A 144,179-nucleotide genomic window follows, 5' to 3' on the forward strand; every position below is an offset into this window, starting at 1 on the left:
GTGAGAACGATCACGTGCGCTGTGTGCTGGGAATGCCTGAAGCAAACGGTCAACAAGAGTTGATTGTTTGGTTGCTAATATTAGTTCCAAGTTCTCATGTGGCATAATATTTTGCAATTTGCCTTTATAGCGTGGATCAAGGAGGCAGGCCAACCAGTAATCGTCATCGTTCATCATTTTCGTAATGCGTGTGTCCCTTTTTAGGATACGTAAGGCATAATCCGCCATGTGGGCCAAAGTTCCAGTTGTCAAATCTCCGGTTGTGATTGGTTGAGGGGCAGTTGCAGGCAAATCTACGTCACTTGTGTCCCTCAAAAAACCAGAACCCGGCCGTGACACGCAACCAATTTCCTGTGCCCCCGGGAAAGGTTCGGCATTAAAAATATACTCATCCCCATCATCCTCCTCGTCCTCCACCTCCTCTTCGCCCGCTACCTCGTCCTGTACACTGCCCTGACCAGACAATGGCTGACTGTCATCAAGGCTTTCCTCTTCCTCTGGTGCAGACGCCTGCTCCTTTATGTGCGTCAAACTTTGCATCAGCAGACGCATTAGGGGGATGCTCATGCTTATTACGGCGTTGTCTGCACTAACCAGCCGTGTGCATTCCTCAAAACACTGAAGGACTTGACACATGTCTTGTATCTTAGACCACTGCACACCTGACAACTCCATGTCTGCCATCCTACTGCCTGCCCGTGTATCCTCCCACAAATAAATAACAGCACGCCTCTGTTCGCACAGTCTCTGAAGCATGTGCAGTGTTGAGTTCCACCTTGTTGCAACGTCTATGATTAGGCGATGCTGGGGAAGGTTCAAAGACCGCTGATAGGTCTGCATACGGCTGGCGTGTACAGGCGAACGTCGGATATGTGAGCAAAGTGCACGCACTTTGAGGAGCAGGTCGGAGAACCCAGGATAAGTTTTCAATAAGCACTGCACCACCAGGTTTAAGGTGTGAGCCAGGCAAGGAATGTGTTTCAGTTGGGAAAGGGAGATGGCAGCCATGAAATTCCTTCCGTTATCACTCACTACCTTGCCTGCCTCAAGATCTACTGTGCCCAGCCACGACTGTGTTTCTTGTTGCAAGAACTCGGACAGAACTTCCGCGGTGTGTCTGTTGTCGCCCAAGCACTTCATAGCCAATACAGCCTGCTGACGCTTGGCAGTAGCTGGCCCATAATGGGACAACTGGTGTGCAACAGTGTCATCTGCCGATGGAGTGGTTGGCAGACTGCGTTCTGTGGAAGAGCTGTAGCTTCTGCAGGAGGACGAGGAGGAGGAGGAGGAGGGGGTGCGAACGCCTACAGCCAACTGTTTCCTAGACCGTGGGCTAGGCACAACTGTCCCTAAATTGATGTCGCCTGTGGACCCTGCATCCACCACATTCACCCAGTGTGCCGTGATGGACACATAACGTCCCTGGCCATGCCTACTGGTCCATGCATCTGTAGTCAGGTGCACCTTTGTACTCACAGATTGCCTGAGTGCATGGACGATGCGCTGTTTAACATGCTGGTGCAGGGCTGGGATGGCTTTTCTGGAAAAAAAGTGTCGACTGGGTAGCTCGTATCGTGGTTCAGCGTACTCCATCAGGGCTTTGAAAGCTTCGCTTTCAACTAACCGGTAGGGCATCATCTCTAACGAGATTAGTCTAGCTATGTGGGCGTTAAAACACTGTGTACGCGGATGCGAGGATAAGTACTTCCTTTTTCTAACCAGAGTCTCATGTAGGGTGAGCTGGACTGGAGAGCTGGAGATCGTGGAACTTTCGGGTGTGCCGGTGTACATGGCAGACTGAGAGACGGTTGGAGACGGTATTGTTTCCGCCGGTGCCCTAGATGCAATATTTCCTCCTACAAAACTGGTGATTCCCTGACCCTGACTGCTTTTGGCTGGCAAAGAAACCTGCACAGATACTGCCGGTGGTGCGGAAAATGGTGGCCTTACAGTGACGGAAGGGATGTTGCGTTGCTGACTAGCTTCATTGGCCGAGGGTGCTACAACCTTGAGGGACGTTTGGTAGTTAGTCCAGGCTTGAAAATGCATGGTGGTTAAGTGTCTATGCATGCAACTAGTATTTAGACTTTTCAGATTCTGACCTCTGCTTAAGCTAGTTGAACATTTTTGACAGATGACTTTGCGCTGATCAGTTGGATGTTGTTTAAAAAAATGCCAGACTGCACTCTTCCTAGACTCGGATCCCTTTTCAGGGATTGCAGACTGAGCTTTAACCGGATGGCAACGCTGTGCTCCAACAGGTTTTGGCTTTGACACGCGTTTTGGGCCAGATACGGGCCCGGCAGATGGAACCTGTTGCGATGTTGATGCCTGCTGCGGCCCCTCCTCCACCTCCGCTTCTGAACTACTGCCGCCTGCACCCTGTTCCCCCAATGGCTGCCAATCGGGGTCAATAACTGGGTCATCTATTACCTCCTCTTCGAGCTCGTGTGCAACTTCGTCTGTGTCACTGTGTCGGTCGGTGGTATAGCGTTCGTGGCGGGGCAACATAGTCTCATCAGGGTCTGATTGTGGATCTGTACCCTGAGAGGGCAATGTGGTGGTCTGAGTCAAAGGAGCAGCATAGTACTCTGGCTGTGGCTGTGCATCAGTGCACTCCATGTCAGAATATACTTGTAATGGGCATGGCCTGTTAAATGTTTCACTTTCTAAGCCAGGGACGGTATGTGTAAAGAGCTCCATGGAGTGACCCGTTGTGTCGCCTGCTGCATCCTTCTCTCTTGTTGTAGTTTTTGCTGAGGAGGACAAGGAAGCGACTTGTCCCTGACCGTGAACATCCACAAGCGACGCGCTGCTTTTACATTTACCAGTTTCGGAAGAGGAGGCAAAAGAGCTAGAGGCTGAGTCTGCAATGTAAGCCAAAACTTGCTGTTGCTGCTCCGCCTTTAAAAGCGGTTTTCCTACTCCCAGAAAAGAGAGCGTTCGAGGCCTTGTGTAGCCTGACGACGAAACTGGCTCCACAGCTCCAGACTTAGGTGGAATATTTTTATCCCCACGACCACCTGATGCTCCACTACCACTACCATCATTACCAGCTGACAATGAACGCCCACGACGACCTCTTGCACCAGACTTCCTCATTGTTTTAAAATCTTAACCAAAGTAACTTTATTTGTTGCTGTCAAACAACTTACACGGTGAGCTATAACTTCAGTATGATTTCAATATCCCTTAACAGGTTGGTGAGACCACAAGGAAAATCAGGCACAATGTTACACACTCTGTTTTCTGTGGCACAAAATCACAGAGATGACACACACGCAGGACTGTCACTCAAGCACTAATGTCAATATTAATCTCCCACCTAATTTATTTTTTTTTTTTCTCAGGGACACTTTAGAAACCAAATAATATTAAAAAAAAAAAAAAAAAAAAAGGCTTTCTATGGCCCACTGAATGAGAGAGAGAGGTGGCACACCCAGGAGTCAAGACTGGCACACAAGCTGAAAGGGCAATATTACTCTCCCACTGTTTTTTTATGTTTTTTTTTTTTTTAAGGGAGACTTTAGAAACCCAATAATATTTAAAAAAAAAAAATAAATAGGCTTTCTATGGCCCACTGAATGAGAGGGAGAGAGGTGGCACACCCAGGAGTCAAGACTGGCACACAAGCTGAAAGGGCAATATTACTCTCCCACTGTTTTTTTAGGTATTTTTTTTTTTTCAGGGAGACTTTAGAAACCAAATAATATTAAAAAAAAAAAAAAAAAAAAATAGGCTTTCTATAGCCCACTGAATGAGAGATAGCACACACAGCAGTGGCACACAAGCCCTGACTGAGGCCAATATTTTTCTCCCACTGATTGATGTAGTGTTTTTGTGTTGAGGTAGATTTTAGAACACAAATCAAGGAAAAAAAAAAAAATGCTTTCTATGGCCCACTGAATGAGAGAGAGAGGTGGCACACCCAGGAGTCAAGACTGGCACACAAGCTGAAAGGGCAATATTACTCTCCCACTGTTTTTTTATGTTTTTTTTTTTTTTTAAGGGAGACTTTAGAAACCCAATAATATTTAAAAAAAAAAAAATAGGCTTTCTATGGCCCACTGAATGAGAGGGAGAGAGGTGGCACACCCAGGAGTCAAGACTGGCACACAAGCTGAAAGGGCAATATTACTCTCCCACTGTTTTTTTATGTATTTTTTGTTTTTTAAGGGAGACTTTAGAAACCCAATAATATTTTTTTTAAAAAATAAATAGGCTTTCTATGGCCCACTGAATGAGAGGGAGAGAGGTGGCACACCCAGGAGTCAAGACTGGCACACAAGCTGAAAGGGCAATATTACTCTCCCACTGTTTTTTTAGGTTTTTTTTTTTTTTTCAGGGAGACTTTAGAAACCAAATAATATTAAAAAAACAAAAAAAAAAAATAGCCTTTCTATGGCCCACTGAATGAGAGAGAGAGGTGGCACACCCAGGAGTCAAGACTGGCACACAAGCTGAAAGGGCAATATTACTCTCCCACTGTTTTTTTATGTATTTTTTGTTTTTTAAGGGAGACTTTAGAAACCCAATAATATTTAAAAAAATAAATAAATAGGCTTTCTATGGCCCACTGAATGAGAGGGAGAGAGGTGGCACACCCAGGAGTCAAGACTGGCACACAAGCTGAAAGGGCAATATTACTCTCCCACTGTTTTTTTATGTATTTTTTGTTTTTTAAGGGAGACTTTAGAAACCCAATAATATTTAAAAAAATAAATAAATAGGCTTTCTATGGCCCACTGAATGAGAGGGAGAGAGGTGGCACACCCAGGAGTCAAGACTGGCACACAAGCTGAAAGGGCAATATTACTCTCCCACTGTTTTTTTAGGTTTTTTTTTTTTTTTCAGGGAGACTTTAGAAACCAAATAATATTAAAAAAACCAAAAAAAAAATAGCCTTTCTATGGCCCACTGAATGAGAGAGAGAGGTGGCACACCCAGGAGTCAAGACTGGCACACAAGCTGAAAGGGCAATATTACTCTCCCACTGTTTTTTTATGTATTTTTTGTTTTTTAAGGGAGACTTTAGAAACCCAATAATATTTAAAAAAAAAAATAAATAGGCTTTCTATGGCCCACTGAATGAGAGGGAGAGAGGTGGCACACCCAGGAGTCAAGACTGGCACACAAGCTGAAAGGGCAATATTACTCTCCCACTGTTTTTTTATGTATTTTTTGTTTTTTAAGGGAGACTTTAGAAACCCAATAATATTTAAAAAAAAAAAATAAATAGGCTTTCTATGGCCCACTGAATGAGAGGGAGAGAGGTGGCACACCCAGGAGTCAAGACTGGCACACAAGCTGAAAGGGCAATATTACTCTCCCACTGTTTTTTTAGGTTTTTTTTTTTTTTTCAGGGAGACTTTAGAAACCAAATAATATTAAAAAAAAAAAAAAAAAAATAGGCTTGCTATAGCCCACTGAATGAGAGATAGCACACACAGCAGTGGCACACAAGCCCTGACTGAGGCCAATATTTTTCTCCCACTGATTGATGTAGTGTTTTTGTGTTGAGGTAGAATTTAGAACACAAATCACGGAAAAAATAAATAGGCTTTCTATGGCCCACTCAGTGAGAGATGGCACACACAGGGATGGCACTGTAGCAGAAATGCCAATCTTAATCTCCCACAAAAAAAACAAAAAAAAAAAAAAAACTGTCCTACAATTACTATCTCCCTGCAGTAATGTAAGCCAGGTATGGCAGGCAGCAATAGGAGTGGACTGATGCACAAATTAAATAAAAAGTGTGGACAAACAAAAAAGATAGCTGTGCAGAAAGGAAGGAACAAGAGGATATGTGCTTTGAAAAAAGCAGTTGGTTTCCACAGTGGCGTACACACAGCAATACAGCTATCACGGAGCCTTCTAGGGCAGCCCAATGAGCTACAGCGCTGAGGGGAAAAAAAAAAAAAAATAGCTTCCACTGTTCCTGCACACCGAAGGTGGTGTTGGACAGTGGAAATCGCTGCAGCACAAGCGGTTTGGTGGTTAGTGGACCCTGCCTAACGCTCTCCCTGCTTCTGACGAAGCGGCAGCAACCTGTCCCTAAGCTCAGATCAGCAGCAGTAAGATGGCGGTCGGCGGGAACGCCCCTTTATAGCCCCTGTGACGCCGCAGACAGCAAGCCAATCACTGCAATGCCCTTCTCTAAGATGGTGGGGACCAGGATCTATGTCATCACGCTGCCCACACTCTGCGTTCACCTTCATTGGCTGAGAAATGGCGCTTTTCGCGTCATTGAAACGCGACTTTGGCGCGAAAGTCGCGTACCGCATGGCCGACAAGCACAGGGGTCGGATCGGGTTTCATGAGACGCCGACTTAGCCAAAAGTCGGCGACTTTTGAAAATGATCGACCCGTTTCGCTCAACCCTACTCCCCACTTGACCTTCAGCTTGGAACAATTTGTGTGATTACAGTTCACCACATTAGGCCGGTTTCACACGTCAGTGGCTCCGGTACGTGAGGTGACAGTTTCCTCCCGTACCGGAGACACTGACACACGTAGACCCATAAAAATCAATGCATCTGTGCAGATGTCATTGATTTTGTGCGGACCGTGTGCGGACCGTGTCTCCGTGTGCCAAACACGGAGACATGTCAGTGTTCGTGGGAGCGCACGTTTTACACGGACCCAATAGAGTCAATGGGTCCGCGTAAAACACGCACCTCACACGGACATTCTCCGTCTGGGGTCCGTGTGCGTGCAGGAGACAGCGCTACAGTAAGCGCTGTCCCCCCCACATGGTGCTGAAGCCGCGATTCATATCTTCCCTGTAGCAGCGTTTGCTATAGAGAAAATATGAATGATAGTGTTTAAAATAAAGATCCATGTGTCCGCCGCCCCCCCACCCCCTGTGCGCCCCCCCCGCTGGTCAGCAAATACTCACCCGGATCCCCCGTCGGCAGTCGCTCCTTCCTGGTCTGGCCGCGGCTTCTCTACTGTATGCGGCCGATTACACTCATGAATATGTGGCTCCACCTCCAATAGGGGCGGAGCCGCCTATTCATGAGTGTAAATGAGCGGCCCCACGTGACCGCATACAGTAGGAGGCGCGGCCAGACCAGGAAGGAGCGACAGCCGACGGGGGACCCGGATAAGTATTTTCTGACCAGCGGGGGGGCGCACAGGGGGTGGGGGGGCGGCGGACACATGGATCTTTATTTTAAACACTATTCTTCATATTTTCCCTGCAGCAAACGTTGCTGCAGGGATGATATGAATCGCAGCTTCAGCACCATGCAGAGTGGGTACCACACGCTCCGTGTGGTACCCACTCGCCATACGGGCGGCACACGTGTGCCGCAGGTATGGCCTCCGTGAGTTCCCAGGCACACGGACACGGATAACTCCGGTACCGATTTATTCCGGTACCGGAATTATCTGGACGTGTGGGTCAGCCCTTACAGAGTCTGCTATTAAGGCAACTTTCAGCTGAAAATTATCCGACAGATCTTCATGGGGTCCTGTTCAGCCATTCTGAGAGGAGATTTTGAAGACATTTTGGAATGTGAGACATAAGATTCAAGGGTTTTCTTTTTAGACCTTTCTTTTAAATGCAAGTCCATTCGGGTGGCAAGGGAAATTAAGTCATCGAGGGAAGACGGCAAATCTCTACCAGCAAGTTCTTTTTTTTTTTTTTTATTCGTTTATTTATCAATCACAATTAAAGTGCAGTATACATATTTGTCTTTGTTATTAATTTGCATAGTTATACTTGCAATTAACAGAAGAGACATCAAAGCATACATATACCAATCATTTAGACATATGAATCATACATGTGAAAATATGGAACTGTCAATGTGCAAAGTTCATAAACTACAACTGAGGCTACTTTCACACTAGCGTCGTGCACTGCACGTCGCTATGCGTCGTTTTGGAGAAAAAACGCATCCTGCAAAAGTGCTTGCAGGATGCGTTTTTTCTCCATAGACTTTTATTAACGACGCAGTGCGACGCATTGCCACACATCGCAACCGTCGTTGCTTGTAACGTTTTTTTGATGCGTCGTTCCCGTCTTTTCCGACCGCACATGGCGGCTGGAACTCCGCCCCCGCATCCCCACACCTCACAATGGGGCAGCGGATGCATTGAAAAACAGCATCCGCTGCCCCCGTTGTGCGGCGCTTACACAGCTAGCGTTGGTGCGCCGCCACGTCGCATAGCGATGTGCAACGCACGACGCTAGTGTGAAAGTAGCCTAACTAAGCTTATAAAACTACTACTATGCTGCCATTTAACATTAAACATTATATTCTCCACTGCACAGTGTCTGTGGAACAAGAAATCAAATTGTCTATATCCATACCAATTGTTTGAGTTCATAGAGTGAGATGGGAAGTGTTCCATCTATCCAAGATTTTATTAAATTTACCAGGGCAACCTCTGTTTTGATACAGTGTATGCTCATATGAAATAGTCGTATTCACCAACTCTATCCAGGTCCTAAGGGAGGGGGGTGAGTTTCCCATCCATCGCAGCGCCAACACCTTCCATGCCAGAAATAGCGTTTCTCGCAGAAAAATCCCAACATAATGTTCCCAGGCCTCCTCATCCCACACCCCAAACAAACAAACAAACAAACAAACCAAAGGCTCAAGAGGAACCGGAGCTGACAATAAAGAAGTTAATAATGACATTACCTCCCTCCAATATTGAAAGATAATGGGGCAATTCCATATCATATGTATGAAGTCTGCTTCTAGCGAATGGCAGCGTAAACATTCCGACGACGGATATCGACCCATCTGAAAGAGTCTTATTGGAGTCAAATATGATTGATGGATTATGTACAACTGGGTCATCTTATTATTAATTGATGGGGATACTTTAAGGGGGGAGTCTAGAATTTTTTCCCATTCTTCGTTTTGCATATCAAGGATAAGCCCCTCCCACTTTCCTTTAACTGAACTTATAACAGAGCTCGTTCCCACCGATAGCAAATATGTGTACAGAGATGAAATAAGACCCTGAGGTCCGTGCAATTTAAGGATACCTATCAGGGGCAACGATGAAATGTTGTGATTTGTTCCCATATTTCTCATATATGACTGAATGGCTGATCTTAGTTGCAAATAGCGGAAACATTGAGACCTTGGGATAGCATATCTAGCCTGTAGCTGTTCAAAGGACATAAAGACCTCCTGATCATATAGATCCCCCACCGAGGAAACCCCGTAGGAAATCCAAAAATCAGTAGATGGATGATTTACCAGCATCGGAAAATAACTATTTTCCCATAAAGACATTTCAGCAATAATATCCTTAAACCCAGTAACTTTTTTGATTTGTCTCCAAGTTGATCGCGCCAAACGGAGCATAGGCAGCAGGCGGGGAGTGTTAGTTTTTTCTGATTCCAAAAGACCCAGCGGACATCTAGCACAAGCAGAATAAAGCAAATGATTTTCAGAATTAGAGAGGTGGTTATTAGGCATCCATTTACATAATGCCCTAGCCTGTCCCGCCAGATAGTATAGAAAAAAATCCTGTAGTGCCGCTCCTCCCCCCTGCCTAGACCTCTGCAAAGTAGTCAGTTTAAGTTTAGGCCTGGTTTTTCCCCATATGAATGAAGCAACTTGAGAGTTTAAGTTTGTAAAAAAAAATTTAGGTAAAGTTACTGCGCTATGCTGAAGACAATAATTAAATTTAAGAAGCAGTATCATTTTAATTAGGTTGATGCGGCCTGCTACAGATAATGGAAGCTTACTCCAAGATGTAAATTTTGATTTAGCGAATTCTAGTAGAGGAAAAATATTAAGTTGTAAGTCTGACCTACTGTGTTGTGACATGTGGATGCCCAAATACTTAAAGTTAGATACAATAGGCAGCGAGGAGAGAGTATTAAGACTAGATGTTGAGGACTGAGAAAGAGGTAATAAAGCAGACTTATCCCAATTAATATATTGGCCAGAGAATTTACTAAATTTATCTATGGTAGCAATCACCCTTGGCAATGTTTCTTCTGTTTTATCCATAAATACCATCATGTCATCGGCGTATAAACCAATGGTGTCTATGCGGTCTGCTATTTTTATGCCATCAATATTAGGGGAAGATCGTATACGTATTGCGAATGCCTCTATTGCTAGAGCAAATAGGGCTGGGGAAAGGAGGCATCCCTGACGGGTCCCTCTATATAATGAAAAGGGCTCAGAAATGGAACCATTTACAATTATATGGGCCGTAGGCTTCATATACAATACACTAACCCATTTTAAAAATGTATCCCCAAAACCGTATTTCTGCAGGCAAGCAGACAGAAAGGGCCACTCAAGAGAGTCAAAAGCCTTAGCCACGTCCAGCGATGCCAACGCCCATTTATTATCCGGCAGTAAAGAGCTATGTTGGATTATCGATTGTACCCGCCTGATATTTATAGAAGTGCTCTTACCGGGCATAAATCCAGTTTGATCTGGATGTATAATATCTAATATAATTGAATTTAACCTAGTGGCCAAAATTTTAGTAAAGATTTTATAGTCTGCGTTTACTTTTTTTTTTTTTTTTTTCTTTTCAATGTTCTTTTTATTAATTTTTATAAAAGAGCAGATATACAAACATACGTGAAGTAAAAGAAATAATTAACAGAATATCAAAAACGAGTCTTCGAATAAGGTCTCTTAAAATAAGTATAAAGCTTTGAAGCTACTCGAAGTGTATAAAGGTAAGACCAATATAATGTATGAACAACAAGCAGAAATCAATTGAAGGGTATAAAAATCCAGTTTTAAACTAAACGATAGGTAATATATTCTGCTATCAATCATTTTTTGAAATCAGTCTAATTTCTATTTAAAGGGATAGAATAAAGAGAAGAAGAGAGAATAGAGAAGGAGGGGTCAGGGTTGAGGGAAGTAGATGGGGAGGGGAGCACCTTATTTTGCAGTTTACTAACGATATGGGACGATAGGATCCGCATTCCAAAGGGTCTTTCCCCTCCTTTCTAAGTACAATAATATGTGCCTCATAGAAGGTGTCGGGCATACACCCTCCTCTCCATATACCTTCAAATACTTTCAATAAATGTGGTGTTAGTATTTCCCAGTATTTCCTATACAATTCAACTGGGAAGCCATCCGGTCCAGGAGCCTTCCCAGAGGCCATGTCCGCTATAGCATGTTCTATGTCTTCTGAAGTAAATTCAGCGTCCATAAAGGCCCGCTGGGTGGAGTTCAATGTGGGGAATTTAATATCAGATAAATATTCTAAACATTCTAAAGAATTTAAATCACTCTTAGATTCATGTAACACTTTGTAATAATCATGAAAGCATTGAAGTATTTCCTCGGTGGTAGAACTCAACGAGCCATCTGGTGAACGAATTTGTATTATCATGTTAGATGTATTATGTTGACGTACCAGGAAAGCTAAAAATTTACCTGCCTGGTTTCCCAGTTCAAAGTATGACTGACGTGTAAAAAACTATTTGCATTTAGATTTAGTGTCTATGTGCTGGGTGTATAATCTTTGTAGAGTTAACCACTCAACGTTATTGTTATTAGTTTGGCTAGTTATGTATGCGGCCTCAGCATCCTTCAACCATCGCTCAAGCTCATCATCTTCCCTCGATGTTACCCTTTTTACATAGGAAATCGTAGAAGATAAGCAGCCCCTTAGATATGCCTTAAGGGCATCCCAAAATAAATTAATATTCTGAGGTTCTGGGTGAAAGCGAATGTAACAGTTTAATTGATCAATTGTACTGTCATTGGAGTCTATTAGTTTAAGCCAAAAGGGATTAAGCTTCCATATAATACCTCCAGGTCTCCAGGGGCCACAGCAGCAGCAAGTTATATTCTTGTAAGGGGGTCTGATATGCAGGATGGTTCCAGGATTCCGGGAGCTCTCACAGTATGCATCCTTCCTCTCTCGCTCCATAACCACGCCCCCCCAGCAAGTTCATATTTTATCTGACTAGATAAGCTGGCATAGAAATCAGCCAGGAGAGCATCATTTTTTCCATGACAATTCAGTAGACAGGGTGCAGAACTGGATGGCACAATGTCCCACAGAGCTTGTCCTTTGTTAGAGCAGCAGTATAGAATCAGTGATGGAGCGGACACGACCCGGTTCATCAAATGCTTTACAGCGGGCAGGCAGAAAAAGATAGTAGGGAAAATATAATATGGTCATTCTGCTCCCACAATGGCACAGCCCAGGCTAAAGTGTCACCAGACAGCAAAGAAAAAATATATGCCACTTTGGAACAGTCAGGAAAAAACCTACCGATCAACAGTTCGGACAGATCATCTGTATTCCAAGGCAATGATGTTGTGGCTGCTGCACCTTTGGAATCCATGGTCTTGGGATTCTGTCAAGATTTTTGAGATGAGATGGATCCTCTAAGCCTTAGGTCAAGGTGGGAAATAGGACCCTGGACATTGAGGCAGCTGGATGATACTTGGGCAGTGAAGACATAGCAAACTCTGGAATCTCAGGAGCAGCAGGATGGATGAAGTGGGTCAAACGAAGTAGATAACAATATGGACAGAAGGTCTAGCACATGAATAGTTTGGTTATGGGTTGGAATTGATAAACCTTCTCAATTTTGAAATCATGTGACCTATTGTAAATAATGTTGACAAGCTGGCAAACTGGGTTTTTCTGGCCTGCCGTAGTACCAGACCATATGCAGTAGAGATGAAAACAACAAAAGTTGCCCCCAAAATATAGAAAAATGTACATTTAACTCTTGATCAACACGAAAACACCAAAGAGGAGTATAAGTGCCATAAAAATTATTTCATTAAATACATAAATAAAATACCATATATATGAAATATAAAATTGTTATGCCAGAGGCTACAAAAATCATATACAAAAAGAGGCAAAATCACATGTATTTTACCCAGAACAGGTTCTACCACATGTCCACTGGATTTAATTCTTTAAATAATAAATTAATGCTGGTGAAAGTGCGTATTGTTGTGAATTTGGTTTCTGGGCTCCCCCGGTGGTTTCTGGTGGTACTGCACTTGTGTGCTTCATCTCCTCTGTTCACCTGTTTTCCATCTGGATGTGGGAGTTTTCTATTTAGCCTTGCTCCTCAGTCATTTCTATGCCGGCCTACAATGTTACCAGAAGCCTTTCTGTTGCATGTTCCTGCTCCTAGACAACTATCAGCTAAGTTAGACTTGTTGTCCTAAGTTTGTTTTGCATTTTTGTTCCAGTTCTCTGTGATTGAATATTTCTGAGGCTGGAAGCTCTTGTGAGCTGAAATTGCCACTCTGGTGTCATGAGTTGATATTAGAGTCTTAAAGTAATTTCAGGATGGTATTTTGAAAGGGTTTTCAGCTGACCGTGAAGTTCCCTTTTCTGTCTTCCTACTATCTAGTAAGCGGACCTCAATTTGCTAAACCTATCTTCATACTTCGTATGTCAATTTCCTCTAAAATCACCGCCAATATATGTAGGGGCTACTGTCTGCCTTTTGGGGAAAATTTCTCTAGAGGTAAGCCAGGTCTGTATTTTCCTCTGCTAGGGTCAGTCAGTTCTCCGGCTGGCGCTGGGCGTCTAGGGATAAAACGTAGGCACGCTACCCGGCCACTGTTAGTTGTGCGGTAGGTTTAGCTCATGGTCAGCTCGAGTTCCCATCTTCCAAGAGCTAGTCCTTTTGTATGCTTTATTACGTTCTCTTGCCATTGAGAACCATGACAGTTTGGCCGGCCAAGGGTTAAAATAATTGGCAGAAGAAAGGAGAGAAAAGAAGTCTGCAGAGATTTTTTTTTTTTTTTTTCCTGAGTTTGCTCATTAGTTGATTCACTAGCATCTCTGCTTACTGCAGCCTTCATCTCTCTCTCCTTCTAATCCTTGAATGGTTCTGATTTCACCTGATTAATATGGATCCTCAGAGTTTAGCTACAGGTTTGAATAATCTCGCTATGAAGGTTCAAAGCTTACAGGATTTCGTTATTCATGCTCCTACATCTGAACCTAGAATTCCATTACCTGAATTTTTCTCTGGGGATAGATCTCGCTTCCAGAATTTCAAACATAATTGTAAATTATTTTTGTCTCTGAGATCTCGCTCCGCTGGAGATCCTGCACAGCAGGTCAGGATTGTAATTTCCTTGCTCCGGGGCGACCCTCAGGATTGGGCATTTGCTTTGGCAGCAGGGGATCCTGCGTTGCTCAATGTGGATGCGTTTTTCCTGGCTTTGGGGTTGCTTTATGAGGAACCTCATTTAGAAATTCAGGCTGAAAAAGCCTTAATGGCCCTGTCTCAAGGGCAAGATGAGGCTGAAATATACTGCCAAAAATTTCGTAAGTGGTCTGTGCTTACTCAGTGGAATGAGTGCGCCCTGGCGGCGAAATTCAGAGAGGGTCTCTCTGATGCCATTAAAGATGTTATGGTGGGGTTCCCTGTGCCTACAGGTCTGAATGAGTCCATGACAATGGCTATTCAGATTGATCGGCGTTTGCGGGAGCGCAAACCTGTGCACCATTTGGCGGTGTCTACTGAGAAGACGCCAGAGATTATGCAATGTGATAGAATTCTGTCCAGAAGCGAACGACAGAATTTTAGGCGAAAAAATGGGTTATGCTTCTATTGTGGTGATTCAACTCATGTTATATCAGCATGCTCTAAACGTACTAAGAAGGTTGATAAGTTTGTTTCAATTGGCACTTTACAGTCTAAGTTTATTCTATCTGTGACCCTGATTTGCTCTTTATCGTCTATTACCGCGGACGCCTATGTCGACTCTGGCGCCGCTTTGAGTCTTATGGATTGGTCCTTTGCCAAACGCTGTGGGTTTGATTTAGAGCCTCTGGAAGTTCCTATACCTCTGAAGGGTATTGACTCCACGCCATTGGCTAGTAACAAACCACAATACTGGACACAAGTAACTATGCGTATTAATCCGGATCACCAGGAGATTATTCGCTTCCTTGTGTTGTATAATCTACATGATGTGTTGGTGCTTGGATTGCCATGGCTGCAATCTCATAACCCAGTCCTCGACTGGAAAGCAATGTCTGTGTTAAGCTGGGGATGTCAGGGGACTCATGGGGACGTACCTTTGGTTTCCATTTCGTCATCTATTCCCTCTGAGATTCCGGAATTTTTATCTGATTATCGTGACGTTTTTGAGGAGCCTAAACTTGGTTCACTACCTCCGCACAGAGATTGCGATTGTACCATAGATCTGATTCCGGGCAGTAAATTTCCAAAGGGTCGTTTATTTAATCTATCTCTACCTGAACATGCTGCTATGCGAGAATATATTAAGGAGTCCCTGGAAAAGGGACATATTCGTCCTTCTTCATCTCCCTTAGGAGCCGGTTTTTTCTTTGTATCTAAAAAAGATGGCTCTTTGAGGCCGTGTATTGATTATCGGCTTTTGAATAAAATCACGGTTAAATATCAGTATCCTTTGCCACTGCTTACTGATTTGTTTGCTCGAATAAAGGGGGCCAAGTGGTTCTCTAAGATTGATCTTCGTGGGGCGTATAATTTGGTGCGAATTAAGCAGGGGGATGAGTGGAAAACCGCATTTAATACGCCTGAGGGCCATTTTGAGTATTTAGTAATGCCTTTTGGTCTTTCAAATGCCCCTTCAGTCTTTCAGTCCTTTATGCATGACATTTTCCGTGATTATTTGGATAAATTTTTGATTGTGTATCTTGATGATATTTTGATTTTTTCGGATGACTGGGACTCTCATGTCCAACAGGTCAGGAGGGTTTTTCAGGTTTTGCGCTCTAATTCCTTGTGTGTAAAGGGTTCTAAGTGTGTTTTTGGGGTTCAAAAGATTTCGTTTTTGGGGTACATTTTTTCCCCCTCTTCCATTGAGATGGACCCTGTCAAGGTTCAGGCTATTTGTGATTGGACGCAACCCTCTTCTCTTAAGAGCCTTCAGAAGTTTTTGGGCTTTGCTAATTTTTATCGTCGATTTATAACTGGTTTTTCTGATGTTGCTAAACCGTTGACTGATTTGACTAAGAAGGGTGCTGATGTTGCTGATTGGTCCCCTGCTGCTGTGGAGGCCTTTCGGGAGCTTAAGCGCCGCTTTTCTTCCGCCCCTGTATTGCGTCAGCCTGATGTTACTCTTCCTTTTCAGGTTGAGGTTGACGCTTCAGAAATCGGAGCTGGGGCGGTTTTGTCGCAGAAAAGTTCCGACTGCTCCGTGATGAGACCTTGTGCGTTCTTTTCTCGTAAATTTTCGCCCGCTGAGCGAAATTATGATATTGGTAATCGGGAGCTCTTGGCTATGAAGTGGGCTTTTGAGGAGTGGCGTCATTGGCTTGAGGGGGCTAGACATCAGGTGGTGGTATTGACCGACCACAAGAATTTGATTTATCTTGAGTCTGCCAGGCGCCTGAATCCTAGACAGGCGCGCTGGTCGTTATTTTTCTCTCGGTTTAATTTTGTGGTTTCTTACCTACCAGGTTCTAAAAATGTGAAGGCGGATGCCCTTTCTAGGAGTTTTGAGCCTGATTCCCCTGGTAATTCTGAACCTACAGGTATCCTTAAGGATGGAGTGATATTATCTGCTGTTTCCCCAGACTTGCGACGGGTCTTGCAGGAGTTTCAGGCGAATAGACCTGATCGTTGCCCGCCTGGTAGAATGTTTGTTCCTGATGATTGGACCAGTAGAGTCATCTCGGAGGTCCATTCTTCTGCGTTAGCAGGTCATCCTGGAATCTTTGGTACCAGGGATTTGGTGGCTAGGTCCTTCTGGTGGCCTTCCCTGTCGCGAGATGTGCGAGGTTTTGTGCAGTCTTGTGATGTTTGTGCTCGGGCCAAGCCTTGTTGTTCTCGGGCTAGTGGATTGTTGTTATCCTTGCCTATTCCGAAGAGGCCTTGGACTCACATCTCCATGGATTTTATTTCTGATCTCCCTGTTTCTCAGAAGATGTCTGTCATCTGGGTGGTGTGTGACCGTTTCTCTAAGATGGTCCATTTGGTTCCCTTGCCCAAATTGCCTTCCTCATCCGAGCTGGTTCCTCTGTTTTTTCAAAATGTGGTGCGCTTGCATGGTATTCCGGAGAATATCGTTTCTGACAGGGGAACCCAATTCGTGTCTAGATTTTGGCGAGCGTTCTGTGCTAGGATGGGCATTGATTTGTCTTTTTCGTCTGCTTTCCATCCTCAGACTAATGGCCAGACCGAGCGAACTAATCAGACCTTGGAGACTTATTTGAGGTGTTTTGTGTCTGCGGATCAGGATGATTGGGTTGCCTTTTTGCCCTTGGCGGAGTTTGCCCTCAATAATCGGGCTAGTTCTGCCACCTTGGTTTCTCCTTTCTTCTGTAATTCGGGGTTTCATCCTCGTTTCTCTTCCGGTCAGGTGGAGTCTTCGGATTGTCCTGGAGTGGATGCTGTGGTGGAGAGGTTGCATCAGATTTGGGGACATGTGGTGGACAATTTGAAGTTGTCCCAGGAGAAGACTCAGCATTTTGCCAACCGCCGTCGTCGTGTTGGTCCTCGTCTTTGTGTTGGGGACTTGGTGTGGTTATCTTCTCGTTTTGTCCCTATGAAGGTTTCTTCTCCTAAGTTTAAGCCTCGGTTCATCGGCCCGTACAAGATATTGGAGATTCTTAACCCTGTGTCCTTTCGTTTGGACCTCCCTGCATCTTTTTCTATTCATAATGTCTTCCATCGGTCGTTGTTGCGCAGGTATGAGGTACCGGTTGTGCCTTCCGTTGAGCCTCCTGCTCCGGTGTTGGTTGAGGGTGAGTTGGAGTACGTTGTCGAGAAGATCTTGGACTCCCGTGTTTCCAGACGGAGACTTCAGTATCTGGTCAAGTGGAAGGGCTACGGTCAGGAGGATAACTCTTGGGTGACAGCCTCTGATGTTCATGCCTCCGATTTGGTCCGTGCCTTTCATAGGGCTCATCCTGATCGCCCTGGTGGTTCTGGTGAGGGTTCGGTGCCCCCTCCTTGAGGGGGGGTACTGTTGTGAATTTGGTTTCTGGGCTCCCCCGGTGGTTTCTGGTGGTACTGCACTTGTGTGCTTCATCTCCTCTGTTCACCTGTTTTCCATCTGGATGTGGGAGTTTTCTATTTAGCCTTGCTCCTCAGTCATTTCTATGCCGGCCAACAATGTTACCAGAAGCCTTTCTGTTGCATGTTCCTGCTCCTAGACAACTATCAGCTAAGTTGGACTTGTTGTCCTAAGTTTGTTTTGCATTTTTGTTCCAGTTCTCTGTGATTGAATATTTCTGAGGCTGGAAGCTCTTGTGAGCTGAAATTGCCACTCTGGTGTCATGAGTTGATATTAGAGTCTTAAAGTAATTTCAGGATGGTATTTTGAAAGGGTTTTCAGCTGACCGTGAAGTTCCCTTTTCTGTCTTCCTACTATCTAGTAAGCGGACCTCAATTTGCTAAACCTATCTTCATACTTCGTATGTCAATTTCCTCTAAAATCACCGCCAATATATGTGGGGGCTACTGTCTGCCTTTTGGGGAAAATTTCTCTAGAGGTAAGCCAGGTCTGTATTTTCCTCTGCTAGGGTCAGTCAGTTCTCCGGCTGGCGCTGGGCGTCTAGGGATAAAACGTAGGCACGCTACCCGGCCACTGTTAGTTGTGCGGTAGGTTTAGCTCATGGTCAGCTCGAGTTCCCATCTTCCAAGAGCTAGTCCTTTTGTATGCTTTATTACGTTCTCTTGCCATTGAGAACCATGACAGCGTATAGTACGAAAAGCTGCATTGAAGTGTGCAAAAAATAATAATAAATATCAATGAAAACACATAGTGATGGCACTCCCGCCGCCCAAACGCACGTTTTGTTATGTTACTTCCTCAGGAGGCGTTATTATTTTTTGCATGCTTCAATCAATGCAACTTTTTGTACTACATGCACTTTCCCCAGCATTAATTTATTATTTAAAGATTTAAATCCTGTGGACTGAGTACCTCTTGAAGCTCATCAAGAGAATGCCAAGAGTGTGCAAAGCAGTCATCAAAGCAAAAGGTGGCTACTTTGAAGAACCTAGAATGTAAGACATATTTTCAGTTGTTTCACACTTTTTTGTTAAATATATAATTCCACATGTGTTAATTCATAGTTTTGATGCCTTCAGTGTGACTTTACATTTTTCATAGTCATGAAAATACAGAAAAATCTTTACATGAGAAGGTGTGTCCAAACTTTTGGTCTGTACTGTATATGGTATTTTATTTATGTATTTAATAAAATATTATTTTATGGGACTTACACTCCTTCTCTTAAGGCTGTGTGCACATGCTGCAGATTTAATTGCAGATCCGCAGCATTTTTTTCCATGCGGAATTGCTTTAAATCCGCAATGTAGTGTTCTACTAATGTTAGTCAATGGGAACCGCACACTAGTTGTGCACATGCTGTGGAAAAATTCGCACTGAAACGCAGCGTTTTTTTTTCCTCAGCATGTCACTTCCTTTTTGCGTTTCTGCAGCGTTTCTGCACCCATTGACTTCCATTGTGTTGGTCAAATCCGCAGTTAAACCGCATATGTAAAAACCATCTGCGGATTAGCTGCGGATTTGTTGCAGTTTTGGGTGTCATAAACGCTGCAGAAGGAAGTGATGTCATAAGTGTGGAGGAAGTATGTGGGTGGAGTGTAGAAAAAATGGAGTCGTACCGTCACATAGGGATCGATGTGAGGCATCTGGTCGAAATGGTAAATAAAGTGTCTGTGTGTGTGTCTGTGTTTCTGTCTGTCTGTCAGTAGTGACTCATTGTAGTCATTCGTCGGATGGGACTACTTCTCCCATCAAAATATGATGATGGGAGAGTTGTCCCATCTTCAGGCAACTGACTACAATGGGATAAAAACAAAAGCACATTAACATACATTACACACAACATAGAACATGTAGTACATACTCACCACATACGTCCCCGCAGGCCACCCTCGATCAGCCATTAAAATTTTTTTTTTTTTAAAAATCCCTTTTCCGACTTAATCCATTAATAAGTTGTCCCACGACGTCCTCCAATGATACACTGCAAGAGTTAATCGCTCCTGCAGTGTATCGGTGCTGCCCGGTAGTTTACTGGAGTTCAATGAAGTCCAAAATCTCACTTTACGGCACTTGACCTGCTGCAAAATTTTCTCACGCAGCAGTGTCGTTAAGTGAGTGTCCCGGAGTTCATTGAACTCCAGTAAACTCTCGAGCATGCGCAGTCACACTTCAGGAGCTTTTGCTCCTGTCACTGTGTTTTGGAAGCTGTGGAGAGCAGACACATCTCCGGATGTGATTGTTCTCCATGGCAGATCGTCGTGGGACACTCGATTTAATGGACTACGTCGGAAAAGAAAAGAACAGATCATGTCATTTGTAAGTATGGTAAAACTTAGAATATTAAAATACTTTTTTCTGTGTCTTATTTTTTAACTCTTTCATAACTTTTGGATTAATAATGGATAGGCGTCTTAGGCTACTTTCACACTGATCCATCAGTACGGGCCCGTCGCAATGCATCAGGCTGACGTACCGATAGACGCTGTGAAATAACTGCAAGAGGTGGGCAGCGGATGCAGTTTTACAACGCATCCGCTGCCCATTCTGCAGTCCGGGGAGGAGGGTGCGGAGTTTCGGCCGTGCATGCATGGTCGAAAATGGCAGATGCCATGCACAAAAAAACATTACATGGAATGTTTTTTTGTGCCGACGGTCCGCGAAAACACAACGCGACGGATGCGACGTGTGGCAATCCGTTGCACTGCGTCGCTAATGCAAGTCTATGGAGAAAAAACGCATCCTGCGGGCAACTTTGCAGGATGCGTTTTTTCTCCAAAACAACGCATTGCGAAGTACGCCATAAGACGCAAGTGTGAAACTAGCCTTATTGACGCCTCTCCATTATTAACCAGGCTTATTGTCACCTTACATAACCCCTTATTACCCCATATCCCACCGCTACTCGGGAGTGGGAAGAGAGAGGCTAAGCGCCAGATTTCTGGGGCGGCTGCATGCTGGTATTTGTAGCCAGGGGGGCAATATCCATGGCCCCTCTCTAGGCTATGAATATCAGCCCACAGCTGTCTGCGTAGCCTTTTCTGGCTATAAAATATAGGGGGACCCCCATGTCAATTTTTTTCTGGGGTCCGCCTATTTTAATAGCCAGTAAGGCTACACAGATAGCTGCAGGCTGATATTCATAGCCTGGGAAGATTAACCCCTTCCCAGGCTACAAATTATCAGTATGCAGTCGGACATGAAAATTGGGTGTGAGCCTACGTCTTTTTTGGGGGGGATTAACCCCTTTACCCCCAAGGGTGGTTTGCACGTTAATGACCGGGCCAAGTTTTACAATTCTGACCACTGTCCCTTTATGAGGATATAACTCTGGAACGCTTCAACGGATCCTGATTATTATGACACTGTTTTCTCGTGACATATTATACTTCATGATAGTCATAACATTTCTTTGATATTACCTGCATTTATTTGTGAAAAAAATGGAAATTTGGCGAACATTTTGAAAATATCGCAATTTTCTAACTTTGAATTTTCATGCCCTTAAATCACAGAGATATGTCACACGAAATACTTAATAAGTAACATTTCCCATATGTCTACTTTACATCAGCACAATTTTGGAACCAACATTTTTTTTTGTTAGGGAGTTATAAGGGTTAAATTTTGACCAGCGATTTCTCATTTTTACAACACCATTTTTTTTATAGGGAACACATCACATTTGAAGTCAGTTTGAGGGGTCTATATGATAGAAATACCCAAATGTGACACCATTCTAAAAACTGCACATCTCAAGGTACTCAAAACCACATTCAAGAAGTTTATTAACCCTTCAGGTGTTTCACAGGAATTTTTGGAATGTTTAAAAAAAATGAACATTTAACTTTTTTTCACAAAAAATTTACTTCAGCTCCAAATTGTTTTATTTTACCAAGGGTAACAGGAGAAATTGGACCTCAAAAGTTGTTATCCAATTTGTATCAGTATGCTGATACCCCATATGTGGGGGTAAACCACTGTTTGGGCGCATGGCAGAGCTGGAAAGGGAAGGAGCGCCATTTGACTTTTCAATGCAAAATTGACTGGAATTGAGATGGTACGCCATGTCGCGTTTGGATAGCCCCTGATGTGCCTAAACATTAAAACTCCCCACAAGTGACACCATTTTGGAAAGTAAACCCCCTATGGAACTTATCTAGATGTGTGGTGAGCACTTTGACCCACCAAGTGTTTCACAGAAGTTTATAATGTAGAGCCGTAAAAATAAAAAATCTTATTTTCTCACAAAAATTATATTTTGCCCCCATTTTCTTATTTTCCCAAGGGTAACAGAAGAAACTGGACCCCAAATGTTGTTGTGCAATTTGTCCTGAGTACGCTGATACCCCATATGTGGGGGTAAACCACTGTTTGGGCGCATGGCAGTGCTCGGAAGGGAAGGAGAGCCATTTGACTTTTCAATGCAAAATTGACTGGAATTGAGATGGAACGCCATGTTGTGTTTGGAGATCCCCTGATATGCCTAAACATTGAAACCTTCCACAAGTGACACCATTTTGGAAAGAAGACCCCCTAAGGAACTTATCTAGATGTGTTTTGAAAACTTTGAACCCCCAAGTATTTCACTACAGTTTATAACGCAGAGCCGTGAAAATAAAAAATCATTTTTTTCCACACAAATTATTTTTAGCCCCCAGTTTTGTATTTTCCCAAGGGTAACAGGAGAAATTAGACCTCAAAAGTTGTTGTCCAATTTGTCTTGAGTATGCTGATACCCCATATGTGGGGGTAAACCCCTGTTTGGGCGCACGGGAGAGCTCGGAAGGGAAGGAGCACTGTTTTACTTTTTCAACACAGAATTGACTGGGATTGAGATCGGATGACATGTCGCATTTGGAGAGCCCCTGATGTGCCTAAACAGTGGAAACCCCCAATTCTAACTGAAACCCTAACCCAAACACACCCCTAACCCTAATCTCAACCATAACCCTAACCACACCCCTAACCCTAATCCCAACCCTAAACCCAACCGTAAATGTAATCCAAACCCTAACTTTAGCCGCAACCCTAATTCTAACTTTAGCCCTAACCCTAATTTTAGCCCCAACCCTAACCCTAATTTTAGCCCCAATTCTAACCCTAACTTTAGCCCCAACCCTAACCCCAACCCTAGCCCTAACCCCAACCCTAACTTTAGCCCCAACCCTAACCCTAGCTTTAGCCCCAACCCTAACCCTAACCCTAATGGGAAAATGGAAATAAATATGTTTTTTAAAATTTTATTATTTTTCCCTAACTAAGGGGGTGATGAAGGGTGGTTTGATTTACTTTCATAGTGGTGTTTTTAGCGGATTTTTATGATTGGCAGCCATCACACACTAAAAGACGCTTTTTATTGCAAAAAATAGTTTTTGCGTCTCCACATTTTGAGAGGTATAAGTTTTCCATATTTTGGTCCACAGAGTTATGTGAGGTCTTGTTTTTTGCAGGATGAGTTGATGTTTTTATTGGTACCATTTTCGGGCACGTGACATTTTTTGATCGCTTTTTATTCCGATTTTTGTGAGGTAGAATGAACAAAAACCAGCTATTCATGAATTTCTTTTTGGGGGGGCACTTATACCATTCCATGTTTGGTAAAATTGATCAAGCAGTTTTATTCTTTGGGTCAGTACGATTACAGCGATACCTCATTTATATAATTTTTTTTGTTTTGCCGCTTTTGTACGATAAAAACTACTTCATATAAAAAATAATTATTTTCGCATCGCTTTATTCTGAGGACTATAACTTTTTTACTTTTTCGTTGATGACGCTGTATGGCGGCTCATTTTTTTTGCGGGACAAGATGACGTTGTCAGCGGTACCATGGTTATATCAGTCTTTTTGGTCACGTCTTATTCCACTTTTTGTTTGGCGGTATGATAATAAACGTTGTTTTTTGCCTAGTTTTTTTTTTACAGTGTTCACTGAAGGGGTTAAATAGTGGGACAGTTTTATAGGTCGGGTCGTTATGGACGCGGCGATACTAAATATGTGTACTTTTATTGTTTTTTTTAATTTAGATAAAGAAATTTATTTATTGGAACAATATATATATATTTTTTTCTTTATTTAGGAATTTTTTTTTTTACACATGTAAATATTTTTTTTTTTACTTTTTTACATTGTCCCGGGGGGGACATCACATTATAGTGACAGATCGCTGATCTGACACTTTGCAGTGCACTATGTCAGATCAGTGATCACGTCGGGAGGCTTCCCGGCGCCTGCTCTGAGCAGGCGCTTGAAAGACACCTCCCTGCAGGACCCGGAGGGTCTCCCACAGCCATTTTGGATTCGGGCCTGCAGGGAGGAGGAGGTAGCAGACCCTCGGAACAACGCGATCACATCGCGTTGCTCTGAGTGTCTCAGGGAAGCACGCAGGGAGCCCCCTCCCTGTGCGATGCTTCCATGTGCCGCCGGAACGCTGCGATCATCTTTGATAGCAGTGTGCCGGGGGTTAATGTGCCAGGAGCAGTCTGTGACCGCTCCTGGCACATAGTGCCAGATGTCAGCTGCGATAGTCCCGTCGTTGACCAATCAGCGACTTGGGATTTCCGTGACAGACAGACAAACAGACAGACAGACAAACAGACGGAATGCCCCTTAGACGATTATATATATAGATAAGTATGTTTTTTAATTACATATTGTTATCCATTCTAGATAAGAGACAAGCCAGCCATCTGGGACCCAGCCGATGAGGCCTGCAAAGATAAATTTGCAAGGGATAACTGCTGGATAAGGATATTCCGGGACCTATATCCTGATTATGACGGCTACAACAGTGCCCTGCAGCTGAAAATTAGTAATTAATTTTTTATGGCCTTTAATAACAATCATTTTTTATTGAATGTAATGATCATATTTTTTGATTCTTTCAGATAAAGATGTCAAACAATGGTAGAGGTCAGTTAGAGACCGTTTTAAAAAAATCCATAACAACCTTGGGAAGAGTGGATCTTCCCCGGCGAAAGTGAACTTTAGTTAATATGAAGATTTAACTTTTTTGATCACCAGCAGGACTTTGCGGAGGTGATTTGTTATAAATAAAGTGAATATAGTAATAATGAATATAATTGTTTGTAACAAACTGAAAAATTCCTTGTCTTTGTTTTCACAGCACGGAAGGGAACATTTCTGCTCCTGAGGCCGTAGACGACACCACCCAAGATACATCAGGAACATCAAAGTCAGCAGATGATGTCTCTTCATTTGGCGCAACAGGCTGTACCCCAGTTGTAGCTGGAACTTCTGCTGCTTTATCTTCAGGTTCCGCATCTTCAGGGATGGCATCTGCTTCGTCGGACCAAAATGATGCCACCCCAAGCACACACACATCTGTCAATCCGGTGCCATTAACTGAGCCCCCCCCCCCAAAAAAAAATAAAACAAAAAAAAAGAAGATCATACAACTAAAAGGGTAAACGACACCATAGATCTCCTTAACAAATCAGCAAAGGAAGATTATATGGATTTATTTGGCTCAAGTATATCGAGCAAGGCACAGTTATTGGCACCAGATAGACAGACTAAATTTATGATCAGTGTGCATGCCCTGTTATCTGCCTTTGAAGAACCTGGACCAATTCCACCACTAGCGGACATTGTGATGGGGGTCACACAGAGCGTGCGGCCAAAACCACCACCACCACAACCACAGCATAACCAACACTATCACCAGCCTACCAGCCATTATTACTACTCTGATTCCAACTCCGAAAACTTTGGCTTTGGGCCAGACGATACTATTTTATATTAGTTCAAAGGGTCGCAGACCAGCTATAATGCAAGTCCATTTTATTACAGTCTGCCACACTGCTTATGTTTACCAACACCTGACTTGGTTTTCAATCCATAAACTAATCACCTTATTTTCTTTAAGCCAACATTATTGTTATTTATTTTAAGTTATAAGTTATTTTGAAAAAAATTTAAGTTCAATTTTGATATAAACTAAGAAATGACTATGTTGGTCATATAGTGTTTCTATGTTTTTAATAAAGTTATATTTAAAAAATATCATGGTGTATTTAATGTATATTAACATAAGGTGTATATAACATGGCTTTTATTAAGGGTAAAATTTATTTTAAATAAATCAACTCCAGAAAATTGGCTGGATTTGTGAAAACAATGTATTCTGTGAACTACTGAAGAGACGAGATTTAAGTAATAATAATAATAATTTTATTTATATAGCGCCAACATATTCCACAGCGCTTTACAAATTATAGAGAGGACTTGTACAGACAATAGACATTACAGCATAACAGAAATCACAGTTCAAAATAGATACCAAGAGGAGTGAGGGCCCTGCTAGCAAGCTTACAAACTATGAGGAAAAGGGGAGACACGAGAGGTGGATGGTAACAATTGCTTTAGTTATTCGGACCAGCCATAGTGTAAGGCTCGGGTGTTCATGTAAAGCTGCATGAACCAGTTCACTGCCTAAGTATGTAGCAGTACAGACACAGAGGGCTATTAACTGCATAAAGTGTATGAGAACATGATGCGAGGAAACTGATTATGTTTTTTTTTTTTTTAATGGGCCACACAGGGATAGTTAGGTTAATGCGTTGAGGCGGTAGGCCAATCTGAACAAATTAGTTTTTAGGGCACGCTTAAAACTGGGTATTGGGGATTAATTGTATTAACCTAGGTAGTGCATTCCAAAGAGTCGGCGCAGCATGTGTAAAGTCTTGGAGACGGGAGTGGGAGGTTCTGATTATTGAGGATGCTAACCTAAATATCTGCGCAAGGCCTACAACTCCTGACAGGGCCCCGATGAAGCCACTATGGTTACCCCCAGTTCACGGCACCGCACACACCATCGCACACACACACACAACAATTGGCCCTCAGCATTATATAAAGATGATCAAACAACCAGTGATGGAGAAGAGACAGTAATGTGACGGTCTCTCTCCCATCACTCATAATTATACTAGGAGAAAAATAACAGTCTAATTTTGAATTAAAAAAACTAAGTAAGATTATTAATACTTTTTAACAAATGAAAATATAATACAAATGTTTAGCCAAAAAAATTGAATTTTTTTTTTTGGTCTTCGGTTTAGTTTTCTGTCTTCGGTTTAGTTTTCTTCCCTCCTCTGCTGGTCCAGCTGCACATCACCGACACAGGAGTATTGCCGATGCACGGCACCTTCTGGACTCATAAAGTAGTGAGCAAAGGTTTCTCTCACACACGCACTGGAGCTGGATGGTCTTCCCTGACACACGTTGGTCACTGGATTTAATACTGGCTGCTGGTGCTCCACATATAAGTTAGTGCTGTGGTCCCGAACATAGTTGTGGACACACCAAGCCTTAATCACAGTGTCAACGATGTCAGTATCCAACTGGATGGGTGTGTGAAAGATCCTCCACTGATTACTCATGATCCCGAAGGTACATTCCACATATCTTCGTGCATGACTCAGCCGATAATTAAAAATCCTCCGTCGGGCATCCAGTCCCCTTCGTGGGTATGGGCGCAGCAGGTTGGTCGTTAAAGCAAAGACCTCATCCGATACCATCACACAGGGCACTGGATGTGTGGAACCTGGCAAAGGTCATGGGGCTGGGAGCGTTCTGCCATCTTGAAGAATTTGCAGACCAATCTGTGAGGTTCGCAACACCCGAGAATTCCCAGTACTACCATAGGCATCAACGTCAGTGGCAACAAATTTGTAATGGGCATCAGCCAACTCCATCAGGACCACAGAAAAATACTTCTTATAATTAAAGAAGCGTGATCCGGATCGTGGTGGCTGCTGAACCCTTACATGCTTACCATCGACTGCACCTATGCAGTTTGGGAAATTGGCACAGACTGAAAGCCTGCTGCAACCTGTAGCCAACTCTCCTCAGTTGGGGAAGGCATCACGATGGACTGCAATTTCTGCCAGATGATGGTACATGTGCATCTCACAATTTGAGAGATGGTAGATTTACCAACTCTAAATTGGAGGTGTAGGGATGTGTAGCTCTCTCCTGTGGCCAGAAATCTGCAAGGAAAAGAAAAGATGATTAGTAATGTCACCGTAAAATTAAGGCAAACCTGTCGCTATGCCACGCCCTTTATGTTGGTTTTAGATAAAATTTTCGAATGCAGTCGATAAGTCCCCAGTCAAACATAAAGATAAACCAATACATATAGAGTTGAAATACCTTAGGGGAACTGCACAGTGACATGGGTTTTGCAGGTAATTGACCAGCACCTCACCAACACCATCCTGCTATCTTCATGGTCCTACTGCACAGCTGTACTTCTCTCCATTGTCAAGTGCAGAGCAAATTCCGGCATGGTGCAGGCACGTGAAAACGTTGGAGTCCCAGCACATGCGCACCTCAGTACTTTGCTCTATCCTCATAATGGCAGAAAAGTGTGCATGCATATTACAACAATGAAGCAAGCAGGAGGGTTGAGTCGCAAAAACATAGGAGGCGCGTGAGCCAGACCTGCGTCACCCATCCGAGCATACAGCCCCACAGGTAAATATGACAAAAAGTAAATAATCTGTGCTTTGTTATTTGAGCTGGGTGGCTAAATATCTATTTAACAATGCAGTAGATACGCCCGATTTTCACATGATATATAGCGGCCCAAAAAGCTGACAGGTGTGTTTCACACGTCACTATATAACGGTAAGGACAAATTGACCAGTGATATCTGTGTACAGGCGTGTAACTGTGTGACGCATTATTAACACATGGATTGCCACCATGGAAGAAGCAAAGCGATGTTCACCGGCAGCAGGTGATAAAGAGTTCGTGTGCTGAGCCGGGGAGAAAAGTGAGATCGTCTTCATCACCTTCCGCCAGGGAACAGCGCTTACTCTGGAGCTTTTGTAACCACGTCAATGTGAGTCACACGGAGGACATCCATGTGTGTATGTGTGTGTAACGGTTTGTATACCATGCGACCAGAAAATGTGAAAAAAAAATTACTATAATGTAAATTAAACAAACCTGACATGTGCATACACACCCAGTCATTTCAATGGTCATGTGTCAGTGTCTCCAGGACATGGGAAAACCTTCATCAAACGTACCAGAGACACTGACGTGTCAAAGAAGACTTACAAAACAAAAAATCCAAAAATACTTACCGCAAGGTGATGAGCAGCCTTTCCTCAGCAGTAGTGTTGAGCATTCCGATACTGCAAATATCGGGTATCGGCTGATATTAGCTGTATCGGAATTCCGATACTGAGTTCCGATATTTTTGCGATATCCGATACCGGAATCGGAAGTTCCCATAGTGCAATTATGCACTATAATGGAGTGTGGGTGGTGCGTGGGCGGAGACTGCGTGTGTGTGTGTGTGCGGGCGGGGTCTGTGCGGGCCTGCTGGGGCTCTGTGAGGCGTGCCGGGGCTCTGTGCTGCGTGCCGGGGCTCTGTACGGCGTACCGGGGCACTGTGCAGCGTGCCAGGGCTCTGTGCGGCGTGCCGGGGCTCTGTGCTACGTGCCGGGGCTCTGTGCGGCGTGCCGGGGCTCTGTGCAGTGTGCCGGGGCTCTGTGCAGGGCTCTGTGTGGCGTGTCGGGGCTCTGTGCAGCGTTCCGGGGCTCTGTGCGGGGCTCTGTGTGGCGTGCCGGGGCTCTGTGCGGGCTGCTGGGGGTCTGTGCGTGTGTGCAGGCATCGTCCTATGGGACCACAAGTCCCATCGGACGATGCCTGCAACAGTGACAGTGATTGACACATTAGCCAATGATGGGACAGTAGTAGACCCATCATCCGGCTAATGTTTTGAATGTGAAAAAAAAATACTGTTAGGGTTGGCGGAACGCACCGAATATATTTATTAGATGGGATTGGTGCGTTCGCAACCCGGGATCCACCGTGCAGGAAAGAACCTGCTGCTAAGTAAATGGCGGCACTATATGGCGGTATGAACCAGCTCTGTTAGCTTCTCAGAGCGGCCGAGAAAGCAAAGCTCTGTGCCCTGTTAGACTTTCACAGAGGCACAGGCTAACTACCCAAATGAGAGCAGTCAGTGGTCATGCATGCACACAAAACTCCTCCCTGGAGGTGCCAGCATTCTAGGAGCTTATTTCAGCCAGGTCCCTGAATACACACAAACACAATCTCCTCGCCGGAGGTGCCAGCATTCTAGGGGCCTATTTCAGCCGGGTCCCTGAACACATACAAACACATGACCACACTGGCGCAAAGCACATAACTTAGGAAGATACTAGCGCATGAGCCTTAAATAGCTGCAGCACATACAGGACCTTCCTAGAAGGACCAATGAGAGGCTGCCACAGAGCCTGTGCACCTACAGGACCTTCCTAGAAGGACCAATAGATTTGGCTGCAGTACCTGAGCATCTGACCCTTGATCTCCACTGAGAGATCTTACCCTGGGCATGCTCAGTGTGTGCAAAGCAGGACTTAGTCCCAGAAAAGCCTGCTCGCCGCAGATCAGTGCAGGGTACAATAGCAGAGCCTGGATAGGCAGCAGTAACCCTTTGCACAGTATCGGTCTCAGTGAGACTCTGGGACCGACGTCTCCGCTGAGCAGGCTCCACTGCGGCCAATGCAGAATGGGAGACCGCAGCAGACACGGATCGAGATTTCCCCTGTGCAGCAGAGGAAACTCGACTCCTAACACATACAGCATACAAACATAAATACTACATACATACATACTACATACTACATACATGGTACATACATACTACACACATACTACATACATACTACATATATACATACTACATATATACATACTACATACATACTACATACATACATACTACATACATACTACATACAATACATTCATAAATTACATACAATACATACATATAGACATACAGTACATTAAACATAGATTTCATACTCACCATCACTTGTCACTTTGTTCCCCGAAGCCAGTGTCATCTGTAAAAAAGATTAAAATAACAAACAACCAATATACTCCCTGTCCGCAGAAATCCACGAGTGTCCCACGACGATCTCCTGTGGAGAACGGCAGCATCAGCTGATGCGACCGCTCTCTAGGGGCTTCAGGAATACAATGACAGGAGGAAGGTATCCTTCCGTACTGTATTCCTCTGCCGCTGAAAAAAAATAGTCCCTAGTCTCACTTTTGGCATTGCTGTGTGAGAAATTTTCCCAGGCAGCAATTGCCATAAAGTAGGATTTTGTCCTAAGGTAACCTCTCAGTGATGCACTGCAGGAGCCATTGTCTCCTGTCAGTGTGTCACTGAGGGTCCTATAGAGCAGTGACATGACCCTATGTCACTGTTCCATAGGGGAGATCGTCGTGGGACACTCGTTATTAATTTGGACTACGGCAGACAGGTAGTATATGGTTTATTATTTTAAGTTTTTTGCAGGCTGAAGTATGGTAAGTATGGTTAAATGAAGAATATTAAAATACTTTTTTCCTAATGTGTGTGTTTTATTAACCCCTTTATTACTATTGGATTAATAATGGATAGGCGTCTTACTGACGCCTCTCCATTATTAACCTGGCTTATTGTCACCTTACAATAGCAAGGTGACATTAACCCTTCATTACCCCATTTACCACCACTACAGGGGAGTGGGATGAGAGAGGCTAAGTGCCAGAATAGTCGCATCTTACAGATGCGCCATTTCTGGGGCGGCTGTCCGTTATTAACCCAGCTTAATGTCACCTTACAATAGCAAGGTGACATTAACCCCTTATTACCCCATATCCCACCGCTACACAGGAGTGGGAAGAGAGGGGCTAAGTGCCGGAATTGGCGCATCTTACAGATGCGCCATTTCTGGGGCGGCTGCGGACTGGTATTTGTCCCATCGGACGATGCCTGCACACACGCACAGAGCCCCGGCAGCCCACACAGAGCCCCGGCACGCCGCACAGAGCCCCGGCACGCCGCACAAAGCCCCACACAGAACCCCGGCACGCTGCACAGAGCCCTGGCACGCCGCACAAAGCCCCGGCACGCCGCACAAAGCCCCGGCACGCCGCACAGAGCCCCGGCACGCCTCCCAGAGCCTCGGCACGCTGCACAGAGCCCCGGCAGCCTGCACAGAGCCCCGGCAGGCACGCACAGAGCTTTGGCAGGCACGCACAGACCCCGAGATGCCCATACAGATCCCCGGCAGGCCGCACAGACCCCGCCCGCACACACAGACACGCACAGTGTCTGCCCACGCACCGCCCACACTTTTCCCCCCTCCGGAACAGGAGGTAGAAGAACAGAAAGGGCTTATTTACATTCCAATATTTGTGTCCCATTGACTTGCATTGGTATCGGGTATCGGTATCGGCGATATCCGATATTTTTTGGATATCGGCCGATCCAATCCGATACCGATACTTCTTGATATCGGAAGGTATCGCTCAACACTTCTCAGCAGAGATGGACTTCCTCATCACTTTGTCGGTGTAAGTCAGGTCTGCACGCAGCATGTTCAGAAGTTGGTCAAACGCTGAGATGCTGAGCCGGCAAAAAGACACATATTTGTCTGGATATCTGGAAAAAAGGAGTAAGGTTCGGTCAGACATGGATAAGTTTACAGCAACACATTTTACATAAGAAAAACTTACCTCCGCAAATCTCAGTATAGAACACGAAAATGACCCTTTCCAGTCCGTTCAGCTACAATCAGGTGGACCCACATTTTTCGGGTTCTCCTTCTGGTCTGCGACTAAGATACAAATATGGGTTACTGCACAACACATAAAAAAAGAGACGTAAATATTATTTTACACATAGCATAGCTTACCTGCAATCTTTGCTGATTCAGATAATTGAGCAATACTGCCAACATCAGGAGGCGTTGTGGCCTGCGTATATGTAAATTACTTTCCAAATGCTCTTCTCCATGCTGTGGCCTCCTTTCTTTGCGCCGCTATACACTCATGGTGATGAAGGCTTTCAGAAAGTGTGCTCTGAGGCTTTCCAAAATGGAGATTGAGAAGAGGCTGGACTAGGAAATGACATCAGGTTTTTTTTTTTTTGAAGTTTGTCTCTTTATTGAGAATGACAAAAACGCTGACAAATCCGCATGAAAAAACGCATAAAAAAGCATAAAAAACACACAAAATCTGCATTAACCCCTTTACCCCCAAGGGTGGTTTGCACGTTAATGACCGGGCCAATTTTTACAATTCTGACCACTGTCCTTTTATGAGGTTATAACTCTGGAACGCTTCAACGGATCTTGGCGATTCTGACAGTGTTTTCTCGTGATATATTGTACTTCATGATAGTGGTAAAATTTCTTCTATATAACTTGCGTTTATTTGTGAAAAAAATGGAAATTTGGCAAAAATTTTGAAAATTTTGCAATTTTCCAAATTTGAATTTTTATGCCCTTAAATCACAGAGATATGTCACACAAAATACTTAATAGATAACATTTCCCACATGTCTACTTTACATCAGCACAATTTAGGAACCAAATTTTTTTTTTGTTAGGGAGTTATAAGGGTTAAAAGTTGACTAGCAATTTCTCATTTTTACAACACCATTTTTTTTTAGGGACCACATCTCATTTGAAGTCATTTTGAGGGGTCTATATGATAGAAAATACCCAAGTGTGACACCATTCTACAAACTGCACCCCTCAAGGTGCTCAAAACCACATTCAAGAAGTTTATTTACCCTTCAGGTGTTTCACAGAAATTTTTGGAATGTAAAAATTAACATTTAACTTTTTTTCACACAAAATTTATTTCAGCTCCAATTTGTTTTATTTTACCAAGGGTAACAGGAGAAAATAGACGCAAAAGTTGTTGTACAATTTGTCCTGAGTACGCCGATACCCCATATGTGGGGGTAAACCACTGTTTGGGCGCACCGCAGAGCTCGGAAGGGAAGGAGCGCCATTTCACTTTTCAATGCAGAATTGACTGGAATTGAGATGGAACGCCATGTTGCGTTTGGAGAGCCCCTAATGTGCCTAAACATTGAAACCCCCACAAATGACACCATTTTGGAAAGTAGACCCCTTCAGGAACTTATCTAGATGTGTGGTGAGCACTTTGACCCACCAAGTGCTTCACAGAAGTTTATAATGCAGAGCCGTAAAAATAAAAAATCATATTTTTTCACAAAAATTATCTTTTCGCCCCCAATTTTTTATTTTCCCAAGGGTAAGAGAAGAAATTAGACCACAAAAGTTGTTGTGAAATTTGTCCTGAGTACGCCGATACCCAATATGTGGGGGTAAACGACTGTTTGGGCGCATGGCAGAGCTCGGAAGGGAAGGAGCGCCATTTGACTTTTCAATGCAAAATTGACTGGAATTAAGATGGGACGCCATGTCACGTTTGGAGAGCCCCTGATGTGCCTAAACATTAAGTCCCCCACAAGTGACACCATTTTGGAAAGTAGACCTCCTAAGGAACTTATCTAGATGTGTTTTGAGAGCTTTGATCCCTCAAGTGTTTCACTACAGGTTATAACTAGTGTTGAGCATTCCGATACCGCAAGTATCGGGTATCGGCCGATATTTGCTGTATCGGAATTCCGATACCGAGATCCGATACTTTTGTGGTATCGGGTATCGGTATCGAAACAACATTAATGTGTAAAATAAAGAATTAAAATAAAAAATATTGCTATACTCACTTCTCCGACGCAGCCTGGACCTCACTGAGGGAACCGGCAGCGTTGTTTGCTTAAAATTCGCGCTTTAACTTCCTTACGTGAAGTCCCGGCTTGTGATTGGTCGCGTGCCGCCCATGTGGCCGCGACGCGACCAATCACAGCAAGCCGTGACGTAATTTCAGGTCCTTCAGGATTTTAAAATTACGTTCCGGCTTTGTGATTGGTCGCGTCGCGGTCACATGGGCGACGCGACCAATCACAAGCCGTGACGTCACGGGAGGCTGGACACGCGCGCATTTTAAAATGCGCGCGTGTCCTGCCTCCCGTGACGTCCCGGCTTGTGATTGGTCGCGTCGCCCATGTGGCCGCGACGCGACCAATCACAGCAAGCCGTGACGTAATTTTAGGTCCTTCAGGATTTTAAAATTACATTCTGGCTTGTGATTGGTCGCGTCGCGGTCACATGGGCGACGCGACCAATCACAAGCCGTGACGTCATGGGAGGCAGGACACGCGCGCATTTTAAAATGCACGCGTGTCCAGCCTCCCGTGACGTCACGGCTTGTGATTGGTCGCGTCGCCCATGTGACCGCGACGCGACCAATCACAAAGCCGGAACGTAATTTTAAAATCCTGAAGGACCTGAAATTACGTCACGGCTTGCTGTGATTGGTCGCGTCGCGGCCACATGGGCGGCACGCGACCAATCACAAGCCGGGACTTCACGTAAGGAAGTTAAAGCGCGAATTTTAAGCAAACAACGATGCCGGTTCCCTCGGTGAGGTCCAGGCTGCGTCGGAGAGGTGAGTATAGCAATATTTTTTATTTTAATTCTTTATTTTACATATTAATATGGTTCCCAGGGCCTGAAGGAGAGTTTCCTCTCCTTCAGACCCTGGGAACCATCAGGAATACCATCCGATACATGAGTCCCATTGACTTGTATTGGTATCGGGTATCGGTATCGGATTAGATCCGATACTTTGCCGGTATCGGCCGATACTTTCCGATACCGATACTTTCAAGTATCGGACGGTATCGCTCAACACTAGTTATAACGCAGAGCCGTGAAAATAAAAATTCTTTTTTTTTTCACAAAAATGATTTTTTAGCCCCCAGTTTTGTATTTTCACAAGGGTAACAGGATAAATTGGACCCCAAAAGTTGTTGTGCAATTTGTCCTGCGTATGCTGATACCCCATATGTGGGAGGGAACCACTGTTTGGGCGCATGGCGGAGCTCGGAAGGGAAGGAGCGCCATTTGGAATGCAGACTTAGATGGATTGGTCTGCAGGCATCACGTTGCATTTGCAGAGCCCCTGATGTACCCAAACAGTAGAAACCCCCAAAAGTGACCACATATTGGAAACTAGACCTCCCAAGGAACTTATCTAGATGTGTTGTGAGAACTTTGAACCCCCAGGTGTTTCACTACAGTTTACAACGCAGAGCCGTGAAAATAAACAATCTTTTTTTTTCCCACAAAAATGATTTTTAGCCCCCCAAATTTATATTTTCCCAAGGGTAACAAGAGAACTTCGACCCCAAAAGTTGTTTTCCAATTTGTCCTGAGTACGCTGATGCCCCATATGTTGGGGTAAACCCCTGTTTGGGCGCACGGTAAAGCTCGGAAGGGAAGGAGCACTGTTTTACTTTTTCAATGCAGAATTGGCTGGAATTGAGATCTGGCGCCATGTCGCGTTTGGAGAGCCCCTGATGTGCCTAAACAGTGGAAACTCCCCAATTCTAACTGAAACCCTAATCCAAACACACCCCTAACCCTAATCCCAACGGTAACCCTAACCACACCCCTAACCCTGACACACCCCTAACTCTAATCCCAACCCTAATCCCAACCGTAAATGTAATCCAAACCCTAACCCTAACTTTAGCCCCAACCCTAACCCTAACTTTAGCCCCAACCCTAACCCTAACTTTAGCTCCAACCCTAGCCCCAACCCTAACCCCAGCCCTAACCCTAACCCTAGCCCTAACCCTAGCCCTAACCCTAGCCATAACCCTAGCCCTAACCTTAACCCTAGCCCTAACCCTAGCCCTAACCCTAGCCCTAACCCTAGCCCTAGCCCTAACCCTAACCCTAGCCCTAACCCTAGCGATAACCCTAGCCCTAACCCTAGCCCTAACCCTAGCCCTAACCCTAACCCTAACCCTAGCCCTAATCCTAGCCCTAACCCTAACCCTAATGGGAAAATGGAAATAAATACATTTTTTAAATTTTATTATTTTTCCCTAACTAAGGGGGTGATGAAGGGGGGTTTGATTTACTTTTATAGCATTTTTTATAGCGGATTTGTATGATTGGCAGCCGTCACGGACTAAAAGACGCTTTTTATAGCAAAAAAGTTTTTGCGTCTCCACATTTTGAGACCTATAATTTTTCCATATTTTGGTCCACAGAGTCATGTGAGGTCTTGTTTTTTTTGCGGGACGAGTTGTTTTTATTGGTAACATTTTCGGACACGTGACAGTTTTTGATCGCTTTTTCCGATTTTTGTGAGGCAGAATGACCAAAAACCAGCTATTCATGAATTTCTTTTGGGGGAGGCGTTTATACCATTCCACGTTTGGTAAAATTGATAAAGCAGTTTTATTCTTCGGGTCAGTACGATTACAGCGATACCTCATTTATATCATTTTTTTATGTGTTGGCGCTTTTATACGATAAAAACTATTTTATAGAATAAATAATTATTTTGGCATCGCTTTATTCTGAGGACTATAACTTTTTTATTTTTTCCTTGATGACGCTGTATGGCAGCTCGTTTTTTGCGGGACAAGGTGACGTTTTCAGCGGTACCATGGTTATTTATATCCGTCTTTTTGATCGCGTGTTATTCCACTTTAAGTTCGGCAGTATGATAATAAAGCGTTGTTTTTTGCCTCGTTTTTTTTTTTTCCCTACAGGGTTCACTGAAGGGGTTAACTAGTGATATAGTTTTATAGGTGGGGTCGTTACGGACACGGCGATACTAAATATGTGTACTTTTATTGTTTTATTTTTTTTTTATTTAGATAAAGAAATGTATTTATGGGAATAATATTTTTTTTTCTTTATTTAGGAATTTTTTTATTTTTTTTTTTACTTATGTGGAAATTTTTTTTTTTACCTTTTTACTTTGTCCCGGGGGGGACATCACAGATCGGTGATCTGACAGTTTGCACAGCACTCTGTCAGATCACCGATCTGACTTACAGCACTGCAGGCTTACCAAGCACCTCTCTCCCTGCAGGACCCGGATGCCACGGCCATCTTGGATCCGGGCACCTGCAGCGAGGAGGAGGTAAGAGACCCTCGCAGCAACGCGATCACATCGCGTTGCTCCGGGGGTCTCAGGGAAGCACGCAGGGAGCCCCATCCCTGCACGATGCTTCCCTGTACCGCCGGCACAAAGCGATCATGTTTGATCGCGGTGTGCCGGGGGTTAATGTACCGGGGGCGGTCCGTGACCGCTCCTGGCACATAGTGCCGGATGTCAGCTGTGATAATCAGCTGACACCCGGCCGCGATCGGCCGCGCTCCCCCCGTGAGTGCCGCCGATCGCGCTGGACGTACTATCCCGTCGGTGGTCATACGGGCCCACCCCACCTCGACGGGATAGTACGTCCAATGTCAGAAAGGGGTTAAAAACTGCACAAAAACCGCATTAAAAAAAACGCATTGAAAAACCGCACAAAAAATGCATAAAAACGCATAAAACCGCAATAAATCCGCAGGAAAAGTTGGTAAAACCGCAGCTGCGTTTTCTGCCAGGAGATGCAGATTTTGTGCAGAAAATTTTGCACCCAAATCTGCAACGTGTGCACACAGTCTTAGTGTTTTCATATGCAGTATAGGCCTAGATTTTACACAAAAAAAGGCCTATAGGTCCAGTGAGCGGAGATAACTTTAGAGCCAATTGCCTACTACTTCGGTATATTTCTTGTTGCAGAAATAACCAATTTTTTTTAAATCACTTTTTTTACAGTCCCATTAATTCCACACTGCTTTACAGACATTGTTATTACAGTCCTCTTTGGGGCTCACAATCTAAATTCCCTATCAGTAAGTCTTTGGAATGTGGAAGGACACCGGAGAACACAGAGGATCCACTGATTTTTCTATCCCAAACTTAGAATAAGTCCACCAATGCAGAAATTACACATAAAACGTATTGTCTATTCCATCATGGATAAAAAAGATTTAAAAAAAAATACAGGAGCCTATGAACTGGCCTACAACTTTCAGCAAGTTATGCCTTATTCATGGCCAACTTCAGATTCTGTACCTGTCTGTAGACTTCTTATGGTGAGCTAAAGGTGATCAAATGACCTTACAACTAGCTATCACATAATCAATTATGTTATTATTATTAATAAATATTTATGTTAGTGAGGGAGATAAATAGTTAAAAACACATATACAATATATGTAAAACTTGTATCTACACATAAATAAACATTAATGAGGCAAATGAGAATAGTGCATAAAATGAAAAACATAAGATCAGTATAAGTACTGTGACAAAGTCACTGGTAAAGTAGTGGAGAGGAAAATAGTATCAGTGATGTAAATCCAGAGTAGCTTCCTCCAGCATATCACGTGTTGTGAGGGTTAAATTAAGTTATATTATGGGCTAGTTTTTATGTGGACATTCGTAGAGCGGGTGAGAGAATGTCCACCTTATCTCCACCTACAAAGCCAAGCACTGCCATGTGCTAACAAGACCTTGCATGATGCTGTTTCTCTTTTTTGGGAAATCTTCTTCATGGCTGCTCCTTAATTCAAACCAGTGTCCTTTCACTTGAGAATCAACTTAATAACACACTGAGCTATTTGGTAATGTGAGAACAGGTTGTATTTTGTTGTATTCAGGAAGAACATTTTTTCCACCACCGGGAGCAAAACAGTAACAATGCAGTGACATGACAAGGATCTACATAACTAATCATATGCAATATAGTTGCAAGTCAAATTTATGTTTTAAAAAGCCAAGGTGATTGTCTATAAAATGATATTAGTCTCACATTAGAAGCAGTATTTAATTGTGAGATATGGAGCCTGAATGTCAAAAGTTCAAAAACTTGTTACTCTTTTGCTCTTCATACATATTTATTTCCTGAAATAAAAGATAAAAATCGAAAATAACCCCGGTGGCGAGTGTTAAAATGAATACAGATTGTGTTGTGGAAAAAAGCATTGCCAAAAAATGAATACGTTTTAACATAAAAAACCCTCATTTTAAAAACAGGTCTTTTTTAAAGATAGCTTCTCCTTGTTTTTTTAGGACATAGATATTATTATTTTTTTTATGGAACATGCTCTTCAATCTACTATATAATTGTCTAAGGGTCACTTCCGTCTTCCTTTCTTTCTGTCTGTCACGGATATTTATTGGTCGCTGATTGGTCGTGGCAAAACGCCCACGACCATTGCAACGACCAATCAGCGATGGCCAAAGTCTGGCAGCGAAATGGCGGCTGCTTTTCGGCCCTGCAGTCAGCGCTGAGCGCTCACACAGGGTTAATGCCAGCGTTAACGGACCGCAGTGTAACGCACTCCGTTAATGCAGCTATTAACCCTGTGTGACCAACTTTTTACTATTGATGCTGCATATGCAGCATCAATAGTAAAAAGATCTAATGTTACAAATAATAATAAAAAAAGGTTATTCTCACCTTCCGACGTCGCGCGCTGTCCTCGGCAGTGCAAGCGGCAGGTTCCGGTGCCAAGGATGCAATGCAAGAAGGACCTGCCATGATGTCATGGTCATGTGACCGTGACGTCATCACAGGTCCTGCGCTCATACCGACCCTGGGACCGGAAGCTACTGCGTGCACAGCACATAGGCTCCAGGACTTCAAGGGGCCTTCGGAAGGTGTGTATATGTTTATTTTTAATTTTAAGTCTTTTTTAACCACGCATATAGTGCCCACATTGCTATATACTACGTGGGCTGTGTTACATACTGCATGGGCTCTGTTACATACTACATCTCTGTGCTATATACTATGTAGTTGGGCAATATACAACGTGACTGAGCAATATACAACGTGACTGTCCAATATACTACGTGGCTGTGCAATATACTACGTGCTCTGTGTTATATACTACGTAGCTGTGCAATATACTATGTGGCTGTGTCGGTTCTGTTATATACTATGTCAACTGTGCAATATACTACGTGGCTCTGTTATATACTACGTGGCTGTGCAATATACTACGTAGCTATGCAATATACTACGTGTCTCTACAATATACTACGTGACTATGTTATATACTTCGTGGCTCTGCTATATACTACGTCGCTGACCAATATACTACACTAGATGGTGGCCCGATTCTAACGCATCGGGTATTCTAGAATATGCATGTCCACGTAGTATATTGCCCAGTGACATAGTATATTGCCAAGTGACGTAGTATATTGCCCAGTGATGTAGTATATTGCCCAGTTACGTAGTATAGTAGTATATTGCCCAGTTACGTAGTATATTGCCCAGTGACGTAGTATATTGCACAGCCACGTAGTATATTGCCCAGTTACATAGTATATTGCACAGCCACGTAGTATATTGCCCAGTTACGTAGTATATTGCCCAGTGACGTAGTATATTGCCCAGTTACGTAGTATATTGCCCAGTGACGTAGTATATTGCCCAGTTACGTAGTATACAGCACAGAGCCACGTAGTATATTGCCCAGTTACATAGTATACAGCACAGAACCACGTAGTATATTGCACAGCGACGTAGTATACAGCTACGTAGTATATTGCCCAGTTACGTAGTATATTGCCCAGTGACACAGTATATTGCCCAGCTATGTAATATATTGCCCAGTTACATAGTATATTGCCCAGTGACATAGTATATTGCCCAGTGACGTAGTATACAGCACAGAGCCACGTAGTATATTGCACAGTGGCATAGTATACAGCACAAAGCCACGTAGTATATTGCCCAGCCATGTAGTATATTGCCCAGCCACGTATGTCACAGGTTAAAAAATAAAAAATAAACATATACTCACCTTCTGAGGGGCCCCTTGTAGTTCTGTCACCTGTGTTCGGTTCAGGTGGCAGCTTCCGGTCCGAGGGTGTGATGACGTCGCGGTCATATGACCGTGACATCACGGCAGGTCCTTCTCATGCAGGCGCGTAGGGCCTGTGATGACGTCGCGGTCACATGACTGTGACGTCATGGCAGGTCCTTCTCATGCAGGCACGCAGGGCCTGTGATGACGTCGCGGTCACATGACCGTGACGTCATGGCAGGTCCTTGTCGCACACCAACCTTAGCACCAGAACCTGCCGCTTGCATGGACCGGTCACCGGAGCGTCGGAAAGGCGGCGGAAGGTGAGTATATAATGATTTGTTGTTTTTTTATTATTTTTAACATTAGATGTTTTTACTATTGAGGCTGCATAGGCAGCCTCAATAGTAAAAACTTGGTCACACAGGGTTAATAGCGGCGGTAATGGAGTGAGTTACCCGCGGCATAACGCGGTCCATTACCGCTGGCATTAACCCTGTGTGAGTCGTGACTGCAGGGAGTATGGAGCGGGCGCCGGGCATTGACTGTAGGGGAGTAGGGAGGGACTAATCGGACTGTGCCCGTCGCTGATTGGTCGCGGCAGCCATGACAGGCAGCTGGCGAGATCAATCAGCGAATGAATATCCGTGACGGAAGTTGCCGACAGAAAGACGGAAGTACCCCTTAGACAATTATATATATAGATAGCTGTGCAATACATTACGTAGCTGTGCAATACACTACGTGACTGTGTTATATACTATGAGCCTGTGCAATATACTACGTGGCGCTACAATATACTATGTGGCTATGTTATATACTACGTGGCTCTGCTATATACTACGTGGCTGACCAATATACTACATACCTGTGCAATACACTACGTGGCTATGTTATATACTACGTGGCTGTGTTATATACTACGTAGCTCTGCTATATACTACGTACGCTGTGTTACATACTATTTAGCTCTGCTATATACTACGTAGCTATGTTATATACTTCGTCGGTTGTGTTATATACTACGTCACTGCAATATAGTACGTAGCCTGTGCTATATACTACTTGGTCTGTGCAATATACTACATACCTGTGCAATACACTACGTGGCTATGTTATACACTACGTAGCTCTGCTATATACTATGAAGCTATGTTATATACTACGTCAGTTGTGTTATATACTACGTCACTGTGCAATATAGTACGTAGCCTGTGCTATATACTACCTACATATTCTAGAATATCCGATACGTTAGAATCGGGCCACCATCTAGTATAACATGATAACGCACATGCTGTATCACCCTGCTTATATAAAATCATAGCATTTCACCAGGTTTCTTTTTAATAGAATTCAGCACGTTCATTAAACATTTCTACAGTGATATGTTCTGTTAGGCAGTTAGAAAAAAAAGATCTTCAACTTTCCCTGGCCTCAGGTTCCCCAAACACTTTAAACTCTGCTTTAATGCACAATAAACTTGCACGCACACCAAGCCCTGTTCTCCATGTTAATGTGACGAAGTGATGCAAAATCTGCTGCTCGGCCTGTCAGAACTTGATAGTTCTGTAAACAGAGAGCGCCTGTTGCCATAACAGCAGGAAAAATAATATGAGATCCTGCTTATAAATGAAACAGAAGCCTGAAGGAATGGGAGCAATTCACAATGACTAGAAGATATTTCACCGACTCATTTTTCATGAATAAACTAGAGCATCAGGCACATGTGGGATATCAGTTTGTAGTGTTCTGATTTGCAGTACATATTTATGCTAAGGTTACACTGCGACTCTAATTCTCAGAAACATTGCTTGAGAAAAAAATCTGTGCAACTTGTCTGTGGCTTGCTGTCGCGTGACTGCGGGTGCTTTTCACAAAATAAGAATATCATCAAAAAGTTAATTTATTTCAGTTCTTCATTGCAAAACAAACAATTATTTGTCAGCCAATTTTCTTCTAATAATGTGGGACATAAAATCTAGGCAGAGCTCTGGAAATCTTAAGGCCTAATGTTAGCGTACTTTGCTGCATAATTAAGTATATGCAGGTGCATCTCACAAAATTAGAATATCATCAAAAAGATAATTTATTTCATCTCTTCAATACAAAAAGTGAAACTCATATATTAGATAGAGTCAATACAAACAGAGTGATCTATTTCAAGTGTTTATTTCTGTTAATGTTAATGATTATGGCTTACAGTCAATGAAAACCCAAAAGTCATTCTCACTAAATTAGAATGCTTTATAACACCAGCTTGAAAAATAATTTTAAAATCTGAAATCTTGGCCTACTGAAATGTATGTTCAGTAAATGCACTCAACACTTGGTTGGGTCTCCTTTTGCATCAATTACTGCATCAATGCGGCATAGGCCCGTGGCACTGCTGAGGTGTTATGGAAGCCCAGGTTGCTTTGATAGCAGCCTTCAGCTCATCTGCATTGTTGGGTCTGGTGTCTCTCATCTTCCTCTTGACAATACCCCATAGATTCTCAATGGGGTTAAGGTCAGGCGAGTTTGCTGGCCAATAAAGCACAGTGATACTGTTGTTTTTAAACCAGTCATTGGTACTTTTCGCAGTGTGGACAGGTGCAAAGTCTTGCTGGAGAATGAAATTTCCATCTCCACAACGTTCTATTTCTCCTTGGCCCAGGTAAGTTGCTTCTGGTGTTGTCTATTGGTCATGAGTGGCTTGAAACAAGAAATAAGACACTTGTAGCCTATGTCCTGGATACATTTGTGTGGTGGCTCTTAAAGCAATGACTCCAGCAACAGTCCACTCGTTGTGAATTTTCCCCACATTTTTGAATGGCCTTTTCTTAACAATCCTTTCAAGTCTGCCGTTATCCCGGTTACTTATGCACCTTTTTCTACCACACTTTTTCCTTCCACTCAACTTTCCATTAATATGCTTGGATACAGCACTCTGTGAACAGCCAGCTTCTTTAGCAATGAACTTTTGTGGCTTAGGCTGGGTTCACATTGCATTATGGTAGTCCGTTAGATGGACTGCGTTACACTGTGGCATAAAGTGGTGTAACGCAGTCCATTAATGCTGCCATTAACCCCAATTATCGGGCGCATCGCCAATGCATGCGCATGCGCTAGCGATGTGTCGTCATTCTGTGATGGACCCTTGGACGTGGGCTGCAGCGTTTGTCCATCACCTCTAGTGCAGATAGAGCATCTGAGCTAGCACGATAGCATAACGCAATCTTTTTTGGCACTTGCGTTAACGCAATGTTAGGGCTAGCGGAACACACCAAATAATAAGAAAGATAGAGTAAAGTGCGTTCGCAGCCCGGGGTCCACCGTGCAGAGATGGAACCTGCTGCCAAGTAATGACGGACTATATGGCGGTACAATGTGGATACACACACGGGTTAACTTCACTCTGTGTGAAGGAAGTGAACCCTGTTGTGTCACAGGGCTGCGGTACCGCGCCAAGTGCACAAGCAAGGAGTCTCAGAACTCAATCCCAAGACACAGGATTTGAGTTCATATAGACCTCTTACGCTCGACACCGCAACTGGGGTGTCAGAGTGAAAGAAATAATAATAATAAAGATGCACGAAAGTGCATGCGGTGCCGCACTGGTGGACGCCACTATCCACCCAGGCTTGGGCCAGGAAAGCGCTGTGAAAGCGCACGGCGCTGCACTGGCTGTCACAGCAATTAGACACTGTTTTGTGTGTTACGTGCTGATGGCTAAGTCGGGTGCTAGATAGCAATCATCCACCTTACGCGAGCAGTCATACACAAGGGAGGGAATAATTAATGAACAACTTTCACACATCAACACACACACATTTACACTAGCGCATGGCCGTGCCGTCATGCGAACCTTTTATAGCTGCAGCATGTACAGGACCTTCCCAGAAGGACCAATGGGAGGCTGCCACAGAAGTTGAGCACCTTCAGGACCTTCCTGGAGGACCAATGGGATCTGCTGCAGTATCTGAGCATGTGACCCTCGATCTCCAACGGGATCTTGCCCTGGGCATGCTCAGAAGGGGAAAAGCAGGACTTAGTCCCAAAAGCGTCTGCTCGCCGCTGCCCAGCACTCGCTTCAATGGCAGAAGCTGGAAAAGCAGCAGTAACCCTATGCACAGAGTGAGACTGAGCAAGACGCTGGGACCGACGTCTCCACTGAGCAGACTCCACTGTGGCTGGAGAAGAATGGGAGACCTCATCGGAGATGGTTCAAGATTCCCCCTGTGCAGAGGCGGAAACTCGACACCCAACATTACCCCCCTCCTAGGGCCCCCCCCCTTGGACCTCGCTACGCTCGAAGGCAGCAATGAGCTGTGGAGCTCGAATGTGTTAAGCAGGCTCCCAGGACCTGTCCTCTGGGCCAGAGGTGTCAAACTGCATTCCTCGAGGGCCGCCAACAGGTCATGTTTTCAGGATTTCCTTAGCATTCTGTGCAGGTGATTAAATTATCACCTGTGCAATACAAGGAAATCCTGAAAACATGACCTGTTGGCGGCCCTCGAGGAATGCAGTTTGACACCTCTGCTCTGGGCAATAACCCTTCCAATCCACCAAATAGAACTTTTTGCCACGTACCACCTTGCACCCCAAAATAGCGTTCACGTCGTAATCGTCCGTAGATGAACCCGATGTCCCGGCAGATGACTTGGAAAACCGGGACATGTATACGGGCTTCAAGAGGGACACATGAAAGGTGTCGGTGATACCCAGGCGTGGAGGAAGGGCCAGATGGTAGACCACAGGGTTAACCTGTTTGAGGATCTTGAAGGGACCCAAGTAGTGAGGTGCAAACTTAGTGGACTCAACACGCAGCCTGATGTTACGGGCAGAGAGCCACACTAAGTCACCAGGAGCAAAGGTCGGAGCGGGGCGCTGATAAGCATCAGCGGAGGACCTCATTCTCTCCTTGGAGGCCCAAATGGCATCCTGAGTGCGGTCCCAAATGTCCCGTGCCTCCACAGACCAGTCTGCCACCCTGGAGTCGGCAGAAGATAAGAGCATGGGCACAGGAACACGCGGATGCTGGACGTAATTTAGGAGGAATGGAGTCTGACCGGTGGAGTCAGCTATGGCATTGTTAAGCGCAAACTCTTCACACGGTAGCAAGGATGCCCAGTCATCCTGCCTGGCAGAAACAAAATGTCGTAAATATGTGACCAGGGCCTGGTTGGCCCTCTCTACCAACCCATTCGTCTTGGGATGATATGCCAAAGAGAGATTCAACTCAATACTGTACTGAGTAGACAACAAAGCTCTCTCCAGAATCGAGACGCAAACTGGGGACCCCGATCACTGACAATTTTGTCCGGCATACCGTGTAGGTGAAAGATATGTTTGATGAACAACGCAGCCAGAGCCCATGCAGAAGGTAGCCGTGGAAGAGGCACCAAGTGCACCATTTTGGAAAAATGGTCGCTGATCATCCAGATAATGGTGCAGCTACGAGACTTGGGTAAGCCCACCACAAAATCCATCCCAACCATCTCCCAGGGCCTGTCCGCCACCGGCAGGGGGTAAAGCAACCCAGCTGGCCGTTGCCGAAGAAACATGTTCTTGGCACAGGAGACACACGCCTGAACATAGTCTGCGATGTCACGAGCCATATGCAGCCACCAGTACGTCCTCGCCAAGAGCTCAGATGTCCTCTTGGTCCCAAAGTGTCCACCCACCCTGGATGAGTGAGCCCAAGAGAGAACCTCCAGTCACAAATTAGATGGAATGAAAGTCTTGCCTGGGGGCACAGACTCTAGCGAAACCGGAGCCACAGTTCTCAGGCTCTCTGAAAGGACAATAAGCCGAGGCTCCTCCTCCTCCTCTGTTGACACTACAGAGCGAGAGAGAGTGTCAGCACGAACGTTCTTCTCCCCGGAAAGAAAATGGAGAGTGAAATGGAACCGGGAGAAGAACAGGAACCATCTAGCCTGACGAGAATTTAGCCGCTGGGCTGTCTGTAAATACACCAAGTTCTTGTGGTCTGTGAAAACCTGGAAGGGAAAGCGAGCTCCCTCCAGAAGATGTCCCCACTCTGAGAAAGCCAACTTCATAGCTAGCAACTCCCTGTCCCCGATGGAATAATTCCTCTCCGCTGGTGAAAAGGTCTTAGAGAAGAAGAAGCAAGGATGCTTCCGACCTTGAGCATCCTTTTGGAAGAGGACTGCTCCAGCACCAACGGATGAGGCATCCACCTCCATAATAAATGGCCTATCTACATCGGGGCGATGTAGGATGGGAGGCACTAGCGAAGTGTGACTTAATCGAGAGAAAGGCCTTGGAGACCTCCTCCGACCACAACTTGGGATTTGCCCCCTTCTTGATGAGGGCAACCAAGGGAGCTACCAAAGTTGAGAAGTGGGGAATGAACTGGCGATAGTAATTAATGAACCCCATAAAGCGCTGCACCGCTTTGAGAGAATGGGGTTCCTGCCAGTCCATCACAGCCTGTAGCTTGGCAGGATCCATAGCCAATCCCTGGGCAGAGATGATATAGCCAAGGAAAGGCAAGGACTCCTGCTCAAATACACACTTCTCCAACTTGGCATAGAGTGAGTTAGTCCATAGGAGTTCGAAGACCTTGCAAACATCTCTCCGGTGGGAGTCTATATCTGGAGTGTAGATGAGAATATCATCCAGATGTCGTTTACAAAGTCTTGGAAAACAGCTGGGGCATTACAGAGCCTGAAGGGCATCACCAGATATTCATAGTGCCCATCCCTGGTGTTAAAAGCCGTCTTCCATTCGTCCCCCTCACGGATGCGAATCAGGTTGTAAGCACCCCGCAGATCTAATTTAGTAATTACCCTTGCTCCCCGCAGCCTATCAAAAAGCTCAGATATCTCGTCTGAGCAAGACGCTGGGACCGACGTCTCCGCTGAGCAGACTCCACTGTGGCTGGAGAAGAATGGGAGACCGCAGCGGAGATGGATCGAGATTCCCCCCTGTGCAGAGGCGGGAACTTGACACCTAACACGCAGTCCGTATAACGCATGCGTTGAACAGACTGCAGTAACGCAATGTGAACCCTGCCTCACACTCCTTGTGGAGTGTGTCAATGTCTGCCTTCTGGACATCTGTCAAGTCAGCAGTCTTCCCCATGACTGTGGAGCCTACTGAAACAGACTAACGGACCTTTTTAAACGCTTAGGAAGCCTTTGCAGGTGTTTTTTGTTAGTTATTCTAATTTACTGAGATAATGACTTTTGGGTTTTCATTTGCTGTAAGCCACAATCATCAACATAAACAGAAATAAAAACGTGAAATAGATCACTCTCTTTGTAATTACTCTATATCATATATGAGTTTCACTTTTTGTATTGAATAACTGAAATAAATTAACTTTTTGATGATATTCTAATTTGGTGAGAAACACCTGTATTTTATAGTTGTGATCTTGCTGTAAATAACACAGCTAAATTGCAGATAAGTTGTGGACAAGTCACATTGCTGCATATATACAGTGGGGCAAAAAAGTATTTAGTCAGTCAGCAATAGTGCAAGTTCCACCACTTAAAAAGATGAGAGGCGTCTGTAATTTACATCATAGGTAGACCTCAACTATGGGAGACAAACTGAGAAAAATAAATCCAGAATATCACATTGTCTGTTTTTTTTATCATTTTATTTGCATATTATGGTGGAAAATAAGTATTTGGTCAGAAACAAAATTTCATCTCAATACTTTGTAATATATCCTTTGTTGGCAATGACAGAGGTCAAACGTTTTCTGTAAGTCTTCACAAGGTTGCCACACACTGTTGTTGGTATGTTGGCCCATTCCTCCATGCAGATCTCCTCTAGAGCAGTGATGTTTTTGGCTTTTCGCTTGGCAAAACGGACTTTCAACTCCCTCCAAAGGTTTTCTATAGGGTTGAGATCTGGAGACTGGCTAGGCCACTCCAGGACCTTGAAATGCTTCTTACGAAGTCACTCCTTCGTTGCCCTGGCGGTGTGCTTTGGATTATTGTCATGTTGAAAGACCCAGCCACGTTTCATCTTCAATGCCCTTGCTGATGGAAGGAGGTTTGCACTCAAAATCTCACGATACATGGCCCCATTCATTCTTTCATGTACCCGGATCAGTCATCCTGGCCCCTTTGCAGAGAAACAGCCCCAAAGCATGATGTTTCCACCACCATGCTTTACAGTAGGTATGGTGTTTGATGGATGCAACTCAGTATTCTTTTTCCTCCAAACACGACAAGTTGTGTTTCTACCAAACAGTTCCAGTTTGGTTTCATCAGACCATAGGACATTCTCCCAAAACTCCTCTGGATCATCCAAATGCTCTCTAGCAAACTTCAGACGGGCCCGGACATGTACTGGCTTAAGCAGTGGGACACGTCTGGCACTGCAGGATCTGAGTCCATGGTGGCGTAGTGTGTTACTTATGGTAGGCCTTGTTACATTGGTCCCAGCTCTCTGCAGTTCATTCACTAGGTCCCCCCGCGTGGTTCTGGGATTTTTGCTCACCGTTCTTGTGATCATTCTGACCCCACGGGGTGGGATTTTGCGTGGAGCCCCAGATCGAGGGAGATTATCAGTGGTCTTGAATGTCTTCCATTTTCTAATTATTGCTCCCACTGTTGATTTCTTCACTCCAAGCTGGTTGGCTATTGCAGATTCAGTCTTCCCAGCCTGGTGCAGGGCTACAATTTTGTTTCTGGTGTCCTTTGACAGCTCTTTGGTCTTCACCATAGTGGAGTTTGGAGTCAGACTGTTTGAGGGTGTGCACAGGTGTCTTTTTATACTGATATAACAAGTTTAAACAGGTGCCATTACTACAGGTAATGAGTGGAGGAAAGAGGAGACTCTTAAAGAAGCAGTTACAGGTCTGTGAGAGCCAGAAATCTTGATTGTTTGTTTCTGACCAAATACTTATTTTCCACCAGAATATGCAAATAAAATGATAAAAAAACAGACAATGTGATTTTCTGGATTTTTTTTTCTCAGTTTGTCTCCCATAGTTGAGGTCTACCTATGATGTAAATTACAGACGCCTCTCATCTTTTTAAGTGGTGGAACTTGCACTATTGCTGACTGACTAAATACTTTTTTGCCCCACTGTATATATATATATATATATATATATATATATATATATATATATCTATAATATAACGCTGGGAGCGTCGCTCTGTCTGAAGCCTTTATAGACTGCGCAAGCGCAAGCGCCGGCGCAGTCTGGACCCCACAGAGCGACGCTCCCAGTAGATCGCGGTATGTGTAAGCGCTGAACGCACACCGCGATCTCCAACAGAGAAACAGGGACGAGCCAGGAGGCGGAGAGTGAGTATACTTACCTGTCCCGTTCCACCAACGCCATTCCGGGCCATGAATATCCCCCTGCTCCCGGAATCGGCGCCTGCGCAGTCCGTGCTTTCCGGCGCCATTTTCTTGAAGACACATTGCAGTGTGTCTTCAAGAAAATGGCGCCGGAAAGCGCGGACTGCGCAGGCGCCTTTTCCGGCACCAGGAGGACACAGAAAATCTGTCCTCCTGGTGCCGGAAAAGGCGCCTGCGCAGTCCGCGCTTTCCGGCGCCATTTTCTTGAAGACACACTGCAATGTGTCTTCAAGAAAATGGCGCCGGAAAGCGCGGACTGCGCAGGCGCCGATTCCGGGAGCAGGAGGATATTCATGGCCCGGAATGGCGTCGGTGGAACGGGACAGGTAAGTATACTCACCCTCCGCAAGTAACAAATTGCTGTGCCATGAGGCTGTGGCACTTCATGCCACAGCTATTTGTTACTTACGCCACTTACGTCCACAGCCACCGCACCCACCACAGCCACGCACAGCCACCGCACCCAGCACAGCCGCCGCACCGAGCACAGCCGCCGCACCCAGCACAGCCACGCACAGCCGCCCACAGCCACGCACAGCCACCCACAGCCACACACAGCCGCCGCACCCAGTACAGCCGCCGCACCCAGCACAGCCACGCACAGCCACCCACAGCCGCCGCACCCACCACAGCCACCGCACCCAGCACAGCCACGCACAGCCGCCGCACCCAGCACAGCCACCTACAGCCACGCACAGCCGCTGCACCCAGCACAGCCACGCACAGCCGCCCACAGCCACGCACAGGCGCCTACAGCCACGCACAGCCACCGCATTCAGCACAGCCGCCGCACCCAGCACAGCCACGCACAGCCGCCGCACCCAGCACAGCCACGCACAGCCGCCCACAGCCACGCACAGCCACCGCACCCAGCACAGCTGCCGCACCCAGCACAGCCACGCACAGCCGCCGCACCCAGCACAGCCGCCGCACCCAGCACAGCCACGCACAGCCGTCCACAGCCACGCACAGCCGCCCACAGCCACGCACAGCCGCCGCACCCAGCACAGCCGCCGCACCCAGCACAGCCGTCGCACCCAGCACAGCCACGCACAGCCGCCCACAGCCGCCGCACCCAGCACAGCCGCTGCACTCAGCACAGCCGTCCACAGCCGCCGCACCCAGCACAGCCACGCACAGCTGCCCACAGCCACGCACAGCCGCCCACAGCCACGCACAGCTGCCCACAGCCGCCGCACTCAGTACAGCCGCCGCACCCAGCACAGCCACCCACAGCCGCCGCACCCACCACAGCCACCGCACCCAGCACAGCCACGCACAGCCGCCGCACCCAGCACAGCCGCCGCACCGAGCACAGCCGCCGCACCCAGCACAGCCACGCACAGCCGCCCACAGCTACGCACAGCCGCCCACAGCCACACACAGCCGCCGCACCCAGCACAGCCGCCGCACCCAGCACAGCTGTCCACAGCCGCCGCACCCAGCACAGCCACGCACAGCCGCCTACAGCCACACACAGCCGCCTACAGCCTTGCACAGCCGCCGCACCCAGCACAGCCGCCGCACCCAGCACAGCTGCCGCACCCAGCACAGCCATCCACAGCCGCCGCACCCAGCACAGCCACCCACAGCCGCCCGCACCCAGCACAGCCACGCACAGCCACGCCACATACAGCCGCCCGCACTCAGCACAGCTGCCGCACTCAGCACAGCCACCGCACCCAGCACAGCCGCCCACAGCCACGCACAGCCGCCTACAGCCACGCACATCCGCCGCACCCAGCACAGCCGCCGCACCCAGCACAGCCGCCGCACCCAGCACAGCCGCTGCACCCAGCACAGCCACGCACAGCCGCCGCACCCAGCACAGCCACCGCACCCAGCACAGCCGTCCACAGCCGCCGCACCCAGCACAGCCACGCACAGCCGCCCACAGCCACGCACAGCCGCCTAGAGCCACGCACAGCCGCTGCACCCAGCACAGCCACTCACAGCCACCCACAGCTGCCGCACCCAGCACAGCCGCCGCACCCAGCACAGCCACGCACAGCCGCCGCACCCAGCACAGCCGCCGCACCCAGCACAGCCGCCCACAGCCGCCACCCACAGCCACACACAGCCGCTGCACCCAGCACAGCCACCGCACCCAGCACAGCCACCCACAGCCGCCCGCACCCAGCAGCGCCACGCACAGCCGCCCGCACTCAGCACAGCCGCCCACACTCAGCACAGCCGCCCGCACTCCGCACAGCCGCCCGCAATGATGGGGGCGCAGGATGGAGCAGCACGTGATAGGATGGGGCGCAGGATGGGAGCACATGACAGGATGGGGATGCAGGATGGAGCAGCACATGACACGGTGGAGCAGCACATGACAGGATGGGGCGCAGGATGGAGCAGCACATGACACGGTGGAGCAGCACATGACAGGATGGGGATGCAGGATGGAGCAGCACATGACACGGTGGAGCAGCACATGACAGGATGGGGGCACAGGATGGAGCAGCACATGACAGGATGGGAGAGCAAGATGGGAGCAGCACATACCAGGATGGAGACCATATACCAATATAAATGCTCGCCACCCAGGCGTAGAACGGGTTCAATAGCTAGTATATATATATACTGTGTACATATATATATATATTTATACACTGCTCAAAAAAAGAAGGGAACACTTAAACAACACAATGTAACTCCAAGTCAATCACACTTCTGTGAAATCTAACTGTCCAGTTATGAAGCAACATTGATTGTGAATCAATTTTTCCTGCTGTTGAGCAAACGGAACAGACAACAGGTTGAAAATAAATACAATTAGCAAGACAACCCCTGTAGGTGGTGACTACAAACCATTTCTATGTTCTCATCCTGTCACAGGTGTGTCAGATGCTACAGACTGTCATTCTGCATCTGGCTACAGAAGGTCTCTTCATTTGGCATTACAAACATCTCCTTAATCTTTCTGACTGTTGGACCCAGCAGCAACCTCCATCCAGTTCTAGTTGACACACCTGGAGCTAGGTGTTTTTAAATCCCCAATCTGCTGCAGAGAGTCACCAGTGAGATTCACATTTTTCCCTTGTGAAGACTTGGAGCTATAGCAGTCATCTAATTTCCTCTGGAGGTGTTTGAGGACGTTTGGTGTTACCTCTCTGAGTCTGCTCAAGCTAAGTTCATTCCCCTTGTCTGTCTACCTTTTTGTCTTTAGTTTACAGTGGGGACTGACCAGTGCTCATCCGAACCCCGTTATTATGCAGGGCTTAGCTCTAGGGAGATACAGGGCTTAGGTTTCCTGCTTGGCAATTTTTGAGGAACCAATTTAGGGATGGTAGGGCAGGTAGAGTGTTATTAGATCTGCCTAGGGGTCTCCACTCACCCTTTCCCTAGTGTCTGGGCTTCTTTCTCCTCATCCCTTCGTGTTGCACCTAGTCTTTCCCACATTGTGCGTGACACATCTGTGTTGGCTATTGTTTTGGTTACTTTTGCATTTTGTCATTGCTCTCATCCCTACCGGTACAGTAGCAACCCACAAAAGTTGCTCATGTTGTGTGGCTCATCCATGATGGCACATCAATGTGAGCTGTAGCATGAAGGGTAGCTGTGTCTGTGAGCACATTGTCCAGAGCACATGTGACAGACATGAAAGCATCTGCAGACCAATAGAGAATGTTCTGCTGTCTGCAACATCCTCCAGCATGACCGGTTTGGAAGTTGATCAATAATGGTGTGGGGAGGCATTTCTTTAAAGGGCCACATAGCCCTCCATGTGTACGCCAGAGGTACATTGGCTGCCATTAGGTCCCGTAATGAGATCCTCCTGAGCATGGAGCAGATACCAGGGGGCAGACCAGTTCACCAGGAGATGTAGAGTTTGCCATAGAAGGGCAACAACCCAGCAGCAGGACCACTGGTGCCTCCTTTGTGCAAGGAGGAAAAGGAGGAGCAATGCCAAAGCCCTGCAAAATGACCTCCAGAAGGCCACTAGCATTTATGTGTCTGCGAAAACTGTCAGCAACAGACTCCATGAGGGTGGTAACATACACAAGTGGGTGTTGCGCTTACAGCCCAACACTGTGAATGTATCCTGTAGCATGACCGGTTTGGCAGTGCGTCAGTATTGGTGTGGGGAGGCATTTCTTTGGAGGGCTACACAGCCATCCATGTTCTAGCCAGAAGTCCCCTGACTGCCATTAGGTACTGTGATGAGACCCATTGTGAGATCATTTACAGGTGCACTGGGTCCCTGGTTTCTTCTGATGCATGACAATGCTAGGCATCATGAGGCTGATGTGTGTCAGATATTCCTGCATGATGAAGGCATTGTTGCTATGGACTGGCCTGCCCATTCTCCTGAACTTGAATCCAATCAAGCACATCTCGGGCATCATGTCTTGTTCCATTCACCAACCCCACGTTGCATCACAGATTTTCCAGGAGTTGACTGATGCTTTAATCCAGGTCTGGGAGGGGATTCCTCAGGATAACATCTGCCATCTCATCACAACCAAGCCCAGGTGCTGTAGGGAGGTCATACAGGCACATGGAGGCCACACACACTGTTGATCATCCTTTCCTTGTCTTTTGGCATTTCCACTGAATTTGGATCAGCTTTTAATTTGATTTTCCACTTTGATTTTGAGTAACATTCCAAATCCAGACCTCCTTGGGATATTAATTATGATTTACATTGATCATTTATATGTTTTATTGTTCTCAACACATTCTACTATGTAATGAATAAAGATTTGCAATAGGAATATTTCGTTCAGCAATATCTGGGATGTGATATTTTACTGTTCTGTTTTGGTTTTTTTTGAGCAGTGTATATACCTTCCACTGGATTTTGTCTTCTCATGACTTTGTATTGTATATGTTAAAAAAATGTTCCTGTGCTGAGATAATCTTATAAATGTGCCCCGGCTACGTACTGTGTAATGGCTGTGACTGACTGTAGGAACATGGTCTGATCATACCACAGCTCCTGGGCAGGGAAGTAAGCAAATAAGTATACAGACAGGACAGCTCAGGATCACAGCTGATACTTTCTTTGAGGTAAAACATTGTTTAAAAACACGTAGGGAAAGGTGTTGCCTCATAAAAAGAATCAGCTGTGATCCCGTGCTGTAATGTCTGCATATTCTTTTGCTTCCTCCCCTGCCCAGGAGCTGTGGTATGATCAGACCATGTTCTGTGCATGGTAAGACACAGCTATTACACAGTATACAGCAGGGATACAATTATGAGATTATCTCAGCACAGGAACATTTTTTTGAAACACATCCAATTGTGGTAGTTATTATTATTCCACGATCTGTTGAATAAAATTAAGTTTGCTTGTGACACAACCCCTTTAAGTTATGTTTTCTACATCCATGGTGCCTGAATTAGAACTAAAACCTCCATGACATACAACCTGACAGTGGAGAGAAGGTGCAGACAAGACTATCTCCATCTCTCCTTTTCCTCCTATAGACTAGGTGACTAGTATGAATAGTAATAAAAAATGACACCATATGGTGGTGAAAGCAAGCTGATGTAGGAGGAGGATATGTATCAGACATACATTAAACAATGGAAAGCCACCAAATTATAACTTCCACTGGATCTCTTGAGTAAAGGGCCCCATCACACAGATAGGGTACCGTCACACAGTGCCATTTTCATCGCTACGACGGCACGATCCGTGACGTCGCAGCGTCGTATGATTATCGCTCCAGCGTCATAGACTGCGGTCACACTTTGCAATCACGGCGCTGGAGCGATGCCGAAGTCCCCGGGTAACCAGGGTAAACATCGGGTAACTAAGCGCAGGGCCGCGCTTAGTAACCCGATGTTTACCCTGGTTACCAGCGTAAACGTAAAAAAAACAAACAGTACATACTTACATTCTGGTGTCTGTCCTCCGGCGTCTCAGCTTCTCTGCACTGTAAGCACCATAGCCGGAAAGCAGAGCGGTGACGTCACCGCTGTGCTCGCTTTCCGGCCGGCAGGAGCTCACAGTGCAGAGAAGCTGAGACGCCGGAGGACAGACACCGGAATGTAAGTATGTACTGTTTGTTTTTTTTACGTTTACGCTGGTAACCAGGGTAAACATCGGGTTACTAAGCGCGGCCCTGCGCTTAGTTACCCGATGTTTACCCTGGTTACAAGCGAACACATCGCTGGATCGGTGTCACACACAACGATCCAGCGATGTCAGCGGGTGATCAAGCGACGAAAGAAAGTTCCAAACGATCTGCTACGACGTACGATTCTCAGCGTGATGTCTGATCGCAGTAGCGTGTCAGACACAACGATATCGTAACGATATCGCTAGAACGTCACGAATCGTGCCGTCGTAGCGATGAAAATGGCACTGTGTGACGGTACCCTTAGGAATGAAGACTATAGCTTGTCGAACAAGAACACTGTTGATATTCCCTAAAAGTCACAGATGGCAATTGAAGTTTAGCTTGTAAGCTTAACATTAGCATATTTGCACACATACATCTTTCCCAGATGGGCAAACATACTGAGCTTTTCAAGAGGAAAGTACTTCAGGATGCATTGTCATCATTCTTCCCATTTTTTTGTTTCCTTAGTGCTTTTTTGAAGTTTTTTGCTGTGATACTTTTTTAAACATTTTTCCAAAATTGTTGTGGCATCTTTTTTACTAGTGTTGTACAGATTTTTTTTTAACTCCATTCAAAAATGAATAAACCACTAATAGTTTTTCAAGAAAATATGCTGTCAAACAGCTCAGAAAGATACTCGGGTGACTTTTGAGTCTTGCCATTTACTTGTGTTGTAAAGCATAGATCATCTTCAGAGATGAAGATGTCAAATGAATGCTCAGGTAACTACTTTTAACAGGTCGGAATTTACCATCTAATGTATTGTTATACACTTCCTTAAGTTAAAAAATTGCTTGCTTCACTTTATAAGACCGCCCATTTGTTCAAACGACTGCTTCATTATTTGACTGCTAATGCTTTGCACGTGCTGCTCTGTTATGGATTGATTGTGCATTTTGTAGTCCTGGTTGCTCAGACTGGCAGGTTACAGCACTCAATGGCCCTGCCATAGCTTTATACATTATGACACACAATTGAAATCTCCAAAAAAATGAATGTATTAATCATATAATATAAAATCAGTTAATATATATCAAGGGAAGATGATCCTCAAACATGTGCAATCTGAATGGGCTTTTAGAATGTAAAGTACTGTATGTAGACATAAATTTCATTATAATAAGTAGACGTCACACACCTTCAGATAAAAAAGTCACAAAAGAGGTTGTTATATATCATATGTACAGTTGTTATATCCAGGTTATAATCATAGCCAATATATCACAGAGATATAAGGCAATACAGAATCATAAATCCTAAATATGTACTAACTTTAGTTTATATAGCCAGATAACCATAGAATACTTCCATGGACCTTGATATGTCTGCTCTCACTAGGTGTAAAGGCCCCGTCATACATAGCGAGATCACTAGCGAGATCGCTGCTGAGTCACAAGTTTTGTGACGCAACAGCGACCTCAGTAGCGATCTCGCTATGTGTGACACGTACCAGCGACCCGGCCCCTGCTGTGAGATCGCTGGTCGTGTCGGAATGGCCTGGGCCGTTTTTTGGTCGTTGAGGTCCCGCTGACATCGCTGAATCGGTGTGTGTGACACCGATCCAGCGATGTCTTCACTGGTAACCAGGGTAAACATCGGGTTACTAAGCGCAGGGCCGCGCTTAGTAACCCGATGTTTACCCTGGTTACCAGCGTAAATGTAAAAAAAAACAAACAGTACATACTCACCATCTGATGTCCGTCAGGTCCCTTGCCGTCCGCTTCCCGCTCTGACTGACTGCCGGCCGGAAAGTGAGAGCACAGCACAGCAGTGACGTCACCGCTGCGCTCTGCTCTCACTGTATGGCCGGATCTCAGTCAGAGCAGGAAGCACACAGTAAGGGACCTGACGGACATCAGATGGTGAGTATGTGCGTTTTTTTTTTTTTACTTTTACGCTGGTAACCACGGTAAACATCGGGTTACTAAGCGCGGCCCTGCGCTTAGTAACCCGATGTTTACCCTGGTTACCAGCGAACCTCGGCATCGTTGGTCGCTGGAGAGCGGTCTGTGTGATAGCTCCCCAGCGACCACACAACCACTTACCAACGATCACGGCCAGGTCGTATCGCTGGTCATGATCGTTGGTAAATCGTTATGTGAGACGGTACCCTAAGACTCAGGAAATTACCTGGGATGGGATCAAAGGAGATTTCCCTTTAGTGTCTCCCATTTAACAGTGTAAAACAACGTCTGATCTCTGTCATTAGAGGAAGACAGCTTTTTCTCCTAATTGGAGAGCCAAATATGCAGTGCCCCCTCTACCAGTGGGTATGCTTGTCCTAATGCAGCAACTGCCAGCAACTAGGCCTCAGAATTTTTATCCTGCTTCCTCAACCAGTTAAAAGTCTGTTTGATCTTATCCAGTGATGGCATTTTGCCAAGAAATGCAATGCCATTAAGATTGAGGGCCCAACCTCTCAGGCTCCCACTGATTCTGAGAATAAAATGACCACAGCTCTTTTATTTTTAACATCTTCCTGTCATAGCTAATTTTCACCTTCTTGACCAGACTTCTCAAATTGGATATATGTCACTTTATTTGGTAACTAGATGGAGCCCCGATCCTATCGCATCGGGAGGGCGGTGATGTCACGATGGGGGCCAGGAAAGGTCAGAGAGGCCCGGTGCCTGCGCACTGCAGTACTTTGCTCTGCCCTCAACAGGACTGACAAAGTACACCTGCGTCGGAGCCGCAGCGTGAATACAAGAAGAGGACGTCATCGTAAGAAGATGGGAGGCCCTGGACCAGACCGCGATGTCCATCGGACTGGACCGCCCCCCAGGTGAGTATGATCTAAGCTCTTTTTCTCATCTTTCAGGATACATCGGGGGCTTATCTACAGCATTACAGAATGCTGTAGATAAGCCCCTGATGCTGGTGGGCTTAGCTCATCTTCGATTTTGGGGGTGACAGGTTCCCTTTAATCGTTCATAATGAATCCATAATACATCCTTACTATTTAATTTCTGTTTTAAATACATCAAATTAGAATTTTCAGCTATCTCAGAGAATGACTGCATAAAAATGCATTTAAAAAGATGCTTGTCCACTGTGTAACACTTTATGAATAATTTTATTAAATTAATCCCATAGCACAGCTGTTCAAGAAAGATCAACTCTTCACCTCAAACCAGTGAAGGGCTAATGCTTGTGTTCACCTTTGGGAGTATTTATTTTTGCCCTTTTGGAGTCCACTGAAATATAGTTCTAAAGTTACATTAAACTGATTACAATCCCTTAGTAACCTTAACACTTACATGTGTTTTTATATTGCTCCCATGTTGTCATTTTTCCTTAATGTACAGCTGGAGATGCTGGTTTTTGTTTGCAAACATCTTTGTGGCCCAATCCTGGGAAATCCAAACATTAAATGTGTGACTTATGAGAAATCACACTTGTATATATACATATGTATACTGTAAAAAAAAAGTTAGACAGGTTTGGGAAATGCAGCATAGTAAGAGTGCTTTTTTTAAAAAATAAACAGAAGTATTTATCAATTAGTAAAATGCAAAGAGAATGAAATAAAAGAAAAATCTACCATCATTTTTTATTGGTACATGTAACAAGAAAACTATTTGTGGTCACCTGTCAGCTCTATAAATGGGTATCAAGAAAAGACGTTCTTACAGGGATTGGCCTGGAATTCATCCTTTCAGCCCTATACAGGGATCTGGACTTTCACAGGATTCCCTGGGCTGGGGCTATAAGCATGTGTGGGAGTGCAGTAACGCAGGGATTGCAGAACTAGGCTGTATAACAATGTTATTTAGTTGGCTAACAATGAAAAAGGGTAGCAATAGTCTCCTCACAGGGAGATAATAACATTAAACAATGGATAGAAGTAAACAAAGGGTTAACGTGACAGTCTGATATGTGAATGGCACTTATCATGGTCTTCTCTGGTCCTCATTCGAATACAGTCTGATGGGGGTTGTAGTACCGGCAACAGCCGGCATGGCATCCTTAGGTGGATCCAGCGAATCACGGTCCAGCTTCTGGCGTTCAGCCGCTAGTCCATAAATCTGTGCAGCCAAAGTAAGAAGCGCTGCAGGAATCTCTGTTCAACACGTGTGCTGCTGTACATCTAACGGTAAAGGGGAATGCACATTGGGACCCTACACCTGGCACACAGTCCTCCTCACGAGCACCGCCCTCTGCCTAGCTGGGTGCACGGCACTCTGTACACTCACTGTCTGTCTGGAGTGCTTGCTTAATCTCTGCAGCGGCTGATCTCTGCCACCCTGCAGAACATGCCGCACACCTGCTTCTGCTCGAGCCCCTCTTCCTGGGTCATGTGACCTGTCTGGTTCTCTATTCTTTTCCCCTGGCAACATGGGATGCAGCCTCGACAGTTCCGGACCTGGCTCAATACAAGTACCCGCAGCCCAGTCTTCCTCCTTACATTCCCCCTCTCCTTTAGCTCGCCATTCAGAGGGCGAGAGTTCTTTCAGTAGACGTTGATACTCTTTCATTTCTCGAACAATCCATTTCCAAATAGACTCGTCTTGTTCATAATGAGTGGAAAGTATTCCAGCAGTCGTTCGCTCAGTACGGCTTAGTTCAGGTTGAGTGCTAGAGTCAGGTTGAAGGGTAGAAGACAGGAACATGCCCGGGTACAATGAATCAGCCGTCTCTGGAGTTTCAGGACTACGCACTTCACTTGGACTGGTGGGCGGCAGACTATCCAAGTCTGAGAACGAGTCAAGTGGTTCTTCCTCATCATAGTCTGGGACCGTAGGAGTGAGTATTTCAGTGGCACCTGGCACTCTCTTCTCTTCTTCAGGATCCTGTGACAGGCAAGGACATAACATGGTACGGTGGACTATTCGGGTAGGAACCCCTTCTTTCCCTTCGGATTGAACTTCATGTAATGGCCCATCAAATCCAACCCGGCGTTTCACCCGATATGAAGTTTTTTCCCATCAATGTTCTAACTTACCCCAAGGCTGCTTGTCTCGGACTAACACTCAATCTCCGGCCTTGAGAGCTGCCCCCTGAATGAGCGTCACTTCATGACATTCAAGTTCCCAGAACTTAGCCTACACCAGCCAGCTGGTGAAGAGTCTGCAGCGATGTCGATGTTCTAGGACCCAGGAACTAGTCTTTTTTTGGATCTAATTCCAGCTCTGTAATCTCCCATCCTTTTGCCTGAACAGCAGGGTATACAGAGTGTTTCCTGTGGCACTGTGCACTTGGTTGTTGTACACCCAGACCAATTCAGCCATGTACCGAGGCCATTGTACTTTCTGATCTTCTTCCAATGTCCTCAACATCTGAATTAGCATCTGGTTGAAGCATTCACAGGCTCCCTTTCCTTGAGGATGGTAGGGCATCGACCTTGACTTCGCAATCTGGTACAAACGATGTATTTCCTCCATCACTCGACCTTGGAAACAAGTGCCTTGGATCCTCTTCGGGCAACCATACACTCAGATGAATTCTCGGCAGAAAGCTTGCACAGCTGATTCAGCAGTCTGATCCCGAGTTGGAGTTACCACAGCGAACTTGTTAAAATGGTCAGTCATCACCAGACAACATTCATACCTGAGATAAGCTGGGCCCACGGTCAAGTAATCTATCATCAACAACTCTAAGGGGAAAGAAGTCTCAATGGTCGGCGTTCGAGTTCTCTGCTCTGGCGGTTTGGCTAGTTCACTGCTCCAACATCACTGGCAGACCCCGTCTACTGTATTTTTCAATTGGGGGTGATATACCAGCTTCTGCAACCACTGGAATGTCTTCTCCAGATCAAAGTGGGCCCCACACTCATGGTCCTCCGTAGCCACTAATTGGATCAACTTCTCTGAGAGCACCACTTGCCAGGTGACCCCCAACTCCAGTACCAACTGCATCCTGTATAGCAAACCATCTTCCAACTGGAGTCTCTCCCACTGCCTTAGAATCTGCAGAGTTCCCAGGGACAGAGTGTCTCTTTTGCACCTGCTGGGAAGTCGCTTCAGGACCACCCACTGTCTTAACTGGGCAACTTCAATATCTTCCTGCTGAAGTCGCACCCAGTCATCTTGGGGTCATCCCAGAACCTGTTCCCCAGATGCCTCTCTGATCTGTCCCTGCGTCACCACCAATGACATGGTAAGGTCCCAAAAACCAGGAATCTCTTCTGACTCCAACTCTTTGGCTCGGTCATGTCCAGGTCACTCATGTCTCACTCTCGACAGAACATCAGTATGTGTGTTCTCAGTTCCAGCCCAATATGCGATCTTGTATCGATACTTTGCCATGCGTGCCACCCATCTTTGTTCCAAGGCCCCCAGTTTTGCATTATCCAGGTGGGCCAGGGGATTGTTATCGGTGTGCACCAAGACTTCGGATCTGGACAAGTATTCTGCAAACTTTTCGGGCATCGCCACGCTGACGCCAGCAATTCCAACTTGAATGAACTGTAGATATCCGGATTCCATTCCGTGTCATGGAGGGACCAACTCACGTAGGAAAGCAATTGTTCTTTCCTCTCCTGCATTTGTGATAGCCCATCCCCCAGACTATGGAGACTTCCATTGGTGTGTAGAATGAAGGGCTGAGAAAAGTCTGCATAGGCTAGTATTGACACCTCAAACAAGGTCATATTCAAGGCTCAGAAGGCTTCCTCTTTGCTACCTCCCCACTGAATGGTCTGATTCTTTGCACCAGATGGCACCCCTTTCAATAGTTCCAGCAGCGGATTAGTGATGCGAGTGAAATTCTTCACGAACCTTCGGTAGTACCCTGTAAGCCCCAGGAAGGCCTGAAGGTCCTTTACTGTCTTCACGGTGGGCCAGTCCTGGACCTCCGCTATTTTCTCACGTGCAGTTCTCACCCCTTCAGCAGAGACGTCATGTCCCAGGTACTCGGTTTGCTTATGGAAGAGGTGACATGTTTGGGGCTTCACTTTCAGGCCGTGCTTCTGCAGTCAACTCAACACTTGCTCCAGCCGCCGAAGGTGCTCTTCAAAGGTGGCTGCATAGATAATGATATCGTCCAGGTAGATAAGTGTTGCTTCAAAGTTAAGATCCCCCAAACACCTTTCCATCAATCCCTGAAACATCCCAGGAGCATTAGTCAGGCCAAAGGGCATCCAATTAAATTCAAACAATCCCATGGGCAGTATGAACGCTGTCTTCGGCCGGTCGTGTTCATCCATCTGCCAGTATCCGCTTGCCAGATCCAGGGACAAGAAATACTTTGCCTTTCCCAAGGCAAATAGCGACTCCTCATTTCTGGGTAAGGGGTAAGAGTCCCACACCATACAGCCATTCAGTTGCCTATAGTCAACACAAAAACACAAGGTCCCATCTTTTTTCCGAATTAGGACAATGGGAGCTGCCCACAGGCTCTGGCTCTCCCGTATGACTCCACTCCGCATCATGTGTGCCAACATTTATTTCATCTCCTTGTACATCTGAGGTGGTATCTGCCAGTATCTCTCCCGGATCGGTGCAGTGCCTCCTGTGGGCATTTCATGGGTTATAGCTGTAGTGCACCCGAAGTTATCTTCATGACGTGCAAAGGCATTCTGGTAATGTTCCAGTACAGCTTCCACCTTTTGCTCCTGTTGCAGTGAGAGTCCCATCAATTCAGCCCACATCTGCTCCAAGATACGGAGCCCCTCCATCATACTTCCAGGCGGGCTCCGGAGTCATTGTAACGACTACAGTCCATGGCTCTCCTTTTTTTACAGCCAACTGAATGGCTTCCAGCTGCATCAATTCTTCTGGCATGTCCAGCACCTGTGTCACTTCATTCTTGGGTGAGAGAGTAGGATTGTCTTCGCCCAAGTAGACTCACCGCACCACCATGTTACCGTCAAGGATGATGACTAATGTCTGAGCAATGAGGAGTCCCGAGGGTATTTGGTCCATTAAGGTTTGCTCTATATGGACTTCCACTCCTTGGAGGGGTGTACAAGCTCGTATAGGCAGCGTAAGCACAGTCTGACCAGGAGGTAGAACGAGTTTAACAGTGGCAGGGACTATGACTTTTCCTAAGACTTTCTCTTCACTCGATGTTTCTTGGGCTTGGCAACCCGTATCAATTGTTGAAACACTTTCCTCGGAGGAGTTTGTAGGCTCCATCGGTCCAGGAAAACTTCTGGTGATGATGTGATCAAGAGAGTCCTGAGTTCTTTCAGCACATTCATCCCCAAGGTCACTACAGGGCCGTTGCCAGGGTCTCCGGTGGTCAACACAACTCCTTTGCACATCTTTGCCGCACACTGTAATTTGCATCCATACCACCACTACGACCGGGATGGGCAACTGATTGGCTGCCATTAACTTCATCACTGGGCCCCATTCAGGCCGCATCGCCTTAGGAAAATGACATCTAAAATACGTTTCTGGCATGGTGGTCATATGGGAACTGGTATCAACTAGACAGCGGATGGCTCGACCATCCATTTCAGCCCATACGAGGGGGCTCAGTGAAATTAAACTTTCGGGACTGACTTCTCTCCTCCTTGGCTTCTCAGCCTCTGGGCGGCGTTCCCCAGCCACGGTGCCCACTAGTTTTAACAGCTGCCGAGGTAGGGACCACCCCAATCTTGCACACCCTCCAGCATAGTGTCCGATATTTCAACACTTGAAACAAGTCGGATCCCATTCTGCACGTGGTTGTCCCATTCCCTGGCGATGTTCAACAGGCAAGCAGGACTATGATTCAGTCCTGTCTCTAAGCATACTCGAAGCTGCAATGGAGGCTCTTCTGAGGCTGGACCACTCTTCCCGAATTTTCCATATTTCCCTCCAAATTTCTCTGCCCACTCTGGTTCAGCCACGGACGAGGTGGGTACCTCCCTACTCTGGACCATCCATGCCAAGGCTGCTGTCTTCTGCTCCTGCTCTCTTACATGTGCTTCTGCCCCAATTTCTTGGTGGGTTATACATGGTTTGGCAAGCAGGCGCTCCCCCAGAGCTTGCTTAAGTAACTCGTCCCTGAGGCCCACCACAAACTGGTCCCTCAATATCATGTCAGGCCCCCCTCCTATTACCACTACGTCATCCCATCGGGCAATATGCATGTGCACCTCTTGTAGTGCATTAATGTATTGTGTCACTGACTCCCCTTCCCTCTGAACATGGCGGAACAATTGCATCCGCAAATCTCCACCATTGGTGGGATCCCCATGCATCTCTTCTAAAATTTGTAGCACCTTGTTCAAAGTGTCCCATTCATGAGGGGGGCAAAACATTACAGTATGTCTAGCCTCACCGTCGGGGGCCATCAGAGCAATCTCTGCCTGTATAGCAGGGGGTCACAGGATGCATCTTCAACATGCCTTTAACCCGCTCAGTCCAGTCCCACAGCATTAAATTACTCCCTGTGAATTTAGGGAGATTGCTAAGCATGGCCCCAGGAGTAAGCTGCAGTTCGGGGCATCCATGACAGATTGATTTGCTGCCTCTGTGTTCGTAGACTGCATCCTGCCAACTACACCAAATATAAGCAGGTGCGGGAATGCAGTAATGTAGGGATTGCAGAACCAGGCTGTATAACAAGGTTATTTGATTTGCTAACAAAGGAAAAGGGTAGCAATAGTCTCCTCGCAGGGAGTTAATAACATGAACCAATGGATAGTAATGAGGGAAGTAAAAAAAGTGTTAACGTGAAAGTCTGATATGTGAATGGTATTTAACGTGGTCTTCTCTGGTCCTCATTCACATACAGTCTGATGGGCACTGCAGGCCGGAAACTAACTGTCACTTTGTGGGCTTTTTGCTCTGTTTCCAGCTTAAACATGCCCCCTCTTCCCTGGTCATGTGACCTGTCTGGTTCTCTATTCCTTCCCCCGGGCAACATGGGATTCACCTCGACATTTCCGGACTCGACTCAAACAGGTACCCGCAGCCCGGCCTTCCTCCTTATAGAGCCATGGAGTTCGCTGTTGATCAGTAGTGCAAGATGGGAGGGAGAATAGTCAGACAACCCTGTCAGAACCAGGATATATGTGTAGGTACAAAATCGTCAGGCAGGAGAACAGTCAGTACACAAGTGTCAAAATCATCCGGGATAGCTACTAAAACACAGTAGCCCAAATACATTCAAGAGCTTGTTAGGCTATAACTGACAGTTGGAACTGATTTTTTTTGTTTAAATAGCAAACAGACTGAGATTACTTGCAGGGCCGGGTTTAGACAAATTGGGGCTCTAGGCAAAATTAAAAGTGGGGCCCCCATGTCCATATAAAACACATACATGTTACACCGATATCGGTGTCACCAGTGTTTTCAATCAGTGTGCCATCCATGTGCCATTTGTGTTTTTCCAGTATGGATAATGGAAATGAAATTACAAAGCTTCTCATATACTTTCCATGTTAAACACTGATGGCACATGGACGGCATACATACAGCACACGTACATCACACGTACGGCACACATACATCACACGTATGGCACACGGACAGTATGTTTACACTGACTCATAGACTTGTATTGGCCCTTGTCATCTGTGCTGCTGGAAAAACACGAACATGAGTGCAGCACCGTAGGTCAAATAGTGCACACGTGGCATCTGTGAAAAACATGATAGGTCGTGTGAAGGGGCCGTACAGTCACATAATTGAAAACATAGAAAAAATGATTTTACCACCTATCAGAAGTAGAGTTGAGCGACTTTTACTTTTTTCGGATCGAGTCGGGTTTTGCGAAACCCGACTTTGTCAAAAGTCGGGTCGGGTGAAATCGGCCGATTATTGCGAAAAGTCGGGGGCCGACTGAAACACGAAACCCAATGCAAGTCAATGGGGAATCAAAGTCGGCAGTGAGTGGAGGACAGGAAAACACCTACAGTGCCCATTTTAATGCCAAAAACATAAATTCTTATTACTTAAGCTTGTCAATCTTAATTTACTTTATAATAATAGTTAGGCATTGAAAACTGGGGGTCATTTGGCTAAAGTTGTGGGGGAGTAGGGCTGGCTCAAGATTTTCGTGGGCCCAGGAAACACGGAATGCGTCACAGCGGTGGAGCAGGGAGAGGTAAGTATTTCAACTTTGCAAGTGTTGTGATCCTGAGCAAGCAGGGGGGGCCCACTCGTTGGCACTGGCACAGGGCCCCTCATAGTACGGCGGTGTGTTTGACAGCGGGTGGCGCCTCCCACTGGCAGAGACACTTTTACGTACTATGAGGGGCCCTGTGCCAGTGACGTCGCCAGCGAGTATGCCCCCCACCTGATGAAGGAACCTGCACTTTCATCTGCACCTTCCTCTTTGTCCCCGCGTAAGGTGGTATAGTATGCGGAAGGGGGAACCTGACTTTCAGCAGGGTCAGATTCTGGCTGTGTAGAGTGCAAGGGGAATGTAGTGGTCTGGGTCAATTTGCCAGCAGACTCATCTAGCAGTGGCTGGGCAATGAGCAGGATGAGGAGGAAACACAGATATAGGCCCAAATAATAAAGTAGGCTAAATGCAGTTCAAAATTGGTAACAGGACTAAACAGGCAGCATTGCTTTGTTCAGTGGAGGAAAACTGTAATGGGTGGCAGACACAGTTAGTAGGCCCAAATAATAAAGTAGGCTAAAAGTAGATCAAAATTGGTAATAGGACTAAACAGGCAGCATTGTTTTGTTCAGTGGAGGAAAACTGTAATGAGTGGCAGACACAGTTAGTAGTCCCAAATAATAAAGTAGGCTAAATGCAGTTCAAATGAGGTAACAGGACTAAACAGGCGGCATTGCTTTGTTCAGTGGAGGAAAACTGTAGTGAGTGGCAGACACAGTTAGTAGTCCAAAATAATAAAGTAGGCTAAATGCAGTTCAAATGTGGTAACAGGACTAAACAGGCGGCATTGCTTTGTTCAGTGGAGGAAAACTGTAATGAGTTGCAGACAGAGTTAGTAGGCCCAAATAATAAAATAGGCTAAATGCAGTTCAAATGTGGTAACAGGACTAAACAGGTGGCATTGCTTTGTTCAGTGGTGGAAAACTGTAATGGGTGGCAGACACAGTTAGTAGGCCCAAATAATAAAGTAGGCTAAATGCAGTTCAAATGTGGTAACAGGACTAAACAGGCGGCATTGCTTTGTTCAGTAGAGGAAAACTGTTATGAGTGGCAGACACAGTTAGTAGGCCCAAATAATAAAGTAGGCTAAATGCAGTTCAAATGTGGTAACAGGACTAAACAGGCGGCATTGCTTTGTTCAGTGGAGGAAAACTGTAATGAGTGGCAGACACAATTAGTAGTCCCAAATGATAAAGTAGGCTAAATGCAGTTCAAATATGGTAACAGGACTAAACAGACGGCATTGCTTTGTTCAGTGAAGGAAAACTGTAATGAGTGGCAGACACAGTTAGTAGGCCCAAATAATAAAGTAGGCTAAATGCAGTTCAAATGTGGTAACAGGACTAAACAGGTGGCATTGCTTTGTTCAGTGGAGGAAAACTGTAATGAGAAGCAGACTAAGTTAGTAGGCCCAAATAATAAAGTGGGCTAAATGTCTGGGCTAAATAAACAGGTGGCATAGCTAGGTACAGGGGTGGGCTCCTCTGCTGAGTAGCAGACAGTGGTAGTAGGCGCAAAGTATTAACTGGTCTAAATGGAGGCCAGGGCCCCTGTATATTTTAACTATCATCTATCATTTCAACAAATTTGTATTGGCAGTGCCATTGAAGGATTTAACAGCACAGACTACACAGTGGTGAAGCAGGGAGAGGTAAGTATTGCAAGTGGTAGAGCACTGTTCGAGCTGGGCGGCGGTAGTGGCACAGGGCCCCTCATATTACGACGGTGTGTCTGACATTGGTTGTGCACCACCACCATCAGAGACACTTCATTGTACTATGAAGGACCCTGTGCCAGTGCCGTCGCCCAAGAGTGGGCCCACCCACCTGTCCAGGCAAACGGCACTCGCACGGGTGCTTGCGCTAGGTGGTGACCACGGCCCTGTGGGGGGAGTCAGCCCATTTAGGGAGGTATAAAAATGGCCTATGGTGGACATTCAGCAGCTGCAAATGGAGGAATTGGAGAAGTCTTTAAGAGGAGGCCAAAAGCAAGACATTTTTCAGGCAAGCTACGTGTCAGCAGGGGAAGGTGGGGCAAAATAATTTGAAATCCATGATTGGTTCATTTTAACCCTAGAACGCGTACCTGGGGCCTCGCAGGCCTGCTAGGTTACTTGTTTTCTATTATCTGTAAAACTACATTAGTTAGAATTTTGAAACTCAAGGTAATCCTCAGGTATATAGTTGTTAGTAATATCCAGTTGTTCATATATTTTTATGTTATAGGCATCTCGTATAGCAACGCTTTTTTTGTGACTACCCCAGATTCACGTCCCTGGGCCTTTGAGGCCTGCTTTGGTTTACATGTACTCCTCAGCCTTTTTGTCTGTACTGTTGTTGGGGAAGAACTTATGACTCAGTCTTTATGACTATTGGTCGATGGCTGTTGCTGGGAAGAGTGTGGATTCTGCCTGACATGGTAATGTGATCCTGGAAGGGAGTTTCCCCTCACAAAGTAACGTGATTATGATGTCAGTACAGGTCCTTTAGTCCTAAATCCTAGTTGCTGGAGAGACTTTGGAGGAAGAAGTCAGCTTTCTTTGGTCTGTAACAAAGAACCTTTCTGAGCTCCAAAACCAGAGGCTTCTACTGCACTTACAAGAAAGTGATCTGTTGAAGGTAAGAGTAGGGGGGCTGTACTTTACCCTAAGCACACAAACACTAACAAAGTCTTAGCACACACAGTGTATAGTGCACAAGCCTGATTGTAATCTTTATTTTTTACTTTTCATTTTAGTTTACTCACATCTAAGATTACAATGGCACAGTCTACATCAAGGGGATTGACTGTCCAAGAAATTGAGGCGATTATTTTCAATAGTGATGAAGACAGTGACATTTCTTTGTCGGATGAAGAGTATATTCCACCAGCTAATGTATCAACTTCATCGTCCAGCGATTCCTCAGATGATGAAGAAGTAATGGATCCAGCAGAATGTGCAAGTAGAACATCTAAAACAAATGTTTTTTGGAACAGTACTGCTGTGGCTCATGCACGCACCCCACACATAACATTATTAGAGTTCCTCAAGGAGCTGTCGGAATTTCCCAATTCATGTCCAAAAAAGATGTTTTCAGTAAATTTGTTTCAGATGATATTGCAGATGAGGTAGTTTTGTGTACGAATGTGGAAGGTAAACGTATTGCTTCGGAAAAAAAAAAAACTTTGAAAAATTTAACTAAAGAGGAACTATATGCCAATATTGGCCTTACTCTTCTGGCAGGGTCGACTAAATCATATGATGTGCCAATCAGAGTTATTTCTGAACCCATTTGCAGATCCACATTACAAAGCCACTATGTCCGTAGATAGATTTGAGGCTATTCGGAGATGCATTCGTTTTGATGAAAAGAGAACTCGGCCTGTGAGGTTGGCAACCGATAAATTAGCGCCTATTAGCTATATATGGAATCTTTTTATCAAGAACTGTTACAAACTTTACAATTCTAGCGAATATGTGACAGTGGACGAACAACTTCTTGCCTTTAGGGGACGTTGCAAATTTATCCAATATATGCCCAGTAAGCCAGCTAAATACGGCATAAAAATTTTCTGGATGTGCGATTCAGCAACTTATTATGGGATGAATGGCATGATTTACTGTGGAAAAGAAGCTGACGCTCCAGTCCAGAAAGATCTATGTTCCAACATAGTGAAAACACTAGCTTTACCAATTTTCCATTCTGGAAAAAATATCACTATGGATAATTATTTTACTAATTTAGAACTGGCCAATTTTTTGCTTCAGAAACAACTAACACTTGTTGGTACAATGAGACCAAACCGCCGCGAAATTCCACCAATAATGAAGCACAATGCACAGCGACCAATCTACGAGAGTGTATTCGGTTTCTGCAATGAGGCAACAATGGTGTCCTATAAAGCCAAGAAAGAAAAATCTGTGATATTACTGAGCACAATGCATCACGATGAAAGTATTGACACCAATGACAGGAAACAAAAACCTGAAATTATACTTCATTATAATAAGACAAAAGGAGGTGTCGACAAGATGGACGAAATGATTACTGAATATTCATGTAAAAGGCAGACTAAACGTTGGCCTGTTGCCCTTTTTTCCAATATCCTTGATGTGTCATCCCTCAATAGCTATATTGTTTATTGTCAAACTAATCCAGAATTCCATGCCAACAGGAAGGACAATAGACGTATATTTTTGACAGAACTTTGTTATGAACTTTTGATGCCTACTATGCTAGAGAGAAGCAGCACAAAATGCTTATCAAGGCAAATTACAGAGGCAATGATCCGATGTGGAATATGCTTTCAGGAACAGCCAGAGCAAAAAAAAAAAAGAAAGCGCTGCTATATTTGTCCAGCAAAGAAAGAAAGAAAATCGGAGCGTTTCTGTTCTACTTGCGGACAAAATGTATGCAGGGAACATTCTGAAGAAAAAATAATATGCAAGAATTGTCGGGGGAATATGTAAAGTGGAAAATAAATATTCCTGCACCAAGTTTGCTACAGACTTTATGTAAAAACTTTTTATAAGAAAAAATGTATCCATCATAAAAAATTGTACTGAGTGAATATATTGGGCGTGCCCGTTTAGTTACATTTTTGTTGTTTTATGTACATAATTTTTTTTTGGAATTATACACATCTTAGGCTATGTTCCAAGTAGCGCTGGGGTTCACCAGAATGGGATCCATAATGGATCTGACCTCCTGGTAACTCCAGCTAAGGCTGATGGAATGCCGGGATTCCACCAGCCTTAGCTGAGGTCACCAGGAGGTCAGATCCATTACGGATCCCCTCCTGGTGGACCCCAGCGCTAGTGGGAATGCATCCTTACTTTGCAAATTTAAAATAAACTTTGAAAAGTATTTTTATTTGAGTTATTCCATGTTATTTGCACACAGGCCTAAAAGGCCCCAGGTACGTGAATATGGGGTAGTCACAAAAAAAGCGTTGCTATACGAAATGCCTATAACATAAAAATATACGAACAACTGGAAATTACTAACAACTATATAGCTGAGGAATACCTAGAGTTTCAAAATTGTAACTAAAGTAGTTTTACAGAAAATAATAAAAAAGTAACCTGACAGGCCTGCGAGGCCCCAGGTACGCGTTCTACCAGCCTTAGCCGGGGTCATCAGGAGATCAGATACATTACGAAATCCCGTCCAGGCGGACCCCAGAGCTAGTGGGAATGCATGCTTACTTTCAAATAACTTTGAAAAAAAAATATTTTTGAGTTATTCCATGTTATTTGAAAACAGGTACGTAATAGTGTAGATTTCTATGGTCACGCATTCTAGGGTTAAAAAAACCTGCAAAATGTTGCGTTTGCCGCACCCCTCCAGGTGCGCTCAAACGACGCATGCGTCGCAAAACGCACCAAAACACATGACAACGCATGTCCATGCGCCCTCAATGTAAAAGATAGGGGCGCATGACGCATGCGTGGCTATGCGTCGACGACGCTGCGCCCAAAGGCGCAAATGTGAACGTAGCCCAAGTGGCAGAAAGTGGCTGGCTGATATACGACAAACTAACAGGACTGAAGTATATCCACTTTGTAAGAATTTGAATCTCACTTTTTTTTTTTTGGAGACTGAACCAAAACTCAGGCCCAGTGTATATAACAATGCAATCTAAGTGGCAGAAAGTGGCTGGCTGACATACGACAAACTAACAGGACTGAAGTATATCCACTTTGTAAGAATTTGAATCTCACTTTTTTTTTTTTGGAGACTGAACCAAAACTCAGGCCCAGTGTATAAAACAACACAATGTAAGTGGCAGAAAGTGGCTGGAAGATATATGAAAAAATACAAGGACTGTAGTACAATTTCAATCTCCCTACAATGATCTCAGGACAAGTATGGCAGCAATAAAAAGGACTGCTGCACACAAAAGTGTGGACAAATAAACAAGATAACTGTGCAGAAAGGAGCAACAGGATTTTTGCTTTTAAAAAAGCAGTTGGTTTGCACAGCAGCGTGCAAACAGCAATGCAGCTATCAGGGAGCCTTATAAGCTACAGAGCTGATGCACAGAAATCTAGCCTCCACTGTCCCTGCAAAAAAAAGGTCGTGTTGGACAGTGGAAATCGCTACAGCACAAGCAGTTTGGGGGTTAATCTTCCCTCCCTAACTATATCCCTTCTTCTGATGAAGCTGCAGCAACCTCTCGCTATGCTAAGATCGGCAGAAGTAAGATGGCGGTCAGCGTGCACACCCCTTTATAGCCCCTGTGACGCCGCAGAAAGCAAGCCAATCACTGTCATGCCCTTCTCTAAGATGGTGGGGACCGAGACCTATGTCATCACGCTGCCCACACTCTGCGTCCTCCTTCTTTGGCTGAAAAATTGCGCTGAAAGCGTCATATGAAATGCAACTTTTGCATGCAGATCGGCAACCTCATGGCTGATCCTACACTAGGATCGGGTCGGGTTTCATGAAACCCAACTTTGCCGAAAGTCGGCGATTTTTGAATTTGTCCGATCCGTTTCGCTCAACCCTAATCAGAAGCAGTATTTGCTGTGCTGTCATACAAACACTAGATGTTCAGGTCCACCATTAAAGTGATTCAGGTTTGGATCCGGGTACTAATCTGATACCCGAACCCAAACTTTTTTAACTGTTTGGCTGAACCCGTTGGACTTGAACATCCAGGGGTTCACCTATGTGTAATAACAGATTCCCTTTAATGGGTAGGAAAAGCTTGTAATTTTTATTTTTGCAGAGAAATGGATGGCACACTCTGAAAATGGCAACTTGAGTAAAAAATAGCTGAAAATAAGACCCAGCAGACTGATGACAAATAGTCAATTTTTTTCTCTTGTGAAAACAAAACAAATAGCATAAAATTGAGTGAGACCTTAGAGTTCCTATGGTTAAGAAGGCTTGTCGCCTTCTTTAAAGCGAACCCAACAGGTGATACATGTTGCCCATATCCACTGTTCCATAAGCAGCAGTTATATTAAAAAAAATTGTGTAAAAAATTGCTACATGTCCTGCAAAAATCAAGGCCCCATATAGCTACATCAATGGAAAATTAAAAGGTTATGAGTGTCAAATGTGGCAACACAAAAATGTATTTTTTCAATTCCATAACACAAGCTTTCATTCAGCAAAACTACTAAAATAAAATAATAATAAAAACAAAACAAGTTTGATATTGCTGTAGGTTCATTGTATAAAAGCAATTTACCAGATTTCTCAATAGTGCTTAAAGAAGAAATTGTATTTGTTGCCCCTTGCTACCAATGAAATTGTGAAATTGCAGCTTTCATTTTACCATAGCAGTTACAACTCGTAATTAGTGTTGAGCATTCCGATACCGCAAGTATCGGGTATCGGCCGATACTTGCGGGTATCGGAATTCCGATACCGAGATCCGATACTTTCGTGGTATCGGGTATCGGTATCGAAACAACATTAATGTGTAAAAGAAAGAATTAAAATAAAAAATATTGCTATACTCACCTCTCCGACGCAGCCTGGACCTTACCGAGGGAACCGGCAGCGTTCTTTGCTTAAAATGCGTGCGTTTACTGCCTTCCGTGACGTCACGGCTTGTGATTGGTCGCGTGCCGCCCATGTGGCCGCGACGCGACCAATCACAGCAAGCCGTGACGTAATTTTCAGGTCCTGAATGCCTAATTCTAGGCATTCAGGATTTGAAAATTACGTTACGGCTTGTGATTGGTCGCGTCGCGGTCACATGGGCGACGCGACCAATCACAAGCCATGACGTCACGGGAGGCAGGAAACGCGCGCATTTTAAAATTACGTCACGGCTTGTGATTGGTTGCGTGCCGCCCATGTGACCGCGACGCGACCAATCACAGCAAGCCGTGACGTAATTTTCAGGTCCTGAATGCAGAATTAGGCATTCAGGACATCTCCGAAATGCGCGTCGGGGTGGGCCTGGAGTGTGCGGTCTCCCTGTGCCATCAGCTTATCAGGTATTTCACTGGACTACACTTGTGACTATGTGCCATTTGGCTCTATATTTCTGCGGACTCTGATTGTCACTTTGTTGCCATTAAGCAATATTATTATGAGGTTCGCAGGGGCTACTGTTGCCCTTTGTTTTAAATTTATTGTACCTGGCTGCTGACGTGGTGGAGATCCTGCATCTCCATGTGTTCTGTGTATTTTGCAAGCAGATTTTAACCCACTACTAGTTCTTGATCCTTGTTTTGTACATTTATATTTAATAAAGATTTTGGCATCATTTTTGGACTTTGTTGCACCAATTTTTTGTGGTTTTTGCTCTTGCAGTATTTTGGTGTGTCCTGTATTATTCCATGTACAGGCGTCTGTTTCCTCTCATATATATTTTATCTACACTATCATGAATAGAGGATATACATGGTTTTGCCTGTTTTGTTTTCCCTGCCTTTAGCTAAATAAAGGTATTGTATGTTAATGCATGTAAATAGCAGGCAGCTTGTGCACCCATCCACTATGCAAACAAATGCACGGAGTGAAACACGGAGCCACATTTGCAATTTGCAGATGTACTGTAATTGGTCCAATAAGGGTACCGTCACACATTGAAATTTTCATCGCTGCGACGGCACGATACGTGACGTCGCAGCGATCGTATGAATATCGCTCCAGCGTCGTAGACTGCGGTCACACGTTGCAATCACGGCGCTGGAGCGATGCCGAAGTCCCCGGGTAACCAGGGTAAACATCGGGTAACTAAGCGCAGGGCCGCGCTTAGTAACCCGATGTTTACCCTGGTTACCAGCGTAAACGTAAAAAGACAAACAGTACATACTCACCCGTCGGTGTCCTTCAGGTCCCTTGCAGTCTGCTTCCTGCTCTGAGTGCAGCCGTACAGTGAGAGCAGATCACAGCACCGCTGTGATCTGCTCTCACTTTCCGGCCGGCACTCAGAGCAGGAAGCAGACGGCAAGGGACCTGAAGGACACCGACGGGTGAGCATGTACGGTTTGTTTTTTTACGTTTACGCTTGTAACCAGGGTAAACATCGGGTTACTAAGCGCGGCCCTGCGCTTAGTTACCCGATGTTTACCCTGGTTACAAGCGAAGACATCGCTGGATCGCTGTCACACACAACGATCCAGCGATGTCAGCGGGTGATCAAGCGACGAAAGAAAGTTCCATACGATCTGCTACGACGTACGATTCTCAGCAGGATCCCTGATCGCTGCTGCGTGTCAGACACTGCGATATCGTAACGATATCGCTAGAACGTCACGAATCGTAACGTCGTAGCGATGGAAATTTCAATGTGTGACGGTACCCTCAGTTCAACCTTTATCAGAACTTACGTTATGGGAGTAGCAAAGAAGGTTGATGGAATATGCTTTTTTCTATTTAATATTCTGCATCTCGTAATAGTAATAATTTCAAATAGTTCTAATTTCTCATTTGCATATTAGCAATATATTTATGTTTTCTATTGGCACATTTCATGAAACAATAAAAGAAAACTAATAAAGAAATTTGCCCTGGGCTTTTGAGAGACATGGCTATTCTGCAAGTGAATCTAAAATAAAACTACAGACTACTTCATCCTCAGCAGGTTAATGATGAACCTTCTCCAAATATTTGCAAACTGTCCTCCATCCTGGTTACAATGATCAACAAGTGACAAAACCTTAGGTTTCATAGAAGTAAAATATTAACTAGAAGCATTCTCAAAAACACAGGACTCTCATTCACAAATCTAAAGCATATAACAGCACTTTTTATATGAGACAACTACATTTAAAGTATATATATTTTTTTACTTAAATGTATGTAGTTTGGGTAAAAAAAATTGCAATTGGTATTAATTAAAACATTGCACCAGTTGACTTTTTAATGCTGTTTGCTTACCTGCTCGTTTCTGGCTATAAAATTAGCTAAATGAAAAACCTGTCAGTGAACTAGTGCTGATGGGGAATTTGTTTTTCTATTACTGAGCTCCTCTCAGCTAACTTATTACCACAAACCACATCAAAGTAAGGCCGGCGTCACAATAGGCGTATGAAAATTCAGTCCGTTTTTTACGGCCGTAATACGCAGTAATTGTCCCAAAACACTGTTCCGTATTCAATGCGAGGATGTGATTTTTACGCACAAATTTATCCGTGTGTCATCCGTATGGCATCTGTATGGCTTCCGTACGGCGATTTTTTCTCGCAGGCTTGCAAAATGGACATATCATAGATCCATCGGCTCAAATATTTGTAAAAACATATATACAGTCTATATATATATATACTAGCTATTGAAACCGTTCTATGCCCGGGTGGCAAGCATTTATATTGGTATATGGCCTCCATCCTGGTATGTGCTGCTCTCATCTTGCTCTCCCATCCTGTCATGTGCTGCTCGATCCTGCGCCCCCATCCTGTCATGTGCTGCTCCATCCTGCATCCCCATCCTGTCATGTGCTGCTCCATCCTGCATCCCCATCCTGTCATGTGCTGCTCCATCCTGCATCCCCATCCTGTCATGTGCTCCCATCCTGCGCCCCCATCCTGTCATGTGCTGTTCCCATCCTGCAACCCCATCCTGTCATGTGCTGTTCCCATCCTGCATCCCCATCCTGTCATGTGCTCCCATCCTGCGCCCCCATCCTGTCATAAGCTGCTCCATCCTACACCCCCATCCTGTCATGTGTGTGCCCCCATTCTGTCATGGGCTGCTCCCATCCTGTGCCCCAATTCTGTCATGTGCTGCTCCCATCCTGTGCCCCCATTCTGTCATGTGCTGCTCCCATCCTGCGCCCCATCCTGCATCCCCATCCTGTCATGTGCTGCTCCCATCCTGTGCCCCATCCTGCACCCCCATCCTGTCATGTGCTGCTCTCATCGTGCGCAATCATTCTGTCATGTGCTGCTCGCATCCTGTGCCCCCATTCTGTCATGTGCTGCTCCCATCCCGTGCCCCCTTTCTGTTGTAATGTGCTGCACTCAATTCTGCCTGTTCCTGTTTCCATTCTGCCATATGTTGCTCCCATCTTTCTCTGTCCGGCTCTACTGCCCGAGGGCGGCTGTGCTGAGTGCGGGCGGCTGTGCTGAGTGCGGGCGGCTGTGCTGAGTGCGGGCGGCTGTGCGTGGCTGTGGTGAGTGCGGGCGGCTGTGCGTGGCGGTGCTGAGTGCGGGCGGCTGTGCGTGGCGGTGCTGAGTGCGGGCGGCTGTGCGTGGCTGTGGTGAGTGCGGGCGGCTGTGCGTGGCTGTGCTGAGTGCGGGCGGCTGTGCGTGGCTGTGGTGAGTGCGGGCGGCTGTGCGTGGCTGTGGTGAGTGCGGGTGGCTGTGCATGGCTGTGGTGAGTGCGGGCGGCTGTGCGTGGCTGTGGTGAGTGCAGGCGGCTGTGCGTGGCTGTGGTGAGTGCAGGCGGCTGTGCTCAGTGCGGGCGGCTGTGCTCAGTGCCGGCGGCTGTGCTCAGTGCGGGCGGCTGTGCTCAGTGCGGGCGGCTGTGCTCAGTGCGGGCGGCTGTGCTCAGTGCGGGCGGCTGTGCGTGGCGGTGGTGAGTGCGGGCGGCTGTGCGTGGCGTTGGTGAGTGCGGGCGGCAGGCCGTGGCGGTGGTGAGTGCGGGCGGCTGTGCGTGGCGGTGGTGAGTGCGGGCGGCTGTACGTGGTGGTGCTGAGAGTGCGGGCGGCTGTGTGTGGTGGTGCTGAGAGTGCGGGTGGCTGTGCTGGGGGCATGAGCAGGCGGGGACACCGGCGCGCTGTGGGGGTCAGGTGCCGGAGTCGCCGCTAGCTCAGGCCTCCGGCACTTGCTATATTTACCTGTCCCCTGTTCCACCGCTCCGTTTTCCGGGTCCTCTGGCTGTGACTGTTCAGTCAGAGGGCGGCGCGCATTAAGCGCATCATCGTGCCCTCTGAAATGAACGTCACAGGCGTCCGCGCTTTCCGGCGCCATTTTCTTGAAGACACGCAGTGTGTCTTCAAGAAAATGGCGCTGGAAAGCGCGGACTGCGCAGGTGCCGATTCCAGGAGCAGGGGGACATTCATGGCCCGGAATTGCGTCGGTGGAACGGGACAGGTAAATATTGCATACTCACCCTCCTGGCTCGTCCCTGCTTCTCTGTTGGAGATCGCGGTGTGCGTTCAGCGCTTACACATACCGCGATCTCCTGGGAGCGTCACTCTGTGGGGTCCAGACTGCGCCGGCGCTTGCGCTTGCGCAGTCTATAAAGGCTTCGGACAGAGTGACGCTCCCAGCGTTATATTATAGATATATACGTCAGTGAGACACATATATATATATATATATATATATATATATATATATATATATGTATTTATATTTAATTCAGCACTACAGTAGAAAGCAGAAAAGCCGGTAATTCAATTGCCGGCTTTTCCTATCTCCTTCACAAACCCGACAGGATAAGAGACATGGTTTACATACAGTAAACCATCTCATATCCCTTATTTTATTACATATTCCTCTTTACTAATGTAACAAGTGTATTTCATTAAAATACTTTTTAATAATGTGTGTGTGTTTTATTAACCATTTCGTACTATTGGATTAATAATGAATAGGTGTCATAATTGCCTCTCCATTATTAACCTGGCTTAATGTCACCTTACAATAGCAAGGTGACATTAACCCTTCATTACCCCATTTCCCACCACTACAGGGGAGTGGGATGAGAGAGGCTAAGTGCCAGAATAGGCACATCTTACAGATGTGCCTTTTCTGGGGTGGCTGGGGGCAGATGTTTTTAGCCAGGGGGGTCCTATAACCATGGTCCCTCTCTAGGCTATTAATAGCTGCCCTCAGTCACTGGCTTTCCCACTCTGGCGGAGAAAATTGCGCGGGAGCCCACGCCAATTTTTTCTGGGATTTAACTCTTTAATTTAATAGCTAGAGCCCCCAAATTTTACACAGAGACACTTTCTACATTAGTAAAGAGGAATATGTAATAAAAAAAGGGATATGAGATGGTTTACTGTATGTAAACCATGTCTCATATCCTGTCGGGTTTGTGAAGGAGATAGGAAAAGCCGGCAATTGAATTACCAGCTTTTCTGCTATCTAGCGCTGAATTAAATATATATATATATATATATATATATATATATATATATATATATGTGTGTCTCACTGACATATATATATATATATATATATATATATATACCTATTCTATGTGTACACATTTATTCTACCTATTCTATTCTGTCAGTGTGATTTTACTGTACACCGCACTGAATTGCCGGCTTTTCTATAGAACACCGGTGCGTATTTCTCGCAAGTCACACGCATGGTCCGTGTGTAATCCGTAATTTTCTCGCCCCCCTAGACTTTCATTGCCAGATTTTTTGCACAATACGCTGACAAACGCAGCATGCTGCGATCTTCTACGCCCGTAACTTACCGTATATTACGGATGCGTAATATCCGGCAGGTAGGAGCTGCCCCATAGAGAATCATTGGGCCGTGTGCAATGCGTATTTTCTGGACGTATTTTCTGCGCTCATATGTCCGTAAAACTCGTTAGTGTGACGCCGGCCTAAGGTTGCCGTCACACTATCAGTATTTGGTCAGTATTTTACATCATTATTTGTAAGCCAAAACCAGGAGTGGAACAATTAGAGGAACAGTATAATAGAAACATATGCACCACTTCTGTATTTATCACCCACTCCTGGTTTTGGCTTACAAATACTGATGTAAAATACTGACCAAATACTGCTAGTGTGACGGCAGCCTAAAGCTGATGTTTTGTGAAATTCCTATTTGAACTGAGAAAAGCTCAGTAAAAGGCTGGAGTCGAACACAATGTATAAAAAATCTGTCCGATTTTGTCTGCTGAGAATCGCACAAATGTTCTCCGTATGGTGTTCCGTATCTCATCCGTGTGCAATGCCAGGATGCATTTTTTTCTCAAAAAAGTATCCGTGTGTCATCGGTATGTCATCCGTATGGTGAGATTTTCCCACACAGTTGCAAAATGAGCAAATAATGGCTGAGCCTTTCCTGTCACCTGCCCAATGCCTGAGAATTTCTCGCAAGTCACACTGATGGTCCGTGTACTGGGCAATTTTTTCTTGCCCCATAGACTTGCATTGGCGTTTCTCAGCTGAGATACGCAGACAATCACAGCATGCTGCGATTTCACTCGCAAGAGTAATACGGACGAGAAAAAAACAAGCTGCCCCATAGAGAAATACTGGTCAGACTGCTATGCGATTTTTTATCGCATAGCACTCGCTCGTATTACAGACTAGTGTGACTCCAGCCAAAGACAGATAAAAGAGTTAAGGTACCGTCACACTAAACGATATCGCTAGCGATCCGTGACGTTGCAGCGTCCTGGCTAGCGATATCGTTGTGTTTGACACGCAGCAGCGATCAGGATCCTGCTGTGATATCGCTGGTCGTTGATTAAAGTTCAGAACTTTATTTGGTCGTCAGATCGCCGTGTATCGTTGTGTTTGACAGCAAAAGCAACGATACCAGCGATGTTTTACAATGGTAACCAGGGTAAATATCGGGTTACTAAGTGCAGGGCCGCGCTTCGTAACCCGATGTTTACCCTGGTTACCAGTGTAAAATGTAAAAAAACAAACAGTACATACTCACCTTCGCGTCCCCCGCCGTCCGCTTCCTGCACTGACTGAGCGCTGGCCATAAAGTGAAAGCACAGCACATCGGTGACGTCACCGCTCTGCTGTTAGGGCCGGCACTCAGTCAGTGCAGGAAGCGGACGCCGGGGGACGCGAAGGTGAGTATGTAGTGTTTGTTTTTTTACATTTTACACTGGTAACCAGGGTAAACATCGGGTTACTAAGCGCGGCCCTGCACTTAGCAACCCAATGTTTACCCTGGTTACCCAGGGACATCGGCATCGTTGGTCGCTGGAGAGCGGTCTGTGTGACAGCTCTCCAGCGACCAAACAGCGACGCTGCAGCGATCGGCATCGTCTGTATCGCTGCAGCGTCGCTTAGTGTGACGGTACCTTAACAAACTCCCTCTCAGGTGTAGCTCACTGATGGATTATCAGATAATTTATTCTGCAACCAGCAAAGATCAGTCCCACACAGCGGCAATAGAAAATAAATGGTGTAAATTTTTTGTGAACTTCAGTTGCAAAAATGATTTGCTGTTACATATATATACCATAATTTAAATGAAAAAAAAAACCTAAAGATGTCCATATCACCTGCTACATGTGTTTTTGAACATGAAAGCAAAATCTACTAAAGCGTATTCTAATGTGTATGTAACACAGCAAAGTTTGAAGAGTTGTCTACAATTATTTTTTATTATTTGTTTCTTTGGAGTTGAAAAAAACAAATATTTTATACAGTGTTGGCATCCTTGAAATTGTTCCAGAAAATTAAGTATTTCTACCAGACAATTATTGCAATTATATATGTTTTGTTATACACATGTTTATTTCTTTTGTATGTATCGGAGCAACACACAAAAAAAAAAACAGAGGAAAAAAAGGCAAATTGAAGATAACTTGACACAAAGCCCCCAAAATGGGCCAAACAAACTTGTTGGCACGTTTCCAAAATTGTGGATAAACAACGTTATTTCAAGCATTTGATGCTCATTGAAACTCATCTTTGGGAAGTAACAGGTGTGGGCAATATGAAAATCACACCTGAAACCAGATAAAAAGTGTAGAAGTTGACTCAATTTTTGCACTGTGTCCATGTGTGCTTCGCCAATCATGGATAACAGAAAGAGAAGAGTACTGTCTGAGAACTTGAGAACCAAAATTGTTGAAAAATATCAACAATCTCAGGGTACAAGTCCGTCTCCAGAAATCTTGATGTTCCTTTGTCCACGGTGCACAATATAATCATAAAGTGCAGAACCAATAGCATTGTCGCTAATCTCCCTGGACGGCAGAGAAAAATTGATGAAAGGCATGCAAAGCACGATAAGCAGCCCAAATCAAGTTCCAAAGAAGTTCAAGCTGTCCTGCAGTCTCAGGGTGCAACAGTGTCAGCGCCAACTATCCGTTGACATTTGAAGGAAATGAAACACTATGGCAGGAGACCCAGGAGAACCCCACTGCTGACACAGAGATATAAGAAAGCTATGAAATATAGTGCTCAGTGTTAGACAGCTGTATTTGCTTCCTAGGTCATAGGTCTTCCAGCAGGACAATATAATGAAGAAAAATAGTACTCCTGGATAGGTGCTCAATTAGGGTCCAAAACCAATTAAATATAGCAAAAACTTAGTACTCAAACGAATTTTGGAACACATTTCTTAATGTTCAAAAATTCCTTTGAGTGCCAAGTTTTTGATATATTTAATTGTTTTTCAGCAGGACAATGGCCCCAAATATACTTTAACCCCTTAGTGACAGAGCCAATTTGGTACTTAATGACCGAGCCAATTTTAACAATTCTGACCACTGTCATTTTATGAGGTTATAACTCTGGAACACTTTAACGGATCCTGCTGACTCTGAGACTGTTTTTTCATGACATTGGAAACATGTTGAAAATTTTTCAAATTTTGCAATTTTAAAATTTTGAATTTTTATGCTGTTAAATCAGAGAGATATGTCACACAAAATAGTTAATACATAACATTTCCCACATGTCTACTTTACATCAGCACAATTTTGGAAACAAATTTTTTTTTGTTAGGAAGTTATAAGGGTTAAAATTTGACCAGCGATTTCTCATTTTTACAACAAAATTTACTAAACCATTGTTTTAGGGACCATCTCGCATTTAAAGTCACTTTGAGGGGTGTACATGACAGAAAATACCCAAACTTGACACCATTCTAAAAATTACACAGCTAAAGGTGCTCAAAACCACACTCAAGAAGTTTATTAACCCTTTATGTGCTTCACAGGAACTGAAACAATGTGGAAGGAAAAAATGAACATTTAACTTTTTTTGCAAACATTTTACTTCAGAACCAATATTTTTTATTTTCACAAGTGTAAAAAGAGAAAATGAAGCACAAAATTTCTTGTGCAATTTCTTCTGAATATGCCGATACCCCATATGTGGGGGTAAACCACTGTTTGGGCGCATGGCAGGCTTGGAAGAGAAGGAGCACCGTTTGACTTTTTCAATGCAGAATTGGCTGGAATTGAGATCGGACGCCATGTCGCGTTTGGAGAAACCCTGATGTGCCTAAACAGTGGAAACCCCCACAAGTGACACCATTTTGGAAACTAGACCCCTTAAGGAACCTATCTAGATGTGTGGTGAGCACTTTGAACCCCCAAGTGCTTCACAGAAGTTTATAACGTAGAGCCGTGAAAATAAAAAAAATCACATTTTTTTCTTCAAAAATGATCTTTTTGCCCACAAATTTTTATTTTCACAAAGGTAACAGGAGAAATTAGACCACTAAAGTTGTTGTGCAATTTGTTATGTTGCATTTGCAGAGCCCCTGATGTGCCTAAACAGTAGAAACACCCCCACAAGTGAACCTATATTGCAAACTAGACCCCCCAAGGAACTTATCAAGATATGTGGTGAGCATTTTCAGCGCCCAAGTGCTTCACAGAAGTTTGAAGCAGAGCCGTGAAAATAAGCAATCATTTGTTTTCCGCAAAAATGAGTTTTTAGCCACCAATTTTTTTATTTTTGCAAGGGTAACAAGAGAAACTGGACCGCAATATTTGTTGTCCAATTAGTCCTGAATATGCTGATGCCCCATATGTGGGGGTAAACCGCTGTTTGGGTACACGGCAGAGCTCAGAAGGGAGGGAGCACCATTTGACTTTTTGAGCGCAAAATTGGCTGTCGCATTTGGAGACCCCCTGATGTACCTAAACAGTGGAAACTCCCCAATTCTAACTCCAACCCTAATCCCAAAACACCCCTAACCCTAAACCCAACCCGATCCATAATCCTAATCCCAACCCTAACCATAACCCAAATCAAAACCCTAAGCCCAACACACCCCTAATCCTAATCTCAACCCTAACCTCAAACTTAACCCTAATCCCATCTCTAATCCCAATACTCCCCTAACCTTAATCCAAACCCTAACCTTAACCTTAATCCCAAACCTAACCCTAATCCCAAACCTAACCCTTATGCCAACCCTAACCCTAATGCCAACCCTAACCCTAATCCAAACCCTAATCCCAACCCTAACAGTAATCTCAACTCTAACCATAACTTTAGCCCCACCCCTACCCCTAACCGTAACTTTAGCCTCAAACCTAACCCTAACTTTAGCCCCAACCCTAACCCTAAGTTTAGCACCAACCCTAACTCTAACCCTAACTTTAGCCCCAACCCTAACCCAGCTTTAGCCCCAATCCTAACTCTAACCCTAGCCCTATCCCTAACCCTAACTTTAGCACAACTCAGTTTAGCCCAACTGTGTAATAATTATAGGGGATAACTCAGGAGACTCTTTGCGTGGAACAAGACAACTACAGGACACAGTTTTATAAGTGGTAAAGTCTATATTATCACACGGTGATTCAAACAGGTGCAGAGAGAAACTCAAGTCCACAACACTTGGTGTAAATATTAAACGCAGCTTAGCAGTCTATAGGAAACTTCAGAGGAAAATGCAATCAAGCAGAAAGTCTATGAAGCACAATTATTCTTGAGGATACTTGACACGAATAAATCCTTGTCTTAGTCCAAACACAGATAGATAAGCTTATAAGGCAGTTCAAATCATATCTTAGCTCAACCAGGGAGGCCTGGTTAATAGTCTCAGGTTTTTGCAGAGGAGAAACAGCTTACATGTCCAGCAAATGCAGATGGAAGTAAACATGAGCAGCAGATGAAGGAGGATTACTGGAAACTGGTGTATGCAGCAGGAACTCCAATCACAAGCCTCGACGTCATCCCTCCGGTCCTAAATTCCCTTCTAGGAATTTAGGACCTGAGGGATGACGTCACGGCTTCTGATTGGTCGCGTGGTGGTCACATGAGCGGCACGCGACCAATCAGAAGCCGTGACATCATGGAAGGTGCTGAACGCGCTCATTTTAAGCAAAGAAGGCTGCCGGTTCACAGCGGTAAGGTCCAGGCTGCGTCGGAGAGGTGAGTATATCAATATTTTTTATTTTAATTCTTTATTTTACACATTAATATGGATCCCAGGGCCTGAAGGAGAGTTTCCTCTCCTTCAGACCCTGGGAACCATCAGGGATACCTTCCGATACTTGAGTCCCATTGACTTGTATTGGTATCGGGTATCGGTATCAGATCAGATCCGATACTTTGCCGGTATCGGCCGATACTTTCCGATACCGATACTTTCAAGTATCAGAAGGTATTGCTCAACACTAACTGTAACCCTAATTGGAAAATGGAAAGACATACATTTATTTTATTTTATTTTGTCCTAACTAAAGGGGTGATAAAGGAGGTGTTATTTACTATTTTTTTATTTTGATCACTGTGATAGGATCTATCACAGTGACCAAAATGAAACAAGAGGAAGAATCTTCCTCTACCAGCTGGCAGATCACAGAGGGCACACTGTGCATGCGCCCACCATTTTCTCACTGAAGGAAAAAGCCGGCGGTCAGGAGGGGATGCAGGAGGACCCAGGGACACCGGTAAGTATGACAGGGTTCCCGATCCCCCTATTTCTCTATCCTCTGATGTGCGATCACATCAGAGGACAGAGGATGACACACATCGCATTGTTTTAAAAAAAAATTTGCGGTTGCCAGTAAAAGGTTAATTACCGATGATCGCAAAACAGGGGTCAGTAAAAACTGACCCCGATCATGTTCTTTGGGGTCTTGGCTACCCCCGGCAGCCGACACCCCAAAGATCTGCCAGGTGCCAGCTGGGGGGGGGGCACTGCGCATGCGCCCACCATTTTTTTGCTGGAAGAAGATGGCGGCGCCCATGAGGAACCACGAGGAGCACTGTTGGAACACAAAAATTGATGGTATGGTGTGGTATATGGGGTACAAAGACAGAGGGGCCATTCTCCATCAATGGAAATTTCAATGCCACTGGATATCTGAAATTGCTATATGATGATGTGTTGCCCTCTTTATACACTGAAGATGGCATGTTCCCTGAGATTTTCCAGCAAGATGGTGCACCACCACATTATGAGTGTCAGGTCCGAGCATTCCTAATTCCTACATGAACAGTTTCCTGGAAAGTGGATTGGTCGTCATGGGCTAGTTGAATGGCCACCAAGGTCTCCCAATCTGACCCTTTAGACTTTTATCTTTGGGGTCATCTGAAGGCAATTGTTTATGCTGTGAAGATACGAGATGTGCAGCATCTGAAACAATGGATACTGGAAGCCTGTGCCAGCATTTATTCTGTGGTGTTACTATCCGTGTGTCAAGAGTGGGAGAAGAGGGTTGCATTGACAATCCAACACAATTGGCACTTTGAACACATTTTATAAGTGGTCATAAACTTGTAAATAACTCATGAAAGAATAAAGTTATGTAAAAACCAAGCATACCATTGTTTTTCTTGTGAAATTCTCAATAAGTTTGCTGTGTCACATGACCCTCTTCCCATTGGAAAAAATAAAGTTGGATCCAAAATGGCTGACTTCAAAATGTCTGCCATGGTCACCACCCATCTTGAAAAGTTTTCCCCCTCCCATGTCCTAATGTTCCACAAACAGGAAGTTTATAACACCAACCATTCCCATTTTATTTAGGTGTATCCATATAAGTGGCCCACCCTGTACAGGGACCACCAGTGACATTATACACAGGAGTTCTATATATAGTGTATAGCATACCAGTAATACAGAGATCACCGTAGATGTTATACACAGGAGCTCTGTATATAATGTCAGTGTACAGGTAATATAGTGATCACAGGTGACATTATGCACAGGCTACAGGTACATAGTTCATTCATCTACTGCATATATCCTTCATGTCTCCACTAGTGTTGAGCATTCCGATACCGCAAGTATCGGGTATCGGCCGATACTTGCGGTATCGGAATTCCGATACCGAGTCCCGATATTTTTGTGGTATCGGAAATCGGAATCGGAAGTTCCCAGTGTATGGTTCCCAGGGTCTGGAGGAGAGGAGACTCTCCCTCAGGTCCTGGGATCCATATTCATGTAAAAAATAAAGAATTAAACTAAAAAATATGGATATACTCACCTGTCCGGCGGCCCCTGGACCTTACCGATTGTAACCGGCAGCCTCCGTTCCTAAGAATGAGGAGTTTAGGACCCTCGATGACGTCGCGGCTTGTGATTGGTCGCGTGCCGCTCATGTGACCGCTCATGTGACCAATCACAAGCCGCGACGTCATCGCAGGTCCTAAACTGACGTCGCGAATGACGTCGCGGCTTGTGATTGGTCGCATGAGCGGTCACATGAGCGGCACGCGACCAATCACAAGCCGCAACGTCATCGAGGGTCCTAAACTCCTCATTCTTAGGAACGGAGGCTGCCGGTTACAATCGGTAAGGTCCAGGGGCCGCCGGACGGGTGAGTATATCCATATTTTTTATTTTAATTCTTTATTTTTTACATGAATATGGATCCCAGGGCCTGAAGGAGAGTTTCCTCTCCTTCAGACCCTGGGAACCATCCAGGATAGCTTCCGATACTTGTGTCCCATTGACTTGTATTGGTATCGGGTATCGGTATCGGCAATATCCGATATTTTTCGGGTATCAGCCGATACTATCCGATACCGATACTTTCAAGTATCGGAAGGTATCGCTCAACACTAGTCTCCACTCATTTCAATTCCATGTCAGCAAGCACATGTAATGGTATATAGTTCATTCATCTTACTGTGCTTGTCCCTTTTATTGTAAGATCATGTAACCTACTCAAAGACATTTATGTTCCATGTTAGCCTGCAAACTTGTTTATTTGTCTCTACTTTTATTGTCTCCTGCTGTCTTAACTTAGTTGATTGATTGCTAAAGAGGCAAACTAGTGATAGATCTAAGAGCAAGCCTCCTATATATTCAGACGTAGCTTGGGTATGCATTTATGTAGGGGGGCATTTCTGTACATTTTATTCTAAGTACATTTTTTCAAAGTACCTTGCAGTTATACTGTACATGGCAGTTAGACAGGGCAGGAGACAGATAAGCCAGTTAAACAAACCTATTCCCAGTACTTTTGGATTGCAACAAATATTCACCATTAGTGTTGAGCATTCCGATACCGCAAGTATTGGGTATCGGCCGATATTTGCGGTATCGGAATTCCGATACCGAGTTCCTTTATTTTTGCGATATCAGGAATCGGGATCGGGATGCATATTCATGTGTAAAATAAAGAATAAAAATAAAAAATAGGGATATACTCACCCTCTGACGCGCCCTGGTTGTAACCGCTGAAACCGGCAGCCTCCGTTCCTAAGAATGAGCGAGTGAAGGACCTGCGATGACGTCGCGGTCTTGTGATTGGTCACATAACCGCTCACGTGACCGCTCACGCGACCAATCACAAGCCGCGACGTCATCGAAGGTCCTTCACTCGCTCATTCTTAGGAACGGAGGCTGCCGGTTGCAGCGGTTACAACCAGGGCGCGTCAGAGGGTGAGTATATCCCTATTTTTTATTTTTATTCTTTATTTTACACATGAATATGGATCCCAGGGCCTGAAGGAGAGTTTCCTCTCTTTCAGACCCTGGGAACCATCCAGGATCACTTCCGATATTTGTGTCCCATTGACTTGTATTGGTATCGGGTATCGGTATCGGCGATATCCGATATTTTTCGGATATCGGCCGATACAATCCGATACCGATACTTTCAAATATCGGAAGGTATCGCTCAACACTATTCACCATATGCATTTGTATCATTTATATCCTGGTTGTTGCGTTCACTCACATCCACCGTCCTTGCATTAACTCTTTATACTCAATCCATATTGGCCACTCAGTCTTCTCCTATCCTATGTATAGCACTCACGCTCTTTTCACGTTGCTAAACTGCACAGATCCATTCAGTCCCACTATCCAACACAAGAGACACTCTCACAAATCACTTAACCATCTGCTCACTCTTTCTATCCTCCTTCTCCTAGGCGCAGGAGATATCTCTCCTCACTCCGGCCCCTCATGTTATAGTCAAATCCCTCAACTGCTACATTCAGAAACCCCTCAAATCTCAATAATATTCCCTGCATGCCTTCTGTCTCTTTTAACTGTGCCCTCTGGAATTATCACTCAGTGTCCAATAAACTCTCCTTCATCCATGACTTCTTCCTTTCTGATTCTCTTTACCTTCTGGCTCTTACTGAAACCTGGATCCAGCAGTCAGACACCACCACTGCTGCTGCTCTTTCATATGGTGGACTACACTTCTCTCATACCCCAAGATCGGACAACAGAGCAGGTGGAGGCATTGGTCTGCTCCTATAACCCAAATGTACCTTTCAGGTTATCCCTCAAGTACCCTCACTTATCTTCCCTTCTTTTGAGGTCCATGCTGTCGGACTCTACATCCTGTTCTCCATGTGAGTGGTGATTGTGTATCACCCTCCAGGCCCCTACCATCAGTTCCTAGCTTCCACATTTTCTATCCTGCGACATTCCCACCCTCATCATGGGAGACTTCAACATCCCCATTGCTTTTCCCCTCTCCCCATCTGCTACTTAACTTTTGATTTTACAAACTCCCCTCTCTCTCGCTCTCTGACCACAACCTTCTTTCATTCTTGGTTAAGAACTGCCGTGCCGCTCAGGTCACCCCCACTTTCAACAGTTATAGAAATATACAGGCCATTAATACCCAGAAACTTATGAAGAACTTGCAGTCATCATTGGCCTCTATCTCCTCTCTCTCATGTCCTGACTCTGCACTCAGCATTACAACTAAACACTGCAAAGAGCCCTGGATGAAGCTGCACCTCTTATACATAGAACAACTCGGCACAGATGGCAGCATCCCTGGCACATGCTGCAAATACGTTTCCTACAGCGGTGCTCCACTTGCACCGAAAGTCTGTGGAGAAAATACAATCTACCCAAAGATTTCATCCAACATAAGTTTATGCTTAAAACATACAACACTGCCCTTCACCTCTCCAAACAAACCTATTTCAACACCCTCATTACCTCACTATCCAATAACACTAAATGTCTCTTTGACACTTTTCATTTACTAATCAACCCAAGAGTGCAGGCTTCAACCATGGATCTCCGCTCTGATGATCTGGCTAATTAATTCAAAGAAAAAATTGACCATATCCGACAGGTAATTTTCTCCCAATTTCCTCATACCGGGCACTGTCCTCCCTCCCCCACTGTATCTAGCTCATTCTCTGATTTTTAACCAGTCACAGAAGAAGTGGTCAAGCTCCTTGCATCTTCTTGCCCTACTACTTGCACCAGTGACCCTGTTCCATCACATCTCCTCCAGTCCCTTTCACCTGCTGTCACCACTCAGCTAACAAAAATATTCAACCTCTCTCTTCTGGTATCTTTCCCTCCTCTTTTAAGTATGCCATCATACATCCATTACTTAAAAAGCCATCCCTCGACCAAAACTGTGCTGCTAGTTAAAAACCTGTCTCTAATCTTCCCTTCATCTCTAAACTCCTCTAACACCTGATCCACTCCTGTCTTATCCGCTATCTCTCAGATAACTCTTTTCTCAATCCTCTTCAATCCGGTTTCCGCTCTTTACACTCTACTGAAACTGCCCTTACTAAAGTCTATAATGATCTTATAACAGCTAAATCTAGTGGTCACTACTCCATGCTAATTCTCCTGGATCTCTCTGCAGCATTCGACACTGTAGATCATCAGTTCCTCCTCACTATGCTCCACTCCATTGGCCTCAAGGACACTGTTCTCTCCTGGTTCTCCTCCTACCTTTCTGACTGCTCCTTCACTGTATCTTTTGCTGGCTCCTCCTCTCATCTTCCCCTTACAGTTGGGGATCATCAAGGATCAGTCCTAGGACCCTTCTCTTCTCTTTGTATACTGCCCTTATTGGACAAATAATCAATAGATTTGGCTTCCAGTACCATATCTATGCTGATGACACCCAATTATACACCTCTTCTCCTGACATCACGCCTGCCCTTTTACAAAACACCAGTGATTGTCTTACCGCTGTCTCCAACATCATGTCCTCCCTCTATCTGAAATTTAACCTGTCAAAAACTGAACTCCTTGTGGTTCCTCCCTCTACTAACCTACCTATGCCCAACATTGCCATTTCCGTGTGTGGTTCTACTATTACACATCAGCAACATGACCACTGTCTTGGGGTCATACTTGATTCAGATCTTTCATTCACTCCACACATCCGATCACTGGCTCACTCTTGTTATCTGCACCTCAAAAACATTTCTAGAATTCGACCTTTTCTTACTTTTGACTCTGAAAAAACTCTTACTGTTTCTCTTATTCATTCTCATCTGGACTATTGTAACTCTCTACTATTCAGTCTCCCTCTTACCAAACTCTCCCCTCTCCGATCTGTCTTGAATGCTGCAGCCAGGACCATATTCCTCACCAACCGTTACACCGTTGCCTCTACCTTGTGCCAGTCATTAGGCTGGTTACCCATCCACTGTTGAATTCAGTATAAACTTATTACCCTCATCCACAAAGCACTCCATGGTTTAGCATCACCCACATCTCCTCCCTCGTATCAGTCTACCATTCTACCCGTGCCCTCTGTTCTGTCAATAACCTGAGGTTAACATCCTCAATAATCAGAACCTCCCACTCCCGTCTCCAAGACTTTTCACGTGCTTTACAATTTTTTGGAATGCACTACCCAGGTTAATTTGATTAATCCCCAATACCCACAGTTTTAAGCGTGCGCTAAAAATGCATTTCTTCAGACTGGTCAACCGCCTCAACACATTTATCTGTCCCTGTGTTGCCCATTCAAAATTTTTACCATAAACAGGTTCCTTGGATCATGGTTTCACATGCTTTATGCATTTAATAGCCCTCTGTGCCTGTACTGTTACATATTCATGCTGATAACTGGTTCATCCAGCATTACATGAACACCCGATTTCTTACATTATGGCTGGTCTGAACAATGAAAGCAATTGTTACCATCCACCTTTCATGTCACCCCTATTTCCTCATAAATTGTAAGCTTGCAAGAAGGGCTCTGATTCCTCTTGTATCTGTTGATTTATGTGATTATTACTGTTATCCTGTAATGTCTTTTGTCTGTTCAAGACCCCTCTAAAATGTAAAGTGCTGTGGAAAATGTTGGCGCTATAGAAATAAAATTATTATTATTTATTTTTATATATTGTCAGTGTTCAGTTAATACAGTGATCACCAGTGACATTATACACAGAAGCTCTGTATATAGTGTCAGTGTACAGATAATACAGTGATCACTAGTGACATTATACAGAGGATCGTTGTACACATTATACAGTATCTATAATATAACGCTGGGAGCGTCACTCTGTCCGAAGCCTTTATAGACTGCGCAGGCGCGACGCTCCTAGCGTTAGATTATAGCCAGTGTCCGTATTCTAGAAAAAAAAAATGGCCGCTGTCCGGCACCATTTTCTTGAAGACACACTGCAGTATCCAAGAAAATGTGGCCGGAAAGCGCGGACTGCGCAGGCGCCGATTCCGGGAGCAGGGGGACATTTATGAACCGTAAACGGGGCGTTTGGACATGATCCCGCCCTCATGATGCTGTGACAATTCATGCCACAGCTATTTCTTACTTACGCCACCTGATTGCAGCCCATGAATGTCCCCCTGCTCCCGGAATCGGCGCCTGCGCAGTCCGCGCTTTCCGGCGCCATTTTCTTGGATACTGCAGTGTGTCTTCAAGAAAATGGTGCCGGAAAGCGCGGACTGCGCAGGCGCCGATTCCGGGAGCAGGGGGACATTTAGGAGCCGGAAACAGGGGGCGTGTGGACACGAGCCTGCCCTCATGATGCTGTGGCAGTTCATGCTACAGCAATTTGTTACTTAGGGGCACCTGATTCCGGGCCATGAATGTCCCCCTGCTCCCGGAATTGGCTACCGCGCAGTCCGCACTTTCCGGCACCATTTTCTTCGATACTGCAGTGTGACTTCAAGAAAATGTCCCCCTGACTCCTGCGTAACAGTGTCTTCTGCCAGCACTCATTTACAGATATCAGGCGCTGATACTGATGCCACAGTGTCCCCCTGCTCCCTGACTCCTGCGCAACAGTGTCTGTTGCCATCGCTCATTTTGTTACAGATATCAGGCGCTGATACTGATGCCACAGTGTCCCCCTGACTCCTGCACAACAGTGCCTGCTGCCATCACTCATTTTGTTACAAATATCAGGCGCTGATACTGATGCCACAGTGTCCCCCTGACTCCTGCGCAACAGTGTCTGCTGCCATCGCTCATTTAGTTACATATGTAACGATATCTACAATACAATACGTCAGCGAAGCTACCAAGCGCAGGATGGGAGCACATAACAGGATGAGGGTTCAGGAAGAGAGTAGCACATGACAGGATGGGGGCGCATGATGGTAGCAGCACATGACAGGATTGGTGTGGAGTATGGGAGCACCACATGACAGGATTGGGGTACAGGATGGGACCACCACATGACAGGATTGGGGTACAGGATGGGAGCATGTGACAGGATGAGTGCTCAGGAAGACAGTAGCACATCACAAGATGGAGGCACACAAAACAGGATGGGGGCTGCACATGACAGGATGGGGGCGCAAGATGGTAGCAGCACATGACAAGATTAGGGCGCAGGATGGAAGCAACACATACCAGGATGGAGACCATATACCAATATAAATGCTCACCACCTGGGCGTAGAACGGGTACAATAGCTAGTATACTGTAAGTGTACAAGTAACACACTGACTCACCAGTGACATCTGTAGTTCAAGTCTTTCATCTTCATCCAATGCAGACCGCCATCAGTTCTTCCAGACAGTACACAGTTATCTATAGCTGATCGCTTCCAGAGTACATTCCCACACTATTTTCTCCAACTTCTACACTATGTCAGATGAAGAAAAAAAAGACATAGTGCCACCCTGCAGAGTAGCAGGACCCCCTTTTGTTCTTCCCCATAGAAGACAGTTTCCTCAAAAGTAAATTAATTTACAGCTGTAATCATGTCCCCTGATTGGCCCTTACAGTAATTATGTCCCCACTTGCCACCTTAAACCAATAATGTACTGTATGTTCCCCATTTTGACTTCCATACAAAAAATATGTCATCCCTTTATTTAAAAAGGTGCCAGATCCTGGGCCCCTTTATTTAATATCCCCATTCTGGACCCCAATGTCCATTTTAATAAGGTCCCCATTCTGGGCCCCTTCCAGTAATAATGTCCCCATCCTGGGTCACTTTATTCAATGTTCCCATTGTAGGCCCTTTTGTCCACTTTAATAATGTCCTCTTCCTTGGCCCCTTTGTCAGCCCCTATAGCCACTACCTTGCTCAATCATGAGGGGGATTCTTCTCATATTCTTGCGCTCCTCTTGTGGCTTCATATTCGGCGTGGTCATTAAAATGGCTGCCGACTGCAGCTGTGACAGTGTGCTCTGCTCTGTGACACACCACAGACTGACGTCACACAGCAGGAACATTGAAAGGCCGCCGGCCTATCGAAGGCCGCAGGAATCATTTAACGCAACTGCTATGTGATGTCGATTAGTGTTGAGCATTCCGATACTGCAAGTATCGGGTATCGGCCGATATTTGCTGTATCGGAATTCCGATACCGAGTTCCGATATTTTTGCGATATCGGAAATCGGAATCGGAAGTGTGCGGTGCGTATGGTTCCCAGGGTCTGGAGGAGAGGAGACTCTCCTTCAGGCCCTGGGATCCATATTCATGTAAAAAATAAATAATAAAAATAAAAAATATTGATATACTCACCCCTCCGGCGGACCCTGGACCTTAGCGATGTAACCGGCAGCCTCCGTTCCTAAGAATGAGTGAGTGTACGGCCTGCAATGATGTCGCGGCTTGTGATTGGTCGCGTGAGCGGTCACATGAGCGGTCACGCGACCAATCACAAGCCGCGACGTCATCGAAGGTCCTTCACTCTGCATTCTTAGGGAACGGAGGCAGACGCTTGGACCGGTGAGAGCCGGGGCCGTCAGAGGGGTGAGTATATCAATATTTTTTATTTTTATTCTTTATTTTATACATGAATTTGGATCCCAGGGCCTGAAGGAGAGTTTCCTCTCCTTCAGACCCTGGGAACCATTCCGATATTTTGTGTCCCATTGATATCCATCGGCCGATCCAATCCGATACCGATACCTTTGCATATCGGAAGGTATCGCTCAACACTAATGTCGATGCATGGCCTGTCACAGAGCAGAGTGCCCTGTCACAGCTGTAGCCAGCATTCATCTTGATGTGCGTCGTCGCCAAGGTCAGCTCCAGGTTTTCCTGGGCCTTGGGCGAAAGAGTATCAGTGGGCCATGATTCCTGATACACAGATAACAAAGTACAGGTATAGTACAATATATTTGCACCACATAGTCCTCAATACAGTATTATTAGCACCTCATAGTCTGACATACAGTATTATGGGCACCACATAATCCTCCATACAGTATTATGGGCATGACATAGTCCTCCATAAAGTATTATATGCACCACATAGTCCTCCATACAGTATTATGGGCCCTATATAATGTTCATTTATACAGTATATCATGGACCTCATATAATTCTCCTCCATACAGTACATCACGAACCATATATAATGTTTTTTCATACAGTACATCACGGGTCCCATGTAATGTTCATCAACATCACATCATGTGCCCCATGCTCCTCCATACAGTATTATGGGCCCCATGTAATGTTCCTGCATACAGTACATCATGGGCCACATGTAACGGTCCTCCATACAATACATCATGGGCCCGATGTAATGCTCCTCAATACAGCATATAATGAGCCCTATGTTCCTTCATACAGTATTATGGGCCCCATGTAATGCTCCTCAATACAGCACATCATGGGCTCCATGTAATGGTCCTCCATACAGCACATCATGGGCCCCATGCTCCTCCATACAGTTTATGGGCCCCATGTAAAGCTCCTCCAAACAGTATATCATGGGCCCAGTGTAATGGTGCTCCATACAGCACATCACGGGCTCTATGTAATGCTCCTCCATACAGTATTATGGGCCCCAATTAAAATACTCTCCTCTCCCATTCCTGCCGCAGGTCTGGTATACTCAGCGTCTCTCCCGGATCTGCAGTGCTCAGGACAGATAGGCTGCGAGTGCAGTGATGATGTCATTGAACCCATAGTCCTGAGACACCGCAGAGTCAGAGAGCGCTGAAGACAATAAAGCTGCCGGGAACAAGGAGAGGTGATTAATAGAGGAGGGTCAGGCTAGCGCTGGCCCTGGGCTCCCCCGACTCACAGACCTACCCCCCCATTTGCCCAGGGCCCCAGCGCTTACCTGGGTTCGCCAGGTGGTGCTGCCGGCCCTGGTCGTGGTGGTGGGTCGGGATTGTGTGCACGAGCCCACATGCGCCTCTGCCTCTTGCACTTTTAACCCCTTCCCGACCTGTGACACAGCGTATGTGTCATGAAAGTCGGTGCCAATCCGACCTGTGATGCATATGCTGTGTCACAGAATGATCGCCTTCCTGCAGATCGGGTGAAAGGGTTAACTGTAATTTCACCTGACCTGCAGTTTTACACCAGTTCCTCAATGGGAATCCGCAAGTAAAATCTGCACAAAAAACACTGGAAATCCACGGTAAATCCGTAGGTAAAATGCACTGCGATTTTTCAAAAACTGTGCGGAAGAATCCTCACATAAATCCGCAACGTGGGCACATAACCTTAGGGTTAGGGTTGGAATTAGAGTTAGGGTTGGAATTAGGGTTAGGGTTTGAAAAAAGGGTTAAGATGAGGGTTAGGGGTGTGTTGGGGTTAAGCTTAGGCTTGTGGTTAGGGTTATGGTTAGGTTTGGGATTAGGGTTAGGGGTGTGTTGGGGCTAGGGTTAGGGATTAGGGTCAGGGCTGTGTTGGGGTTAGGGTTGTGGTTAGGGGTGTGTTGGGGTTAGGCGTGTGATTAGGGTTATGGCTAGAATTGTGATTAGGGTAGGGGTGTGTTGGGGTTAGTGTTGGAGTTAGAATTGAGGGGTTTCTACTGTTTAGGCACATCAGGGGTTTCTAAACGCGACATGGCGCCACCATTTATTTCAGCCAATCTTCCGTTCAAAAAGTCAAATGGTGCTCCCTCCATTCCGAGCCCCGACATGCGCCCAAACAGTGGTTTACCCAAACATATGGGGCAAAGCAAATTGCACAACAACTTTGGGGGTCTAATTTCCCCTGTTACCCTTGGGAAAATAACAAAATGGGGGCTAAAAACTTATTTTTGTGGGAAAAAAATTATTTTTTATTTTCACGGCTCTGCATTATAAATTTCTGTGAAGCGCTTGGGGGTTCAAAGTGCTCACCACACATCTAGATAAGTTCCTTGGGGGGTCTAGTTTTCAATATGGGGTAACTTGTGGAGGTTTCTACTGTTTAGGTACATCAGGGGCTCTGCAAATGCAACATAACGCCCGCAGACCATTCTATCAAAGTCTGCATTCCAAAACGGCGCTCCTTCCTTTCTGAGCTCTGCCATGCGCCCAAACAGTGCCCCCCGCATATGGCAACGTGATGCCTGCAGACCATTCCATCAAAGTCTGCATTTCAAAATATCACTACTTCCCTTCTGAGCCCTGACGTGTGCCCAAACAGTGGTTTACCCCCACGTATGGTGTATCAGCATACTCAGGACAAACTGGACAACAACTTTTGCGGTCCAATTTCTCCTGTTACCCTTGTGAAAATAAAAAATTGCGGGCTAAATTATAATTTTTGAGGAAAGAAAAATGATTTTTTATTTTCACGGCTCTGCGTTATAAACTTCTGTGAAGCACTTGGGGGTTCAAAGTGCTCATTGCACATCTAGATAAGTTCCTTGGGAGGTCTAGTTTCCAAAATGGGGTCACTTGTGGGGGAGCTCCAATGTTAAGACACACAGGGGCTCTCCAAACGCGACATGGTGTCCGTTAACGATTGGAGCTATTTTTTCATTCAAAAAGTCAAATGGCGCTCCTTTCCTTCCGAGCCCTGCCATGTGCCCAAACAGTAGTTTACCCCCACATGTGAGGTATCACTGTACTCAGGAGAAATTGACCAACAAACATTAGGATCCATTTTATCCTGTTGCCCATGTGAAAATGAAAAAATTGAGACTAAAAGAAATTTTTTGTGAAAAAAAAGTACTTTTTCATTTTTACGGATCAATTTGGGAAGCACCTGGGGGTTCAAAGTGCTCACTATGCATCTAGATAAGTTCGTTGCGGGCTCTAGTTTCCAAAATGGGGTCACATGTGGGGGAGCTCTAATATTTAGGCACACAGGGGCTCTCCAAACTTGACATGGTGTCCGCTAAAGATTGGAGCCAATTTTTCATTCAAAAAGTCAAATTGCGCTCCTTCCCTTCTGAGCCCTGTCATGCACCCAAACAGTGGTTCCCCCACATATGGGGTATTGGCGTACTCAGGACAAATGGTACAATAACTTTCGGGGTCCAGTTTCTCCTTTTACCCTTGGGAAAATGAAAAAATTGTTGCTAAAATATCATTTTTGTGACTAAAAAGTGAAATGTTCATTTTTACCTTACATGTTGCTTCTGCTTCTGTGAAGCACCTGAAGGGTTAATAAACTTCTTGTATGTGGTTTTGAGCACCTTGAGGGGTGCAGTTTTTAGAATGGTGTCACTTTTGTGTAATTTCAGCCATATAGACCCCTCAAACTAACTTGAAATGTGAGGTGGTCCCTAAAAAAAATGGTTTTGTAAATTTTGTTGTAAAAATGAGAAATCGCTGGCCAAATTTTAACCCTTAAAAACAATCTCAGAATCGCAAGGATCCGTTGAAGTGTTCCTGAGTTATTACCTCATAAAGGGACACTGGTCAGAATTGCAAAAAATGGCCAGGTCGTTAAGGTCAAAATAGGCTGGGTCATGAAGGGGTTAAAATGCTGTGTCCCTAAAAATGTTTCTTCTTCTTCTTCCTTCTCTCTGGGGCCCACCGAGTATTTTGCTGGTGCCCCGGTGGGCCAGTCTGACCCTGGGCACTTGGCATGGAAAAGAAGCATGGGCACTTAAATTAGTACTCTGACTTCCCAGGGCAAGGTCTCCAGCTGCCCTACTTGCTACACCCCTTCTTATTTCTCTTCTAAGCAGAGTAGAAGTTACAGTTGAATTCTGTGTAAGTAAAGTTCAGAGGCAAACAGCTTGGACTCCAGATTGATACTTTGTACTAAAAATCAGACAGATTTCTGCAGCTGCTTAGGATCTATTCAGTTCACATTGCAATAAATAGTTAACTGCAGAACAGGTTTGGTATTGGTTTGGTCTCTCTGAGTATATGGCCGGAGTCATACTAGCATATAATAGGGACAAGTGCTATGCGATAAAAAAAATCGCATAGCATTCAGACCAGTATTAATCCATGGGGAAACTCAGATCACCGTTATTTTTCCTCGGGCGCATTCAGCATGCGAGTGAAATCGGGGGAAATTAGCATTTGATCCCTTGCTGATTTTGTCTGACAAAGACATGAACAGTCTAAAATTTTAGGGGTAGGTTAATTTTATCATTGAGAGATAGAATATGAAAAATAAAATCCATAAAATCACATTGTGTAAATTATATAAATTTATTTGCATTCCCCTACGAACCATTAAGGATATGTGCCCACGTTGCAGATTTCCTGCGGATCCGCAGCATTTTTTTCTGCGCAGAAACACTGCAGATCAGCAAGTGATTTACAGTACAATGTAAATCAATGGGAAAAAAAAATGCTGCGCTAATGGTGCGGAAAAATCCGCATAAAAAACGCAGCAGAAAAAAAAGGAGCATGTCAATTTTTTTTACAGATCTGCTGCATTTCTGTATCCATTCATAATAGAAATCTGCAGGGGTAAAATAAGGAAGAAATCAGCACAAAATCTGCAGCAAATCCTCAAAAAAACGCACAAAAAATTGCAAAAAAGGCGCAGATTCTGACCTGCATTTTCTGCCAAGAAATGCAGAATCTGCACAGAAAATTCCACAGTCAAGTCCGCAATGTGTGCATATAGCCTAAGGGTATGTGCACATGCTGCGGATTTTGCTGCGGAACCGCAGCATTTCCGCAGCTGCGGGTCCGCAGCGGTTTCCCATGAGTTTACAGTACAATGTAAACCTATGGGAAACGAAATCCGCAGTGCACATGTTGCGGAAAAAAAACACGCGGAAACGCAGCGGTTTATATTCCGCAGCATGTCAATTCTTTGTGCGGATTCCACTGCGGGTTTACACCTGCTCCAATAGAAAACTGCAGGTGAAAACCCGCAGAGGAAACCGCACTAGAAACCGCGATAAATCCGCAGTAAAAACCGCAGCGGTTTTGCACTGTGGATTTATCAAATCCGCTGCGGAAAATTCCGCAATGAAATCCGCAGCGTGTGCACATACCCTAAGAGTTCTGGCTCCTACAGACTAGTTAGATGCTCCTAATCAACTCGTTAAATGCATTAAAGACAGCTGTCTTACATAGTCACCTTTATAAAAGACTCCTGTCCACAGACTCAATTAATCATTCAGACTCTAACCTCTACAACATGAGTAAGACCTTTCGAAGGATGTCAGGGACAAGATCATACACCTGCAAAAAAGCTGGAATGGGCTACAAAACCATAAGTAAGACACTGGGTGAGAAGGAGACAAAAGATTACTATTATAACTGTTGGTGCAATAGTAAGAAAATGTAAGAAATGCAAAATGACTGTCAATCGACAGTGATCTGGGTCACCGTGCAAAATCTCCCCTTTGGTATCCTTGATCATGAGGAAGGCGAGAGATCAGCCTAAAACTACACGGGGGGGAATTTGTTAATGATCTCAAGGCAGCTGGGACCACTGTCACCAAGAAAACCATTGCTAGCACATTACGCCATAAAGGTTTAAAATCCTGCAGTGCCTGCAAGGTCTCCCTGCTCAAAAAGGCACATTTGCAGGCCCATCTGAAGTTTGCCAATGAACACCTCAATGATTCTGTGAATGATTGGGAGAAGGTGCTGTGGTCAGATGAGACAAAAATTGAGGTGTTTGGTATTAACTCAACTTGCCGTGTTTGGAGGAAGAGAAATGCTGCCTATGACCAAAAGAACACCATCCCCACTGTCAAGCATGGAGGTGGAAGCATTATGCTTTGGGAGTGTTTCTCTGCTAAGGGCACAAAAATACTTCACCGCATCAATGAGAAAATGGATGGACCCATGTACCGTAAAATGCTGAGTGACAACCTTCTTCCCGTCGCCAGGACATTAAAAATGGGTCATGGCTGGGTCTTCCAGCAAGACAATGATCCAAAACACATAGCCAAGGTAACAAAGGAGTGGCTCAAAAAAAAGCAAATTAAGGTCATGGAGTGGCCTAGCCAGTCTCCAGACTTTAATCCCATAGAAAACTTATAGAGGGAGCTGAAGTTCCGAGTTGCCAAGAGACAGCCTCAAAATCTTAATGATTTAGAGATGATCTGCAAATTTGAGTGGACCAAAATTCCCCCTGACAAGTGCGCAAACCTCATCATCAACTACAAAAAACGTCTGACTGCTGTGCTTGCCAACAAGGGTTTTGCCACCAAGTATTAAGTCTTGTTTGACAGAGGGATCAAATACTTAATTCTCACTGCAAAATGCAAATAAATTTATATAATTTATATAATGTGATTTTCTGGATTTTATTTTTGATATTCTATATCTCAATGTTAAAATTAACCAACCCTTAAAATTATAGACTGTTCATGTCTTTGTCAGTGGGCAAACTTACAGAATCAGCAAGGGATCAAATACTTTTTTACCCCACTAAATATCTTGTAAATATATGAAGTTGAAACATAACATATATTAGATGTAGAACTTTTCATTTATGCAGTGATAAAGCTTAATTTTTAATGCAACATAAAACAAGAAAACACCTTTAGGCTAGAGCAGAGGTTTCAAACTGCATTCCTCGAGGGCCGCAAACCACGCATGTTTTCAAAATTTCCTTTGCATTGCACAAGGTGCTGGAATCATTCTGTGCAGGTGATTAAATTATCACCTGTGCAATACAAGGAAATCCTGAAAACATGACCTGTTTGCGGCCCTTGAGGAATGCAGTTTGAGATCTCTGGGCTAGAGCTCTAGATAACAAGCTGACAACAAAATGCTTCTCCGTTATGGCAGCAGCCGACAATTGCAGTTCACTGCATAATGGAAAAAAAAGAACCTAATTGTCTTTTATTGAGTATCTTCCCAACGCTTCAAAAACTTTATACTGGGCAAAAAGCTGGAAACATATTGTGCCATAAGAGTTATGTGCTAAAATATAGCTGACTGCTGTTTGTCTTCTTTGGACGGTTATGTCATCATATTTACAGATATTTTTCTTCTTGTGTTCATCACCAGTTTTGTCTAAGTTATTTGGAAAGGCGCTAGGAATGAAATTGCCTTAAACTACTATGTTATAATGAAGTTTTCATAGACTTTATGCACATTGATTGCAAAAATCTAGTCTCAGAATCGTCTTTCAATTTCAGCTTCCTTATTTCATTATAATCCCTCTTTGGTTTAGTTCGCACAATGAGTTTTTCATGCTGCGTATTTTCATTGTGCAAAAATACAGCGTCTTAGGGTATGTTCACACATTATGTTTTTGCAGCATTTTTGTTGCTATTTTTATGCAAATTAAAAGCTGCTTTTTACAGTACTAGTGAAAGCTATAAGATTTAAGAAATTGCTTTTTTTCCCCGCTGAATTGGAAAACTGCTGTTTTTAAAAAAATGCAGCATGTCTCTTCTTTTAGCCCTTTTTCCAATATTCTTTCACCATAAAAGCAATGAGAGATTGCAAACATGCTGCAAAAAAAATGCAACCATTAAACTTTGTTCAATGTGTACTGTAGAGAAATGACCAGGGCCGTATTTGCCGCTAGGCACTAGAGGGCGTGTGCCTAGGGCACCAGGATGCTGGGGGATGGCACGTGAGCAAGTTTTGTTTTTTTTTAGGTCCGGTGCCGGAAGCTCTATCCTTCTTCCTGCACGTGCTTCCTCTCACACAGACAGCAGCGCAGCTGGATGACGACATCATTCAGTGGCGGCTGTACCAGAGAGAGGAAGGTGATGGAGATGCTGCAGCAGAGTGGTGAGTGAGTGTGATGTGTGTGTGTGTGTGTGTAGCACTGCAGGGGAATGTACAGAGAGGTATATTGTATGGTGTGTGTCTGTGTGTGTAGGGGGAGGAGAGGGCAATTATGGGGCTGATGGGGAGAAGGCAATGATGGGGTGATGGGGATGGCGGGGGAGGAAGAAATGATGGAAGTGGTGGAATGGGCAAGGATGGGGATGATGGAGAGTAGGAAATGATGGATGTGGTCAAAATGACAATAATGGAGATGATGGAGGATGAAATGATGGAGGTGGTGGAATGGGCAATGATGGGGTGGGGGGATGGAGAAGACTACGATGGAGGTGGTGGAATGGGCAATGATGGTGGTGGGGAGAATGCAATGGTGGTGGGGAGGAGGAAATCATGGAGGTGGTGGAAAGGGCAATAATGGGGGGTGGAGGGGGGAAATGATGGTGGTGGTGGAATGGGGAAGGATGTTGGTGGTGGAAAGAACAATAATGCTGGTGGAGGTGGGGAGAAAATGATGGAGGTGGTGGAATGGGCAAGGATGGTGGTGGTGCAAAGGACAATGATGCTGGTGGTGGAAAGGGCAATGATGGGGAAGGTGGGGAGGAGGAAATGATGGATGTGATGGAAAAGATAATGTTGGGAGTGGTGGGGAAGGAGGAAATGATGGGGGTGGTGGAGAAGAAAGCTGTGATGGAGGGGGAGGAAAGGGCAATGATGGGTTGGTGTGGGAAAAAGCAATGATAGTGATGGTGGAGAAGGCAATGATGGAGGTGATGGAAAGAACAATGATGGGGTGGTGGGGGAGATGGTGGTGGTGGAAAGGGCAATAATGGGGGTGGTGGGGGAGGGGAAATGATGGAGGTGGTGGAATGGGCAATAATGGGGAAGGTGGGGGAGGAGGAAATGATGGATGTGATGGAAAAGATAATGATGGGAGTGGTGGTCGAATGGGCAATAATGGGAGTGGTGGGGGAAAAGACAATGATGTCTAACACAGTCCCTTAGTATAGAGTTTACGTTCCTATTAAGTACAACACAGTCCCTTAGTATATAGTGTACTCATTTATTATATATAGCACAGTCCCTTAGTATATAGTGTACTGACTTATTCTGTATAACCCCATCCTTAGTCGCATAGTTTCCTTTTATTATGTATAACATTGTCCCTTATTACATACCATCCTCTCTAGTTATATATGGTGCTGTCCCTTATTATATAGCTTCCTCTGCTGTTATGTACAGTCCTGACTCTTACATAGTGTAGTCTTGTTAATTTTATTATTCACAGCACCCTCTTTTATTACATAGTCCCCTCTCTATTTAGATATAAAATGACTGCTGATGGAGGAGTCGGTGTCCAGACGACCTGTCCATCAGCTCCTCCATTTGAAAAGAACCTTTCCCATCCTCCACCAGCCATCATTGCATTAGACAGCTAGCAAGAGATGATGGTATGTAATAAAAAACAGGGCTCTATATAATCCAATATGTAAGGGACATTACTGTACATAACAAGAGAGGGCACTGTATAATAAGGGACGGCAATATACATAATAAAGGAGATTATGTAATAAATACACATGTATGTGTGTGTGGCTATATATATATATATATATATATATAGCTTTGTCGCCATAAAAGGAGGGAGCCCAGACACATTTATTGCACAAGGCCCCAAGCTGTCATTGTTTGCCCTGGCCCAGGGATCAATTGTACTCGCATCTTACAGAAGTGAGTACAATTGAGGCTCTGACTGCCGGGTCCGAACAATGCGAGCAGCGTGATCAGATCATGTGATCACACTGCTGACATCGCTCACTTGCACTGCAGAGGCGAACACTGGTGGTTAGAGTAGAGCGACTTTGTCAAAAGTCGGGTCGGGTAAAATCGGCCAATTATTATGAAAAGTCGGGGGCCGACTGAAACACGAAACCCAATGCAATTCAATGGGGAATCAAAGTCGGCAGTGAGTGGAGGACAGGAAAACACCTACAGTGCCCATTTTAATGCCAAAAACATCAATTCTTATTACTGAAGCTTGTCAATCTTAATTTACTTTATAATAATAGTTAGGCATTGAAAACTGGGGGTCATTTGGCTAAAGTTGTGGGGGGGTAGGGCTGGCTCAAGATTTTCGTGGGCCCAGGAAACGCGGAATACGTCACGGTGGTGGAGCAGGGAGAGGTAAGTATTTCAACTTTGCAAGTGCTGTGATCCTGAGCAAGCAGTGGGGGCCCACTCGTTGGCATTGGCACTGGCACAGGGCCCCTCATAGTACGGCGGTGTGTTTGACGGCGGGTGTTGCCTCCCACCGGCAGAGACACTTTTGCGTACTATGAGGGGCCCTGTGCCACTGACGTTGCCGAGTATGCCCCCCCACCTGATGAAGGAACCTGCAATTTCATCTGCACCTTCCTCTTTGTCCCCGTGTAAGGTGGTATAGTATGCGGGAAGGGGAACCTGACTTTCAGCAGGGTCAGATTCTGGCTGTGTAGCGTGCAAGGGGAATGTAGTGGTCTGGGTCAATGTACCAGCAGACTCATCTAGCAGTGGCTGGGCAATGGGCAGGATGAGGAGGAAACACAGATATAGGCCCAAATAATAAAGTGGGCTAAATGCAGTTCAAAATTGGTAACAGGAATATCCAGGCGCCATGGCTTGGTTCAGCGAAGGCCAATTGTAATGAGTGGCTGACACAGTGAGTAGGCCCAAATAAGTAAGTAGGCTAAATGCAGTTCAAAATTGGTAACAGGAATAACCCGGCGGCATTGCTTGGTTCAGTGGAGGACAATTGTAAGGAGTGGCTGACACAGTGAGTAGGCCCAAATAAGTAAGTGGGCTAAATGCAGTTCAAAATTGGTAACAGGAATAACCAGGCGGCATTGCTTGGTTCAGCGGAGGACAATTGTAAGGAGTGGCTGACACAGTGAGTAGGCCAAAATAAGTAAGTAGGCTAAATGCAATTCAAAATTGGTAACTGGAATAACCAGGCAGCATTGCTTGGTTCAGCAGACGACAATTGTAAGGAGTGGCTGACACAGTGAGTAGGCACAAATAAGTAAGTGGGCTAAATGCAGTTCAAAATTGGTAACAGGAATAACCAGGCGGCATTGCTTTGTTCAGCGGAGGACAATTGTAAGGAGTGGCTGACACAGTGAGTAGGCCCAAATAAGTAAGTAGGCTAAATGCAGTTCAAAATTGGTAACAGGAATAACCAGGCGGCATTGCTTTGTTCAGCGGAGGACAATTGTAAGGAGTGGCTGACACAGTGAGTAGGCCCAAATAAGTAAGTAGGCTAAAAGCAGTTCAAAATTGGTAACAGGAATAATCAGGCGGCATTGCTTGGTTCAGCGGAGGACAATTGTAAGGAGTGGCTGACACAGTGAGTAGGCCCAAATAAGTAAGTAGGCTAAATGCAGTTCAAAATTGGTAACAGGAATAACCCGGCGGCATTGCTTGGTTCAGTGGAGGACAATTGTAAGGAGTGGCTGACACAGTGAGTAGGCCCAAATAAGTAAGTGGGCTAAATGCAATTCAAAATTGGTAACAGGAATAACCAGGCAGCATTGCTTGGTTCAGCGGAGGACAATTGTAAGGAGTGGCTGACACAGTGAGTAGGCCCAAATAAGTAAGTGGGCTAAATGCAGTTCAAAATTGGTAACAGGAATAACCAGGCGGCATTGCTTGGATCAGCGGAGGACAATTGTAAGGAGTGGCTGACACAGTGAGTAGGCCCAAATAAGTAAGTAGGCTAAATGCAATTCAAAATTGGTAACAGGAATAACCAGGCAGCATTGCTTGGTTCAGCGGACGACAATTGTAAGGAGTGGCTGACACAGTGAGTAGGCACAAATAAGTAAGTGGGCTAAATGCAGTTCAAAATTGGTAACAGGAATAACCAGGCGGCATTGCTTTGTTCAGCGGAGGACAATTGTAAGGAGTGGCTGACACAGTGAGTAGGCCCAAATAAGTAAGTAGGCTAAATGCAGTTCAAAATTGGTAACAGGAATAACCAGGCGGCATTGCTTTGTTCAGCGGAGGACAATTGTAAGGAGTGGCTGACACAGTGAGTAGGCCCAAATAAGTAAGTAGGCTAAAAGCAGTTAAAAATTTGTAACAGGAATAATCAGGCGGCATTGCTTGGTTCAGCGGAGGACAATTGTAAGGAGTGACTGACACAGTGAGTAGGCCCAAATAAGTAAGTAGGCTAAATGCAGTTCAAAAATGGTAACAGGAATAACCAGGCGGCATTGCTTGGTTCAGCGAAGGACAATTGTAAGGAGTGGCTGACACAGTGAGTAGGCCCAAATAAGTAAGTAGGCTAAATGCAGTTCAAAATTGGTAACAGGAATAACCCGGCGGCATTGCTTGGTTCAGTGGAGGAGAATTGTAAGGAGTGGCTGACACAGTGAGTAGGCCCAAATAAGTAAGTGGGCTAAATGCAATTCAAAATTGGTAACAGGAATAACCAGGCAGCATTGCTTGGTTCAGCGGAGGACAATTGTAAGGAGTGGCTGACACAGTGAGTAGGCCCAAATAAGTAAGTGGGCTAAATGCAGTTTAAAATTGGTAACAGGAATAACCAGGCGGCATTGCTTGGTTCAGCGGAGGACAATTGTAAGGAGTGGCTGACACAGTGAGTAGGCCCAAATAAGTAAGTAGACTAAATGCAATTCAAAATTGGTAACAGGAATAACCAGGCAGCATTGCTTGGTTCAGCGGACGACAATTGTAAGGAGTGGCTGACACAGTGAGTAGGCACAAATAAGTAAGTGGGCTAAATGCAGTTCAAAATTGGTAACAGGAATAACCAGGCGGCATTGCTTTGTTCAGCGGAGGACAATTGTAAGGAGTGGCTGACACAGTGAGTAGGCCCAAATATGTAAGTAGGCTAAATGCAGTTCAAAATTGGTAACAGGAATAACCAGGCGGCATTGCTTTGTTCAGCGGAGGACAATTGTAAGGAGTGGCTGACACAGTGAGTAGGCCCAAATAAGTAAGTAGGCTAAATGCAGTTCAAAAATGGTAACAGGAATATCCAGGCAGCATTGCTTGGTTCAGCGGACGACAATTGTAAGGAGTGGCTGACACAGTGAGTAGGCACAAATAAGTAAGTGGGCTAAATGCAGTTCAAAATTGGTAACAGGAATAACCAGGCGGCATTGCTTTGTTCAGCGGAGGACAATTGTAAGGAGTGGCTGACACAGTGAGTAGGCCCAAATAAGTAAGTAGGCTAAATGCAGTTCAAAATTGGTAACAGGAATAACCAGGCGGCATTGCTTTGTTCAGCGGAGGACAATTGTAAGGAGTGGCTGACACAGTGAGTAGGCCCAAATAAGTAAGTAGGCTAAATGCAGTTCAAAATTGGTAACAGGAATAACCAGGCAGCATTGCTTGGTTCAGCGGACGACAATTGTAAGGAGTGGCTGACACAGTGAGTAGGCACAAATAAGTAAGTGGGCTAAATGCAGTTCAAAATTGGTAACAGGAATAACCAGGCGGCATTGCTTTGTCCAGCGGAGCACAATTGTAAGGAGTGGCTGACACAGTGAGTAGGCCCAAATAAGTAAGTAGGCTAAATGCAGTTCAAAATTGGTAACAGGAATAACCAGGCGGCATTGCTTTGTTCAGCGGAGGACAATTGTAAGGAGTGGCTGACACAGTGAGTAGGCCCAAATAAGTAAGTAGGCTAAAAGCAGTTCAAAATTGGTAACAGGAATAATCAGGCGGCATTGCTTGGTTCAGCGGAGGACAATTGTAAGGAGTGGCTGACACAGTAAGTAGGCTAAATGCAGTTCAAAAATGGTAACAGGAATAACCAGGCGGCATTGCTTGGTTCAGCGAAGGACAATTGTAAGGAGTGGCTGACACAGTGAGTAGGCCCAAATAAGTAAGTAGGCAAAAAGCAGTTCAAAATTGGTAACAGGAATAATCAGGCGGCATTGCTTTGTTCAGCGGAGGACAATTGTAAGGACTGGCTGACACAGTGAGTAGGCCCAAATAAGTAAGTAGGCTAAATGCAGTTCAAAAATGGTAACAGGAATAACCAGGCGGCATTGCTTGGTTCAGCGAACGACAATTGTAAGGAGTGGCTGACACAGTGAGTAGGCCCAAATAAGTAAGTAGGCTAAATGCAGTTCAAAATTGGTAACAGGAATAACCAGGCGGCATTGCTTTGTTCAGCGGAGGACAATTGTACGGAGTGGCTGACACAGTGAGTAGGCCCAAATAAGTAAGTAGGCTAAAAGCAGTTCAAAATTGGTAACAGGAATAATCAGGCGGCATTGCTTGGTTCAGCGGAGGACAATTGTAAGGAGTGGCTGAAACAGTGAGTAGGCCCAAATAAGTAAGTAGGCTAAATGCAGTTCAAAAATGGTAACAGGAATAACCAGGCGGCATTGCTTGGTTCAGCGAAGGACAATTGTAAGGAGTGGCTGACACAGTGAGTAGGCCCTAATAATAAAGTAATCTAAATGTCTGCCAACATTTTTTTCAGAAATAACCAGGTGGCATAGCTAGGTACAGGGGTGGGCTCCTCTGCTGAGTAGCAGACAGTGGTAGTAGGCGAAACGTATTAACTGGTCTAAATGGAGGCCAGGGCCCCTGTATATTTTAACTAGCATCTATCATTTCAACAAATTTGTATTGGCAGTGCCATTGAAGGATTTAACAGCACAGACTACACAGTGGTGGAGCAGGAAGAGGTAAGTATTGCAAGTGTTAGAGCACTGTTCGAGCTGGGGGGGAACACTCTCTCGTGGGCTGTGGTACTGGCACAGGGCCTCTCATATTACGACGGTGTGTCTGATGTTGGTTGTGCACCACCACCGTCAGACACTTCACTGTACTATGAGGGACCCTGTGCCAGTGCCGTTGCCCAAGAGTGGGCACACCCACCTGTCCAGGCAAACGGCACTCACACGGGTGCTTGTGCCAGGTGGTGACCACGGCCCCGTGGGGGGAGTCATCCCATTTAGGGAGGTATATGAATGGCCTATGGTGGACATTCAGCAGCTGCAAATGGAGGAATTGGAGAAGTCAGTAAGAGGAGGTCAAAAGCAAGACATTTTTCAGGCAAGCTACGTGTCAGCAGGGAAAGGTGGGGTCAAATAATTTGAAATCCATGATTGGTTCATTTTAATGAAGGTTAGATCATCAACATTTCGGGTAGCCACACGTGTCCTTTTTTTCGTTCAGTATTGAACCAGCAGCACTGAATACTCTTTCTGATAGCACACTAGCAGCAGGGCATGCAAGCTCCTGTAATGCATATTCTGCCAATTCAGGCCAGGTGTCTATTTTAGATTCCCAGTAATCAAAGGGGAATGACCTGTGAGGGAGAACATCGATAAGGGAGGAAAAGTAGTTCGTAACCATACTGGACAAATGCTGTCTCCTGTCACTTTGAATCGATGCAGCAGTACCTGTCGTGTCAGCGGTCATTGCAAAATCTCTCCACAACCTGGTCATAAAACCCCTCTGTCCAACGCCACTTCGGATTTGTGCACCTTTAACACCTCTGCCATGTTACCCACTACGGCTCGTGTGAGAACCATCACCACCGCTGTGTGCTGGGAATGCCTGAACCAAACGGTCTACAAGAGTTGCTTGTTTGGTAGCCAATATTTGCTCAAGGTTCTCATGTGGCATGATATTTTGTAATTTTCCTTTATATCGTGGATCCAGGAGGCAGGCCAACCAGTAATCGTCATCGGTCATAATTTTGATAAGGCGGGGGTCCCTTTTTAGGATAAGCAAGGCATACTCAGCCATGTGGGCCAATGTTCCAGGTGTCAATTCACTGCTTGTGCTGGGTTGAGGAGCACTTTCTTGCAAATCAACATCACTTGTGTCCCGCAAAAACTCTGTACCTGACCTTGCAATGCCACCAGTTTCTATTGCCCCCTGAGAAGCATCCTCCTCCCATACATATTCATCCCCATCATCCTCCTCCTTCTCCTCTTCATCCGCCACCTCGACCAAGAGAGTTCCCTGAGCTGACAATGGCTGACTGTCATCTAGGCTTCCCTCCTCTTCGGCTGCAGATGCCTGCTCCTTAATGTGTGTCAAACTTTGCATCAGCAGATGCATTAGTGGGATGCTCATGCTTATGATGGCGTCGTCTGCACTTGCCAGCCGTGTGCATTTCTCAAAACACTGAAGGACTTGACAGAGGTCTTGTAGCTTCCACCACTGCACACCAGTCAACTCCATGTCTGCCATCCAAGTGCCTGCCCGTGTATGTGTATCCTCCCACAAATAAATTACAGCACGCCTCTGTTCGCACAGCCTCTGAAGCATGTGCAGTGTGGAGTTCCACCTTGTTGCAATGTCGATTATTAGGCGGTGCTGGGGAAGATTCAGCGATCGCTGATGGTTCAGCATACGGCTGGAGTGTACGGGCGACCGGTGGATGTGCGAGCAAAGTATTCGCACCTTCAGGAGCAGGGCTGGTAACCCCAGATAATTTTTCAGGAAGCATTGCACCACCAGGTTCAAGGTGTGAGCCAGGCAAGGTATGTGTTTCTGTTCTGAAAGGGCTATGGCAGCCATAAAATTCCTTCCGTTATCACTGACTACCTTGCCTGCCTCAAGATGTACACTGCCCAGCCATGACTGAGTTTCTTGCTGCAAGTACTCGGCCAGTACTTCCGCGGTGTGTCTGTTGTCACCCAAACACTTCATTTGTAACCCAGCCTGCTGATGCTTACCACTAGCTGTTCGATAATGGAACACCTTGTTTGCAACACTGGCAGCTGCGGATGGAGTGGTTGTGCGACTGCGCTCTGTGGATGAGATTTCGTTTATGGAGGAGGAGAAGGAGGAGGAGGAGGGGTGGCGAACGCCTACAGCCAATTGTTTCCTAGACCGTGGGCTAGGCAGAACTATCCCACTATGGCTGTTCCCAGTGGACCCTGCATCCACCACATTAACCCAGTGCGCCGTGATGGACACGTAACGTCCCTGGCCATGCCTACTGGTCCATGCATCTGTTGTGAGGTGCACCTTTCCACTGACTGATTGCCTCAGTGCATGACAATGCGGTCTTTGACATGCTGGTGGAGGGCTGGGATGGCTTTTCTCGCAAAGAAGTGCCGACTGGGTAGGTCATAGCGTGGTGCTGCATAGGCCATCAGGTCTTTGAAAGCGTCGCTTTCAACCAACCGGTAGGGCATCATCTCTAACGAGATTAGTCTAGCAATGTGGGCGTTCAAACCTTGTGTACGCGGATGAGATGATGAGTACTTTCTTTTCCTAACGAGAGTGTCTTGTAGGGTGAGTTGGAGTGGAGAGCTGCATATGGTGGAACTAGCGGTGGTGGTGGTGGTGGACATGGCGGATTGAGAGAGGGTTGGTGATTGTATACTTGATGTTGGCCTACATACAGTGTTTCCTACCAATAGCCTTGTGATTCCCTGACTGCTTTGGCCTTGCGACGATACCTCCACATTTGCTGCTGGTGGTTTCCTAACCAGTGGGCTTACAGTGAGGGAAGCAATGTAGCGTTGCTAACTACCTTCATTCTGAGCAGGTGCACCAACGGTACGTGATGTTTGGTAGTTAGTCCAGGCTTGCAAGTGCATGCTGGTTAAATGTCTATGCATGCACGTTGTATTTAAATTTTTAAGATTCTTCCCTTTGCTAAAGGTCTTTGAGCATTTCTTACAGATAACTCTGCACTGATCATTCAGATCTTGGTTAAAAAATTGCCACACTGCACTCTTCCTACTGTCGAATACCTTTTAAGGCATTGCACGCAGTGCTACTTTCACCGGATGGCCACGCTGTCCTAAAACTGTTTTTGGTTTTGACACACGTTTTTGGCCTGATACGGGCCTGCCAGATGACAGCTGTTGCGATGTAGATGGTTGCTGCGGATCATCCTCCTCCGCTTCTGAGCTACTGGCAGTGGAACCCTCTTCCCCCAATGGCTGCCAATCTGGGTCAACAACTGGGTCATCTATCACCTCCACCTTCAATATCATGTGCACCTTCCTCTGTGTCACCGTGTAAGGTGCTATAGCATTCGGGACGGGGCACCATAGTCTCATCAGGGTCAGATTCTGGCTCAGTACACTGCGAGGGCAATGTAGTGATCTGAGTCAATGGAACAGCATAATAATCTAGCTGTGGCTGTGCATCAGTGCACTCCATGTCCGATTCATCTTGTAATGGGCAGTTAACAATTTCCCTTTCTAACCCAGGCACGGTATGTGTTATGATTTTCCCAATGGCAGGGAAATCAAAATAACAACGGACTAGCTCTCGGGTGATGGGAACTAAAGTGACCGTGACCTGAACCTGACACGACACTGGAAGTAGCCGGGGAGTGTTTCCTACGATGCCCTAGACACCACGCGCCAGCCGGAGATCTAACTACCCCTATCAGAGGAATATACAGGCCTGCCTTACCTCCAGAGATGAACCCCAAAAGGAGATAGCAGTCCCCCACAGATATTGACGGTGAGTCAAGAGGAAAAGACATACGTAGGATAAACAGCAGATTTAGCACAGTGAGGTCCGCTTACTAGATAGCAGAAGTACAGGAAAGAGTCACTTCACGGTCAACTTCAAAACACTACTCAAAAACACCATCCTGAAATTACTTTAAAACTCCAGTGACAACTCATGCCACTGGAGTGGCAATTTCAGTCCACGAGAGCTTCCAGCTACAGAGAGTCACATTGCAAATAGCTGGACAAAAATAGCATAAACTAGAAACAAAATTCAACTTAGCTGAACAGGATCTTGAGGCAGGAGAATGCAACAGAATGCTACTGATACATTGTTGGCCGGCATGGGACCAGCAGCCAAGCAGCCTTAAATAGGAAACTCCCCTAATGGGTGTCAACAGGTGATCAAGGATAGAAGAAGGCAAATAAGTGGCAATACCATAAAACACCACCGGGGGAGCCCACAAACAGAATTCACAACAGTACCCCCCCCTTAAGGAGGGGGCACCGAACCCTCACCAGAACCACCAGGGCGATCTGGATGAGCACTATGGAATGCACGAACCAAATCAGGAGCATGAACATCAGATGCTGTCACCCAAGAATTATCCTCCTGACCATAGCCTTTCCACTTAACCAGATACTGAAGTTTCCGTCTGGAAACACGGGAGTCCAAGATCTTTTCCACCACATACTCCAACTCACCTTCAACCAGCACAGGAGCAGGAGGATCAGCAGACAGAACAACCGGCACCTCATACCTCCGCAATAATGACCGATGAAAAACATTATGAATAGTAAAAGATGCTGGGAGGTCCAAACGAAAGGACACAGGATTGAGAACCTCCAGAATCCTATAAGGGCCGATAAACCGAGGCTTAAACTTAGGAGACGAGACCTTCATAGGAACAAATCGAGAAGACAACCAAACCAGGTCCCCAACACAAAGACGAGGACCGACACGCCGATGACGATTAGTGAACTGTTGAGTCTTCTCCTGGGACAACTTCAGATTGTCCACAACCTGTCCCCAAATCTGATGCATTCTATCAACCACAGCATCTACTCCAGGACAATCCGAAGACTCCAATTGACCGGACGAAAAGCGAGGGTGAAACCCTGAATTACAAAAAAATGGAGAAACCAAAGTGGCAGAACTGGCCCGATTGTTAAGGGCAAACTCTGCCAATGGCAAAAAATCAAGCCAATCGTCCTGATCAGCGGACACAAAACACCTCAAGTAAGTCTCCAAGGTCTGATTAGTACGCTCAGTCTGGCCATTAGTCTGAGGATGGAATGCAGACGAAAAAGACAAGTCGATGCCCATCCTGGCACAGAACGCCCGCCAAAATCTAGACACAAACTGAGTACCCCTGTCAGACACTATATTCTCAGGAATACCATGCAAACGCACAACATTCTGAAAAAATAGAGGGACCAGCTCAGAGGAGGAGGGCAATTTGGGCAACGGTACCAAGTGAACCATCTTGGAAAAACGGTCACACACCACCCAGATGACGGACATCCTACGAGAAACAGGAAGGTCAGAAATAAAGTCCATAGAGATGTGCGTCCAAGGCCTCTTAGGAATAGGCAAGGGCAACAACAACCCGCTGGCCCGGGAACAGCAGGGCTTAGCCCGAGCACAAACATCACAAGACTGCACAAAAATACGTACATCTCGAGACAAGGAAGGCCACCAGAAGGACCTAGACACCAGATCCCTGGTGCCAAAAATTCCAGGATGACCTGCCAACGCGGAAGAGTGAACCTCCGAAATAACTCTACTGGTCCAGTCATCAGTAGTGTTGAGCGATACTTTCCGATATCGGAAAGTATCGGTATCGGAAAGTATCGGCCGATACCGTCACAGTATCGGAATCCAATCCGATACCGATACCCGATACCAATACAAGTCAATGGGACTCAAGTATCGGACGGTATTCCTGATGGTTCCCAGGGTCTGAAGGAGAGGAAACTCTCCTTCAGGCCCTGGGATCCATATAAATGTGTAAAAGAAAGAATTAAAATAAAAAATATCGCTATACTCACCTGTCCGACGCAGCCGGGACTTCAGCGAGGGAACCGGCAGCGTTGTTTGTTTAAAATTCGCGCTATTACTTGGTTACGTGAATTCCCGGCTTGTGATTGGTCAGGTCGGCCATGTTGCCGGGACGCGGACCAATCACAGCAAGCCGTGACGAAATTACGTCACGGCTTGCTGTGATTGGTCCGCGTCCCGGCAATATGGCCGCCCTGACCAATCACAAGCCGTGACGTCACGGGAGGCTGGACACGCGCTCATTTTAAAATGGGCGCGTGTCCAGCCTCCCGTGACGTCACGGCTTGTGATTGGTTGCGCCGCGATCAACCAATCACAAGCCGGGAGGCTGGACGCGCTCATTTTGAAATGGGCGCGTGTCCAGCCTCCCGTGACGTCACGGCTTGTGATTGGTTGCGCCGCGATCAACCAATCACAAGCCGGGAGGCTGGACGCGCTCATTTTGAAATGGGCGCGTGTCCAGCCTCCCGGCTTGTGATTGGTTGACCGCGACGCAACCAATCACAAGCCGTGACGTCACGGGAGGCTGGACACGCACCCTTTTTAAAATGAGCGCGTTTCCAGCCTCCCGTGACGTCACGGCTTGTGATTGGTTAATGGCGGCCATGTTGCCGGGACGCGGACCAATCACAGCAAGCCGTGACGTATTTTCGTCACGGCTTGCTGTGATTGGTCCGCGGCCCGGCAACATGGCCGCCCTGACCAATCACAAGCCGGGACTTCGCGTAACCATGTAAAAGCGGGAATTTTAAACAAACAACGCTGCCGGTTCCTGCGCTGAGGTCCCGGCTGCGTCGGACAGGTGAGTATAGCGATATTTTTTATTTTAATTCTCTATTTTACACATTTTAACATTAATGTTGTTCCGATACCCGATACCCGATACCACAAGAGTATCGGAATCCCGGTATCGGAATTCCGATACAGCAAGTATCGGCCGATACCCGATACTTGCAGCATCGGAATGCTCAACACTAGTCATCAGGGACAAACAGTCTACCAGGCGGACAGCGATCAGGCCTATCCACCTGAAACTCCTGCAAAGAGCGCCGCAGGTCTGGGGAGACAGCTGACAATATCACCCCATCCTTCAGGATGCCAGTAGGTTCGGAATCACCAGGCGAATCAGGCTCAAAACTCCTAGAGAGGGCATCCGCCCTCACATTCTTAGACCCAGGCAGATATGAGACCACAAAGTTAAATCGAGAGAAAAACAACGACCAGCGCGCCTGTCTAGGATTCAGACGCCTGGCTGACTCAAGATAAATTAGATTTTTGTGGTCAGTCAAGACCACCACCTGGTGTCTAGCACCCTCAAGCCAATGACGCCACTCCTCAAATGCCCACTTCATGGCCAAGAGCTCCCGATTTCCAACATCATAATTCCGCTCAGCGGGCGAAAACTTTCGAGAGAAAAACGCACATGGTCTCATCACTGAGCAGTCAGGACCTTTCTGCGACAAAACTGCACCTGCTCCGATCTCGGAAGCATCTACTTCAACCTGGAACGGGAGCGAAACATCAGGCTGGCGCAACACAGGAGCGGAAGAAAAGCGGCGCTTAAGCTCCTGAAAGGCCTCCACAGCCGCAGAGGACCAATTAGCAACATCAGCACCCTTCTTGGTCAAATCAGTCAAAGGTTTAGCAATGGCAGAAAAACCCGCTATGAATCGGCGATAGAAATTAGCAAATCCCAAGAATTTCTGAAGACTCTTTAGAGAAGTAGGTTGTATCCAATCACAAATAGCCTGAACCTTAACAGGGTCCATCTCCATAGATGAAGGGGAAAAAATATATCCCAGAAAGGAAATTCTCTGAACCCCAAAAATACACTTTGAGCCCTTCACAAATAGAGAATTAGCTCGTAAAACCTGAAAAACTCTCCTGACCTGTAGAACATGAGATTCCCAGTCCTCCGAAAAAATCAAAATATCATCCAAATACACAATCATAAATTTATCCAGATATTCACGGAAAATATCGTGCATAAAGGACTGAAAAACGGAAGGGGCATTCGCGAGACCGAAAGGCATTACCAAATACTCAAAATGGCCTTCAGGCGTATTAAATGCGGTCTTCCACTCATCCCCCTGCTTAATCCGCACCAAATTATACGCACCACGTAGATCGATCTTAGTGAACCACTTTGCCCCCTTTATGCGAGCAAAAAGATCAGTCAGTAAAGGTAACGGGTACTGGTATTTAACTGTAATCTTATTCAGAAGTCGATAGTCGATACAAGGTCTCAATGAACCATCCTTTTTACCCACAAAGAAAAACCCTGCCCCCAGTGGAGACAAAGAGGGGCGAATATGACCCTTTTCCAAAGATTCTCTGATATACTCCCGCATAGCAGTATGTTCAGGTACAGACAAATTAAACAAGCGACCCTTAGGAAATTTACTCCCGGGAATCAACTCAATAGCGCAGTCACACTCTCTGTGAGGGGGGAGAGAATCAGTTTTAGGCTCCTGAAAGACATCATAAAAATCTGACAGAAATGCTGGGATCTCAGAGGGAGTAGATGAAGAAATGGGAACCAAAGGTGCATCCCCATGAATCCCCCGACATCCCCAGCTCAGCACAGACATTGATCTCCAGTCCAAGACTGGATTATGAATCTGTAACCATGGTAATCCAAGTACTAATACGTCATGTAGATTATATAACACAAGGAAACGAATAATCTCCTGATGATCTGGGGAAAGATGCATAGTCACTTGTGTCCAATATTGTGGTTTATTGCTAGCCAAAGGTGTAGAATCAATACCCTTTAAGGGAATAGAAACCTCCAGAGGCTCTAAATCAAACCCACAACGCTTGGCAAAGGACCAATCCATGAGACTCAGAGCGGCGCCAGAATCCACATAAGCATCCACAGTAACAGATGACAAAGTACAAATCAATGTCACGGACAAAAGAAATTTAGACTGCAAGGTACAGATAGAAAAAGATTTATCAACCTTTTTATCAACCTTCTTTATGCGTTTAGAGCATGTTGATATAACATGAGCTGGATCTCCACAATAGAAGCACAACCCATTTTTGCGCCTGTAATTCTGTCGTTCGCCTCTAGACAATACACTATCGCATTGCATATGCTCTGGTGCCTTTTCAGAGGTCACAGCCAAATGATGCACAGGTTTTTGCTCAGAAGATACCGCCATATGGTGCACAGATTTTTGCTCAGAAGATACCGCCATATGGTGCACAGGTTTTTGCTCAAAAGATACCGCCATATGGTGCACAGATTTTTGCTCAGAAGATACCGCCATATGGTGCACAGATTTGCGCTCCCGTAAACGCCGATCAATCTGGATAGCCAATTTCATGGCATCATTCAGACCTGTAGGCACAGGGAACCCCACCATGACATCCTTCACGGCATCAGAGAGACCTTCTCTGAAATTAGCTGCTAGAGCGCACTCATTCCATTTAGTAAGCACCGACCATTTACGAAATTTCTGGCAGTATATCTCAGCTTCATTTTGCCCCTGGGAAAGAGCCATCAAGGCTTTCTCAGCCAAAATCTCTAAATTAGGTTCTTCATAAAGCAACCCCAAAGCCAGAAAAAACGCATCTACATTTAATAACGCAGGATCCCCTGGCGACAATGCAAATGCCCAACTTTGTGGGTCACCCCGCAATAGAGAAATAACAATTTTAACCTGTTGCGCAGGATCACCAGCAGAGTGAGATTTCAGAGACAAAAACAATTTACAATTCTCTCTGAAATTCAAAAAACGGGATCTGTCTCCGGTAAAAAATTCAGGCATAGGGATCTTAGGTTCAGACATTGGAGCACGTATAACAAAATCTTGTAAGTTCTGGACCTTTGAAGCCAGGTTATTCAGACCTGCAACCAAACTCTGTGGATCCATGATTCAAACAGGTGTAACCAAAGCCATTCAGAGATTAAGAGGAGAGGAGAAAAAAAAAAGGCTGAAGACTGCAGTTTAAGCAAGGAGTACAAATAAGCACTAAGGTGCACTTTTCAAACACAGAAGGAAAAAAAAACCTTTTATATCCTTTCCTGCTTTAGTGCATAGTTTTAACACATGTGGGCCGGCCAAACTGTTATGATTTTCCCAATGGCAGGGAAATCAAAATAACAACGGACTAGCTCTCGGGTGATGGGAACTAAAGTGACTGTGACCTGAACCTGACACGACACTGGAAGTAGCCGGGGAGTGTTTCCTACGATGCCCTAGACACCACGCGCCAGCCGGAGATCTAACTACCCCTATCAGAGGAATATACAGGCCTGCCTTACCTCCAGAGATGAACCCCAAAAGGAGATAGCAGTCCCCCACAGATATTGACGGTGAGTCAAGAGGAAAAGACATACGTAGGATAAACAGCAGATTTAGCACAGTGAGGTCCGCTTACTAGATAGCAGAAGTACAGGAAAGAGTCACTTCACGGTCAACTTCAAAACACTACTCAAAAACACCATCCTGAAATTACTTTAAAACTCCAGTGACAACTCATGCCACTGGAGTGGCAATTTCAGTCCACGAGAGCTTCCAGCTACAGAGAGTCACATTGCAAATAGCTGGACAAAAATAGCATAAACTAGAAACAAAATTCAACTTAGCTGAACAGGATCTTGAGGCAGGAGAATGCAACAGAATGCTACTGATACATTGTTGGCCGGCATGGGACCAGCAGCCAAGCAGCCTTAAATAGGAAACTCCCCTAATGGGTGTCAACAGGTGATCAAGGATAGAAGAAGGCAAATAAGTGGCAATACCATAAAACACCACCGGGGGAGCCCACAAACAGAATTCACAACAGGTATGTGTAAAGAGCTCCATGGAGTAACTTGTAGTGTCGCCTGACGCATCTTTCACTTTTGGTTTGGGTGAAGGACACAAGGAAACGTCTTGTTCCTGACCGGGAGCATCCACTTACGACTCTTTATATTTGGAACTTTCTGAAGAGGAGGCGAAAGAGCTAGAGGCTGAGTCAGCAATGAAAGTCAAAACTTTTTCCTGCTGCTCCGGCTTTAAAAGCTGTTTTCCTACTCCCAGATAAGGGAGCCTTCGAGGCCTTGTGTAGCCAGACGATGACGCTGGCTCAACACCTCCAGCCTTTGCTGCTATTTTGTTTTTCCCACTACCACCAGATGCTCCACCACCACCACCACCATCAGTACCAGCTGGCAATGACCGCCCACGGCCTCTTCCACCAGACTTCCTCATTTTTGGGAAAATGTAACCAAAATAACAACCGTTATATGGTACTGTAAAACAAGGTAGAAGGTGTATATAAACTTGTTGAGAATTTAAATGTCCCTTTTTATTTTGAGGAGACTGAACCCCAACTCAGGCCCAGTGTATTTTACAACGCAATGTGAGTGGCAGCAAGTGGCTGGCTGATATACGACAAACTAAGAGGACTGAGGTATATCCAGTTTGTGAGAATTTGAATCTCACTTTTTTGGGGGGAGACTGAACCCAAACTCAGGCACAGTGTATAAAACAACGTAATGTGAGTGGCAGCAAGTGGCTGGAAGATATATGAAAAAATACAAGGACTGTAGTACAATTTCAATCTCCCTACAATGATCTCAGGACAAGTATGGCAGCAATAAAAAGGACTGCTGCACACAAAAGTGTGGACAAATAAACAAGATAACTGTGCAGGAAGGAGCAACAGGATTTTTGCTTTTAAAAAAGCAGTTGGTTTTCACGGCAGGGGTGCTGACAGCAATGCAGCTATCAGGGAGCCTTATAAGGCAGCCTAATAAGCTACAGAGCTGATGCACAAAGATATTGCCTCCACTGTCCCTGCAAAAAAAGGTGGTGTTGGACAGTGGAAATCGCTACAGCACAAGCGGTTTGGGGGTTAATCTTCCCTTTCTAACTATGTCCCTTCTTCTGACGAAGCTGCAGCAACCTCTCCCTATGCTAAGATCGGCAGAAGTAAGATGGCGGTCGGCGTGCATGCCCCTTTATAGCCCCTGTGATGCCACAGAAAGCAAGCCAATCACTGTGATGCCCTTCTCTAAGATGGTGGGGACCGAGAACTATGTCATCACGCTGCCCACACTGCATCCTCCTTCATCGGCTGAGAAATGGCGCTGAACACGTTATACGTAACGTGACTTTGGCGCGAAGATCGCCGACCTCATGGCCGATCCCACACTAGGATCGGGTCGGGTTTCATGAAACCCGACTTTGCCGAAAGTCTGCGATTTTTGAATTTGTCCGATCCGTTTCGCTCAACCCTACTGGTGGTAAGTGCTCCAGTGGAGTTGAAGACACCGAAGGTTATGTGAACGCCGGGGACAATTTGAGTGGGGATGGGGGGATTTATTATGTGTGGGGAGAATTGGAGTGGGGATGGTGGGATTTATTGTGTGTTCGGAGAATTTGAATGGGGATGGGGGATTTATTATGTGTATGGAGAATTGGAGTGGGGATGTGGGTTTTTAATGTGTGTGGGGAGAATTAGAGTGGGGAGGGGGGATTTAATGTGTGGGGTAGATTTGAGGACACAAAATGAAGAGCAAAAGGGGAGATGGGGGCATATAGGAGGAAACAGTACAGGGGAATGGGGGCATGTATGAGGAAACAGTATAGGGGAATGGGGGGCATGTACGAGGAAGCAGTATGGGGGAATGAAGGCATGTATGAGGAAACAGTACTGGGCAATGAGGGGCATGTATGAGGAAACAGTATGGGGGAATGAGGGCATGTATGAGGAAACATTACGGGGGAATGGGGGGCATATATGAGGAAACAGTATGGGGGATAGGTGCAGACAGTATAGGGAGCGAAAGGGGAATGTATGTGGACACAGTATGAGTAGCAATGTGAAAAACGCATGTGGACAGAGCACGGGGAGTGAGGTTGATAGGATCTGTGCAGACACAGTATGGGGAGTCAGGTGAGCAGGCAGTATAGAAAGTGAGGGGTTAAATATATGAGGAGACAGTGTGGTGAACACGGGGGATGTAAGAGGAGACAGTATGAGGAGGGAGGGGAATAGTGTGAGGAAACAGTATGGGGGAGAAAAGTGAGTGGGCACAGAATAGAAACTGAGTAGTGGGGGCATAGCATGGAGGGACAGTGTAAGGGCACAGCCAGGATGGGACAGTATACCAAGGAGGGGGAGTGTGATGAGAGAGTACAGTATAAATACTGGGCCCTATAGGGGGACACAATATGAAAGGACAGTGTGAAGAGGGGGCCGGTATGGAAAGGAGAGGTCAGTGTAAAGAGCATGTGAAAGAGGGACAGTGTGGGGTTATATTTTGTGCAGACAATATAGTGAGGGGCAATTTTTTATTCAGGAGCATTATAATGACACTTCTATCTTGAAGGGCATCACGTGGAGATTTTCTGCAAAAGAGCAGAGAAGATGGAAGTCTGTAGAGATGAGCTGTGGATGAGAAAACTCATCATGGGGTCTTGACAAGATGAAGAAAAGAAGGAGAACGACACCAGAGACAATGCCATCTATAAGGTACCTGAATGTAAAGGTTATTTGTGATACTAACTAATTCTCATGTTTTTATTTTTGTTAGGAGGATTAAAGGGAATGTTCAGGTTTGTAATGAGTCTGCAGTAATTCTTTGTGACTGCAGACTACTGAATTCTCACAGTGCGCACTGCACTCTGTCAGGATTCTCTTGTGATGGCGATTTACATACATGCAGTCATGCGCTGACTAGACATGTGTGGCCTCACTCAATGAAAATGAACTGAGTGAAGCCCCACATGTCTAGTTGGAATGTTGTCAGAGGTATACAAATCACATGCTTGTACTGACATGACTGTCCACCGGCAAGGGAGAATCCTAAAAGTGTGCAGCGCATTAGTTGTGAGAATTCAGAAGCCTGCAATGCCAGGATTCGCTCTGCAGGTTCCAGTAGTCATCACATGGACACTTCACTCATATGTGACTTTCATACTTTGACAACGAGCTTCTCTTCCTGCTTCTCTCAGCTTTTCACTGAACATTGAGAGCATTAGGGAGAGGAGCTCGTGGGTACATGACTAAGTGTGCAAATCGTATATGTCCTTGGGGGGGCGCCAAAATGAATTCTTGTCTCGGGTACCAGAAAACCTAGATACACCCCTGCCGGTATGCTACTGTGAACGGTGAATACCAGGTCCGGTGGAGGGATGTCTGTGCACAGTGCAGTACAGGCAGTGAGGCAGGGACTGAGGGTGTGCTCAGAGAGAGAATGGAGACCCGGAGACTGCCCGTCCCAGTCTATGCCGTAGCCTGGAGCCCTCATTATCGTAGGAATATGTCAGTTAGTAAATTGCTTTTCTAAAGCTTTATTATGTAGTTTTAGGTCAGGGAGGGATGGTTAGGGATGAGCTAGCAATGTGCAGGGACAGGTAGTGATGGCTGCTTGTGGACATGTGCGTCACTTACAGTTTTGCACTTGCGGTCAGACAAAAAAACACTGCTAGCAGTGTTTTTTCGATTGCTGCAAGTACCGCATTTGCCGGATCGGGGCTAAACCGCAAGTGCCGCACATGTCCATAAGTCCCATAGGGAATGAATGAGGCCGAACGCAGTGTTGCCATAAGTGATCCATTACGCGACAGATGCGGAAAAACTGCCGAATCTGCTGCAAAAGCCTACTTTCACATCAGCGATTTTTGCCAAAGTCACTTTCGATAGTGTCATACTCACCAGCACTAGGCAGCACTAAAAGTGCCTAGGGCAGCAGAAACTCTAAATACGGCCCTGGAAATGACGCATATAAACCACACCAAAAAATGCAGCAATAAAGCCGCAAAACCTGCTTTTTGTAAGAAGCTTTTTAACTGCCAAGAGAGCTGGTTTTGCTTGCAGAAAAAAATGCTGCAAAAGTGCAACAGTCAAACATAGCTTTATACTGTAGTTCCAGCAAAAGTAGATGGTATTTTTAGATATCTCGTGCCCACTGCACTTTTATTTTGCGCAGCAAAAACTGACCTATGGTGCGTGTTTGAAATCCCCAACATGTCAATTATCTTGCTGGTACGCTCAGTTTTATGTGCCAACTTTTCTTATATAATTACATTAGATGCCGAAAATCTGCAGGTAATAAACGTTTATGTGTTTGAGTTTTGACTGTGGAAATGCAGTAAAAAGCAAATGCAATCTGTACATGATTTTATTAATAAAGTTTTCTCAAATTGAAGTATCAAAAACAAAGCAGCTTTATTTGAAACACGACATCAGCAAAGAGAGAAAAACTGCAGAATCAAAAATGTGATGAAAACGCATGTAAATAAATAGACTCCAAAACGCACTAAAAAACTGAAGTCACCTAATTTACCTGATAGATGCAGAAATGGTGGAGAAAATCTGCAACATCAAAAACTCAACAGAATACGCAACACGGGAAGGTAGCTTAAACATGGAACATATGGAGATACCTAAAATCCTAATTCACATTTGGTCATATAAATGGATGAACAATGAACGATCTCTAGGACACTGAGGTAAAAATTTGCTGATTATTAGTAAATTATCAAAAATTGTTTGTTAATATTGAAATAAGAAAGGTACAGTAACATTAGAGTGCATTGTACAAACGAGTAACATGATTCCTCATAATGCATTTACTGCTCTGGCAAAAATTAAGAGACAACTGCAAACTGTTCAGTTTGTCTGATTTTTCTCTTTATTTTTGAGTAAAATGTAAATTTTTCTTTTATTCTATAAACTTCTGACAACCTGTCTCTAAATTTCCAAGCTATACATTTTGTATTTTTTTCTGAAAAGGAGAAATAGTCAAAATTACAAAAAAAACAAACAAAAAAACAGTGCTTTCAGACCTCAAATAATGCAAAGAAAACAAGTTCAGAATCATTTAGACACAACAATACTAATGTTTTAACTCAGGAAGAGTTCAGAAATCAATATTTTGTGGAATAACCATGATTTTTAATCACAGCTTTCATGCGTCTTGGCATGCTTTCCACCAGTCTTTCACACTGCTCCTGGGGCAAACATTTAGGCTATGTGCACACGTAGAATGGTCCACTGCGGATTTTTCCGCAGCGGATTTGATAAATCTGCAGGGCAAAAACGCTGCGTTTTTGATGCAGATTTACCGTGGATTTACCTATTTCTATTGGAGCAGCTGTAAAACCGCTGCGGAATCCGCAGAAAGAAGTGACATGCTGAGGAATGTAAACCGCTGTGTTTCCGCACGTTTTTTTCCGCAGCACGTGCACAGCGTTTTTTGTTTCCCATAGGTTTACATTATAATGTAAACTCATGGGAAACTGCTGCGGACCCACAGCTGCGGAAATGCTGCGGATCCACAGCGTTTTCCGCATCGTGTGCTCATACCCTTAAGCAGTTCTTCTTTGTTTGATGGCTTGTGACTATCCATCATCCTCTTGATTACATTCCAGAGGTTTTCAATGGGGTTCAGGTCTGGAGATTGGGCTGCCCATGACATGGTTTTAATGTGGTCGTCTCTTAATTTTTGCCAGAACTGTATAAGAAGAAAGAAAAATGATTATACTGGTTATATTAATGTAATTAGGAGAATATTTGAAATACTCAAACCATTTTACCCAAATCTGTTTGAATTGTATTGTTCGGCCTAGGCGACTGCCTATTAAGAATTTCTTGTATAGAAGATAACTCTACACTTCTCCAATTTTTGGCTATGCCCGGTCTTCCTATTGTTCGAAGGTGGGATGTAATGAAGGCATCTTCAAATGAGAGTCTATCGAGATTTAGAGAAAGCAATGCCACTTCAGGGCCCCACATAATTTTATATTGGGGAACACTTGTAATTAAAGCATGTACCTGCTTCCATAGTTGTTACATAATTGGGCAATCCAACCAGATATGCATCAGGGATTCACTTTGGTTATAGCATCTCCAACATGAACTAGATGTTTGGAGGTATATTTTACTTAATCTATAAGGGGTATAGTACCATCTGTATAACAATTTCCTGGATATTTCTAAATTATTTATACAGTGAGAAGTTTTTTGATTTATTTGAAAAGTATGTTACAGATGTTCCTTAGTATAAATGTGTCCTAGATCTTTTTCCCATTTATTGATAAAGGGAGGGGTATAATTTAGAGATGAAATATTGATAGCTGCATATGATTTTGAGATACCTTTAGAGGAATCTTTGTTAGAAGAAAAGTAATGTTCATATGGAGAAATAAGATTTTCCTTTTTAATCTTCACTCCACTTAAAAGTGTCTAATCGAAAGATACTTAAACAATCCCTTTTATTGACCTGGTTTAACTCCAGTATTGTTGAACTGTTATGCAATAAGTTAGATCTCATAATGTATCCAACAAGAGTGGAGATACCTTTAGGAACTCAATCACCTAAGTTCAAAGATGGAATAATGTATTGAAAGGCTGATATTGGAAGCTTATTTAATCTAGGGGGCACTAATAAGCAACCTGAATATCTTAAATAGTCTAGAAGGGAAGCTTGATAGTAATTCCGAATACATGGACATCCCATACCACCTTAGTGGAGAAGAACAGGATTTTTGCAGATACTCTAGCTTTCTGATGGTCCCAAATATGTTATGATATGTTATCACTGATATGAGTGATTTTTTCAGTGTTTATGTAAATTGAAGGACTGGCAAATTACAGAAATAGTATATTTTGGGGGAGAAGCATCATCTTTGCAACTGAAATATGTTGAAATGGGAAATTTATTGTACTTTTGGATATCATGATAAATAGTATTTACTAAAGTAGAATAGTTAATTGCTTCTAAATTTTTAATAGGATAGCTTAATAATATACCTAAATATGGTTATTGCTTAATCTGTCTAACTAAAGGGAAAGATATGTTTCATGTAGGACTGAACAGAAGGGGGAATGTCCATATTTAATATTATGGATTTGGATTGGTTCACTGTGCAGTAACTGGCAGCGCCAAATGTTTTGATCACTTGAGAGATTTTTATCTACGGATTTCTGAGGATTAGTGACACGTAGAATTACATCATCTGAAAATAATATTGAGATGATCTTTGTTTCCTATTTGAATACCAGATATTTTTGGGAAGATCAGTTTGCCTGGGCAAAGGGTTCCCTCAGTAATGTGAAAATAAATGGTGATAATTTGACACCCTTGTCGTGTCCCATTTGCAATGGTGAAAGTTAATACACCAGATGAGTAAATTTGTGCAGAAGGGATTGCATATAATGCCATTATTGATTAAAAATTGGGCCAGAAAATTCAAACTTTTTAAGCACTTCACTTAAGTATCCCCAGTGAACCCCATCAAATGCCTTCTCCTTGTCCAAAGTAATGATCATAGAAGGCATTCAACGGCACTCCGCCTCTGAAATAATGTTAATAAAATGCCGGGTACCATCACGAAGTAGCAACATTTTAATTCTCTTGATATTATTTTTAGAATTTTATTTCATATAATTTTCTTTTAAAAAACTATTTTACACCTTATATTTTATATGATTTTCAGTGGACTGCATTTTGGAGAAAAGGTTAGCAATAAGCTTGCTATCTTTTATTACTTTTTATTGAAATGCTAAAGTACAAAGGCTTCATATAGTAAATATCTATACTGCACTTGTCTTTGATGTGGACAATACCAGTTATAAAGATTGTAAAACACAAATAAAATGTGCTCATAAAGTTCCAGATGGCAAAACAATAATCAGCAGCCACAATGCATGTTAACAAATGAGAAACAAAAACAGTTGTGAGGTTTCTACAGCCCTGCAGCTATAGGGATGAAAATAAAAATTAAGCATCAAAAAGTAAGAAACAGTAGATAAGAAATGTAGGCTAGGAATTGTAGTATGGCTCTTGTTGAGCAAACACATGCTCATTGGCAGTTATCAAAAAAGTTACATCTGCAGAGAACTTCAAAGTAGGAGTCACCTGGATGTAGGAGTTACCTGGATGTATGCAAGGTCAGAAAGAGACAGGTGTGCAGGAGAGTTTTAGCATCTTATATATATATATTGAAGAAAGTGTATATATCTGTTGTTCTCTGTTCCAATTAGCTTACAAGCCAAATGGCCACTGCTTTGTTGGGTTCAGGGGAATGGGCTTTAAGGACTGGTGAAAATCCAATGGAAATACTTCATCACCTCTCTGAGAAGACCACCAGATTTGAATTTGTTTATGATAAATGACTACACAGTTTAATTGTATGCATACCCCCAAAGTATGATGATTCCCCCACCATGCTTCACAGTTGGGATGGTGTTCTTGGGGTTACTTATCCTTCTTCTTCCTCCTAACACAGTGAGTGAAGTTGATAGGAACATTTTTTATTTTGGTCTCATTTGACTACATGACCTTCTCCCATGCCTCCTTTGGATCATCCAGATGGTCATTAGCAAACTTCAAATGGGCCTGTACATGTGCTGGTGGGAGAAAGGGGACCTACTTTGCATACCCTGCAGGAGTTTAATCCATGATGGCACAGTGTGTTACTTAAGGCTGAGTCACACATAACGATATCGTTAACGATATCGTTGCAACGTCACGCTTTTGGTGACGTAGCAACAATCCCGCTAACAATCTCGTTATGTGTGACAGGCCCCTGCTGGGAGATCGTTGGTCGATGGGAATGATCAGGACCTATTTTTGGTCGCTGATCACCCGCTGTCATCGCTGGATCAGCGTGTGTGACGCCGATCCAGCGATGTGTTCACTTTTAACCAGGGTAAATATCGGGTTACTAAGCGCAGGGCCGCGCTTAGTAACCCGATATTTACCCTAGTTACCATTGTAAAAGTTAAAAAAAACACTACATACTCACATTCTGATGTCTGTCACATCCCCCGGTGTCCACAGGGTTAAAACTGCTTTTGGCAGGAGCGATGCTAATGCACGCGCTGCTGCCAAGAGCTTCCCTGCACTGACTGTGTCAGCGCCGACCGTAAAGCAGAGCACACCGGTGACGTCACCGCTGTTACTGCCGGCGCTGACACATTCAGTGCAGGGAAGCTCTCGGCAGCAGCGCTGGCATATTAGCAGCGCTCTTGCCGAAAGCAGTTTTAACCCTGTGGACGCCGGCGGGGGACGTGACAGACATCAGAATGTGAGTATGTAGTGTTTTTTTTTTTTTTTACTTTTACAATGGTAACCAGGGTAAATATCGGGTTACTAAGCGCGGCCCTGCACTTAGTAACCAGATGTTTACCCTGGTTACCCGGGTGCTGCAGGGGGACTTCGGCATCATTGAAGACAGTTTCAATGATGCCGAAGTCGTTCCCCTGATCGTTGGTCGCTGGAGAGAGCTGTCTGTGTGACAGCTCCCCAGCGACCACACAACGACTTACCAACGATCACGGCCAGGTTGTATCGCTGGTCGTGATCGTTGGTAAGTAGTTTAGTGTAACGGTACCTTAACAGTAATGTTTGAGACTGTGGTCCCAGCTCTCTTCAAGTCATTGACCAGGCCCTCCTGTGTAGATCTGGGCAGAATCCTGACCTTTCTCAGAATCATCCTTACCCTACGACGCGAGATCTTGGATTCAGCCCCAGGCCAATGAGGATTGACAGTCATCTTGAGTTTCTTTAATTTACTAATAATTGTACCAAGATTTATTGCCTTCTCACCAAGCTGTTTGCCTATCGTCCTGTAGTCTATCCCAGCCTTGTGCTTTGGTCCCAGGTGTCCTTAGACAGCTCTCTGGTCTTGGCCATGGTGGAGAGGTTGGAGTGTGAGTGATTGAATGTGTAAGCAGGTGTCTTTTATAAAGGTAACAAGTTCAAACAGGTGCAATTAATACAGGTAACCAATGTAGAGTAGGAGGGCTTTTTAAATAAAAATTAGCAGGTCTGTAATAGTCAGAATTCTTTCTGGTTGGTAGATGATCAAATACTTATTTTGTGCAATAAAATGCAGTTTAATTATTATCTTTTCCAAATGTGGAGGTCAGCCAATTCTCAAAAAAATCAACTGGAGCATTCCCCTTTGCTCTCTCCGGAACACCAACAAGGCATATATTATTGTGCCGAAGCCTGTTCTTTATGTCATCGGTTTTATTCAGCAGAGTAATAATATTAGCAGAGGCCTTTTTGACTTCATTAGACAAAGGTGATAAAATATCTTTCACTTCCCCCACACGACCTTCCACAGAGGTCATGCTTTCTCATTTTTTGCATATTTTGCCTGATGCACGACACATCCATCTTTAGAGAGCTCATATGTCCATTCATGTCTGTCAAAGCAGAGCAGCACTGTGATACAGCTTTAAACACATCCTTCAGCATTGTATCTGCCACCTCTCATACAGTATCAGGAGTCCCCTCACACACAATCTCATCAGAGAAATTAAGATGGGCGGTGGGGGAGGAGGGGGTGTCCATCAGCATGCCACTGCTCTTATCCTGCGGTGGATCACCCTCATTGTGCAAAGCACTGGCAGGGATGGATGACAGACCAGGATTCACATGGCTTCCCACTGGTCTTGGGCATCTTGGCATACTGCGATATCAAGGCGCTTACGCTGCTCAGCATCCACCGTCACTGTGACAGGGCCCGCTGCTGCACCATATTGTCTCACAGTTCCCACCTGAGCTACCGCTTGCTTCTGACTCATGCCCTGCCATGTCATGCTGGAATCTAGTCCTCTCTGGCTCCGGATATGTGGCAGACTCTGTTCCGACAGTGCACCCTGTGCAGGAGCCCAAAGCCTAAGTTAAGCAGGATAATTGACAGGATACTGGCAGAGCTATTCAACGCGTGCATCCTGCTACATGCCCAGCCAGATCTCACCCCCTGGCTATATGCTTTTGATACATAACTGCCACAGTAAAAATGGTGTATAATATTTCCCTGCTTAGAACAATTTGCAGCATTAAGAACAAAAAGAATATTATTAGCCCTGAGAAGGGGTTTTGGTATGAGTTGCATGCTGCAGCTTAAAGGACATGCAATTCACCCTATCATGTCCTACATGATCCCTTCAGCACAATCTCTCTCTAAGTGCTGCTAACAGCAGTATTGAAATGTATTATAATTAGCCCTGAGAAGGACTATTGTTGTACTTCACATAAATATAATTGTGGTTGGATCCCTAGCTAATACGCAGCTACAATTCTTTCCCTCTCTCATCAACACCTCTCCCTACGCTACAGTGTGACGAGCATAGACCTGATGACATATAGACCTTATGAAACTGTGCAGCCAGCCAATCACAGTAATGCCACAACCAAGATGGCTACTGTATTACAGTGACTTGCAGGCAATCCCCACATGTTCAATAGCTGTCTAAAAAGAGCCAAACATGCTGGGCGGGGACTTGATCTCCTGCTTAACCATTAAAAAAATACTGAGTAACGAGCATGCCGAGCACACTGATGTTCAAGCATGTAATGAGCATGCCGAGTACACTGATGTTCAAGCGAGTAATGAGTAGTGACGAGCACACTAGCACATCACTAGTGGCCATTCAAAATATTGTAGAGTTCCATTCAAGTTAATGGAACACCTATACAATATCTTGAATGATTGGTAAAAAATTACGGCACAGGCAAGTTTGAACCAGCCTGCATACTAATGCAAACATTGAGAAGGCTGTGGCAAACTCACACTAATGAATATCAATATTTAATTTAAAATTGATCAATTTCATAAGGCTGGATAATCTCTTCAAGCTGAATTGCCAACTAAGGAATAAAACTGTCATGTGGCTTGTAGACTGTCTCATTTTCTTTTCATTTTAACTTCTCATTACTTTCAGACTTGAAAGTACAGAAATGCAAGAGCATACCAGTCACAGTGGTTTGCACTTCAACTAATGACACATTGCTGGAGTTCTTTGAAGTTCCCTACAAAACAACACTTTGGTGCCATTGAATGTGAAACAATAAGAATCAGAAATCTGTGTTTCTTTGGCAGCTTCTGAAAACCTTTCTTCAGTAATTGCCATATGGAAAAGCTGCTAATAACTAATAGTGCTTGTACTACGAGAAATGGATTCTTCAAATATTAAAACCAATTGGAAGATTGCAGAGCATTGTGGAAGTTGTATCTGTTAGTGGTGCATAGTGCTGGAGAATAGGACTGAACAGCTGGCTTTGACATGCTGCATGCTTCAGCCATCACTGTCACTCACACACAGGCATCTATCTGGGAGCTGTATCTGGTGTGGCAAGCTCAAACACCTCACACCTCAGACACCTCTTTGCCCATTTGGAAAATTGCAGAACATTGTGAAAGTTGTATCTGTTAGTGGGATATAAAGCTGAGGAATATGAGTGAATAGAAAAATAATCCAGTTAGAAATGTACTTTATTTCTTTCCAAATGGGACTGATTATTCCTGGAAAAAAAGTCAGAAATAATGGAATTTGTGTAAAAAATACTTTGTAAAAGGTAAGGTGAAAACATACAGGCATGCACACATTTCGCTTGAAGAACTTTTACGCACAGGGAGGAACCGTACTCGATCTTTGCATGGTCTTGTATGGGATAATAAGATTGATCGTTTAAACAGTGTTACATGAGCCAACAGATGGATTTGAACAGAAGAAATAAAGTTGGCTCCTGCTACAATTTGTCATGCTAACTCTAAAGATGGGCAGATCAATTTGCAGGACTCTGGTCCATTGGCCAGGTCAGTAGTCTGTGGCTGCTGGTTGGGAGCCTTGCAAATCTCTTATGTTCTGGATCCCCACCCCTGTTTTTGATTAGCCAGGACTGGTGTAATGCATCCGCCTGTACCTGCAGTGACAAGAGTTAGTGCTGACCTCTACAGTTTAGCCATATTAATGCTGTTTTCAATCTCTGACAGCAGCATTAACATAATGCCATTGCAGGTGCACTAGAGCACACTGGCTCCTATGGGCCCCTTGCATCTTGAATGCAGGGAACCCAATAGTTACCATGGTAGATGGAGGCTTGCTGAACTGTGATTTCATTATATAGTGCAATACTGCGGTAGTAGGCTGGCGTCACACTAGAGCGTTTTCCTGACGTATGAGAGGCGCAAAAACTACTCATTGCACACGGAACAATTATTCTCTATGGGGCAGCTCCTATTTTGGCATATAGTATGCATCTGTATTTTACGGGCATTGAAAATCGCAGCATGCTGCGTTTGTCAGCTTATTGTGCAAAAAATCCACCAATGAAAGTCTATGGGTGCGCGAAAAATACGGATTACACACTGACCAATAGTGTGATTTGCGTAAAATACGCAAGAGTTTTGCAGGTGACAGGAAATGTGCCAAGCCCTCAATCAGGAAGCTCAGACATGCTAATTAGCTGAAAAAGCCAGACAGACATCCCGGAAGTCTGTCGCACGCCTCCACGGAGTCGCCTGCATCATGGCTTCAATCATAAATGTGAACATGCTTCTCATCCTGGTCTAAGAAAGGCCCGAAATTTGGGACCAACGGGATGCAAACTGTGAACCGGGCTAGGAAAGAGGCTGCTTGGAGGAGCATATGTGGGATCCTTTTCCCAGAATATGAGCAGCGGCCACGTGAGGTCCAGAGGCAAATTAGTAAGTACACTCATGTTTCTCTATTAATTAATATTGTAAACTGCAGTACCTACATGAATTTGGGCTTATTGTTATTTTCATTATTATTAATATAATTTATTTATATAGCACCATTAATGACATGTTTCTGGACATGAAATAGGGGTTACGTACAGAGTTATAGATGTCGCTTACAGTAACCAAATTTACCATGACAGACTGCTACAGAGGGGAGAGGAATCTGTCCTTGCGGCCTTACAGTCTATATATTTTCCCTTATATCGTATTGTGCTGTTTGTGTTTACAATATTTACATTGATGGGGCGTGGCTTAGGCGCAGGTGATGTAGGTCGCAAAACGTGCGAGTTCCTGAGGTAACCCTCTAACGCAACATATAACGCGATCTTTTTGGAAAATGTTTACTTCCATTCATATTTACTTTTATTCAGAAATTTATTGTGCACATTTTGAGACATTTTTTCACCTTAATCAGATAATCCTAGGATTGTTTATCCTGTTTTGAAGATGACGGACTTAAAATGGCATCATCAAACGGCTTGTCCCTGTGAGTGACTAATTTTCTGAGGTAAAATAAACTACAGGACTACAATTTCTCTTTTTAAACATTGTTTTTTATTTTTTATATACATTTGTGTGGATTTATGACATTTTTAAAACAACTCTTGCTTTTAGTGCTTTTTTCTGGTTTACCTGTTTTGCCTGGTGTCTGTGAGGTTGCTATGGTTACCTCAGTAACCTCTATTGCTCTGCTGAAGACATTGTGTTAATTTCTATTAATAACACCACTGGAGGTGTTTTTTGGGGCTGCCCCTGGCCATCTGTTTTTTTTTTTCCCCTTTCTTGATTTAATTTGTACCAGGCACATCATCTTTGAGGGCCCTGTAATGGCCTGTCATAAGTGCTGGTGGTCCGGCAATTTCTCTTTCAGTGACATCACTGCTAATTCGGCGGTGTGACAGACTACCAAGAAACACCTCCCTCGATCTTCCTTAGGTGTGCCCCTACCCACCAGGGTTGTTTTCACCCCCTTTTGACTACGTTTGGACCTGGCACACTAGGGGTGAAGATTCTGTCAGAGACCACTCCAGGTGCCATCTTCCTCCATCTCAGTGAGATCACCGTTAATCAGGCAGTATTACAAACTACAACGGATCACCTTCCTTGGTTGTGCCCCTACCCTACCGGGGTTTTTTACCCCCTTTTAACTGTATTTGCACCTGGCACTCCGGGGGTGAAGCTTCTACCATAGACCGCTCCAGGCACCATCTTCCTCTGCTTCAGTGACATCATCGCTACCTGCGATATTCTTGTAAGTGCTCAAATTGCTTCGGATCCACTTCAAAAAACTTCCTTCGGGTTGCCCCTTGTGAACCAGGGGGGGGTGTGTGTGGGATCTATTTTGCTTCTGTCTTCATTGGGCACATGGCCCGGGAAGATCCTGTCACGGGTCACTGTTTCCATCGGTTCCCCGGCTTCTCCTCCTCTGGGGGTGACGTGACCACTGACTGTGGCCATCTTCTGGCAGCAGAAGATTGCAGCTGCTCTGTCTTTGCATAATATTGACTTATTGCTTGCTTGGTTTCATTGAGGGTGGGGAAGGGGTGGGTGTTGCCTGAAAAGGTCTTTTTGGTCCATTTCCTTTCAGCAGTTACTTTTAATAAAGTGGGAGTTGGTTCTGATTAATATAATAATAATAATAATAATAATAATAATTATATAAAGCTTATAACAAAGTTATATTGTATATTTATATATCTACCTATTTACATAATAGGTCACTTTTACCTGTATCTTATTGGGAGATAACATTTTAAAGTAAGAGGTTGGTAAAATATATAACATGTTTCTATGTCATACCCTATACAATATCACATTGTGGTGGGACCTTGTCTTACCTTTAATCACTTTTTTATAATACCGCTGGACACCATGAGTCATCTCACCTGTAAATTGCCTATGGCTAAATCATCTGGTTCTTCTAGAGCTCATAAACAAAATAAGGACCCACAGGCTAATTGTGGTTCTTCAAGGGACTCGGTTAATTTGCTGAGTCCAGTTAAGTCTTGTTCTCCTATTGAGAGAGAGCTCTCACAGTCCTCTGTCAAGGCCTTTCCTCATTCCGCATCCATGCCTGAAGCTTGCTTAGCAGAGCTCGGTGTGGAACTTCCCTCTTCACTCATTCCTACTGAGACCATGGACCTCTCTTCCTCTTCGAGTTTTTGATTTTTTGGTTGCAGAACCATGAAATCAGACTGGGAGAATTGGAAAAGACACATGCACTGTCCCTAAAGGAACAGTCTGACTCTAATTCAGAGATTCATCAGTTGAAGCTTAAGTTGGCAGATCTAGAGGACAGATCCCGTCGTAACAACATTAAAATTAGAGGTATATCTGAAGATATCTCGCCAATTAAGCTCCCTGAGTTTGTTTAGGGGATTTTTAGGAGGATGATTCCCAATCTTTCGGATACGGGTCTCATTATAGATCGTATTCATCGTCTTCCTAAGCCTCCTTCTGTCCCTAAAGACTTCCCTAGAGATGTTCTCATGAAAATTCACTTTTGTCATATTAATTCTCCGTCAGGCGCAATAGATCTGACAGGCACACAGTAATTAGTTTCACTTCTCTCTCCTTGCCCACTTATCAGAAAACCCCACCCCTCCTAGTTATCTCCTGACTCTACAGGCTCTGTGAAACCTGATATCACAGTGACTCAGCAGACCTTCTAGTGAGCAGATATCAACACTTTGGCTTCTCAGGCACATTGCGCCTGATTTCAACACAAATTGAAAGGTTAGTATTTTCTTTTTTTATTCATCACGATTGTGTATTTAGCTTGTTTTATGAAGGATTAATGCTAAGTTAGTGTACATAAGTACTGTTTTCTTAGACAAAAGGAGGGTGGCTTCTAAGGCACATTGCGCCCTAACACATACTCTTTCTCTCTTGCTTCAGATTTTCTGCTGCAATGGCCAGAAAATAGTATGATTCATCTAAACCCCTTCATTTAGAAGAAATGAAGATTTTTTTGTTAGAAGATGATGAGGAAGAACCAGCAGTAACTGAGGATTTAGAGGAATCTAGTGACATTTCATCTGAAGATGAGGTAGCAGAATGTAACACTGATTCTGGAACAGAGCAGGATGGTGATGACACTGATACAGAGGAAACAGACACAGATCTAGCTTATTATTTGGGCAAAGATAAAAATACAAAGTGGAACAAAAAGGCACCCAAGAACAAACAGCGCAGAGAATCCCACAATATTATTACACACCTTCCTGGAGTTATTGGAAGTGCTAGAAAAGCTAAAACTGCAGTGGAATGTTGGAGTAATCTAATTACAGATAGCTAGTGTTGAGCATTCCGATACCGCAAGTATCGGGTATCGGCCGATATTTGCTGTATCGGAATTCCGATACCGAGATCCGATACTTTTGTGGTATCGGGTATCGAAACAACATTAATGTGTAAAAGAAAGAATTAAAATAAAAAATATTGCTATACTCACCTCTCCGACGCAGCCTGGACCTCACCGAGGGAACCGGCAGCGTTCTTTGCTTAAAATGCGCACGTTTCCTTCCTTCCGTGACGTCACGGCTTGTGATTGGTCGCGTGCCGCCCATGTGGCCGCGACGCGACCAATCACAGCAAGCCGTGACGTAATTTTCAGGTCCTTCTAGGCATTCAGTATTTTAAAATTACGTTCCGGCTTTGTGATTGGTCGCGTCGCGGTCACATGGGCGACGCGACCAATCACAAGCCGTGACGTCACAGGAGGCAGGAAACGCGCGCATTTTTAAAATTACGTCACGGCTTGTGATTGGTCGCGTCGCCCATGTGGCCGCGACGCAACCAATCACAGCAAGCCGTGACGTAATTTCAGGTCCTTCAGGATTTTAAAATTACGTTCTGTCTTGTGATTGGTCGCGTCGCGGTCACATGGGCGACGCGACCAATCACAAGCCGTGACGTCACGGGAGGCAGGACACGCGCGCATTTTAAAATGCGCGCGTGTCCAGCCTCCCGTGACGTCACGGCTTGTGTTTGGTCGCGTCGCCCATGTGACCGCGACGCGACCAATCACAAGCCAGAACGTAATTTTAAAATCCTGAAGGACCTGAAATTACGTCACGGCTTGCTGTGATTGGTCGCGTCGTGGCCACATGGGCGGCACGCGACCAATCACAAGCCGGGACTTCACGTAAGGAAGTAAACGCGCAAATTTTAAGCAAAGAACGCTGCCGGTTCCCTCGGTGAGGTGAGTATAGCAATATTTTTTATTTTAATTCTTTCTTTTACACATTAATATGGATCCCAGGGCCTGAAGGAGAGTTTCCTCTCCTTCAGACCCTGGGAACCATCAGGGATACCGTCCGATACTTGAGTCCCATTGACTTGTATTGGTATCGGGTATCGGTATCGGATTGGATCCGATACTTTGCCGGTATCGGCCGATACTTTCCGATACCGATACTTTCAAGTATCGGACGGTATCGCTCAACACTACAGATAGCATGTTGGAAACTATTGTTCGGTTCACTAACCAGTATATTGACACAATCAAAGAGCAATTCTCCAGAGAGAGGGACATCAAAAACACTGATGTGATTGAACTCAAGGCATTTATTGGCTTGTTATACCTAGCTGGTGCTTTCAGAGCAAATAGGCAACGTTTGGAGGAGCTGTGGGGGACAGACGGTGATGGATTCGAAAAATTCAGCCTTGTGATGAATCTGAAACGATTCAAAGTCCTCCGTTTCGATGATCGAAGTACCCGGACAGAACGAAAAGGTTATGACCGGCTTGCACCAATTCGGGACATATTTCAACAATTTATTATGAATTGTCAAAAAAGCTATTGCCCGGGGCAAAACCTCACTATTGATGAGATGCTTCCAGGTTTCCGTGGAAGATGTGGTTTTCGGCAATATATACCATCGAAGCCAAACAAATATGGAATTAAAATTTTTGCCATGGTTGATGCAAGGATGATGTACACTATGAACATGGAAGTTTATTGTGGAAGACAGCCACCAGGTCCTTTCAATGTGAGCAACAAGCCTAGTGATGTGGTAAAGAGAATTGCTGAGCCAATGTTTGGATCTGGTGGAAATATCACTGCTGACAACTGGTTTACTGACTTTGATCTGATTGATTTTTTAAAAACGAAAAAGCTGTCATATGTGGGAACTGTTAGAAAAAACAAAAGGCAGTTGCCGCCAGATTTTCTATATACAAAAGGCAAACAACAGTATAGCACTATGTTTGGGTTCAGTAATGGAAAGATTTTAGTTTCTTACATCCCACGCGAGAGGAAAAATGTGATTTTGGTCTCTTCATTACATAATGATTACACCATTGATCCAGAGTCTGGGGAGCTAAGGAAACCAGAAATCATAACTTTTTATAATTTGACCAAAAGCGGCGTTGACACTGCTGACCAAATGTGTGGCAATTTCAATGTAAGTCGAAATACCAAACGCTGGCCGATGGTAATCTTCTTTACAATGCTGAATGTGGGTGGCATCAACTCACAAGTAATTTACCTCGGTAATGAACTTAAACAAATGCGCAGAAGAATGTACCTAAAACAATTGGCTAATGAACTGGTGAGTGGAGAGCTAAGCCTAAGAAGTACAAAGACGGTTGGAATGCCCCTTGCCCTGCAACACCGGTTGAAGAGATATCGTCCCACGGACGTTCCAGAACAAACACCGACTCTACCACCTTCTAAAAGACGCAGTTGTACTACCTGCTCATTTGTATCTGTTTTCAGAATGCTTTCTAAATATGACTGCAAAATATGTAAAGAATCAATCTGCCTTTCCCATGCAACTTTCGTCTGCCAGCCTTGCTTTTCTAAGTGTACTTGTGCTGCTTCTGCTGCAATTGAAACCACTGAAGATGAGTAGAAAATAATTAAGTAACATCTAAGTGCAATATCCTTTAAGTTTTTTTCCATAATTTTATATTTAAGCAATAGTTAAGTAAAGATAACTGGAGCCTATTTGGCGGTACTACCGAAAAGTGGTACTTTTAGTTTTAATAAGTTTATGGTTAATAAATGTTTTTTTTTGCATCTGATTTGGTGTAATCTCTTTTAATACATTCCTATGAAGGTCACTGACTACTTCTATAGTCCTGAAATTGAAATATGTAGCTACTATAGGTGGTTTTCTGACCTGTGCTTGTCAGGCACATTGCGCCTGAACTGACGAGAATCTATATTGCGCCTGACGGAGGGTTAAAGAGAAAATGCAAAGCCTGGTCAAAATTAAAGGAGGATTCCTGGAACCCTAGCACCATCTTAAGTTGTTTGCTGACCTGTCCAAAGTGACTATTGAGGGTCGGAGGTACTTTAGATCACTCACCTCCATGCTGAGCGAGAAAGGCCTTCCTTGCAAGTGGGGTTTTCCTCTGAGGCTCATCTTTAATTATAGGGGGAAAAATGCAGCTTTTCTTACACCTGAGGAGGGTCTCCTATTTTTGAAATCCCACCGTGTTATTTCTTCCATTCCTGCATCTACTTCCATAGGTCCAGGCCATGTCACTTGAGCTCAATCTGTAATTTTTTTATTTGCGTACCTGGGTTTTCTAATATTGTATGTGTGACGGGGTGTACGGCAGAGCAAGAAGGGACAACAGGCCAAGGGATGATTCCACAGATTTATTATCAAGAATGCTGGAACAACACATGCAGGTAGATCTACAGAGTCCACAGTTAGTCCAACGGAACAGGTTCGGGGGCACCTCCCAATAATCCTTGTGCCCGCTAACAAAGCAATAGTCCACACGAGTCCAAGGGATCCCAAACAATCTCACGAACGACGAGATATGTCCTCAGCTCAAGTCTCGCCCCGGTCGCTTCCGCAGTCCCAGATGGACGTGGGGTCTTGCCTCAGCTCAGAATCCCCACTCCTTCTCCTTCCAGGATCAACTCACATCTGATCTCAAAATAAGAATGGATTGTCTGAGCTCCTGCGTTCCGCCCATGAAGGGGGGTAGGGGTCACACCTTCTATTCAATGGTTGGGTCCATCAGAAGATTCTAGACTGGTGGGCTCCACTTAAGGTACCGTCACACTAAACGATAACGATAGCGATCCGTGACGTTGCAGCGTCCTGGATAGCAATATCGTTGTGTTTGACACGCAGCAGCAATCAGGATCCTGCTGTGATATCGCTGGTCGTTGATTAAAGTTCAGAACTTTATTTGGTCGTCAGATCGCCGTGTATAGTTGTGTTTGACAGCAAAAGCAATGATACCAGCGATGTTTTACAAAGGTAACCAGGGTAAATATCGGGTTACTAAGCGCAGGGCCGCGCTTAGTGACCCGATGTTTACCATGGTTACCAGTGTAAAATGTAAAAAAACAAACTGTACATACTCACCCTCTGATGTCTGTCACACGTCCCTCGCTGTCCGCTTCCTGCACTGACTGAGCGCCGGCCGTAAGTGAAAGCACAGCACAGCGGTGACGTCACCGCTCTGCTGTTAGGGCTGGCGCTCAGTCAGTGCAGGACGCCGGGGGACGCGAAGGTGAGTATGTACTGTTTGTTTTTTTACATTTTACACTGGTAACCAGAGTAAACATCGGGTTACTAAGCGCGGCTCTGCGCTTAGCAACCCGATGTTTACCCTGGTTACCCAGGGACCTCGGCATCGTTGGTCGCTGGAGAGCGGTCTGTGTGACAGCTCTCCAGCGACCAAACAGCGACGCTGCAGCGATCGGCATCGTTGTCTGTATCGCTGTAGCGTCGCTTAGTGTGACGGTACCTTTAGTCTATGTAGTATGTACATTTGACTAGCCACCTGCTGTGAGGAAGAATGGCTATTCTTTCACTAGTGATGATGACAGCTTAATTACATTATAGCTTAGGGCTGCAAGTATTGGGGGAAGGAGACATTGTTACAGGTGAACTCCCAGCACAAGAAAATACATAAATTACAGCTAATAGAAACCAGAGAACAGTTACATACATCAAATGGCATATTATTCAAATACAGGACAGGGAAAAAGTACATATCATGACAGTATGATATTGTGCTTCTATTATTCACTTGTTCAATCTTAAATATTTGTCATTGGTACTAATGAGGGTCTCCTTGGCCTTGCGCTGCACGGACTTTTCCCCCAGTACAAGAAGGAGAGCCATTTTCTTGGTTTCCCTCTAATGC

This window comes from Ranitomeya variabilis, chromosome 1 (assembly GCF_051348905.1).
Source record: "Ranitomeya variabilis isolate aRanVar5 chromosome 1, aRanVar5.hap1, whole genome shotgun sequence".
Lineage (NCBI taxonomy): Eukaryota > Metazoa > Chordata > Amphibia > Anura > Dendrobatidae > Ranitomeya > Ranitomeya variabilis.